This window comes from Miniopterus natalensis, chromosome 4 (genome assembly GCF_054644295.1).
Source record: "Miniopterus natalensis isolate mMinNat1 chromosome 4, mMinNat1.hap1, whole genome shotgun sequence".
Classification (NCBI taxonomy): Eukaryota; Metazoa; Chordata; class Mammalia; order Chiroptera; family Miniopteridae; genus Miniopterus; species Miniopterus natalensis.
The window spans coordinates 9,863,787-10,007,965 of record NC_142084.1 but is presented as its reverse complement, the minus strand read 5'-3'; the positions used below and the strand labels follow the sequence as shown (position 1 = coordinate 10,007,965).

The 144,179-nt window shown below is 40.3% G+C and overlaps 4 protein-coding genes and 1 long non-coding RNA gene across 10 annotated transcripts; 4 read left to right on the top strand and 1 right to left on the bottom strand.

The window, feature by feature from the left end:
- Positions 1–45,135: 45,135 nt before the first annotated feature.
- On the top strand, positions 45,136–50,967 carry SPINK13 (serine peptidase inhibitor Kazal type 13). The gene is made up of 4 exons (XM_016217378.2): positions 45,136–45,211; positions 46,452–46,486; positions 47,406–47,542; positions 50,768–50,967. Exons 1-4 carry the CDS (start codon positions 45,142–45,144, stop codon positions 50,811–50,813), a joined length of 288 nt encoding a protein of 95 aa, XP_016072864.2. The 5' UTR covers positions 45,136–45,141; the 3' UTR covers positions 50,814–50,967.
- A 771-nt stretch (positions 50,968–51,738) lies between these two features.
- LOC148093180 (uncharacterized) lies at positions 51,739–91,098 on the bottom strand. Its single transcript, XR_015714359.1, has 3 exons — positions 89,740–91,098; positions 80,144–80,232; positions 51,739–52,294 (listed from the first exon to the last, which is right to left on the bottom strand). It is a non-coding gene; the product is annotated as an uncharacterized LOC148093180 (long non-coding RNA).
- SPINK7 (serine peptidase inhibitor Kazal type 7) lies at positions 60,237–61,972 on the top strand. Its single transcript, XM_016217379.2, has 3 exons — positions 60,237–60,297; positions 61,153–61,178; positions 61,844–61,972. Exons 1-3 carry the CDS (start codon positions 60,237–60,239, stop codon positions 61,970–61,972), a joined length of 216 nt encoding a protein of 71 aa, XP_016072865.2.
- On the top strand, positions 68,399–72,226 carry SPINK9 (serine peptidase inhibitor Kazal type 9). The gene is made up of 4 exons (XM_087815916.1): positions 68,399–68,444; positions 69,182–69,210; positions 71,031–71,158; positions 72,181–72,226. The coding sequence occupies exons 1-4, from the start codon at positions 68,399–68,401 to the stop codon at positions 72,224–72,226; spliced, it is 249 nt and encodes an 82-aa protein (XP_087672042.1).
- A 5,212-nt stretch (positions 91,099–96,310) lies between the features above and the next one.
- FBXO38 (F-box protein 38) lies at positions 96,311–143,080 on the top strand. Of its 6 annotated transcripts, none has more exons than XM_087816281.1 (22): positions 96,311–96,398; positions 103,050–103,241; positions 106,884–107,017; positions 111,129–111,292; positions 111,499–111,664; positions 114,378–114,515; positions 115,696–115,833; positions 117,295–117,388; positions 118,393–118,523; positions 122,181–122,351; positions 123,962–124,104; positions 124,956–125,163; positions 126,565–126,684; positions 127,964–128,143; positions 129,604–130,110; positions 135,703–135,803; positions 136,011–136,113; positions 138,866–139,032; positions 140,300–140,445; positions 141,065–141,168; positions 141,687–141,800; positions 142,519–143,080. In XM_087816281.1, exons 2-22 carry the CDS (start codon positions 103,114–103,116, stop codon positions 142,695–142,697), a joined length of 3,336 nt encoding a protein of 1,111 aa, XP_087672407.1. In that variant the 5' UTR covers positions 96,311–96,398; positions 103,050–103,113; the 3' UTR covers positions 142,698–143,080. The 6 variants fall into 6 exon arrangements, with proteins under 6 accessions (XP_087672407.1, XP_087672404.1, XP_087672406.1 ...); XM_087816278.1 differs by having other exon boundaries at positions 129,604–130,335; XM_087816280.1 differs by having other exon boundaries at positions 129,601–130,110.
- The last annotated feature ends 1,099 nt before the right edge of the window (positions 143,081–144,179 follow it).

The window sequence follows — 144,179 nt, the reverse complement described above, 5'->3', positions numbered from 1 at the left end:
GCTAGCTCTCCCTCTCCAGGGGTCTCTTTGATAAGAGCACTAAATACAATCATGAGGGCTCTGCCCTAGTGCCATAATCACCTCCCTATACCATTGCCTTGGGGGTCTGGACTGCAACATATGATTTTGGGGGGAAATAAACATTCAGTCTACAGTAGATGGCAACAATGACTGTGCATCCGGACATCAGGCTGGTCTGAGAGAGTACCCAGGATTGTCCTCAATTCTTCCCTGGAGCTTAATTAAACCAATAGTTACTCTGCGTGTTCCCTTGGGGCCTGGAGGATAACTTTGGTACCTACTGCCTGTAAAAACATCTGGCCTTTAAAAAAATTTTGATCACAGGGTAAATACACAGATTTCATATGCTGATTTAAGTGAGCTTATGACTATGGAAGTGATAAATGCCCCAATAACGATGATCAGAAGAAAAAAGGGAAAAGATGTGTTCATGAAGACACAGAGACACCTCAACCTCACACATTGCAGGTGGACATAGAAGAAGCTACTTTGGATAACAGGTTCTTAGAAGCTTCAACATGCACCCACCATATGAACCACCCATTCCACTCCTACTGTTCCCTCAAGAGAAAAACAAACAAAACCTATGTTCATACAAATACTTGTGAACTAATGTGCACAATAGCACTGTTCATAATGGGCTAAAAGTGGAATCAACCCAAGTGCCCCTGGTCCCAATATAGTTGATCAATATCAAATGGAACACCATCCATCACTTAAAATTAATCACCTTCCCATAGACCACATAAAGTGTGTGAGCTCCCAAATCATTATGCCCAGTGCAAGAGGCAAGTGTAAAGGACCCCGTGTCACTCCCTTCTATGTACAGGAAATGGTGGGAAAAGGCAAAACAGTGGGGAGAGAGTATCAGGGCAGTTGCCTGGGGCTGGAAGTGGGAAGAGGGATTGATGGCAGTCGGGTGAGAAGAACCTTTGGGAGTCATGTCACTCATCTAAAACTGGATTATGATGATTTCTGTATATTTACAAAAATCATTGTATTATACCTAAAACCGATCACAGTTTGTTAAGTAAATATCTCAATAAAGCTGTTGTTAAGTAATAGAATAGCAAGTTATCTCAATAAGTTTGTTTTCAGAGTAACAAAATAGCAAGTGTTTCCTTTTCATTAGCAAAGAGGCAGGTGTTTAAAATACTTTTTGAAATCTTAGGTTAAATTTTATTTTAAAATATTTTTTTATTGCCTTTGTGATTTGTTCTTGATACATGGGTTATCGTGGGGTGTGTCCTATCATTTCCAAATATTTTAAGATCTGAGAGATCTTTATGTAGTTGATTTCTTAGTTGTTTCTATTGTGTTTAGACAACATACTACATATAACTTCATTTCTCCTACTTTCAAATTTGTTGAGACTCCCGTTCTAACCTGGTATGTATAGATGATCTTGACAAACATCCCATGTGCAATGGAAAAAATATGTATATATTTCTCCGTTTGGGGTTTAAAGTGTTCTAATTGTCAGTTATATCAGTTTGGTGAATATTGTTCTTTAAATCTCCTATATCCTCACTGACTTTAAAAAAAAAAAATTAACTTTATTTTCAGAATACTTTTAGATTTACAGAAAAAATTGCAACTATAGTACAAAGAGTTCGCATATGCCCCACACCCATCTTATTAACATCTTACATTTGTATGGTACTTTTATTACAATGAAGGAATCAATATTGATATATTATTATTTATTTAGATTCCCTTTGTTTTTACGTAGTGTGATTTTTCTGTAACAGGATCCCATCCAGGATCCCCCATGACATTTAGTGGTCACATTTCCTTAGCTTCTACTTGACAGTGACAGGTTTGAAAAATGTCTTGATGACCTTGCCAGTTGTTAGTTTTGTTTTTTTTAAAGTTCCTCTAAGGGAATTTGTGTGTTTTTGTCATGATTAGGTTTGGGTTATTGGGATATGGGGAGTAAGACTTGGGAATGGCTCAAAACTGTAGGTTTTGAATATTGTGGAAGCCCCTTCTCACTTTCATGTTACTCAGAAGGGAGTCACCATCTAGTGAGATTTTTATGAGAACTAAGTTAGATAATAGGTGGGAAACTGCCTGACACAGTTTTGAAGATAAACATCAGTCACTGAATAAGTGTTCCCATTGGCTAATAGACAACAACTTCAGGGGGCACAATGAAAGACCCTAGAGAATCCTGAAATCTGATTTTACTGACCAATTTATCCTTACTGCCTGATATAGTGCCTAACATATAGTAGGATTTCATGTAATGTGTTGAAGAAAAATAAAAGAGAACACAAGCATGCATATGCCATGTTTGGTGAAAAAATTATTTTCAAAGCTTCTATATAGAAAACAACCATGTAACTAGGTGAAGGTAGTTTTATATTCTCATGAATAATATTGTCCTAATTATATATAAAAAAGACCTTACTGAAGATAAAAATAACTTAACACTTTTGTGTGAAATATGTAGGATTTTAAGTTATATTACATTTTTCGTAGCTAACATATACCACTTAAACTGCCATTGAACAATTGATCACGGAGAATCAAAATCCTGAAATCACAAAATCTTAGAGGTGACAATGAATTTGAACATCCCACCTTCCATCCTGTGCTGCACAGGAGGATTTTCCTATCACCTATGAATTTAAGGCCCTGTTTGGGAAGGCTCTACTAATTCTAGCTGTAGAATCCACTGCAAAATGAGATTACATTAGAGCCACATGGATGGACAGCTTCTTCAAAATTCAGCTAACACCATAATGATCAGATTTCAAATTCCATAAAGAAGTCTGTAGCAACAGAAAGAGAGAAAGCAAAGCAAATTGTTGAAATAACATGTTAAAGTCGCTGGGAATTGCACTAAGAGCTGCCCCATAAGGATTCTGAGCCTGGAACAGGGTGGAGAGGCTGAGCTGAGCTTCTCTAAGCAGCTGGGCCCCAGGCCTTCCCCCACCCGCCCCAGTTCCCTGGCCCTGCGCCCCTTCTGTTGTGGGATAATTGATCCCTCCTACTTGTTCAGTCAGGACTCATACTTGGAACCTGCCTGTAACATCGAGAGAAGAGGATTGGGGATTGTGTTTGTGGTCCTTGAGAAACAGATGGCAAGTTGGGGGCTGAAAACGCAAAGATTTTTTTGAGAGGAAACTGCTGTGAGAGAAGATGGACAGGAGGCGGGAAGCTGGCAGAGCCTTCAGACCACAAACTCTTCAGAGTGAAGGAGAGAGGGAGGAAGTTTGGTGGAAGTGTCCTAAACTCCCAGGGGATCAGGAAACCATCAGAAGCATCCATTTCTAGAATAAGTGGCCCGTTGTGATTTCAGGGTAGAGCTGAAGGCGCCTGAGTCCTCTGCACTTCCTGAAGCTGGGGTTCTGCAAGGCTGATTCTCAAGGCATCAATCACCAAGGCTTACTGCAGCCTCAGGGCTTCTCAATTACAACTTACAGGAGGCTAGTCTGCTATTAGTAAGTTATAATAAAGTAATTCAATCAAGTTAACTGATTTTTCAGAACTCTCTGCTTGAGCTCTAGTGCAACACTCCCTTTCAGGAGTTAGAGCTTTAGGGGAGGCCCCGCTGTATCCCACACATCCTTCACTTAGTTATGACAGTTGTTTTGTGTATGTGCTGTGCTTAGGTCATCAGCCCAACGGATTTCTGTGTTCTTTTGAAATGATTTCTTTATTACTTTGGAAGGGAAAAGATTTACCATCATGTTCTTACATCTTATCTCTCTGGAAAGTACATCTATTGCGATAAGTTTGGCCATTGGTTGCAGATTGGCTTGAGTTCCCCAGGACAAGAGAGTCATGTAAATAAGTGGACATCACAGTGTGGCTGTAAGAGACTGAAAAACAAAATGAAATTGATCAGAAAGTGAGCAGTGGAGTAAAATGTTCTTCAATTCCAATATGAAATGTCACACATTAAAATGGAATAAATATATTCTATACATATTGGTTTAACCACAAACCTCAATGTACCACCACCCACTTCAATGAAAAATGTTATAGCTTTTCAACTCTTCTATTATTTAGCAAAAAAGGCCATCCAATTATATGAATTAGCCAAATACTACCCCCCTCTTTTCCTACCTCACCTCTCCTTACTTATCATAGCCAAATGAATCTTAAAGAAGTATCTCTATTTTTATTCCCTGCAAATTTCTCTATAATTTCACTACTTTCACATACAGACACAAGTGTGGTTTGTTTAGTTTTCATACCTTTGGTAATTTATATAAATGAAACAATACTTTGTATTCTTATAGGACCTACATTTTACACTCTTTGTGGCCTTTCTGTATTCAGATATTTAGAGCTGTAATCCACTGTTCATCCTCAGTGTAGTATTACACTGTGTAAATGCATGAAAAATGAATTTTTAAATGGAGAATTGGGTTGACCCTATTTATTCCTTTTATTAGAATAAAGGCTTCTACTCTTTGACATTTAACCTCTCTTAGATGTTTGCACTCACTAAGGTTGATGGCCCATAATAGAATTTTTAGAAACAGGAATGCTTTTTCACTTCCTCAGGATGATCATGACAAATGATATGCTATTGGTAGGAGAAGGTAATGTTTTAAACTTTGTTTATTGATAATTCAGATTTTTACTTTATGAAGACTCATTCAGTACATGTATTTTGTTTGGTGAATTATGTTGGTAAAATTTACAAATAAAAATGTTGATACTTTACCATTTTTATCTTCCTAACAAATCCACTTTACCTTACCTTCTTTAGCTTTAGTTAACCAAAAGAAAGCTTCTGAGAAACAAAAACCAAAAACCCCACAGATTAAATGTAACAGGCAAGTTCAAAAGTAGTAAGTGACCACAACTCTTAGCAAAAATATACAAAAAGAAATTTACCTATACAAAAATGCAAGTAATATGATAATCCTTTATGGCAGTAGCAAAACATTAATTTCACAAAATAAAACAGAATAAAAAATCCAGTTTTGAGTTTCCCACATTATTCCCAGAACTGTTTCTTCACCCATGGTTGAGATCCTAGTCAAAGAGAACAGCGCCCAGCCCAAATCACGGAAATATGAGAAAATTAATCAGTGTTTCATTCATCAGCGATTCCCTGTAATTGAGTGCCTCCGTCCACTCAGACCTTGTTCTGAAATTCAAGGGCCACCATAAGCTTTCAGGAGATCACCTGGTACCAAGGGAATCCGTGAGTTTCATCCTTGCACCCTGCCTGAAATACTGGGATCAGAGCTGGCGAACATCAAATCAGATGGTCAAGAAATACCAGATCTCAGAGACACCATTTCTCCCCAAGTTTTGCATCTAACAGCCCTGGAATGTGAGCCCCAGGAAAAAAGAATTTAAAGTTCTTCAGTTATAAATGAACAAAAAGGAAATGTCCACTGCCCATTCAAACCTACTGCCCAGCCTAACCTACTGCTTTGTCTCGACTTCTCTAATGTGGGAGATCAGGACCAGTGAGCCACTGATACAGTTTTCAAAAGACATTTGTAACTTGCTCGCTTTCACTTTGACAGTTTAGGTTTTACAAACTTAATAAAATCTGTTACACCAGTTGTTCCCTGCAGTTTGAGGATATATGAAGTGTCTCACCCGAGACTGGAAATTCGCTCAGCAGAACGAAGAGGAAATGATGAAAGTAGCTTTGATCCATGAGGAGAAGAGAGGCATTTTGTGACATCTCTGAATGAAAACCTTTGAAAGAGTTTATAACCCATGAAAGGGCCAGATCCTGATTTTCAATGGATAGAAAAGCAATCCAGAGTCTACATGGGACAAATCCTTACTAGTGGAGGAACATTTCCAATGCCCAGGACTCCTAATTTAGGGGAACTATTTTGTGTTTTTCATCTCCCAGCTCTCAGATTCAACAGGCATAGCAGTTGAACAAGACATGGCCTGTGGTCCACAGGCTGCACAGATAAGTAAGAGAACGCCTGGGACTAACCCCGTTTGCGCTGGAAGCAGGGGATGCCGCGTTCCCAGTCCACCAGGTCTGCTCACAGAAAAGCTCCCTCCACTTAGAGAAACGTGCTGATTTGGAGCCGTGCTCACAGCAGTGCTGCATGTGAGGGCTACCTCCCTAGATCTCTCACCTGACCCCCTTTACTCAGAGAGATAGTGGGGAGCAAGACCAACAGATCTTGAAACTGGACTCTCTGGTCTACCTCTCTCTTCAGTGTTTTTCATCCACTTAGGTCACCTTTATTGGTATATGGTGAGGGGCGTCATGAGGAAAAGCAGAAGGCCCAGGGCAGACAAAGCACAGCAGTGTTCTGTGCTCTCCCTGGGGCAGTCAAGCAGATCAGGAGAGATAGACACTCCATAAGTTCTTCTTGATAGAGCTTCCCTAGGGAGGCAGCTTGGGGACAACTTGATCTGATGAATCCAGGTAATGGGGAAGGGAGATTATAATATAACATATTATAGATCCTAAAATATGTGAAAATTTTCAAACCATTGAGTTCGAAAGGAAAAGGAGAATTTAAGCAAAAAAAAGATGTTAGATATATACCTAGATCTTCAATAGCTTTCCATACCAGAATCGCAGTGTACTCAACTGGAAACCTGTCTGTCTTAAACTTTGTTGTCGTTGTTTTATTTTGGTTTTACTTTGAGACTATTGTAGATTTAAAATTATAAGAAATAATAGATCCAGTTTGACCAGTTTCCCCTAATGGGTGCATCTTGTAAGACTCCTGTACAGGAATTTATCTGGAACTTGATATTACCTTGGGATTTTGAAAGAAATGTGTGTTGGGGGCTCGGTGTTTTTTGTTTACTTTTACTATATGGGTCATTTCAACAAAAATTGTGGACATATTTAGTATTTTGAGCTTTCCAAGCATGAACACCATATGCCCTTCTGTTTATTTTAAATCTTTTGTAGGTCTCCCAAGTGCAATTTCATGGTGTAGAACAAACAACTCTTGTTGTGACATTTAGATTTTTCTTGCCCTGGACAAGTTGAATTCAATTGCCCTTGCCTAGATACATTTGTATTGATGGTTACCTGAGACTTTTTTTTTTTTAATTTTTTAAATCTTCATTGTTGAGTATTGCAGATGTCCTCCCTTTCCCACCCTCATTGCTTCCCTCCACTCAGATCCTGTCCAGCCCCAGGCCTTCACCTTTTCAAAAATGGTGTATGGTCCTTGTCTAGGTGTCCTGAAAGTAACAAATGCAAGATGAAGCTGGGCAGTGAAAAAAGTAAAGGGCCAGAAAGAAGCCAGGTATGAGAAAGGTGGAAGGCTCTTTGCTTGGTTTTCACCAAAAGACATTTGTGTTAAGGCATTTTGAGCCTCCACGAACAGGGGCTCCACAACCAACTGATATCTAGAATTCAATAACTGCCATCTCTCAAGACAACTGTTATCACACAGATGTAAAAAAAGGTTCCTTTTCCAAACTCCTTTAGACCCTTCTATGAATGTCTCCACCAAGACACTTAGCTCCCTGTATTTTTGGTACATAGTTCATTGCAAGATTCTAAGCCATTTGGTGGTACACAGAATGGTGCCATATGCACAATTGATTTACTAGTCCTTGGATAAATGGAAAATATTAAGTTGGACAAGATTTCCACTTGTATGCACACCAAGTGTCATTTACAATTTTGAATGATGAGAAGGCTTTGGTGATCATCACCAAAACACATTAAATTGATCATTGGGTGGCACATCTTTTCCACTTCTTTCTTGAGGATGAATAATTCTTCTCTAACACCCTTTTCTCTTTGTTATAGTCTAGTGCACAACAGCATCTGGTTGCCAATTAATGCAGTTTTTGGGTAAACAGATATGCTTGTTATTACCTTGTATGAAAATGTACATTATGGCCAATGGTTTAGCCTTGCTGGCTAGATTCTATTCCTTGAACTGGGTATTAAAAAATACATACTTTTACTTTTGAAGACCAGTCTGTTGTACATTTTGTTTGGTAAATTTTGTGCTAAAGTATTCAAAAAATATAACATTAAAACTTTACCCTTTTCTACTTTCAGATCAATGATTAATGACTTAACAGATCCATGAAAATTGCTGATTTCATAAAGAAAGTTTCTGCAACAAAAACAGAGAAGAAAAAGTTAAAAAAAAAAAAAAAATCCCCACAATCTATGGAAAGAAGTACCCACATCTACATGCCGCAGAAATTGATGTCAAGGGCTTGCTCACTATAACTACTGTATGATAATTTTATGGTACTAGTACAAATAATAAACTCAAAATGGACCAAATCTTTAAAATTTCCAATTTACAAATTAACTTAGCTCTGTAGAAAAATAGTGTCATATACCATTTTGTAATAATCCCTCATACTTTTCTTGAAGATATCTTTTGTATGAAATCTGTACTGAGTATCAGGGAAGAAGGTGCCTTACATGCATTTACTTAAGTCAAAGTCAAGCAGTACTCTACCCTGCTTGGGGTTCCAACTAATACCTCACCACTTCCTTAACCTGAATCTCATGTCAAATGTCAGCAAAAGGATCAATAGTTCTCCCTTTACACATAGCATTGACTTTAGTGGGCTCAGAACTGGCAAACAACAAATCAATTGCCAAGAAATGTCAGACCCAGAAGACATTCCTCCCCTCATTTTGTATTTAACAATACATGGACTCTGAGCCCTAAATGGAAAAAAATTAAAGTTCTTGAGTTATAAATGAACAAAGTCCTAAAACCTACTGTCTAATCTGCCACTCTGTTTCAACTTCCCTAATGTGGGAAATGAGAAAAAGCAATCCACTGATATAATTTGAAAAAGGCATTTGGAACACGGCCCTGATTTATGTTATTAGCTTAAGGATTCCAAACTCCATAAAGCCATCTCCTCTTTTAAAACTTACCCAGTTGCTTCCTGCATTCTCTAGAACATGGGACGTGTATTGCCCAGGAATAGAAGTTTACTCACCTGATGGATAAAGTGGAATTGCCAAGAAAATGATGACAATTGCTTTGATCCTTGATGGAAAGAGGGCCCCTTACCAAGTCTCTGAAAGGAACCTTTAGGGATGTTTATAACAATGTCACCTGCCACACTGGAGAAACAAAAAGAATCCAGAGCCCAAGTTTGAAACTTTCTTCCTTCTAAGTGAATTGTTCCAGCCTCCAGGATGACTGTTCCCTTTTACCACCCCCGGGGAACCCTGTCATTCAATAAAACATAGAGTCCCATCATTGGAAGGTCCCCCAGAGATTAATAGAGAACCCAGGAAAATAAATCTGTTAACCAATGCAAGGAGCTGATAACTCCCCCACCTCTTCAGTCAGCACAGAAAAAGTCCAGTTGCCTTTTAAAAAAAATCCACATCTGAATTTCAAGTTATTCTCCTCAGAAATTTGGAGCCGTTATTTCTGGAAAGTCTGACCTGGAGGAGTCTTCAGGGCTTCTAGTACCTGCCAGGGCTACCTCCCGAGATTCCCTACTTTGACCTGTAGTGCTATGAACTTTCCTCTCAGGACTGCTTTTGCTGTGCCCTATAGATTTTGAGTTGTTGTCCGTTCATTTTCGTTGTTTTCCAGAAAGTTTCTTATTTCTTCATTGATCTCATCGATAACACATTTATTGCTTAATAACATGCTATTTAGCTTCTATGTGTTTGAACACTTATGAGTTTTTTCTGAGTGGTTGATTTCTATTTTCATATCATTGTGATCCAAGAAGATACTTGATATTATTTCAGTTTTTTTGAACTTATAGACATTGGTTCTGTGTCCTATGCCTACCATGTGACCTGTCTTTGAGATATTCCATGTGCACTTGAGAAGAATGTGTATTCTGCTTCTTTAAGATCAAAGAAACCAAGATCTGGTTGTTTTAAAATATGAACAACATTGATAAACCTTTAGCCAGACTCACCATGAAACAAAGAAAGAGGACCCAAATAAAATTAAGAATCGCAAATGAAGGAGGAGATATAACAACTGACCCGACAGAAATACAAAGAACTGTAAAGAAAATGCTATGAGCAACTATATAACAACAAAACTGGACAACCTAGAAACATACAACCTTCCAAAACGGAATCAGGAAGAAGCAGAGACATGAATAAGCCAATAACAATTAATGAAATTGAAGCAGCAATCAAAAAACTCCCAGCAAACAAAAGTCCAGGACCAGATGGATTTACATGAGGGTTTTACCAAATATTCAAAGAAGAATGAACACCTATTCTCCTCAAACTATTTCAGAAAATTCAAGAGGAGGAAAGACTCCCAAGCTCATTATATGAGGCCAGTATTATCCTAATCCCAAAACCAGATAAAGGCACCACAGAGAAAGAATATTACAGGCCAATATCCCTGATGAACATAAATGCTAAAATCCTCAAAAAAATATTAGCATATCAGATCCAGCAATACATTAAAAAGATCATCCACCATGACCAATGGGATTTATTCCAGGGATGCAATGCTGGTATAATATTTGCAAATCAATAACTGTGATATATTACATAAACAAAGTGAAGGACAAAAGTCATATTTTCATATCAATAGATGCAGAAAAAGCATTCAACAAAATCCAGCACCCATTTCTGATAAAAACTCTCAGCAAAGTGGGAATAGACGGAACCTACCTCAACAAAGGAAAGGACATATTTGACAAACTTACAGCCAACATCATACTCAATGGTCAAAAACTAAAACCATTTCCCTTAAGAACAGGAAGAAGACAGGGTTGTCTGCTTTCAGCACTATTCTTCAACATAGTCCTTGCCACAACAAAAATACAAGAAGAAAACAGAAAAGGCATTGAAATTGGGAAGGAGAAAGTAAAACTGTCATTATTTGCATATGACATGTTATTGTACATAGAAAACCAAGACTCCACCAAAGTACTACTAGATTTGATACATGAATTTGGCAATGTAGCTGGATACAAAGTTAACATCCAGAAATCTACAACATTTTTTCACCTATAATGAACTCTCAGAAAGAAAAACTGAAAAAGCAATACCACTTAACATTGTAACTGAAAAAAATAAGACACCTAGGAATAAACTTAATGAAAGATGTAAAAGACCTATACTCAGAAAACTACAGAACACAGGAGAAAGATATAAAGGAAGATATAAACAAGTGAAAGAATATACCATGTTCATGGATTGGAAGAATTAATATCATTAAAATGTCCATACTATCCAAAGCAATCTATAGATTCAATGCAATTCCTATTAAATTAACAACAGCATATTTCACAGAACTAGAACAAATATTCCAAAAATTTATATGGAACTAAGAAAAAACCAAAGTAGTTGCAAGAATCTTGAGAAAGAACAGAACTGGAGGGATCACAATACCAGATATCAAAATATACTACAAGGCCACTGTAATCAAAACACCCTGGTAATAAAACAAGAATAGGCACATAGATCAATGGAACAGAACAGGAACTTCAGAAATCAACCCACACCATTATGGTCAATTAACATTTGACAAAGAAGGCAGGAGCATACAATGGAGTAAAGACAGTCTCTTCAATAAATGGTGCTGGGAAAATAGGACAGGTACATGCAAAAAAAGGAACTAGACCACCAACTTACACCATTACACAAGAATAAATTCAAAATGAATAAAAGACTTAAATGTAAGATGTGAAACCATAAAAATCCTAGAAGAAAACATAGACAATAAAAATCACAGACATCTCATTTACCAGAATTTTCACCAATACATCTCCTAGGGCAAGAGAAACAAGAAAAAATAAACATACAGTACTACATCAAGCTAAAAAGCTTCTGCTCAGCAAAAGAAACAATCCTCAAAATGCAAAAGGAACCCATGATCTGGGAGAACATATTTGCCAATGACACATCTGTTAAAGGGTTAACTTCAAAAATATACAAAGAACTCATACAACTCAACAAGAGGAAGACAAACAATCCCATTAAAAATGGGCAAAGGATATAAACTGACACTTCTCCAAAGAGGACATACAGATGGCCAACAAATGTATAAATAAGTGCTCAAAGTCCCTAATCATCAAAGAGATGCAAGTTAAAACCACACTGAGGTATCTCCTCATACCTGTCAGAATGGCTGCCATCAACAAGCTTTATTCACAGCCTATGAACACAGACAATAGACAGGGGAAGAACTGGAGAAGGGAAGGAAATGGGGAGAGGAATAAAGGGGAGAAAATGAGGGACACTTCAACAATAAAATAAATTTTTAACAAAGATTACTACTATAAAAAACACCAGAAGCTAATTGTAAAGAAGAAAGTGGAGAAATTAAAACCCTTGTGGATTGTTGGTAGGAACACAAACTGGTATGACCAGGACAGAATGCCATACTCAAAAAATTAACAACAGAATTACCAGCATTTCCAGCAATTCCATTCCAAGGTATATTTCCAAAAGTTGAAAGAGGGATCTTGAAGACATATTACACACCTGTAAATGGAAGAGACCCTGTGTAGCCAAAGTAACCTTGAAAAAATAAAAGGAACAAATTTTGAAGATTCACTTATCCAGATTTGAACCTACTAGAAAGCTATAGTGATTAAAAAAAAAAAAAAAAAGCGTGCTATTTGCCCAAAGATAAGCATATACAACAAAGGAATAAAATACTCAAAATAAATTCACATTTATATGCTTAATCAATTTTAAGTCTTAATTTTTTAGAGCAATCTTAGGTTTACCACAAATTGGGAAAAATGTACAGAGGTTTTCCTGCCTCACCCATGTGCATTTTTCCCCATTTTCAACATCATTCACGAAAATGTACTATTTAAATTTGTTTAGGAATAAGAAACCTACATTGCCACATCATAATCAGCCAAAGTCTGTAGTTTGCCTTCTGGTTCCCTCTTGGTGGGTACATTCTATGGCTATGGATAAAGTTTAATGAACTGCACAATCGCTGTACTACCATATAGAGTATTTTCACTGCCCTGAAAGTCTCTGAGCTGTGCTCATTCACGTCTCTCCCCCTGCCTGCTGGAAACCACTGATACTTTTATTATCTCCAGTTTTACCTTTCATAGGATGTCATATAGTTGGAATCATATACTATATAACCTTTTTAGATCGGGATTGTTTGAATTTGTAAGATGCACTTAAGTTTTCTGCATTTCTTTTCATGGCTTCAAGCTCATTACTTTTTATCACTGAATAATATTCCACTGTCCACATGCACCAAAGTTTGCTTATATATTCATGTACTGAAGGATGTCTTTCTTTCTTCCAAGTTTTGGCAACTAGGAATAAAGCTGCCACATTAATAAAGGGTTTTTGTGTGTACATAAATTTTCAACTCTTTTGGGTAAATATCAAGGGGCAGGATTCCTCAATTGTATGTTTAGTTTTATAAGAAACTGCCAAATTGTCTTCCAAAGGGACTGTTTTATTTCACATTCCCACCAGCAATGTATGAGAGTTCTTGAGGCTCCACATCCTCAGCAGCACGTGTTGTCAGTGTTCCTGATTTTACCCAGTGTACTACCTAGCAGCACCTCATATTTTAAATTTAAATTTCTCTGGTGACATATAATGTAGAGAATCTTTGTGTATGTTTATTTTCCATCTATGTATTTTGATGAGTTGTGAAGGTCATTGGACCTTTTTTTGCTTTTTTTAAAAATCAAGTTAATTGTTTTCTTAATTTTGGGTTTAAGAGTTCTTTGTATATATTGGTTAACAGTCTTTTATCAGGTGTGATTTTGGGGAATAGTTCTCCCAGTATGTGGCTTGTTTTCTCATTCTCTTTAGAATGTCTTTCACAGAAATGAAGTTTTAAATTTTAATGAATTCCAGTTTATGAATTATTTCTTTAGTGCAGAAAGCCTTCTATATAAAATGTCATCACCACATTCAAGGTCACCTAGGTTTTCTCCTATATTCCCTTTGAGGAGTTTTATATTCTTGCATTTTATATTTTCCGCTATGATCTCTTTCGAGTTCATTTTTGTGAAGGGTGTAATGTCTGTGTCCAGGATTTTTGCATGTAGATGTACAGCTATTCCAGCACCATTTGTTCAGAAAACTGTCTTTGCCTCACTGTATCACCTTTCCTCTTTTGTCAAAGATCAGTTTGCTATATTTCCATGGGTCTATTTCTAGACTCCTCATTCTGTTCCACTCATGTATTCATCTATTCTTTGACCAGTGCCACACTGTCTTGAATAATCCATTGATTTATGACAAAATTCCAGGAAAATTAAATGGCAAAGAATAGTCTTTTCAACAAATGGTGCTATGACAACTGGATAGCCATATGCTAAAAGGATAACTTTGTAGCCATAATTTCATCATACACAAAAATTTACTCAAAATATATCAAAGATCTAAATGCAAGTCCTAATGTTATGAAACTCTTAGAAGAAAACTGAGGTACAGAACCTCTTGAGCTTGGATAACGCAGCAGTTTCTTCCACCAAACACCAAAGGTACAAGCAACAAAGGGAAAAATAGATAAGTTGGAATTCATTAAATTTGTAAAAACTGCAACAAAGGGCACTTCGATAAAGTAAAAAAGACTACCTAAAAATCAGCGAAAACATTTGCAAGTCATATATCTAATAAGGGCCTAGTATCTCAACTATATAAACTAAAAACCATCCTTTGTCTCGACTGATGTGTGAGTGACAAAGAAAATACTGTCATTTTCCCCCAAGCCTCAGAAATCATACAAAATTTTGAATACGCTTACAGTTCATTCAGTTATAAAAATGGCCTCTGTTTTATTATACAAATCCATATTGCCTAATATTGGAGATTATGAGGTTGACCCTGGGTGCTTATTAGAATTCAAGTCCTATATCCCTCTTCTAGAAGTTGTGATTATTTCGGGTAAAGAGGCGACCAAGTGGCTGGAAATTTAATGAACACCAAAGTAATGTATTATTTTTTCACATTTAAAAGTGTTTATTTATAGTTACCAAAAGTAGTCATGTGTTTTGACCCACTGATCAACGAAAAACAAAAAAGGGGTCTATTTAATAAACATAATATTACTTAACACTGTATTGACTGAAATATTTATGATTGCAAATTTTATTAGGTATATATTATCAAACACACGATTAACATAGCTTTTGAACTGATTTATAGTAATTGAACAGAGAATAAAAATCAATCAAAGGTTCTTAGAGTTGGAATAAATTTTCTATATTACATCTTGTCTACCGTAGAAGGCTTTGCCTGGCCACTTAGGAGTGTAAAGTCCTGATTGAAAGGACTCTAATTGGCTATAGAATCCATTGCAAAGTAGGATTGTCACAAAATGACAGGAGTAAGACATAGGAGTGTGTAACTCAGGCAGGACATCGCCCATAAGAATAAAATCCAAATGGTTCAGATTTTCGATCCCTGTAAAGAAAAAGAGAAAGAAAAAGAAATCATTACGAACAGCATTTAAAATTACCTGGGCGTTGCACTAAGTGCTTCCAAAGGAGGACAGTGGGGAGAGGCTGTGCTCTGCTTCCTCAAGCAGCTGGGACCACGTGCCCCCCAGCCCTGAGCACTTCCTCCCCTGACCTGGGGCTGCTGGGCTCTTCCTACAAGCTCAGTCCTGATCCAGCCTTGGAACCCACCCGGGCTTGAGAGAGGAGAGGAGTAGAGATTGTTTCAGTGGTTCTCCAGAAGTGGAGCCAATCTGGAGATTGAATAAGAGGAAGCACCCTGAGAAAAACTGAGGAGGGAGGTAGGAAGGCTGGCTGAGCCTTTAGCCTGCACACTGCTAGGAGGGCGGGGTATAGGAAGGGAGCCGGGTGGAAGTGCCCTGGAGTGCCCTGCTCTCTGAGGAAGGTTGCAGTCTCTCATGGAGTTCAGGAGGCAAGGTAGGCCCCCAGCAGCACCCTCTCCTAGCATGGATGGGCCACTGTGATGGATTCCCAATTTCTGTGGTCAGGAGGGTTTCTTGCTCAGTTATGCTCCCTGTGGCTGGCCGCCACATCACAGAGGTTGTCAGGTATCGTGTGGGTTTCAGAATTCAATATATTGCCCATAGACTGCTGTTAGTAAGTCATAATGATTCATTTGAGTTAAATTATTATACATTTACAGAATATCCACCAGAGTTACATTGAAAGGTGAAATACAAAACTGCTTTAAGAAATGAGAACTTCTGGGAAAGGTACACATGTGCTTCTGGGGCATTTACTGAGGTAGTACAATTATTTTCCATATGTACTGTGGGTAGACTATCAGAAACCTGGATTTCCTATCATTTTGTGATGGTTTCTTCATTATTTTGGAAGAGCCAGTATTTAGCTTTGTGTTCTTACAGCATTGCACTGCAGAAGATGCACGTATTGGGATAAGTTCGACCATTGGTTGCACAGATTGGATCCAGTTCCGTGGAGCAAAAATATAAAAAATCCTTATGTGGAGTACAGTTTGGCTGTTAAACATAAAGAACAACATAAAATTTGTGAGATAATAAATTTTTTGAATAAAATGTTCTTTATCCTTACTACGAAATACCATGCATCAAAATGGAATAAAAATATTTGGAGCCTGGCCGGGCATGGCTCAATGGTTGAGCATCAACCTAGGATCCAGTCGATTCAGGTTCGATTCCTGGTCAGGGCACATGCCGGGGTTGTGGCTCCATCCCCAGTAGGGAGCATGCAGGAGGCAGCCAATCAATGATTCTCATCATTGATGTTTCTCTCTCTCTCTCCCTCTCCCTTCCTCACTCTGAAGTCAAGAAAGATATATTTAAAATGTATATATATTTGGAAATAAACAATCCACTTAGACATAAAACATTATTGATATACCTTTACAAACCCAATATCATTTTTTAAAAACAAACAAGAAGCTCAATATATTTTTATAATGTAGCCACTCTGCTCTCACTTCTCCTCATTCCTGCATCACATCTCCCCCATTATTTCTTATTGCGAGGAACCATAAAACTGATTTTTTTTACAATTTCCTCATGTTAGTGGTTTCAATACTGGAGAATCTGATATTTTCAGATTATCACCACATATGTGGATATTCCTATATATTAGTATTTACATATGAGTATATATGTGTGTCTGTATATATGTATGTAAAATTTGGTTAGTAATGGCAGTATTGACAATTTCTATAAATAAACAATATTGTATGTATTCTTACATGATCAGCTTTAATATGTCTTTGTAATCTTTATCTATTTAGATATTTAGAACTATCGTTTATTTTCTTCAGCTTCATATAATATTCTTCTCTATCAATACATGAAAATTATTATTTTATCCACCTTTCAGTGAACAATTTACCTTTTAATGCTCATGTTTTGCTAGGATAAACAATTCTTCTTTAAATATACTATAACTTTTACCAGATGCTTGCAGATAACAACGGTACCCAGTAATGGAATCTTTGAAATAATGGGATGTCCCTGTCTTATCCAACATGCCAAATGGTTTTATATGGCTGGCTAAATTTTATTTATTGAACTTATTGTAATAATCGCATAATTTTTTTAAAAATTCGAAAAATCATCCTGTTGCACATTGTGTTTAGCAATTTGCTGTTAAAACTTACAATGTAAAAGTTTGTCTTTTTCAATTTCCAATATAATCAATTTTAACTTACCGATTCCCTAGATGTCCTAGGAGCAGTAAAACCAGTTTCTATTACCAGCAAACAAAAGAAAATATAAAAAGAGAACAGTAGAAAGCAGTCAGAGTCTCTGGTGGGAGGAACCTTTATCTTTTAGTAGCAAAATACTATATAAATGGCCTACCCAGTACCCCCAACTCCTGAGGTGAGCTTTCTGTGGTAGAATCAAAACAGTAAGTTCACAAAATAGTGCCATATTTGGAAACATAATTCCAAATTATTCTCACACAGTGAAAAGTATTTGTATGTGTTCTATAATAATCACCAAACTCTCCTGTGAAGTTTCCATAGTTCTTTGTATGTATTTATTTATTTCCTATAAATGAGACATCCTAGTCAGAGAAGACAGTGCCTTGCTTAATGTCACTCAATAGGCCTTGCATAGGTCACTTGACATGAAGAAATTAATTCCCCCTTAAGGACATAGTGCTCAGGTCTAATGCCAGGCGTCTATTGAACACCTCGAGCTACCCTACTGGGGAAGCCATCAGTCCCTTGTGCTTGAAGGAGGGTAACTTGCCAGGAGAGGGGCCAATGAGTTCTCACTTTACACAAAGCTCTGACTTTGGTGGACTCAGATCTGGCAAAGAACAAATCAGATTCTCAAAGATCATCAGATCTAAGGGACATGATTACCCCCCACAGTCTGCATTTGGCAACCATGGAACCTGACCTCATAAAAAAAACAAAAACGTAAAATCGTTACTCATAAGCGAACAAAGAGCCAAGCTCTACTGCCCTTTCTACCCCACCCTGAGTCTCCATCTCTCTAAGGTGGGAAACAGAGAAAGCAATCCAGGGATGCAGTTTCAAAAATCTAACTTGCAACATGTTTCTTTTATTTTCCAGCTTAAGTATTACAAACCCAATGCAAGAAACTGCTCCTCTTCTATAAATAGAAGTTGTCACCTGCAGTTTCTACGATGTGGGAACTGCTTCATCCGGAACAGAAATGTACTCACCAGCATAATGAGAGAATGCCAGGGCAATGAGCAAAACAGCCTTCATCCCCAGTGAGAACATCATTTTATCAGATCTGTAGGAGAAACCTGAACAAAACGTTTACAACAGGACAGGAGACAAATTGCCTGTTTCTCAGTGAAACTTCCTTAGGGGTGGACGACCGGCCCCACTGCCTTAGATTCCTAACTATATGGGACTTTTTCTCTTTCGCTTCCCCCAAGCTCACAGGGTCAAGGAGACATGCAGGCAAACAGAAGGCCTCGTGGGGACCAGAGAAGGCCCAGGACACCCTCAGCACCCTGAGGAAGGAGCTGATACCCCAACCCCGGGCTCCACCCACAGAGCCTGACTCTGAAGGAGACAGGAGCACAGGAGCCCCAGGGCTTCCCCAGAATATAGACTATTTGGGGCAGACTGACCTGGAGCCCTCCTCGCAGCGATGCCGCACACCAGGGCCACCCCACACCCTCCCCACCTGACCCACCTGCGACAGAGAGGGCAGAGGAGACCAAGGCCCACGGCTCTGGAGACTGGGCCTGTTTGGCTCCCCTTCTCTGTCCCCGCCTTTATAAGCCTGCTGGTGAGGAGCTGGTGGGGTTAAAACAGATGGCTCCCGATAGCACAGGGCACACAGGTATTCTGTGTCCTTCCTGGATGCTGGAAATAGCTGGTGAGAGATGCCACGCGGATCATTCCCAGTAGGTCTTTCCTCAGCAGGAGGTTTCGGACGATTTTGCCTGATAGACCCAGAAGAGTGGGGTGCAGATAAAGTACTAAAGAGAGCTTTGAAACCCTAAGGCAGGGAGGAGATGTGAAAGGCCTTCAAGCTACTGAGCTGCAAAGAAAGAATCAAAGCAAGAAAGAGGAGACGTTTGGGAAACTAATTAGATGCACACCTAGGCCCTTAGTATCTGACAACACCAGAAGCGATTAGACTCCACTGGAGGTTTGGCATTTATGAAACTTTTTCTGAGATAAATGGAGATTCCTATAAAGCTCTAAGTCCTGGAACAGAGAGTTCCCGTGTTCCTTTAACCAATTTCTCCCAACGGGAACATCTTGTAAAGCTATAGTATAGATCCACTACCAGGAATATTTAAAAAGCTCCCAGATGGATGAAGGGCAGCAGCTTTGGTACCTGGGCTAGAGGACAACACCAAATATTAAGATCAGCAGAGAAAGAAGGCTCGGGGCTGAAACTGAGACCACCAGGGACAACGCCCTCAATTATATCATGAATAATGTGATCTGAGGGATACCCGAAGAAAGCTAGATCAAGGCTGTATAGCTGAGCTGACTTCAAGTAGAGGCTGTGTAGTCAAGCTGACAAAACTACTTGGAACCCAATGGGCTGAGCTCGAGGAAGAGGTTTTATTGTAAATGGCCTGAGGACTTAAACTTTTGAACGTTTCAGTTGTGCATCAGTGCCTGGAGAGATATAAATTCCCAAAGATAACCTCTGAAGAATTTAGGAGAGAATGAAGAACTTAGGAAACAATGTTCATGTGTCCACCTGACATCCATGATCCAGACACCAGACTTCTGGAAAGTTACTATTTGAATCCATCTTGAGGCTCAAGAATGCAGGACTGATTCTTTTCAAGGGTGTACCTTTTACCATAAGAACTCTCAACGTTGCTCTTTCCTTTAAAACACTCTGGGTGTTACCTAGTAGTGTTTCTGAATTGCAGATCCTAAGACCCTTGAATAAAACTGTCGTGTTTAATTTCTGCAAAACTTCCTGATTCATTTATGCTCGGACAGCAGACCTTTACCTCAGAGTTAAGTGGGAGACTCTGCAGGGTTTGAAGTAGGAAGAGATTGAATCTGAACTAACTAGTCTGCTTCACAGTCTCAGTGGCAAAAGCAGATGAAAGTCCTGAGCTTGAATCCCTCCACTACGGAATAATCCTGACACTATATTCAGACTTTCTAAGTCACAATTTCCTCACTGTAAATGTGACACGATGATTTATGACAGAGGTTTGACAAACTCAGAGGTTTGTCATTTATGTTAAGGGTGATATTTAAACAGTCTGCATTTGGGTTGTGTGCTATAATTACTTGTTACCCTAATCTAACCTGTCTTATTTTATCAATAAAAATCATCTAAAAAAAGAAACTGAGTCTGGTACTGTTCCACACCGATTTAATGAGAGGATTAAAGATTTTCATAAGTGCAATGACTGTCAAAGTTGCTAAAAATATTTGTCACTAAAGAAACTAAGTATCTCGTTATTGGGAACAGGAAAAATAAGCTAAAGAGATATCGCCTCACACATGTTTGCATGGCTAATATCACAGAAACAAGAGATGGCAACTGCTGGCAAGGCTGTGAAGGAAAAGCAGTCCCTGTGCACTGCTGGTGGGAGGGTAGCCTGGTGCAGCCACTCTGGGGGGCCCTCAAAAGATCGAGAATCAAACTGTCCTATGATCCAGGATCCCACTTCCGGGTACATATTCATCCGACAAATTAAGTGCCTAACAACACGTCCTTCCCCATAGCACTAAGCTGAAGAGCAGGTCTCTGGGACTCTGCACCTCGTGTGACTATAACTCTACAGCCATTAGGCCATAGAAGAAGCTTCCCTCTTCTCCTGCTCAAATCCCCTGGCAACCACCAGTTTATTTCCTCCTTCTAGAAGTTTAACTACATTAGATAGCTCATATAAGTGGAACCATGAAGTCTGTATCCTTCTGTGAGGAACTTACCTATTTAGCGTAAAGTCTCCCAGTGGCAGGTTATGGAAGATGAAGTATTTCCTGCCTTTCTAAGGTTGGATGAGAGCCCATTGTGTGTGTACATCACATTTCCTTTATCGGCTTTCTGCTGATGGATATGTGGCTTGTTTTCATACTGTGAGTAGTGCTGTAATAAACAGGGGAGTGCATGGATCTCTTCAAGATCCTGATTCCAATCTTTTGGGTATCTACTTGGGAGCAGAATTGCTAGATCACTGGTAGTTCTATTTTTAATTTTTTGAGGAACCTTCATACCATTTTTCATAGTTTTATCATTTTCCCATTCCCACCAACTGTCTTAGCCCTTTCAGCTGCTGTTATAACATACCATGGACTGGGTGGTCTTTAACAACAGGAATTTAACACTCAGGAAGGCTGGGAAGTTCAAGATCAAGGTGCCAGTCAGGTTATATTCTGGTAAAGGTCCTGTTCTGGTCCATAGCCTGTGCCTTCTCAAAGTGCCCCCACATGGTAAAGGGTTGAGGAATCTTTCTGGAGCCTCCTTTATAAGGCACTAATTCCATTCATGAGGGCAAAGGTCCCACCTCTCAATATTATCACCTTTCAGGGTTAGGATTTCAACATCTAAATTTCAACGGGGGAAGGGGTGCATTTAGACTATAGCATTAATACTGTACAAGCGTTTCAATTTCTCCATACCTTTGTCAAACTTATCTCTTATCTTTTTAATAAACATACATCCTAAAATGTTCAAGGCAACATTTCATTGTGATTTTGGTTTGCATTTCCCTGATGATTTGTAATGTAGAGCATCTTTTCATGTACTTGTTGGCCATCTGTATGTCTTCTTTGGAAAAATGTCTATTTGGATCCTCTGATCATTTTTTAATTGGATTGCTTGGGTTCTTTTGCTGAATGGAATGAGTTCTTCATATATTTTTGTTGTCAGTTTCTTACTAGCAAGATGATATGTGATGTGTAAATATTTTCTCCCATTCAGTAGTTTTCCTTTTCATTTTGTTGAAGGATTTCTTTTTTTTCTCCTTTTTTTTTGTGTGTGTGTGTGTGTAATACATTTGAGTTCAATGTAGTCCCACTTATTTATTCTTGCTTTTGTTGCTTTTTTTTTTTTTTTGGTATTAGATTCAAAAAATCATCTCCAAGAGGTATCTCAAGGAGCCTATAACCTATGGTTTCTTCTAGGATTGTTATGGCTTCAAGTCTTAGGTTCAAGTCTTTAACCATATTTTGAGTTAATTTTTGTATAGGGTGTAAGGTAATGATCTAGTTTTACACTTTTGCATGTTCCTGTCCAATTTTCCCCACATCATTTATTAAAGAGACTGTTGTTTCCTTATTGTATATTCTTAGCTCCTTTCTCATAAATTAATTGACAATATATATATATGTATATGTGCGTGTGTGTGTGTGCGTATATTTATGGATTCATTATTCTGTTCTATTGATCTATGTGTCTGTTTTTAATGTCCATAGCATGCTGTTTCAATTACTATAGCTTTATAATACAGTTTAAAGTCAGGGAATGTGATGCTGTCAGCTTTGTTCTTTTTTCCCTCAAGATTGCTTTGCTTATTTGAGGTCTTTTGTAGTTCCATACAAATTTTAGGATTGTCTGTTTCTATTTCTGGGAAAAACGTCATTGAAGTTTTGATAGGGATTACATTGAATCTGTATATTGCTTTAGGTAATATGGACATTTGAACAATATTAATTTTCCAATCCATGAGTATGCAATATCTTTCCATTTACTTATGTCTTCTTCAACTTATTTTATTAATTTCTTGTAGTTTCAATATAGAGGTTTTCTGCATCCTGGGTTAAATTTATTCCTAGGTATTTTATTTTGATGCAATTATAAATGGGATTGTTTTATTGATTTCTCTTTCAAATAGTTGTTTATTAATGTGTAGAAACATAACCAATTTTTGTATATTGATTTTGTATCTTACTGATTTTTGTCATCACTGAATTTATTAGTTCTAAAAATTTTTTGACGGAGTCTTTAGGGTTTTGTATGTATAATATCATGTTATCTGGAAGTAGTGACAAATTTACTTCTTTCTTTCCAATTTGGATGCCTTTTATTTCTTTTTCTTGCCTAATTGCTCTGGTTAGAATTTCCAATCCTATGTTGAATAAAAATGGCAAGCTTATTGGTAGATTTTAAACAGCTGAAGAAAGAATCTCTGAAACAGCACCAAACTCTCAATTCATGAAAGTAATAATTGATTAATAATTTATAATTAGCTAATTATAATAGATTAAGAGTTAAAAATTCAGCTTTGCAAACAACCATATCCAGAGAATGACAACACAAGCCACAGGCTGAGAGAAAATATTTTCAAAAGGAAAATCTGATAAAGGACTGGTACCCAAAATAGACAGTTTTTAAAACTCTTCAATAAGAACACAAACAGCTAGAGTGACTAATGGGTCACAGACCTTAACAGACTCCTCACCAAAAAGATATACAGAGGACAAATCAGTATATAAAAGATTCTCTACATTATATGTCATTAGGGATATGAAAATTAAATGAACAAGGAGATCCCGCCACACACCTATTAGAATGGAAAAAAACCCAAGCACTGACCAGACCAAATGTTGACAAGGATGGGGCGCAGTAACATCTCTCATTCATTACAGCCACTTTGAAAGACAGTTTGGCAGGATCTTACAAAACTAAACATATTGTTACCAGGTGATCCAGCAATTGTGCTCCTTAGTATTGAGTAGCTTGGTACTCAAAGGTATTGAAAACTTATGCCTACAGAAAAACCCACACACCACTGTTCATAGCAGCTTTATTCAAAATTTCTGACACTGGGAAGCAACCAAGATGTCCTTCGGTAAGTGAATGGATAAATGAATTCTGGCATATCCAGACCATGGAATATTATTCAGACCTAAAACAAAATTCTCTATCAAGCCATGAAAAGACATGGAGGAACTTTAAATGTATCTTACTCAATGAAATTGGCAAATCTGCAAGGCTATATGCTGTATAATTCCAACTGAATGGCATTCTGGGAAAAGCAAAACTATGTAGACAGTAAGAAATCCATGGTAGCCAGGAGCTGAGGAAGAGAGGGATGAATAGGTGAAGAACTGAGGATTTTTAGGGTAGTGAGAATATTCTGTAGAATATCATAATGATGAATATATCATTATACATTTGTCCAAGCTTACAGAATGTACAACTTTCCAAAACAGATAACTGCAGATCCACATGGTTTCATGGATGAACTCTACCAAACATTAAGAAAAGAAATTGTGCCCAGCCAGGGGTGGCTCAGCGGTTGAGCGTTGACCTAGGATCCAGGCGATCAGGGTTCGATTCACCATCAGGGTTCGATTCCTGGTCAGGGCACATGCCCGGGTTGTGGGCTCGATCTCCAGTCAGGGGAGTGCAGGAGGGAGCCGATCAATGACTTTCTCATCATTGATGTTTCTCTCTCTCTCCCTTTCCTTTTCTCTCTCTGAAATTAATAAAAATATATTTAAAAAAACAAAAACAAATTGTACCAATTCTCTACAATCTATCAAAGGATAGTGGCAGAGAGAATATTTCCTAGCTTATTCTTTGAGATCAGCGTTACCCTAACAATAAAAGCAGAAAAAAAAATTTAAAGAAAACTACAGACTAATATCTCTTTATAAACATAGATGCAAAAATCCTCCACAAAATTTGTCTTTCTAATAGCTCATTATTAGCAAATTGACTCCAACAATGCATAAAGAGAATTATAATTTACAAACAAGTGGTATTTCTCTCAGATATGCAAGACTCATTCAACATTCAAAAATTAACATAATTTGTCACATGATCATATCAATAGATGCAAAAAAAATACTTGACAAAAGTGAACACCATTCACGATTAAAATTCTCAGGAAATTAGGAATAGAAGGGAACTTCTTCAATTTGATAAAGACTATATACAAAAAACTTACAGTTATCATCATACTAATGGTGAGAAAATCAAAGTTTTCTCACTAATCAGCTACAGGCAAGGACGTCCCTCCTCACCACTCCTTTACAACATCACACCGGAAATTCTAGCTTATGCAATAAAAAAAGATTGGAAAGAACAAAAACAACTCTCTTTGTTCACAAATGGCATGCTCTTCTATGTAGAAAATATAACAGAAATGACAAAAATAACTTCTGGAACTAATAAGTGATTTTAGAAAAACTGCAGAATAAAAAGTTAATTTACAAAAATCAATCACTTTTCTATAAACCACCAATGAGCAAGTGAATTTTGAAATTATAAATACAATACTGTCTACATTAGCACTCACAAAAATGAAATACTTAAGTATAAATTTAAAAAATATGTACAAAATCTATGTGAGGAAAATATAGAACTTTGATGAATGAAATCAAAAAAGCACTAATAATGGAGAAATATTTCATGCTCATGAATAGAAAGACTCAGTATTTTCAAGACGTCAGTTACTCCCAACTTAACCTATAGAGTCAACGCGGTCCCAATCAGAAGCTCAGCAAGTTATTGTGTGGATGTTATTAAACTAATTTTAAAGTTTATATGGAAAGGCACAAGACCCTAAATAGCCAATACAGTATTGAAGGAGAAGAGCAAAGTTGGAAGATTGATTCTACTCAACTTTAACACTTGCTATAACTAACTCAATAATCAAGGCAGTGGGGTATTGGCAAAAGAAGAGACAGGTATATTAATGGAGCAGAACAGAGATTTCAGAAACAGAGCCCCATAAATACAGTCAACTGATTTTTGACAAAGGAACACAGGTAATACAATGAAGCAAAGATAGTTTTCTCAAAAATAGTGCCTGAACCCGGCCGGGGGTGGCTCAGCAGTTGAGCGTTGACCTAGGATCCAGGCGATCGGGGTTCAATTCCCGGTCAGGGAACATGCCTGGGTTGCGGGCTTGATCAGTGACTCTCTCATCATTGATGTTTCTATCTCTCTCTTTCCCTCTCCTTTCTTCTCTCTGAAATCAATAAAGATATATTAAAAAATAAATAAATAAAATAAAATAAAATAAAAAATAAAATAAAATAAAATAAAATAAAATAAAATAAAATAAAATAAAATAAAATAAAAAAAGGTCGCAGTTGGATCCCTACCTCACATTATTAAAAAAAATATATATGTATATAGTGCCTAAACAACTGGATAGCCACATTCAATAAAATAAATGTAAACACAGACCTTATATCCATCATAAAAATTAACTCAAAATGAATCACAGATGTAAATGTAAAATGTAAACTATGAAACTCCTGGGAGATAAGATAGGAGAAACTTAGATGACTTTGGGAATGGCGAATACAGTTTAAATACAATGCCAAAGGCGTGATCCATGGAAGAAGTAATTGATAAGCCAGACTTCATTAAAATTAAAAACTCCTGTAGTGCAAAGGACAGTATTCAGAGAATGAGAAGACAAGTCACAGAATGGGAGAAAATATTTCCAGAAGACACATCTGTTAAAGGACTGTTACCCAAAATATACAAAGAACTCTTAAAATTCAGAAATAAGAAAACAAACTTGGTTAAAAATGAGCCAAGGTCTTTAACAGGCACCTCACACACACAAAAAGGCATACAGATGGCAAATAAGCATGTGGAAATATGCTCCACTCACACATCAACAAGGAAATGAAATTTTAAAATGAGATTCACCACACGCCTATTAGAATGGACAAAATCCAGAACACTGACAATACCAAATGCTTGCAAGGATATGGAGCAACAGAAACTCTTTCACTGCTGGTCAGAATGCATAATAGTACAGCCACTTTAGAAAACAGTTTGGTAAGTCATTACAAAACTAAACTGACCTTTACCGTGCAATCCAATAATCTTACCCCTTAGTATTTACCCAAAAGAGTTAAAAACTTATGCTCACAAAAAAAAAAAAAAAAAAAAAAAAAACACCAACAACAAACAAACAAGAAACAAAAAAAAACCTGCACAACTGATGTTTGTAGAAGATTTATTCATAATTGCCAAAACATGGAAGCAATCAAAATGGTCATCAGTAGGTGAATGGATAAATAAACTGTGATATATCCAGCCAATAGACTGTTACTCAGACCTAAAAAGAAACGAGCTATCAAGCCATGAAAAGACATGAAGGAAATTTAATGTATGTTACTAAATGAATGAAGCCAATCTGAAAAGGCTACATACTGTATAATTCCAAATATATGATATTCTGGAAAAGGGAAAACTATGGAGACAGTAAAAAGATCAGTGGTTGCCAGGGATAGGGGGGTAGAGTGATGAATAGGTGGAGCATTGGATTTTTAGGGCAGTAAAAATACTTTATATATACTGTAATGATGAACATAGATCATTATATATTTGTTCAGACTCATAGAATATCCAACACCAAGAGTAAACTGTAATGTAAACTATAGACTTTGTGTGAACATGATGAGTCGATGTGTTTTCATCACTCGTAACAAATGTACCACTCTGGTGCAGATGTTGATCATGGAAGAGCCTATGCGTATGTAGGGGTATATGGGAAATCTCTGTACTTTTCTCTCAATTTTTGTTGCAAACCAAAATTTGTTCTTAAAAATAAATTCTTAATTAAAATACATATGCACAAGGTTGTTTATTCTCTGATGCATTACCTATAATTGCAAAAGTTAGAAACATTTAAATGCTGAAACAGAAAAGATTAAATTATCTCTTGTACTTCCACATAGTAGAGTACTAGACAGCTGGTTAAGGAGGTGTAACATAGGCTTGAGTAAGCATGCTCCAGGATTGTTGGAATTCCTATATTTTCTCCAGAGAGGGTAATAACTTAGGATTTTACTTTGTAAAGTACCATTAGTATTGCAAGCATTTTTCAGTAACAGCTCATTTTATGATAATTTACAAAAATGAAATGTTTTCAGTTTCCTAATAAGTTACAGGTAATTTGCTGGCATCATAAAATCAAAGGTCTTAACCCATTTAGTTCCTGCACAAATAAAAGACATTGAATAACTTGGTGTCTCCAATGATATTTGCACATCTGTTGTGAGAAAATATGGATGCAGTTCTTTTGGTGAGGAAACGACGTGGCGTTAGTGAGCCACCTGTGGGTAGGAAGGTGAAATGGCCAAACTGTGAACAGCGCTGATTTCTACAGCAGATCTAACTTTGCCTCAAAATCACTGGATTATTTAGACCCAACAACACCCACATTTGAAGATATCATTTTGTTACTGAGATTTTATAGATGAACTTGTTAACATCATTCTGATATAAAGGGGATTCATCAAGACTGATTATTTCAGTGCTTTTTCCAACGTACACACAGTTGCCTCACAATTAAAGTAACAAATAGCTCTCAGTTTCTAGAAATATCAGTGAGGGTTTGCCTGACATAAGTCTTTTATGTTAGTTAGACCTGAACACTGAAAATATCAGACCCAAAAGAGATTATTCTAACGAATTCCATCGGAAAATATGACCTCCAAAACAGACAAGGATTGTTCAAGTACTTTGGTTCTAGAGGTGGGAAAAGGAATCGTTTCCCTGCTCCCAGTGTCCAGTGGACATTCAAATCCACTACACAGTTTCTCCCCTTTTACAATATAGGGATTTTTTTAAACCCATCAATGTAATTTTAAAGGGGCATTTGCACTATTCTCTATTTTGGTTTACCGATTCAAGGAGCAACCAATTTTGTTCCTTGATGGCACCAAATCTTGCCTGCATTTTCTAGGATATGAGAAATGTTCTACCCAGGATTGGAAAATGTACTCACCAGGAGAAAAATGAAGTGCCAACAGGTGATGAAAGAGCTGGCTTTGCTATTCAGTGAGCAGTTAGCCATTTGATCTCCTCAGTCACTCTTGCAGAAAGTTGTAAAGAAACCAGAACGTCTGTGACACAGCCCCATAAAACATTCAACGCCCAGAATCAGAAAGAGAGACCACTTCCTGGGTCTTCCAGACTGAGAAAGAACAGCCTCAACTCCTGAGTTGTTAAACTCCTTTACATCTTTTTCTTTTCTTTTTCTTTGTTTTTCTTTAATCTTCACCCAAGTATATTTTTTCGATTGATTCTCAGAGAGAGTGGAAGGGAGGGAGAGAGAGAAAGAGAGAGAGAGAAACCTCGATGTGAGAGAGAGACATGGACTGGGTGCCTCCTGCAGGTGTCCCAACTGGGGCTAGGCTGGAACTTGCAACCCAGGTACGTGCCCTTGACTGGGAATTGAACCTGTGACCCTTTGGTGCAGGGGGGTCGATGTTCCAACCACTGTGTCTTGGGCTAAACTCCTTTACTTTTATCAGGGAAGATTGTTCCCTTTTCTCCTCCCCCACCCAAAACAATGAAAAGGAAGCATGTGAAACAATGCACATGGGACAAAAAGCTCAGAACGATCTCCTGCAGCATTTATGAAAACATGCAGCTTTGAATGCCCAATTTATCCTTCAGAGCACCAGGGACAGTTATTCCTGGAAGGACCAGAGCTGGAGCAGTCCTGACAGCAATACTATGCAGAAAAGCCACAGTCGTTTACGCCCCAAATTACCCACCTCAAGAAGAAGCCACAGTAGGAAAGGAGAGGCCTTGTTTGCTCTTGTCCGTGTTTGAGTAGTGTATTTTAAATACTGTTGTGTATTTAAATTATAATGTAAAAGAGCGAGAGCTACTAGGTTATTTGTTCCAGGAAAAGGTGCCCTTTTTATCTCATTTGGAAGGTCATATTTACTTAAAAATAAAATGCCCCGTGAATTCAAGAGTTGAAGAGGCTTTCTAACTGTTTGAAGATGTCAGCGGTTTTGGTGCCTGGCACAGAAAGTGGTGCATTCTGCCTGGAATAATAGACTTACCCAGACCGTGAGAAATGGAACAATCCCAGAGGTAGGATAAATCTGGCCAATTGTACCAGTTGTCAGAGAGAACCAGTCAGCAGAGAATTTTGTGCAAGACCCCACACTTTTGAATTAATTACTGTTCAACCGCAAGGAGAGGATGGCCCAGAGACTTGGCCGCCAATGCAGGGACACGCTCTGTGTCGCCGAGCACTGGCTGTCTGCTGACACCAAGGAAGAGCAGGATCTCCGGATGCAGGCACTCAGTGAGCTTCTTACTGACATTCGCCTCTGGCAGCTACAAACTCCTGGAGAAGCCCTGAACTGGGGGCAGTTTCCATGCCATCTGGAGGCTGTTTTGAGCTATGTCATAAACGCATCTTAAGAGCGTCAGATATGCTGATTGACTTTTATGCTTTAAAGCGAGAGGGTGTGTGCCATTATTCACTATGTATTATGCAGTATTTATGTCTTTTGTATGTTCGACTGATTTCTCTCTCTTCTGTCATTCATAAGTGACTGGAAGAAAACTCATTATAGTTGATTTTGCTCAATCTTAATTTAATAGTCTCATTTTCCTAGAAATCAAGGTATTCAGTTATTCATAATAAAATGGGGTTTTTGTTTCTTTTGTTTTTAAGTGAGAAATTGTAAGTTGTCTTCTTGGAGCCTCAGGTCTCAAAGCAGAGAGGTCTTCCAGGGGTTAGAGGTCATTCTTTCTCTAGCCTCAGTACTCTTTTCTTTAGGTTGTGGTCCTTTTTTGGATATACCTTGTTACTATCACAATGAAAAATTTCTAAGGGAATTTACAGAAACATTTTTAGGAATGAAGGTAAGGACTTTTTCAAATAGCAAAAATGCACATTAGTTTAAAGCTTGAGGCTTTGAACAGGAGATGCAGACTTAGGGGGTATTGTGTGAGACTTGGGGGTTAAATGTTTTATTTATTTATTTAGACTTAATACTCACACGTTTTACACTGCATGGTGCACATTTTCATAGATTATAGGCTTTTTAAGGTAATTATTTTTGCTATTTGAGCTAACAGGCTCCTCAAATATACTTGGCATGTTAGTTTCTTTTTGTTCCTGTTGCAAGAACAAATGTACAGTGAAGAATTTTTATTAAAAAGGAAACTTTACAAGCTGCTGTGGACTAATACTTTTCTTGCCAAGGTTTTTAACTTTTTTACTTTTCATGTGATATATGACACTGTCTAAAAATCTGTTATGAAATCATTTGAAAAACTATTGAGTGATGTATTTCTTTAAAAGCCTAACACTTTATGTTTTGTTATAAACTATTATAAAGCATGGTCTCAAACTTTTATGTACACTTTGAATTTCTGCTCTGAATTGTTAGTTATTTTTTTACCTCACTTATAAACACTAAACTCTGTCACCTCTTGTCATTTTATCTTTCATTCATTTAAATGTGTGTTTTTTCTTATGTGTATTATAAAAATGTATTTTATGATCTCTTACCAAAATAATGGGGGAAAAATAAAAATAAAAGTAAATGAATACTGTTGTGTAGGGAAACAAATAAGTCAGGAGAGATAAGACACAGAGGGAGCATGTGTCCCAGCAGGGACTGGGAAGTTGCCGCACACAGAGGTCATCAAAGCTATTCCTGCAGCGGGAAGTTTAGAGGACAGTTTTATCTGATGGGCACAAATAAATGGGGAGGGGAGAAAATGATAAGTGTGTTTACAGATTCTAAAACAGATGAGACGCGAAACCTTTCTAAGCAAGGGAGCTGTGTCGGATCAAGAGATAAGGCAGGAAAAGAATTCCAGAAACTGCAGTTTACAAGTACGTCTGGAACCTCAGGAGTTTTAAAACATAGATAGCTGGGAGAAGCCCCTGGAGACCTTTGTAAAATTATCTGTGCCCGTGTTTCTTCCCCAAGGTTGTGGTTCCATTTTCTATAGGAGATCCCAGTAACTGGTATTTTTTAAGTTTCCAAGAAGGTAGTGACGTGCAGCTACAGCTGAGCGTGACTGAGCGAGAGCCACAGAGCAACCTCTGGGACAGTATCCCATCAATCTTCCTATTTCTCTAAAGCAGAGCTTTCATAGTTAATGGAAATATACACACACCTGTCTGTGTGTAGCTTTATTCACACAATATTTAAATTGGACTTCATTTGGAAATTTAGCTTGTTTCAAATTTCTGTGATCCAGTCTCAAAAAAAGGAACATAAACCCTAAAATGATAATGACAGCTTATTCTTAAGACTCTAGAGCCAGCCCTGGCCTGTGTGACTCAGTGATTAGGGCCACGCACCGAAGGGTCCTGGATTCGATTCTCGGTCAAGGGCATGTACCTGGGTTGCAAGTTCAATCCCCCGCCCCAGTTTGGGCACGTGCGGGAGGCAGCCAATCGATGTGTCTCTCTCACATAGATGTTTCTTTCTCTCTTTCTCTCTCCTTTCACTCTCTCCCTCCCTCCCTTCCACTCTTTCTGAAAATCAATCAAAAAAATATCCTGGGAAGAGTATTAATAACAGCAACAAGAAAAAGAATCTATAGCCAGACAACTGTGCTTCAGATCTTAGCTCTGTGGCACAGTAGGTGAGGGACCTTAGACAATTGCATGTATTATCTGCTTGTAATTTAACTCATTTGTAAAAAATGTATTAAAATAAAATAGCTGCTTGCAATTGTTAAATGATCTGTTACATACAAAACGCCTAAAAGCGCCTGTACTACATAAGCATAGAATAAAGGCCTAGAAAGCAACAAAAACGTTTTCAAGTAGTTAATGAAAACCTATTATATAAAAGGGCTATATCATTTATTGACAAAAATATCAGCAAATTGAATAAAGCAATATTTTTTAAAGTTTATTACTAAGTAGGATTTTCCCAAATTCAAGGTTGATTCAGCATTTGAAAACTAAAAAATATGATTTACTACATTAAAAGAGTAAAAGAGAAAAATCCTATGACCAGATCAATAGACAGCTATTCATGATTTAAAAAAATTTTGATGACTAAAAATGTAAGTAGACACTCAGTTTGATGACGGATATCATGAAACACAGCAAACAGCATAATTCCTGCTGTCACTGTGATTATTTTTCCCGTACGATGAGATCTCAGACAGTGCAATAAAGAAAAGGAAAGGAAAAAAGAAGCTTAGGGGAGTTTAAGGTTGAAAAAGAAAAGTAAAATGGTCTCTGTTAGCAAATGGCCTCTGCAGAGTAGCCTAAGAAACGTATATTTTAAAAGGCCATTACAAAAATTAAAAAGGCATGCATTAGAGTCACAGGATACAAGGTCAATATATACTAGCAAAAATAATGAAAACTAAAATTTTACAATTTTTCCCCAACAGCTGTGCTGAGGTATAATTGATGTACAATAAACTTCATACACTAAAGTGGACAGTCTGATAGTTGACATGTATACAACCATGAATCTATCGCCACGGTCAAGACAGTGAACATATCCATCACCCCCCAAAGCTCCCACCTGCCCCTCCCTTCCTCCGTCCCCAGGCAGCTGATGATCTGTTGTCGCTCCAGATTACTTTGCTTTTTCTAGAATTTTACATGGATGGAATATAGCCCATGTACTGTAGTTTGCCTTTCATTCAGCTCAATTATTTTGAGAACCATCCGTGTTGTGTGCGTCAGCACTTCCTTGCGTTTTTTGCTGGGTAAAACCCATCGTATGGACAGGCCATGACTTGCTTATTCATGTGCCTGTCCGTGAACATTTACATTGTTTCCAGTTTGTAGATATTGTAAAATAAATCTGCCACGAATATTCATATACACGTCTTTCTTGAGCATATGCACACATTTCACTTGGGTAAATGCCTAGCAGTGGAATGGCTGGAACACTGGGTAGTGCATAGGGTTTAAAGTTTCTTAATTTTTAAAGGGACTGCCAGATTCTTTTCCAATGTGCTATGTACTGCTCTACATTCCCACCGGCAGTGCCCGGGAGTTCCAGTTGCTCCACACCCTCACCAACACTTGGTATGATCAGTCTTTATAATTTTAGCCATTCTGTTAGGTATAGAGTAGTATCTCATTGGGGTTTTAATTTACATTTCCTAAACAACTTTGGCTTTTGGAAGGGGTTATTTTTATTGAGATATAATGGATGTAAATATTGTGTGATTTTAAGGTGTACAACATGTTAATTTGATACATTTACATAGAGATTAACACCATAGCATTAGATGACACCTCTACCATGTCACATAATCAGTTTTGAGTGTGTGTGGTGAGAACATTTAATAGCTAGTCTCTTAGCAACTTGAAAGTGTTACTAGCTGTAATCACAATGTTCTGCAGTAGATCTGGAGAACTTCATCTTCTGACTTCAAGTTTGCACCCTTTGACCAATATATCCTTATTTTCCCGGGTCTCCAGCCCCTCATAACCTCCATTCTACTCTCTGTTTCTATGAATTAAGCTTTTGAGATTTCATATATAAGTGATATTATATAGTATTTGTCTTTCTCTGTCTGACATCTCTCACTTGACATAATGTTCTCAAGGACCATATATGTTTTCACAAATGGAAGGATATTCTTCTTTCTCATGGTTCAATAATATACCATTGTGGCCTGGTCGGGTGTGGCTCAGCGGTTGAGCCTCGACCTAGGATCCAGGCGATCGGGGTTCGATTCCCGGTCAGGGCACATGCCCAGGTTGAGGGCTGCAGTCGATCAATTACTCTCTCATCATTGACGTTTCTATCTCTCTCTCTTCCTCTCCCTTCCTCTCTCTGAAATCAATAAAGATATATTTAAAATAATAATAATAATAATAATAATATACCATTGTGTATATAACATCCTCTTTATCCATTCATCTGAAGGACACAGTTATTTTCATGTCTTGGCTATTATGAATAATGATGCAGTGAACATAGGAGTATAGATATCTTTTCAACATTCTGTTTTCATTTCCTTTGAATATATACCAAGTGAGATTTTTCTGGATTAGATGGCAGTTCTATTTTTACTTACTTTTTAATATATTTTTATTGATTTCAGAGAGAGAAAGGGAGAGGGAGAGAGAGAGAGAGAAACATCAATGATGAGTCATTGATCAGCTGCCTCCTGCATGCCCTCTGCTGGGGAGGGAGCCCACAACCAGGGCATGTGCCCTGACCAGGACAAACTGTGATCTCCTGGATCATGGGCTAATGCTCAATCACTGAGCCACGCCGGCCAGGCTATTTTTAATTTTTTTAAGAACCTCCATTCTGTTTTCCATCGTGGCTGTACCAACTTACATTCCCACCCATAACATACAAAGATCTTTTCTTCACACCCTCGTGAACACTTGTCTTCTTGATGACAGCCATTCTAACAGGCACAGGCGTGTGGCTTTGATTGTCATTTCCCTGAAGATTTTCCAGTACACTTTCATGTACCTGTTGGTCATTTGCATATCTACTTCAGAAAAATGTCTGTTCAGATCCCCTACCCATATTTAAATTGGATTTATTGTTATTATTGAGTTGTATAAGTTCTTTATATATTTCAGATATTAACCTCTTATGAGATATATGGTTTACAAAATTTGCCCCCATTTTGTAGGTTGCCTTTTCATTTTGCCAGTTGTTTCTTTTGCTGTGCAGAAGCTTTTTAACTTGATGCAGCCTCACATCATCATAAGGACAATTCTGTACATTTAAACTAGTGATGATATCTTAAAGCTATTTATAGATAATTGTTGCTGGATTATAAAAATGAGTGCCTCTGAAAGCTTTGCAGGGATTTTATCCACCACATTAAACTATTTCAAGTAGTGTAGTACCAAATTTTAACAAATAATATGCTGTTTTCTAATAAAGAGTGATTCTTAAAGTAATTGAAAAAACCTTACTGTGAGTTGGACAGCAAGACAACCTGTGAGAATAGTAATGAGTTTATTAGAATACTCACTTTTTTTTTTTTTAATATATCTTTATTGATTTCAGAGAGAGGAAAGGAGAGGGAGAGAGAGAGATAGAAACATCAATGATGAGAGAGTCATTGATTGAGCCCACAACCTGGGCATGTGCCCTGACAGGGAATCGAACCCCGATTGCCTGGATCCTAGGTTGACGCTCAACCGCTGAGCCACGCCCGGCCGGGCTAGAATACTCACTTTTAGTATATAGAAATCCTGGGAATTCGTGAAAGAATTTGTGCAATGAGAGAACCAAGGTGTGATGAGACTAGTCTATTTGATTTAGACAGATGCCACCTACCTCAGATGTTAGCTTATTGGTACCATGAGAAAAATTAGTGATCAGATATGTCTGCTAAATACCCTCTGCACCAGAGAAAATAAGACAGAGGTGGGGGAAGTAGCAGCTATTTGATATAATTTTTTGGCCCTCTTCTCAGCCCTACTGAGTCAGAATCTAAACTGGAGAAGTCTAGGAGTCAGAACTGTTAGTGAGACCTCTTGTGATTCTTAAGTAAATTAGGAAGATGCTGACTTCCAAGGTCCTCTAAATGAAAGGTTAAGATTAAAGGATTGTGCCTTCACAGTGAGATGTTTCCCACCCATAGGTGAAGTAGGGCCATACAAAAGTGGTTACAGTTTTCAATAACACTGTCTTTTATGAAGCTTCCCAGATTATTTGCTTTAGGAGAGATTAATAATTCTAGGGACAAACCCGAATAAGCACTAAGTGATGTTGTTATATCTGGGCCCTGGGGTGTACTTGCCGCTGTCGGCCCAGTGATTTTTCTGTCTAGATTTACAGAATCAGTTCTATTAAGATACAACCAAATTACTCCTTATATCTGGGTAATTTTTCTATTTTGAGATGTCTCCTCAAATATTCAGCATGTCCAGCATTGACAGTATGGTCATCAGTGTTACCCGACATTTGGTCCTGGCAAAAATGTCCACTGAGACATTTGGTCCATGCCAAAAGGTCCTTGATATTTTGTTCTCTCCAAAACATCCATGGAGACAGTTGGTGCATAGTTAATATGAATCCCACTCTTTTACGTGATCCAAGCCCTGATCCATCTACCTGGCCCCACGCGTGATTACCAACCAGGCTACCAAGGCGGGAAGGCTTATTATTGACATTACAGCCATAATACAATCATTGGACCAATAAAACATGATAAGAGATTAATCAAATAACTCACATGCTTATACGCATAACCTATGGACACAGACATTGGTCTGGGGAAGGCTTGGGGGTGGGGTGGATGTGGGTGGAGGGGATCAATGGGGGGAAAAAGTAGACATTTGTAATACTTTCAACAATAAAGATAAATTTTTTTAAAGAAAAGCATTTTTATGTCTTAATCCTGTATCCCAAAAGTATAAATAAATATTATGGGCTATTTGAATGTAAGGATAATTTCTTAAGTGTGTGTGTGATTTTAAAATATGTTTTTGTTGATTTTTAGAGAGAGAGGAAGGGAGAGGGAGAGAGAAAAACATCAACCTGCAACCTGGGTACATGCCCTGACTGGGAATCGAACCAGAGACTTTTCTTTGCATGGAACGACGCTGAACCAACTGAGCCGCACCAGCCAGGGCAAGTGTGTATGTTTTTGACAGGACCAAATTTCAAAGACTTTTTGGACAGGACCAAATGTCTGCTAATCATAATTAGGGATGAGAATTATTAAGAGATATGTTTATAACTGTTTGAGGGCTTGGCTCAGACACAGAAAATAATCTTGTCATCACCAACAGGTCCCATGTCATTTACTCGAAAGAAATAAAAATTTTATAGCTTCAGTAAAAATTACAAGCTGTTTGCCAAAAGCTGGGCTCAGGCTATCACTCACGTGTAAGTAACAGAGAGCATCTCCGGGGAGGGACTGAGGGCCTTTTGTGATGCTCAAGGTCTGAATTTCCTTCATCTCAAATGACGTGTCCACCTTCTAAGGCAAAGTTCTGAGACGGAGAGCCATGCGCTTCTTTCCCCTTCCTCCCTCCTGCTGCCTGGGATCTGGGAGCATAAAAAATTTGGTCTTTACATGTTAATTTTGAGAGCTGTCAATATTATCTCAATATCTTGAGACACTTTAAATAGTTACCTTTGTCTGGGTTCCCCCAGGAGGAGGTTCTGTGGGAGAATAAATGCATTGATTTGGGAGGGAAATGTAGGACACATCAGTGGGATACTGGGGACATGAGGCAGGCAAATGAAGGACTAGGTGAACGTTGTTTTCTGGCAGGTTAGTTACCACTGTGGGTAAACGGAGTTCATGCAGAGGGTGAGATGCAGAGGGTGGCGTGAAACATACAGGTCAGATTCCTCCTGCTCTAAAGGCAGGGAGCTGGCACTGTCCATGCCAACCCTCGGCAGCATTGACTGAGGGGAGGCCTCAGGACGGGCTGGCTTTCCCGAGCTCTGACGCCATGTATATGGGCAGAGTATTCAGAGCAAGGCCTTTAGCAAAGATAGGCCGATCCCGGCAGTTGGAAGTGGAGCCCCATGAACTGATGTGTGTAAAGCCCAAATGGACATGAGCAGGGCGTGAAAGCACTACCTGGGAGTGGAGATGTCATGCCAAGAACCTGGCCTTCACAAACAATGGCTGGAGATGCAAATTTGGAGCCACTGATGTAAAATGGAACTAAAATTCATGAGACTGGATGAGATCACTTAGAGAAATAGAAAAGAGAAGAGTACCAGCACAGAAATAACAAATGAAACCAGTAAGAGGAACCAGTAAGGAGCAAGAAATGAGAAAGAAATGGTGCACTGGCTGGCAGGGAAAGTGGAGTTAAGAAAATGTTTATAATATGGATAAAAGCAGCTTATTGCATTCTGACTGAAAGATACAGGGCAGAAGAAAAAGTAATCATGCAGAAGAGATGTTCTTGGGGTGAGAGGAAATGAGAGTTAGTTTGCCCAAGGTAGCAGACAGAAGGCAGAAGATACAGGTACAGGTTCTGTTGAGTACATATGGTGCTAGTCTGTGAAAATTCTCATCACAAGGCCTCAGTTTTCCTCAGTAATGCAACTAGTAAAGCCACTCAATGAGACTGAAAATAAAGCAAGATGTCTGGGGAGGTTTGGAGACACGAAAGAGTGACATTGGTCCTCTAGAAGACAGCGTGAGGGCCATTGGCCTAAGGAATATAGTATGAATGATATTTATACTCTATGCTCTCTTGAGTTTTGTGGTAAAGAACTATTGTGACCAGACATTGTGGTTGTAGAATTATCCCCATAACCATGCTCTGCTACGTGAGCACAGGCACAGATCAGGCAGAATATCAGGGTTAACCGGGGATGTAATTTGGCCACGTGAGCAGGATGAAATCGGAGAAGGAAAGATGAGTTGTGCGCTCGTATGTACATGGCGGTAGTTAAAATGATTGGCCATGAAAGTGAAACTGATAAAGATGGAAGCGAAGACATGAATTAGAGAGGGGCAGTGAAAAAGTGGAAAGATCAATTTTTTAAAAATATATATATCTTTATTGATTTCACAGAGAGGAAGGGAGAGGGAGAGAGAAACATCAATGATGAGAGAGTCACTGATCGGCTGCCTCCTGCACGCCCCCCTCTGGGGATCGAGCCTGCAACCCGGGCATGTGCCCTGACCAGGAATCGGACCTCGACCTCCTGGATCCTAGGTCGATGCTCAACCACTCAGCCACACCGGCCGGGCTAAAAATCAATATTTTTGAGATACAGGTAGGATCAGAACATCATTGGGTTTGACATAGTAGGGAAGTGAGCTGGAAATATAGGAAGCGCTTGTCAGAGAGTTAGATGCGTGAAACTGAGATGTAGGGAGGTGGTAGTTTTTTGAAAATGACACCATCTAGGGTGTAACTATACGCTTTTCTCACATTTTACTCTGGGGAAAAATGACCTTTGTTAAAGCAAATGCTTGTCACACAGGACTGAACTCCAGCCTTATGGAAAAGAGGTTCCTGGTCATGTCAGCAAAACATGGGTTCTGTCCCAAGGAAACGTGTTAAGAAATTGGCTATTCAGTGGCATATAAGGTGGTGACTGTTTTCTCCCTTGGGAATCTCTGCCCACCATCCATACCCCACAAATTGGAGGAGGTCCGGAGCTGGTGTAGGCGGCCTGGAGGGGGGTGGGGGCAGCAAGTCTCTCGCAGCATCGCAGTCAGGGCCAGTTGCCTTTACACCGACTGGGCCGAGTGAGCACACTCCCCCCGCCCAGCCCCTCACACGCGCGTGCGTGCACATCTGCTCAGATCAAGTGTTCATTCTCAAAAACTCTGTCGTTTTTTCCATTTTTTTATTTCCTTCTAAAAGTCACCGAGAAAACTTATAATTAAACTTATTATTAAGAAAAAAAATAGAAACTGTGATGGGTTGCTTCCTACTTCAGTAACTTTTAATTTGTCTTTATTTCTGGGGATTTTTTGAAAGCTCAACTTTCCTCAATATTTTCACATAATTCTATCATTTCTTAAAGCAATTAAATGAGACTGGAATTGAAGCCTATGTAAAATTTTCATGTCTTTCAATAAGCAATTCTTAACACATAAAATTTTGCTATGGCAGAAAAAAAAAGCATACTGTGGACAGTCTATTATGTTTTTCATACAAAAGAAATGTTCTCAAATTTGCGTGGGAAATCTGTGGCAGAGAAGGATTACGATGACATAAGAAAATCAACATAAGGATTAAAATGACGATTTCTCAGCCATATCAATTTATTTTTAATTGATTGGCCTCATCAGAATCCCAAAGACAGGGTTTCACTAATCTTCCTTCTCAGGTACCTGATGGTTTCTTCTTAAGACTCTTTTATTTGAAAGGCCGTTTTACTTGTCACCCATTACATGTTTGCTCATGCTTCTCAAATTATAAAACTTTCCAAATGCCTTCCTTCATGATATTTGGTCTTGACAACATGAGTCCAACCATAAAATAATTTCAAACGTTTCTGGGCTTTCATATAAGTAAAATGTCAGATGAGGACTCTGCTTTTAACAGGAGAAAATAGCTGGGAAGTTTCCATAGAAATGCTTCCCTTTTGCAGAAAAGAACATTCTTATCCAAGTGATGTCCTTTTATACGTGGACTTAACTCTTTCCTCCTTCAGATTACTTTGGTGTTTGTTTACCTGTGGTAAGTAGTTTTTCTTAAGTTTATTACAGTTTGCATTAAAGATCATTTTGTATTAGTTTCAGGTGTGTAGCATAGCAGTTAGACAATCACGATATAGTGATGGGGATGCTGTATCCCAGAGATCAGCTGATACTTGGGAAACAGGTTTACTAAAAAAAGAAACCTTGGAAGGTCCCTCACTTTCCAGCCACACTCCCCCCTTTGCCTGTCGCCCTGCCTACCCTCTACCTATTTTCCCTCCTCGTATCTTTGTCTCCAGATGGGCAGCAGACATCTACTGCTTAGACTGCACCTCAGGAGCATTTTTCAATCTTCCCCCAGGAAAATCTGCCTCTTAAGACTCAGGCCTTTGGGGCCATTCTCTTTATTGTGAACACTTGCTTTCTATTTCCATGTGGGTTTTTGTTGATAATCCCACCTTAAGAAGAAACTTTAAGACAGAGAATCTCAAACCTCTCAGAGACAACAGAATACGTTATTTTATTTATTTTTCTTGTCTTTCCCCCCGCCCTTTATTGATTGGTATCACTTAAAATTTTTTTCTTTCTTTTAAATTGTTTTTTATCGTTCGATTACAGTTGACATACAATATTATATTAGTTTCAGGTCTACTCCTCAGGGATTAGACATTATATAATTTACTAAGTGGTCATCTAGATAAATCTGGTACCCATCTGTCACGATGCATAGTTACTAGAATATTATTGACTAGACTCCCTGTGCTGCACTTTACATGCAGATGACTATTCTGTAACTACCCATTTGTACTTCTTAATCCCTTCACGTTTTTCACACACACCCCCAACCCTCCTCCCACCTGGCAACCATCAAAACGTTCTCTGTATATGAGCCTGTTTCTGTTCTGCTTGTTCATTTATTTTGTTTTCAGATTCACTTGTTGATAGATAAGTATTTATTGCCACTTTATTGTTTAATTTTTTATCTTTTTTCTTCTTCTTCCTAAAGAAGACCCTTCAACATTTCGTACAAAACTGGTTTGGTGGTGATGAACTCCTTTAGCGTTTCCTTGTCTGAGAAGTTCTTTATCTGACCTTCAATTCTAAATGATAGCTTTGCTGGGTAGAGTCATCTTGGTTGTAGGTCCTTGTTTTCATCACTTTGAATACTTCTTGCCACTCCCTTCTGGCCTGCAAAGTATCTGTTGAGAAATCAGCTGACAGTCGTATGGGTGCTCCCTTGTAGGTAACTAACTGTCTTTCTCTTGCTGCTTTTAAGATTCTCTCTTTGTCTTTAACCTTTGGCATTTTCATTATGATGTGTCTTGCTGTGGGCCTCTTTGGGTTCCTCTTGTTTGGGACTCTCTGTGCTTCCTGGACTTTAAGCCTATTTTATTCACCAGGTGAGGGAAGTTTTCTGTCATTATTTTTTCAAATAGGTTTTCAATTTCTATCTCTCTTCTCCTTCCAGCACCCTGATGATGCGAAGATGAATGACCATTCCCCCAGGCAGCCTAGAGTCAAGGACTGCCACCTCCAGCCTAGCCCTCCAGCATGGCTCTCGGGGCTCCCTCACCACCCTCAGCAGCAGCACCAGCAGCAGTGGTGGAGCCACCCATGAAAACTGCCTCTAAGGTGGGAATCCTGATGGTGGGACCCCAGCCTCTTCCTCTGGCCACAGCCAGGGATGACAAGGGGTGACTAGGAGGGTCTTCAGGTTTTTCTTAAGATTCCTAAGCTGTAGGCCATTCACAAACAAGAAGCATCTCAAAAGGACAAAATTCAAGCCAATAAATTGGTAAAAACACATTTTCAAGAATATACAACAACAGTAAAAAAAAAAAAAAAAGATGAATGGATTCCTTTGTTTCTTCCTTTCGTACATATTTCTGAATACCTATCAAGTGATTAAAAAATTTGCAATGCACTGTATTTACAAGGTTAAAATTGGGTATAGATTGGGTCTCTTCCTTCATAGAGCATACAACCAAATTATCTAGGAGGCAGTATTGTAGAGAGATTAAAAGTACTGGCTTTGGAAAGAAGCAAAAATCAAAGATGCTAGCCAAGAAAAGCATAGGGCTTCACAGAAGACATTCGTGGTGTATTGGCCCAGGAAGACTGATGGCTAATAAGCTAAAGGAAGGGAAGTTTGTTCCCCAAAATGAGAGGAAACGTAGAGAAAATAAGCGGACATGGGCTTTGGAGTTAAACGTGTGTGTGAATCCCATCTCTGCCCTTTACTAGCTTCATTACTAGCCAGTTAGTGTCATCAATGAAGTATAAGCTTCATTTTCTTTCTCTTCTCTACAAGTTTCAGGGTGGTATAAACCTCATGGTAAGGAATAAATGTGATAAGAAATGTCAACCCCATAACCAGGTACTGGCTTGAAGAAATTTCTAGAGAAATTGATATGCAGAAGATAAAATAAAAAATAAGGTACATGAAAAAAATTTCCAGAATTATAAGGCAAAGGCAGAAAAAAATGGGGCTGTTCATCCTGAGGCTTCCCTCATCAGTAAAGAAGAGGTGAAGTTTTTCTACACTAAGTAAGGTAGAGGAGGCCCGGCTGGTGTGGCTCAGCAGTTGAGCATCGACCTATGAACCAGGAGGTCATGGTTCGATTCCCCTGCCCAGGTTTCAGGCTCGATGCCCTGTAGGGGGCGTGCAGGAGGCAGCCAATCAATGACTCTCTCTCATCATTGAGGTTTCTATCTCTCTCCCTCTCCCTTCCTCTCTCTGAAATCAATAAAAACATTTAAAAAAAAAAAGTAAGATAGGGGAGGGGAGGTCAGATAGTTGAAAAAATTGAGTGAAAAGAAATGATCTGGAGATGGATGACCTAGGAGGCAACATGACATTAAATAAGAGGCTCCTTTAGTAGCCTAGAGGGCTCAGGCGGTGATGGCAGGACCGCAGAGTCCCAGAATATTAGTTGTGGTGCCGGAGTGTCCCAGGCTAATGTCAGAAATCATATCCTAGAAAGATAAAGCAGGTAAACCTTCTGAAAAGCAGGATAGACCGAGTGATCTGCGGGGGAGCAAGGAGATGGCGCAGACTGGAACCAGTGTTGAATTCAGCAGGAAAATTCATCGCGTCATCTGGAAGGTGGTAGGTAATCTGATTTGCAAATGTCATCAGATATTTAGGATGCAAGTTCTTCGTGTTCTTATGATCCACAACTGATACTGGCCACACCGGGTAAGAGGCCGCCTGTCACTACCGGAGCCAAATTAAGCAGAGACAGGATTGAGTCATGTCTGAGCGTTTATTCCAATAACCCCGGCAATATGGGAAAACCAGCTGGTCACCCTGGAAATTCTGCTCTGGGGAAAGGGGGCGTAGGGCCTGCGGCCTGGCCTTCAGGAACCTGGAGTCTGATAACTGGGCGGCTAATCTACGATGTTACAAACAGCTCAGCCCGCTCCGGGCCCGGAGGACGGTCAGTGTCCCTGAGACAAACTCCCAGAGAGGGGTCAGGGTCCAGGCACAGCAACCAAGTCAAAGCATGTCCTGTCCTCGGTCCGCTTTTAAAATGTATTTCTTTTTACAGCCCTGTTCTTCGTGCAGCACATCCCCCAGATTCCCAGGGTCTGCAAGAAAGCCTCCTCTCTAGAGTTAGTAGCGTGAATAATCAGTAAGCAGGCGCGGCTCTGTCACTATGTGCCCTTCCCTCTATAAGAAGCCCTGGCCGGCCTGCTGGAGCGTGAAGCCTCGGAGCAGGCAGGAGGAACAGGCGCGGAAGGAGCCTCAGGCGTTCCTGGCCGCAGCAACCCTGCCCACGCCAGCCGTGACCCGGAGCGGCCGCCGCAGGCTAACATTTGCCAGCAGCCTTACTCAGGTAAGGTCTCTTCACCTCTATCCACTTGCCAAGGGCCTTCTGGGAGGAGACCAGGCCTGGGCGTGACGACCGTGGCCAAGGGTGTGGCAATGGCTCGCCCTCAGGGTGGGGGGTTTGCTCCGTTTGTAAAGCCAGCTGCTCCAGGCTCAGGAATGAACTCTCGAGCATTTTCACAGGCCTCGCCCACGCAGGACATTAGGTGAGATCGCATGGCTGCCCTTCCTCGCGTGATACTATTTTTCCTGCTGTTTTCCACTTGGGCACCTAATGTTTTTTCAGGTAAGCAAATGTGTGGTCTTGGGAGAGGGACATCTGATTTTCTTTGAGTTTTAGGGAAGAAAAAGAGTAATATGACTAGGTGGAACATGTTTGGCTGAAACACAGGCCTTTGGGCTTGATCATGCAAATTGGCATCAATTGGGCATCATTATTAGAAACACCACTATCTGAAAGCTAAGCAGCATGCCTCTGCATAACTCTCAGGCCAAGGGAAATCAGAGGGGCAATTCAAAGTTAGTTTGAACATAAGTGAAAAAAAAAAAAAAATGAACTAAAGTTTAGGTTCAAAGGCATCATTGCCTCCATACCCTTTTCCTTCTGCAGTCCCGCCGGAGGTGCACCAGTTGTACGCATAGGATCATCCTATTTGTACCCAGTCTCATTAGTTTCTACTTTATCTTCTCAGTGTTTCCTTTGGCTCAAGTGAATACATATGTGTACATTTTGTTACTCCTCCCACTTTCTTACATAATCAACAGCATGCTATAGATCGATGCCTGTTGAGTGTGTTTCCCTCTGTTCTTTCGTTGTTCGATAGCCCACATGTGAGTAAACTCAGGTTCTTGTCCTGTCCTGTTTGACTTATTTCGCTTAGCATAATACTCTCCTTGGAAACACTTATTCTTGGATGTTTTAAATACCCTCATCGGGTGCTGAAAGATAAAGAAGAGCAGGACTACAGCAGGTCTTTATTTCACTCTCCCACGGCCAGCGGGTCATCCTCTGTCCCCAGGCAACGCGGGCACCCCTCACCCGAACCAGTTCACCGTGTCCCTCATTCACCCTGTTGCCAAGGGACACCTGAGTTTTCTATTCCCTGTCACCTTTAGTTCAGCCTCTTGGGAGGAAGTAGGCCTAGTACTTTCTTTACGGTGTCACGTTGACCTTTTATTGCTGTCTTTGAAATGCGCATACCTATCCCATTGTAGTGAAAAGGAAACTGCAGTCAACAAAAGCCAAGTCGAGTAACGAAAATAACATGTTTTGCACAGTATGCAAAAACCCTGAAGGCTTTTTACTTTTTTCTCAGTGGCACAGCAAATTTACAAATGAAGCCAGGACTGTGAAAAATCAAAGAACAAATAAATAAATAGATAAAGTAGTTGCCACTCACGAATTCTGTTGTAGAATTTTGTGTAAATGAGTAAGTAAGTTATGTTTCTTCACTCAGTTAGTAGCTTCCATAGGTGAAACCATGGAAAACGATTTTTTCTTTAACCTATTGTGTCTTTATTTGCAGGACTGAAACCACAGGACCCCGCTAAATGGCCTCCGGTAAATTTAAATTTCTCAGTTCTCAATTCTGATTCTAATCTGACCACTCTCTTGACACGAGAGACCTAAAACTTCACAGTGGTAGAGTAGAATAGACAGCTTTCTGTGTGACCTCGGACATGCATCTTGACCTCTTCAGTCTTAGACTTACTCTCAGGTAGTTCATGATAATAGGAAAATATACCTCTGAGCTTTAAATGAAACCATACCTGTCACTTGTTCGAGGTCACAGGGTTAAGCAGTGGTATATACAAGATTTATTCTCCGTCTCAATATGAGCCCTAAATCTTTTTTTTTAATTACAGTTGACATTCAGTATTATTTTATATTAGTTTCGGGTGCACAGCAGAGTGGTTATACAACCATATAATTTACAACCTGATCACTCTGATGTTTCAAGTACCCACCGGCACCGTGCATAGTTATTAGACTATTATTGACTATGTTCCCTATGATGAACTTTACATCCTGTGACTGTTTTGTAACCACCGATTTGTCCTTCTTAATCCCTTTTACCCAGGTCCCCCCAAACCCTCCCCCCTCCCCTCTGGAAACCATCAGCCTGCTCTCTCTCTGTATCTGAGTCTTTCTGACAGGCCCTCACCCTGTCCTCTAGTTCACATACTCCTTATAGTGAGTTTCTGGCATTGGGACTCTGAGGTTAAATGAAAACTTTGCGTTTGGATTGAAGCTGAAATGTTATAATGCTCATACTTGAAGAGATGATGGGATGGGTGAAGACACTTGCAGTCAGAAAAAAAATCCTACCTCACCAAAGCCCAGAGCAGAAAAAATCCTTAAAAAAGATCAACCAACTAGTAATATTTGATGTCATTTCTATGTGAGGCAGTAGTGGCAGGACAGGAATAAATGGGGGGGATCTATCCGTTGTTATCTATATGATATTCTATATTTGCAGCCCCCATGTGAACTGTACTTCCCGGTGGATTCCAGTTATATACCACAGGAACCAGAATGCCCTCAGATATTTGCCACGGTTTGTACTACAAGTGGCAATTCTTTCCAGAATGAGTGTTTCTTTTGTCTTGCTCAGTGGTAAGTTCAAGTTAAAATGTCATTATTTTTTCTCTCTGTTTCTTTGAGGAAATGTTAAGTAATCTTAGCCAAGGAACTGGATTTACTAATGTATGGGATTTTTTTTCAACAGCCACCATATTCACAAAAGATTGCAGACAGACTACATATATAGTGATTTCTTTTTTAAAAAATGTAGTGAACATTCAAAGTTGACTCAATAAAAAAAGAAACTCTTACATGATTTTTCATTGAATTGCTTAGAGATTTTAGTACATAGTCTATATTCAAACTTGAATAGAAATGCAAATTTTTTTGAGAGAGAGAGAGTGGAAGGCAGGGGAAAGAGAGAGAGAAACATCAATGTGAGAGAGATGCATCTATTGGTTGCCTTCTGCACGAGCCCCAACCATGGCCAAGGATCAAACCTGCAACCGAGGCACATGGCCTTGACTAGGAATCAAACCCGTAACTCTTCGGTGCTCAGGCTGATGCTCTAACCACTGAGACACACCAGTTAGGGCAATAGAAATCCAATTTTTAAAAATTACTTGGTTATCTGTAACAACCCACATTGACATACCTATGACTAACACCTATAATTGGTGTTTGGTAGATATAAATGGATTCAGATGCAGACACAGATACAGGTGAAAATATACATATGAGTAACGAAGTAGTTATGTGGTAAAAATTGACAGTTGACTTTTAATAATAATTTGTTGACTTTCAAATAAATTCAATAGGAAATTTAGATTAAAAATTAATAATTTCCCTTGTGATTCAGTTCAACTCCATTAGAAATTGTTTTTACAAACCAGCTCTGTGTCTTGTCAGTATCTCTCCATGACTATGAGATCTTCTGTGTTGGGAGTCCCCAAGACCTCCTGCAGGTCTGATGATTTACTAGGGGGCCTCACAGAACTCAGAAAAGCTGTTATACACATGGAAGCGGTTCATTACAGTGAAAGGATACAGGTTAAAAGCAGCAAAAGCAGAAAGCTCACAGGGTGGACTCTGGGAGAGGTCAGGTACAAGCTTCCAGTGGTCCTCTCCCAGTGGGTTCCCACAGCAGAGCGAATTCTCCCAGCTACGATGTGTGACAATAGATAAATAGCACTCCCAACCTGGGAAGCTCACCAAAGTCTTGGTGTCCGGATTATATATTGGGGGCCAGTCGCCAAGGCATGCAGCACCTGCATGACTGACGACTACTTAGTCTCCAGCCTTCCTCCCCCCCAAAAAGAGGTCGAATGGCTGCAGAGTGGCCCAGGACCACAGGCATTCACCTGAGCATAAACTATCCAGCATGGCCTATGACCCTGGGTTACAAAGACACTCTTATGGGACATGATATAACAAGGGTTTTTAAGTTATTTCCCTGGGACTAATGTGCGCATCCCAAGTCTGGGAGTTAATTAACCCTTTCATGCACACCTTCCTTTGAAAAGAATCCACATTGGCTTCCAGCATCATGTCCCCATCCCATGAGGACTACTGCTGAGCGCCCAAGGGAACGGGCTTAGAAGCGAGTCCAGCAAGGAGAAGTGTGCTCATCTTCAGAGCAAACGCTAAACTCACAGGACAATTGAAATGTCCTTTAGAGGAAAAGGCTAGGAACTGAACAATGTGAATGAGCCAAGCTTCTATCATTGGTTTCAAAGAAAGATGGATGAATGATGGAAGGAGGGGAGTAATTCCCACAACTCTGCTTTTAGCAGTACTTTCAAGAAAAATCCTGGTAAATTGGACTCACAATCCTGAGAGAGACCCACCATGTGTGAATAGCATAAATCCTTTCAGAAAAGAAAACTGAGGAGTGCAAGTCTTCGCTAGAATTGATACAGAATTATTGTCACTATCCTTACAGGCCCCCAAACCTATTCAGTGTAGGGCCCCGATCATAGCTACCAAGAAAATGGAGAATTGTATAAAACAGATGCTAGACCCTTCAGAAGTTTGTGTTTTATTTAGCAAAAAGAATACATGCATAGGAAAACTCAGAACAACAGTGGCTTTATTCAACCAAAACAGTATTTTAGAAAGTTTTAGATTGGTTGACAGCGTTTCAGAAATCAAACTTTACCTGAAAATACAGATGAACGACTTAATTTTGAAAAGTCAAACATTATACTAATAGTGAGCCAGGGGTTTGCACGTTGGAATTAAGCAGCAGTTGCTTCAGAGAAGCCGCCCATCCGCATGGAGCTCGGGCATCGCAGGCAGCTAGAGAACCACTCTCTCCACGGAAGGGAAGGGGGCCCTCTTCACTTACTCATCTCACCAGCTTGGCTCCTTCAAGCAGCTCCGTTTATAACCCTGATCCACGCAAGCAGATAGATATTAAAGGTGAGCTTGATGCAGGGATTAGGGTGGGGAGTCTCTCAAAAGAAGAAAAAGTTAAAGGCTTTACAAGAACAAAAACATGCATCCCTGGCTGGTGTCCTGAGTGGTTAGAGCATCAGCTTGTAGACAGACAGGGTGCGGGTTAGATTCCCAGTCAAGTGCATATGCCTGGTTTGCGGGTTCGGTCGCCAGGCCCGGCCTGGGCACATGCAGGAGCCAACTAATCCATGTGTCTCTCTCCCACCGAGGTTTCTCTCTCCGTCTCTCTCCCCCTCCCTCCCTTGCACTCAGTCTAGAAATCAATGGGGGGAAAAAATTGTCCTGGGCTGAAGATTAACAAGAACAAGTGCAAAAGAAAATAGAATAGGCAGGTTACACAGGGCTCATTGCTGGAGAAAACATTCGGAGTTGATACAATTTGCAATGTCTTTAGGAAAATAAAGAGAAGTTGTGTTGAAAGGAATATTATGTATTCAGACAGCAAGAATACACAAGGATGGAAGTTAGGCAGAGGCTAACTTCTGGAAAACATCAATATTAGTAAGGGGGAGAGGCTGTATTCCAGGCGCATGGAAGCCTGGTGAGAATCTGAGCAGGGAGTGTGAGCTATGTGAGTTATGCATCACATTATTGCTAGTTATTTTTTACTTCTTGGCAGAGAAATGTGGCATTGCTATGTTGAATGGAAAGGTATCGAAATAGGGAGTGGGTGAGGGGACGAAAGATGCTCTGTTGAAAAATGTCACAGAACACTTTGAATCCTGGCGACAGGGAGGGGAAACTAGCAGGCGGTGGTGGTGCTGAGCGGGAACGGAGAAGACCTCGGCAGGAAGATAAGAGATTGTGGAACAATATGCCCACTTGCCCTGCGATAGTAATCTGTTTTTCTCTTCTCTTTAGGGAATTCGGTTCTCGTATTAAATTTCTTAAATATGGAAAATGTTAGTAACGGAGCGCTCCATTTATTTATTCTTTTTCCTGCTTAATTCTGAAAATCACTTCTTCAGGAATTTGAGGACGTATAATAAATAACATGCCTGTACCCACATTTGTAATGAAATCGGGAACAAATTAAACTAATGGAGCACAAATACTGGATTTATTACAAATAAACATTGTAATAAAAGAAGTGGTCAGTGTTCATGCCTGAGTGCTGGTTGTTTAAAGTCAGCTTTCGTTGTGCTTGGGTCTAAGGTCTGTTATCAGGTGGGCTTACCTAACAGTCTCCAGAATTAATTTTTTTGCAGATTGCAGGCTTATCTGCAAGGTCCGGCCCTGCCCCACTAATCTCACTTAAAGACAGGAGCAAAAGAGGAAATATCCCCCCACACACATACACACAGCTAGAAGTTAGAGACTTTCTACCCCATATTCATGAGTGAAGCCCACCTGCATTAGGGGAGAAAAAAATCCCACATGCTAATAGGAGGGAGGAGGGTAGCCAAGAGTTTTGGGGGCCAGGCATGCTTGAGACAGAGCTTTGATATCATTTGACCCCCTGATTTCAGCATACCCAATTCTTACTCCATTTCATCATTACTATTACATTGGTCAATAAGCTCCTTTTTCCCCTAATGCTATTTATAATGTGTCACTTAAACTGAAAAATCTTGACTAATACAGGGAGATGAATTCATTTTTACATTTCAGGCTGGGGAAATGAACAGTGGAAAAAGCCTTAGTTTTCTGTGTGCTGTGTTGCCACTAGATGTCAGTCTCTTCTACCTTAGTCTAACGAGCTCTTGATTTAACCAGCAGCTTCCAGAAGAGGGCATACAACTCTCCTTTCCCCATCACCTTTCCAGCTAAAGTGCCCTCTACTTCCGCTGGCAAGAGGGGCCCTCCTCCTCCTACAGCTTCCCCCTTCCTTGGGTTTGTGCGAGTCTTTGTGGACAGGCCCAGGCCTACCCTATTTTAGTGAGCACGGGCTTGTGTGTTCTGTGTTAATTCTCCAGGTGATTCTAACGCACGTCTACATTTCAGGACTATTTTCATTTTCAATTTTACTACATTTATTGGGGTGACACTGGTTAATAAAATTATGCAGCTTTCAAGTGTAAAATGTATAACATCACCTGTATATTGCACTGTGTGTTCACCACCCAAAGTCAAGTCTCCTTCCGTCACCATATGTTTGACCCCCTGTACCCATTTTTACCTCCACTCTTTCCCTGTGTCGACGAGTTTTTGTTTGTCCATTGGTTGTTCTCAGTTTTACATCCCACATATGAGTGAAATCCTATGGTTTTTGACTTTCTGTCTGACTTATTTTGCTCAGCATGATATTCTCAAGCTCCATCCATGTTGTTGGGGATGTCAGTATTTCATCTTGTTTTATGGCTGAGTAGTGTTCCATCTGCATATGTCCCACATCTTCTTTATCCAGTCATCTAAGGAAGGGCACGGGTTGTTTCCATGTCTTGGCCACTGCAAATAATACTGCAATGAACATAAGGGTGCATATATCTTTACAAATACATGTTCTCCACTTTTTTAGATTAGATACCCAGAACAAGGGTTGCTGGATAATATGGTAGTTCTGTTCTTAATTTTTAAAGGAACTTCTGTGCTGTTTCCATAGTGACTGTACCATTTTACATCCCCATCAGCATGGTGAGAGCTATTTTCCAAACTGAATCCCTCCATTCCTGCAACAATTAGCAGAATTGAAAATGCAGGTAATGAGGCTACTGAAGAAGCAACATTGGGAAGGTAACCTCTCTGGGCTAACTTGTTTTATCTCTACAATGAGAATTTTAACTTGGATAATAAAGGCTGTATAACACTTATATAATTAGCATTGCTATGTATACTATTTTGTCCTTGTTATTACATCAAACCTGGGTAAAGTGAAGTCAATAAAACCCAAAATGCATTGACTGAGAGCCTAATTCAGGTAGTCATTGGCTTTCTGAGTTGGATTAAGGACTCAGAGATCATATACACAACCTCTGACTTCTCCCACAATATTCCTGATGGGCTAGCATCTGCCTGGATTTCACACTGCTGGGAAATTCACTGCCCGATAAAGTATGAACAACGCTGTGAAGGAGTCTGGTTGTCAGGAAGCACTGCTTGCCTTGAATCAAAATCTACATTCATCGTGCTTTCAACCATCAGAGCCTTTCATGATAAAACAGAGGAAGTTTACTCACAATTAACAGTAGAAGATGAATATTTTGTCTTCTACTCAATACATACTCAAATCTCTTTTCTCCAATCATTTACTTCAGTCATTTCTCTTCAAGTCCTGTTTCTGTTATTTTGTTCTGTATGATCTGGAAATGCTACATTTAGGTAACAGGCATCTTAAGGTATTTAGGCACGACCTTAATGAGTAAAGCCTTTTGATCAGCTGATAAATCCTGTTTTAGGTTACGTTTGGACGCTACTAGGATTGATAGGTTCCTCCCATTGATGACATGATGGTGTCAGCAGCAGGGAAGTAGGTAGAGGTTCTCGTCAACTGTACTGGGTACATTTCCCTGGTGGCCTTTGCCACTGAAGGCAACTCTGTAAAGGGGCCCTTGCTCGGTCAGGCAACAGAGTGGTTTCAACTTAAAGATGATTCTGAGTCATTTGGGGAAAAAGTAGAGGAGAGTGTGTTAAACGCTTCACAATTTGTTCTTCTTATTAAAGTTTAAATTCAACCTAAAATGGTTGAATTATTTTAAGTTCTAGTGAAGTAAGCTTTATTTCTTTTTTAATTCCCTGATGTGGAACAGATTGTTTCTCCCAAATGCTGGATGAATTCTGTGTTCCTCTGCCTTTTGTCTAAGGACTCTTTGTTCCTTTAGCAAGTAGTTATTGAACAGTCCCTGCTCTGTGCAATACATTGTGCCAGGTGCTGGTATAAGCAACCAAACAAGACAGGCAAGATCCTGTTCTTGTGGAACCTGCATTCTAGTGATGAGAGATGAATAATATATGGAAAGAGGAACAGGCGATGGCAGGTAGTAATGAATGCTGTGACTACAATGACCAAAACAAGGTCAGATAATAACAAGTGAGGTACATCATAGACGTTCAATAAATAGACACTAAATGAATGTTTGAGACCATAAACTTCTAGACACAGACTCTAATTAAAATCACTGTAAGAAAAGCTTGTAATGGAAATAAGAAGAAACATGGAGAAAAGGCAATTTAAGAAAGAAAAATTTCAAATCCAATCTTGCAAAGAATTCAGTACATTTACCCTAATCACAGAAGACACTGGCTAGAGCTCGTCTGATTTATAAGTTGAATGTTTTAAGGAAAAAAAACATCCATTTTGGGTAATACAGGAATTGGATAAAATGGAATCTCTAGACTGGCTGCTTCTCATCGTTTGGGTGTCCAACTACATCATCTCTGATCACGCGATCTAATTTGTTTCCCATTTCCACGTCATTCTCTATAGATTTTGTTTTAAATACTTGTCAACACATGAAATCATTATATTATATCATTTGGTTATTTACTCTTTTTACTCTACAAGAAAGTAAGTTCCAAGGAGTAGAATCCTTGTCTGTCTTGTTTACCGTGAACCTGCTGGGAGGATAACACTGCCTGGAACAGAGGAGAGAAGTGGTGAAGTCCATGGTTGCTGCGGTTTCACCGCTGCTCAGTAATGCCATGTTAATATGTCAGGGCAGGGAGGACTTGCAGGATTACACACTGTGAAGGCGATATTAAAGAAGCTGACCTACATCATCTAGAGAAAAAGACCTTCCTAGGCACTCCAGAGCTGCCTTTACATATCTGAAGAGATCCACTTAGAAAGAGAGAGCAGACTTGTTCCACTGGGCTCCCTTGTAGAGAATTAAAATGTAAGGAAGCCATGTAGAGATGGGGTTCTTTTGAATATGGGGAGGAAAGAAAACAACCCACAAAACCAAAAACTTCTGAGTAGTCCAAGCAGACTAAAAAATGCAATAATCTTACTTGGTAATGAGTCTATATATTAGACATCATGGTGTTATGGAAAACTGGAGTGAATCCCTCTCTCTTAATGTCCAAGAAAACACTGGCATCCCTTTAGACGTTATTAACTGTTCTGTAAAATAATAAGTAAACTGTGGCTAAGTAAGTTTGGGGAAAATTGAGTTAAACAAAGTGAAAAAAAATTTCTGTGTTGCAAAAGATTTAATAGAGCCTTTAATAAATCCCCAAAATGAAATAGAGTATTCAGGGTTTCCCAAATCTGGCTGACCAGAGAATCCTTTAGTCAGGAAATACTAGTTAACTTTTCATGGAATCCTGGTGTCTTAAAGATTAAAGGTCTATGATTCTCTGTGTGTAAGAAGGACATGAATTTGGAAGTGGGGGTGCAGATGTCAGAATGTATAGATTGCATCGTGTCTCCCCCAATTCATGTGTTGAAGACCCAATCCCTAGTTTGACTGTGTTTAGAAATAGTGATTTTACAGAGGTAATTAAGGTTAAATGAAGTCATAAAGGTGGGGCCCTAATCTAAAAGGACTTTCATCCTTACTAGAAAAGGAAGAGACACCAGGGGTCTTGCACACAGAGCAAAGGCCATGTGAGGACACAGTGAGAAGATGGTTGCCTACAAGCCAACACCTTGATCTTGAACTTCCAACTTCTAGAACTGTGAGAAAATTAATTTCTGGTGTTTAAATCACCCATTCTTTGGTATTTTGTTTTGGTTGCCTTAGCAGACAAATATATTTGTTAATGTTGTCTGACTCTGGGATTATAGGTGTTCCCTTCAGCAGTGAGCTCAATAGACATGATTTTACTAATAGGGGCTGGGAGGTTTGTGTGTGTGTGTGTGTGGTCTAGACCCAGATAGTGTGAAGCCATCTAGGAATAACATGAACCAATAGGAAAAAAAAATAATCATTACCATTCATTCAATAGCTCTATGATTGGAACTATTTCAGCCATTCAAAGAACCAAAACATACTATTTCTGCATGTGCTAATTTCCTGTTCCCACGAGAGGCAAGGAACAAAGTCCTGCTAGACACAAGATCAAATGCAAATGTCACTGTGCCTCAGTGCACACAGAGGCATGATCACAGTGAGGGCTATATCAAAAAATAAAAACTGAAAAAGAGAAGAAAAGAAAGGAGCTGAAGTGTGAAGACATCACGGGGGGGGGGGGGGCGGGGAGGGGAGGGGAAAGAACAGACAAAAGGCTAGAACTAGTCCAGCCAAATTGAGGCCACCGATTTTAAACTGTCACCAGCAGGCCTCCAGAGTGCTGAATGGAGCCCGTGCTGGATGCCAGGAAGGAAGGAGCATGGGGGTTGGGGGTGGGTTGGTGCAGCAGTTTGGAGGGAAAAGCAGAAGCCCATAGGAGAGTTCCAACTTCTTGCCACTCACCCCCAATCCTCAGCCTCTTTCATCATTTTTACATATTAGTGTTCCAAGGAGGTATTCTTAACTGGAAAACTTGGAGCTAATCTCACTAGATGTTCTGGAAGCAGAAAGCACAACATGGAGAAGGGATTGTCACACATGGCACCTTCGATAGATCAGGGTGAGGGGACAGGGAAAGAATCATCCCCTCTCCCCACTGGGACCCTCTCTCTTTCCAGGCGATGCTCACAGGTGAAAACACCATGCACTCTGACCCAGTGCTCGGCTCCCTCTGCCTCCCTGGAAACATCAGCTGTCCTTCTTGACTGCTCTGTTTCTGCCAGTTTCACTCCTGTCACTCGTGTTCACTGTGTCTGCAAATGTACCTCGGAGATGTAAATGTAAGGCCAATACATCAGAGCAATTAAAAGCACTGGCTCCTACTTTAAACTGGCCACTTCTCTAAGTCTTTGCTGCCTTAGCTAAGTAACAGGGCGAACAACCACATGTATCTCGTAAGATTATTGTAAACCTTAAATGAGGTGATGCACACAGCAGTGTAGCACAGCTCTAGCACATGGTAAGTGCCTAACATATGGTCCATTTTCTTACTCTAAATTTCACTTCCTGCAACAGCCATTATTCTGTACTTGGATTACTGCCCAGCTGTGGCGCTGGTTTCCCTGTTTCCCTCCAGCTAATAGACCCGAGCTCCAATTTGATTATCTCACCCTTCTCTAACCTTGTAACGGGTCGCCTTTCTCTTCCCTGTGGCATCCCAAATCCACTGAGGAAGAAATTAGGGATCCATCGCTCTCAAACTTTTCTCTTCTTTCATGTTTGTGTTTTTATTATTATGCTTTTCTTTCTATCCCGCCTTCCCTGGAGAGAAACCACTGTCACAGTGATGCCCTCTGACAAGGCCTCCGTTTCTGCCCCTTGCGAGAATATAAGGAGGAAAAACTGCCCATGGCATAAAATGGAGAGGGGTTTTCTTTGGTTTCTTCATTTACGTACAGGCCTCACCTTCCACTCCCAAAGGACCCTCCATACTGTGTGGCTCACTGTGCAGCTTGAAATTTTTCTCTCCATGTGAACAGCTGCCAAGCCCCAAAGCAATTCACCCCTGATCATTTGACCTCACCCTTCCTCACCTTTTTAAATCCAGAGACCTTGGTCTCCACCCATTCTTCATCCACTTGATGTTCGAATACACCCTGAGGGTCAGTATCTCAGCCCCACCCCTGAGAAACTCATCTGAAAGTTTGCCCACTAGCCACTGCCTCCACACACAATTGTTCATATTTCCCACACCTACTAAGGTCACGCATGGCCCGAACCTTGACCTCTACACCCTTAACTGCTCTCATCTTGCATAATGCACCAGAATCTCCTTAAACACTTGACTCTCTCCCAAGCTGGCCACAGTCTTTATGGCTCCCCCTCAAGTCTCTGATGGACACACTCCCTGTCCGTGAAGTCCCTTTTTGCCATTTCTCACTCAGTGTCAACGTATCTGGGGAGAAGTATTCGGCATGGTACTGCCCGGGCCTGCTAACGTCTAGTGCTGGTTTGGTCTGGTGGCCGCTCCTCTTTACATCCCTGTGGACTCTCTGACCTGCCCTCACCCATGTCTGCGCCAGGCCGTCTCCACGCTTCCCCAGCTTCCAGACCCACCCGGCTCTTCCACTGCCAGAGTCAATGTCAGGGTGGAACAGCTGGAGGGTGCACCCAGCACCCTCCACTCTCTCGCTTGCAGAACGTCTCCTTACATCCACCTAGTCGTCTCTGTCCCTTGTATCAGAGTCCGGTGCTTCGATCCATGCTTTCAGCACTATTCTTGCTTTTCTGCACTCCCCTAACTGGCCACCCGCCCTCGCATGTCTTCAAGCTCTTCCCTTTGGCTCGAACACATGCGCAGTCTACCCTGGACCCCCTGAAGCTCCAGCTTCTTCCATCTCCCTCTGCCCCTTTACTACTGAACATCTAAAAAAAATATTGTAACCGTATCTTTCCACTTTACCCTGGTCATCCTTTGGTCCCATGCTCTTTGTTAAAATCGTGTTTTCAAACTGCAGCAAAGACACCTTGTCTTGCAACAGAATGGCCTTTCCTCAGTATTCACCTTCCTCAGAATGGCCTTTCCTCAGTATTCACCTTCCTCAGAATGGCCTTTCCTCAGTATTCATCTTCGTTGCAAGTTTATAGAAATAAAACTTATAATTAAAGCTTTTTATTAGAGCAATTGCTTCGCTTCTTTCCAGGACTGAACTCAATGCAGTCTTCTCCACTAATTCATATCTTGATCTTGGGTGAGATTACTTAAATCCTCTGAGCCTCAACTTACTCACTGGTAAAATTAGGGTCATAAAAATTCCTTCCTCAATGAGTTGTCATGAAACTCACATTCCATATAATTAAGTACTGTATATCAAGTTCTGATTATGATCTTGGCACTCTGATACAAGCACACACACACACACGAGATTACACACATAACCTCATTTAACCCTCAAAACCACTCTGTGAGGTAAATATTATTTCTCTGTCACAGATGAAAAACTAAAATATCCTGAGCTCAACCTATATACTCAAAGTCACAAAGTCAACATTTATTGAAAACAAGATTTCAAATAAAATCCACTGGACTCCATGGCCATATTCTTAACTACCAAATTATATTGATCCCCAAACAGATGTAAGAATCAACATTTAAGGGAGTCATGCAATGTCATTTATTATTAGCTTATAATATTTTGTAGACACTGTGTTTCAGAATGTACTAAAATAAACCTGCAGGCAGGGCACTGGTGGAGGAGAGTCAACTGCCTTCCCCAGGTTTTCACACATATGTCCTTAAACTCAGTAGACAAACAACAACCACTTGGCCCCTTGTGCCTGCACAATGCAATTTACAAGCTAATGTCAGGAACCCTTAGCAGAGACTCTTGGCTCATCAGTAATCATCATCATCATTATCACAATTACAGTTACATGCACTGCACTTTAGAACAGATTTTTCATGTAAACGACGCCAATTATGTGAAGCAATAGTCCCCACTGAACGTGGGATGGAGCTAAAGTTCTGGGACAGTTTCTGTGTCCTTTGCCAACTATTTCAGTTCTCTCCCACCTGGTTGACCAGGAGCAAGGTAAGATCACACTCCATATCCTCTATGGTTGGGCCAGGCCACATGGTGGCGAGGGAAAGCGACAGTGGTGCCACCTCTGGGCTGAAAAGGGAGATCCTCAAGAACACATCTTCACTTCACCTTGACAGCAAACAACATTCCAAATAGTGACAACTCTGCCCTCCTGACACTGACCCATTGAGGACAATGCAGCACCATCCGCTGACCACCTTAACTGTTGAGCTTGATTAAAAAATATATATTGTTCTAAGCTGCATACATCTTGCAGTTATATGTTACCACAGCATAACCAGTGTTCCTGGCAGCTGCAGGCTCACAGCACATAAATGACTTACCCAGGATGGCACAGCTAGAAAATGTCAACACTTCTTCAGACTTCATAGATGCTAGTCACTATTCCTTTCACTAGGTCCCACCTTGCCTCATAGGTTTATTGCCTCAAAAATAAAACCACAGTTTCCCAGAAGCCAAAATAGAAACATCAGTATAATCTATCTAATCTGGGTTTCATATCCTCTATTTTTTATCTAAAATAAACTATTTGTGAACTAAAGAAACTTTGATATTTTCGCTTATTTCATAACTAGGCCAAGCAGCCTCCGCTTACGTTCTTCTATTACATGAGGTTTAGAATTCTAACAGTCCCCGCCTCTAGGACAGAGAAGAGGAATTCTCACTTCAAATAACTAATGTGTTGGTCAGGTAGGAAGTAGCAATTAAGTGACAAGGACTGCAGCCCCACCCAGGGCGTGACATTGTGCGTTGACAGCTTCTCAAAGCCAGCATTGACTCTGCATGACGTCATAGGAAAGGTGGAGAAGCCAGGCATGGCCGTATAAACATGGCCCTTTCCTCTGCCTGGCCGATGCGGCTGTTGTGAGCGGCCTCTGCATCGCAGCCACCTCCACCATGAAGATCGCTGGAGGTCTCCTTCTGCTCTGCCTGGTGACCTTCTTCTGCAGCAGCTCAGGTGAGGCAGGGTGGATAGTGTTCAACCATTAAGCTTGTTTTTCCAAATAACCTCTCCTGGGAGGTGAGCATCTGAGAGAAGTGTCTGGTCCTGTAGATTTAATCTGTACTGGTTTAGAGTAAAAAGCAAAGCGTATTGGCGTAGAAAAGAAACAGCCCTGGCCTGGAAAGGGAGACTCTTAGGTCCCTAATGGAGTTGAAGGGTTTGGGTTTAGTGTCTTCCCATCCAAGGAACAAAGAAATGAACTGGTTTCTTTGTAAGGACACTGGAAGTTGTTAGATACTATTGGGTACCATTCCTGTTATTGGATTCTACTTATGCCTCTGTGCAAAGACGCAGAAAGACTCGGATGGCTCCCAAATCAGTCCAAGGGGACTGAAATAAAGCCCAATTCTCCAGAGGCCACGAGGCAACAATTAGACTTTTTATATGCTTGAAAAAATGAAATAAGCTGCAAACACCTTTGGCACCTTGTATTACATCCCTTCGTGTCAATTAGAAGGGGGAGAATGTCAAAGACGGTGCTTTGGGTTCTTGGCAGTGGTGACCGCAAGGCTGCCTGTTGCTATCTGACTGTAAACTATTATCAAAGCCCCACTGAGCTCCAGAAAATGTCTCACGGTCACCTAGGGAGGGAGCTCGGGAACTCTCTTGGCTAAAGCAAGGGCTTACCCAATCCATTGGCCATTTGACTTCCTCAGCAAACAGCCAGAATTTTGCATAAGGATCGGGCATGTGCTGAGACTAACTGCAGAGGAAAGAGAGTCTTAATCTATGGGACCAAATTTACGTTAATTAATGAGACTTCAAAACTTTGCTCTATTTTCAACATTTCCATCTGTATCTCTCTTTCAGAAGCTGCTAGTCTGTCTTTAACAACCGTGAGTATATTGAATTACATTTTCATTTCAGTTCCTACTGACTCGTTTAGTCAACAAATAATTACCAAATATATACGTAGGATTAAGTCAGTATGTTTGGGGGATAAAAGGTGGAGGCAGATGCAGATAAAGAAATCTCCTCTGCTGTTTGAAGAAATACAACATAAATAACCATAGCCTTAGAAATAATTCCAGAGTTAAAGAAGAGGTGCCTTCCAGTTGAGAGGCTGGTGAAGTCTTAATGGAGAGGACAATATGTAAGAGGTAGGACCTTGGTTAATTGTACAGGCTCTGGATTCCAATCCCAACCTCACCACTTTCTAGCTTTTAAGCCTTCATTCCTCACTCCCGTAAATAGGGGTAACAGCAGGACATACTCTATTCAGTTGTTCTGAAGATTAAACAAAATGCATGGAAGATTCAAGTTTAATACCTGGCCTAGAAATGCCCAGGAATCGTTAACTGCAGGTAGAGGTCATAAGAAAAGTGGTGCGAGTATGACTGGTATTTGTCACAGTGACACCAGTGCTAATCGAAGTAGCAGCAGCAGCAGATCTGAGCTGGAGCCTCCAGGATGGTGTTTCACTCCCTGTACAATAGAGGCCAGGGGAGGCCCAGATGGGGGCCAGGGGAAAGGCAGGACATTTCCCTTCTGTCTGTCACAGGTGGACTGCAGCATTTACAAGAGGTACCCGGTGGTGGCCATCCCTTGCCCCATCACATACATGCCTGTTTGTGGTTCTGACTACATCACCTACGGGAATGAATGCCACTTGTGTATTGAGAGCTTGTGAGTACCTCATGGGGGTGGGGGAGGCTGGGGCCAGTGTCCGCCACTGCAGACATCTCCTCTCCCCTCGAGCCTGCTCAGCTCCCTGATCTGTACACATTCCCACCCAGAGCAGCTGGTGGGGAGAGAAAGCCAACTGCCTCGGTCAGGCCAGGGCTGGCCACTGTGTTTGCCCACGTACGTATTCATCATAGAACTTCCAGCTCCTGTCTGTCAGCTGAGGTCCAACAGCACCACGAGTTTTCAAGTTGCTGCCCAGAGTCCAGGGTTCTGTAGAGGCAAGTCAGAGGTCACCAAAAGTGTAAGGGGATCGTTTGGGGTGGTCTCCAACTCCAAGTTCAGCTTTTGACTATTTTAAGGAGTGGAGTTCCATACAATACCTCGCTTGAAGAAAGGGTCCTAAACCCCACACTAAAAAATAATCGAGCCCGGCCGGTGTGGCTCAGTGGTTGAGCATCTACCTAGGATCCAGGAGATCGCTGTTCAATTCCCGGTCAGGGCACATGCCCGGGTTGCGGCTCGGTCCCCAGTGGGGGGCGTGCAGGAGGCAGCCAGTCGATGACTGTCTCATCATTGGTGTTTCTATCTCTCTCTCCCTCTCCCTCCCTCTCTAAAATCAGTAAAAACATATTAAAAAAATAATTGAAAACCACTATCCTACATGACTTCTAAGAGGCCATAGCAGCTTGTTCTTTAGCCAAACTGGCTAGAGGGCCTTTAACTTCCTGTTTTCTAGTGGCTCTAAATACCTGTGGCCCTAAGAGGGATAGAGGGAAAAGGCCACCAGAAAGGTTCTTTCCTTTCATCTAAATAGGGGGGATGCGAGCTGTCCGCACTTGGACCTGCATCCCATGGACCTGTTTTCGTTATATATTTTGTGTGCCTGCACAGCGTCCTTGAAGGCAGACAGCTAAGGAGGTGTCACTCCTTTGGTGTAGAACAGGCCACGTAGCATTTACTGTTTTCTAGCAAGTCCACCTTGCTCTTTGGTAACTCTCCCTCAGGCTACTGGATTTGGGCCACTTGCCTTCGATCTTGTCTTTTCCATCTTTGTGATTACCTCAACAAGTTACAAGATCAAGTTAGGCCCTGAGCCCAGAAGGATGTGTCTACATATTGGCTCCCATGCAGGGACATTTACTTCACAGAAGGGCCGCTTCTCTAACCTGCACACCTGGGCCCATGGCCTGGAGACTGGCTTGTATTCAGGGACACGGAGGAGACACGTGGTGGGAGCTGTCCTCACTAAAGCAGGACCAGGCTCCATCGCAGGCCCTGCTGACCAGGAAAGGCCGAAGGGCAGCCCCTTGAACTCCTCCTGGCAGAATCCCTCCTTCTTTGCTGTTTTAAGACAGTGGGTGACCAGCCTGGGCCCTGGGATCAGTGGAAGCAGCAGGTGGGGTGGAGATATCACCCAACAGGGAAACTCTGCTTCTGCCTCTGTCAGAAACTGCCTGTGGCGAGGACATTCCTTCTCAGAGACTCCATTACCTCACCTGCAAAACGAGGTTGTGCCTCCATGTCCCTGTGGGTCCTGTCAGCTCTACTCTTACACGAAATTTCCTCTTGTGCTAACGAATCCTGTTGACTGTGTCTTCCTGTAGGAAAAGTTATGGGAGGGTTCAGTTTCTTCACGAAGGAAGGTGTTAACTCCTCCCATACGTGGATGCGGAGCCATGATGTCCTCAGCGTTGTCTTCATCGTCCCTGGGCTCTGACGACCTTCCCCTCATCACCGCAGAGGCTTGGGGGGAGGGACAGATGTGGGGTCATCATTGTCGAGCGGAGAGAGTTGTTGTGCTTCCCTTCAAACTCATGCCTGACTGACCTGCTGGCTTTTTTTTGCACCTCATTAAAAGGATCTCCCAGAGAGTTTACCTTTACTTCTGTTTGTATTTGTTTCTTAGATCAGGGTGCAAAGTTGGTTGTTCAAGAGAAAGTTTTGTACAAGGAATCCCCCAAGTGGCTTCCAAGAAACAAATGCACACACACAAATTCACACATGATCACATATACATGGAATGGAGTTCGGGTCAGTTAAAGCTCAAACTCTAGAGGGGGAGATAAACATGGATTAGAAAACAATTATACACCCTAATAAATGCCAGGGTATAAGTCTATAGGAGGTACCATATTGGAGCAATCTTTCTGTAGCGTAAGTCTGATTCTATTACTTCCCTGTTCAAGATCCTTCCTCTGTTACCCACTGCCTGCAGGATAAAATCCAGACTCCTGAGCACGGTGTTACCCACCCAGCCTCCCCTTCTGCTGTCCTCCCTGAAGGATGCTCACTCTGACACTCTGCGTCTGTATGTGCACAGTCTCCTCTGCTGGGGATGGCCTTAACCTTTCTGGTTTCACCTTAAGTGCATCCCTCCGGTGAGCCTGCTCTCAGCTTGGTTTGGCAGAGACATGGCTGAGGAGTCAGGGGTTGATTTGAAAACTAGTTCTGTCACATGCAAGCTGTGGAATTTTGGGTGGGTACCTAAACCCCATGCTTGGCGTATGGGGCTATTGTTGTGATGATTAAATGAAATAACACAAAGCACCCTGCATGTCACAGATACACACAATAAATATTAGCGCCTTTGCCTGACTACCCACCATTTGCTCACCTGTTGTTTCATAGCTTTTGTATATAATACTACTTATTATTACATTGTACTTACATTGTACTGAATAGTTGGTGGGTGTGTTCCCCTTACCCCTATCAGATCGTAAGCTCTTTGAGGGCAGGACCATACATCTTTATGTACCTAGTGATTAATCTAAGGCTTGACTCGTGGTTAGAATTTCATAAACATTACCAAATTGCTACGGCGCCATAGAGGAAGGGGAATCTATGAGTTATAATTCATCTGAGTATGTGTGGGTTGGGTAGGGGACAGGTGATTCCAGGTAAACAGAAAAGCAAGTACAAAGGCACAGAACTCTACAAATGCATGGGAATTAATGACTGAACATAAGTTCTCAATTTGTAAAAATATATATTGAACACAAACCATGCTCTCATCTGAAATCAAACTCAATCTCAGCTGCCAACTTGCTCCCTAGCAGCATGCCCCACCTCAGGAGACAGCACCACCGTTCAGCAGTTGCTCCAACCAAAAGCACGAGATCTTCTCTTTCTCTAACTCCACGTCGAATCCATTAGCGGTCTGCTAGCTCCACTGTTAAGATATCTGCACAGTTTAATCACTTTCCACCACTTTCAAATCTCCCACCTTAGTTAAAGTCTCCACAGTCTTGCACCTGGACCACTGCAAACCCCTCCAGATTAGAGCTTTGGGAGACATCAATAATTCCCTGGCAAAAGGGATAGACATAAGACACTGAATTTGATATTTTTGGATATATAATGAGCAAAGACACAGTAACTAACTGGAAATGTTTAATGAGAGAGAGGAAGGTAGTTAATGGCATATAGTTATGCATACAGTGGTCAGATTTCTAGTTTCTGGCTTTGTAACCAGGTGGGTATTGAGGCAAATTCTTCATGTTGAGAGAGTCTTACATATTAAAAACTTAATTTGTTTGCAATGTTAGAGTCACTTTTAGTTGTGAGAGCTTCCTTATGAATATCTCTTAGGAAAAAATATAGATAGAGGCTATTCTCACATTCAATAGAAGAATCACCTCTTGCCCAGCCGGGCGTGGCTCAGTGGTTGAGTGTCAGCCTAGGATCCAGGCGATCGGGGTTCAATTCCCGGTCAGGGCACATGCCTGGGTTGTGGGCTCGATCAATGACTCTCTCATCATTGATGTTTCTATCTCTCTCTCTCCCTCTCCTTTCCTCTCTCTGAAATCAATAAAGATATATTAAAAAAGAAAAAAAAAGAATCACCTCTGAATGGTTCCTCCAACAGGGTGCTTAAATCAACAAGGTTCTCATTACCTTTAGTCACTATCAAACATCTCTGATCATGGCAAAGTTCCTTTTTCTATCATGCCAAGAGTTACTATTTCCAGTAAGGATACAAAGATACATCATTTGCTTATTTTAAGATGGTTCTGAAGTGCTTTCTGAATGTTTTCTTCTCCAGATTACTGTCGCCATCGTCATCTTCATTATCATGGTAATTGTCATTAAATACTAATATTTGTCGAGAGCTTACTATGTGCCAGACCTAAATAAGTGCTTTACATATACAATCTTATTTAAAGCTCACAACAAGCTTGCCCTGGCTGGTTTTGCTCAGTGGTTAGAGTGTCAGCCTGTGGGCTGAAGGGTCCCAGGTTCAATTCCTGCCAAGGGCGCTGTATCTCCATTGCAGGCTCGATCTTCATTCTGGGCGTGTGCGGGAGGCAACCAATCAGTGTGTCTCTCTCACATCAATGTTTCTCTCTCTCTCCCTTTCACTGTCTCTGAAAAAGCAATGGAAAAAATATCCTCTGGTAAGGATTAAAAACAAAACAAAACAAAACAAACACCTCACAACAAGCTTATGGTGATGGTGTAATTATTAACTTTATTCTGTAAGCTTGCTAAAGAAAAATTATTTTGCACTGTTAAAATGGTAAGGAAGACATTATTCAAAATATAGTCTTAAATACCCTTACTGCAATACCCCTATCACCACAGAGGAGAGAGATCGGGCGCACCTCCAAATACAAATGGGGATTCATTTCCAAGGAGCAGGATGAGGGGGTTGGTAGGTAGAAAATTACTAACGGGAGGTATTAAGGATGGAAGGATTCTTGCTAAACTAGACTAACAGAATTTTTGCTAAAGGCAGGCCATGGGTTTATACATTACAGATGAGGGATGAAGAACCTGATCAGACATCAAGGGCAATCAAATATCAGTGGTATGGGGATTACTTAGCGGGCTTCTGCACTAAGAGATGGCTGAGCAGGCCAAAGACATGAGATGCAAGGCGAGGCTGGGGGCAACGTCAAGACCTATTCGAGAGAGGACTCAGAGGAGCGTAACTGAAGTTTGGTCAAGGACAGTCTTTGTGGAGCTATGATGAGGACAGTGGCCAAGTTTCTCATTAATTATGGTATGTTCAAGTTGTAATACAGTCTCCAAGACAGAGTAAATGTTCATCAGTAGTTACTCAATGATCAAATGAAGGTAAACTAAGGCTTCTTAACAATAAAATAACTTGTACAAGGTCATGCAGGGAATGGTAGACCTGGCAATGGATTCATGTCTGAAGACTCTTAGGGTTTCAGCTCTCGGTAATATTCTGACGCCTGCCTCTGCCCCCAACCCCCGGCTGTCCCAACACTGGTTCCAGTCGTCTTCATCCGTTTCAAGGGAAGCAAATGTGAATGTTAGTCTCCCAGCCTTTGAACATATAGTGTCTTCCAATTCTATCTACCAAAACTGCAGGCGCTGCTTCCAAGAACTACTCATAGTCACTCTATTTGAAAACTAACACATTCTAGCATGTGTCCTTGTAGCCTTTATCAAAGCTTTTAGATGAAGCATAGTTTGAAGAATACACAATTAAACACATTTAAACCACGGACAAAGGATTGGTGGCTTGTCTATAAAAAGTTATTTTATTAGCAGAAGATGTCACTGGCCATGTATGTAACTATGGCCCAGGACAAGGTTAACATCTTACCCTTGAACCATCAGTCTGCGTTTGGGGACTAAAGAATCAAGGCCAAAGCCTCAGGGACAATCCAACTACTGCAGCCACTAGATCCATCCTTGGTTAAGATGGTCACAGAGCTTGTTGTTGTTGGGCCTTGAGGCGGCTTCCGCCAGGGATCTAGCAGGTAAATGTGATGCGAGCACTCACCGGCTCCAATCATTGTACCAGCTCCCCAGATTTGGGGCTCATGGGAAAATTATCTCCCTGCTGAAGAGTATGAATCATTGCTTGTTTCTGATTAGCCAAGACTTGGGTGTCGATATCTTTTCTCTGTGCCCAGTCTGGTGTCTCAATTGGCAACATTTTCCATTGATGCTAGAGAAGGAAGGAGAAAAGGGTAGAACCTGGGCATATTTCAACCCCCATAAAACTGCCACGCTGATGACTGTTTCTGGCAACAGTAGTACAACAACCTGCAGTAAAACCAATGAAATAACTTCCTCGTAACTTCCCTTCCTCGGCTGTAGAGCAAAGAAAATGGTAATAACCATCGACAAACTTGTTATGAAAATCTAATTGTGTAACATGTGAAAGCACCCAAACTTTTAAAGACATAAAGAGGTACGGAAATACATGCCAGCTTTATCGAGTCCTTTATCTATTAGAAATTCACGTACATTCATGTCTTTCACAATAAAGGAACTTCTATTCCCAGCAGAGGTTTCTAACCTCTTTCCGGGACTCTGATTCCTGCAAATAGCTGTTTCACAATTGAGGCAGGAACACTTGACATTATATAAGGCAGCACCCAAGTGAGCTGGGCAGACCCCAGAAAGTCACTTCTTTTACCTCCATCTGACTGCCCTTGGCCTCTTTAGCAGCATGAGAGTGACAGCCTTTGTCTTGCTCTTGGTCCTGGCACTTATCCGTGAGTATCTCCCTCATACACTGCCCTGCCCCTGCCTTGATACTGATAGCTTGTGTCATCTTCTGCCCATTTAATTCTGAGGTATACACATCACACAGATAATAGGGGAAGCTTCTAGAAAGGCTTTTTTTTTTTTTTTTTTCTCCACCAATGAATCCCTAAATCATATCATCTCAGGCACCAGGTGGACGATTTTAAATGGTCAACGGAGGCCAAGCTCTTATCCATACACTTTGTGTAACCTCTTTGGAAAGTGTTCATCCAGACTCTGCTCTTTGATATCATTATTTATAGGAACTAATTTCTTCATAAAGTAGGCCGATGCATTGTTGGGCAGCATGAACTGTTACTTTCCTTCCAGTATTAAGACCTGACTCCCTAGAATTTGCAACCCCTGCCATCTCTGCCTGCTACGGAAGACCAGATATTCCCAAATACACAAATCTCTTGTATCTTTTATTGTTTCCTAAGCTCTGGTTATGAGGTAGGAAAGAATAAGACAGAATCCTCGTCATTGTAGTAGCTTTTCCACCCTTTTGGCTACACTCTAATCCTGCTCCAAAACAAAAACCTGTTCTGTGCGTCAGCCTTTGATATGCTGATGCAAAAGTTCTGGAGAGAATCGTATGTTTTTAATGACAGGTTGAGAAAGCTGAAACATAAATCAAAGATTACTCTTCTAATAAGTTTAAGTTCTTCCAGAGATTAATTGTTTCTTGTACTTGTTTTTCTTGCAGAGGTAGACTGTGCCCGACACGGCCAGCAGGTCAGTATATCAATCTTGATTTGAAAGCCGGTATCAGTAAGGAAAGTTTTGACACTGTATATAATCCATTTTCTATCCATTTGAAGTTTTTTTTTTTAAGTTTCAAAATAATTTTTATTCAAAAACTGTGGACAGACCTTTCTGACATGCAGGTGATGGGACAAAATGGTTAGACACAGCATCAGAGCTGTCAAGTCCTGGGTTTCCGGTCCACATTTTCAATAGGGCAACACTTACAGCCATCGTGTTTGGAAAGAGTTGGCACAATAAGGACAAGTCCTGATTCTTGCCATTTTTAAATGGATCACACGTACCTTTGTTCTCTATCTTAAGGAATGAAGATTTGTACTTAAGCTTTCCTTCCTGGCTCGTATTAAGTAATGTCTGTTATTGAGAAAATGCGGGTGTGGTAGCAAAAACTTTAAACCAACAGTCAGGCACCTGGGGTTCTGGTCCAAGCTCTACAGCTTTTTAGCTGTGTGACCCTGTGGCCTAAGCAGCTCCTATCATCTCTTTGAGGCTTCTGTTTTAACCTATTAAAGAAGATAATGTTAAGAACATACATTTTGAAGTCAGGCAAGCCTGAATTCAAGCCATTTTTCACGAGTTAGTAGCTGTGTGAGAATGAAAGGGGTTGGTGAACATTAAGCCCTGGTCGTTTCCTGGTCACACTGTGAGTCTCCATCAATTCTGTAACTGAGGGTTGTGCAGGCGAGGAGGGGAAGCGACATCCTGCTGGCATATCCTCAGCACAGGCGCTCCAATCTCTATTCTGCTCCGTGACCTCTGCTTACTCATCTCTGTGTGTCCAGCACTCAGCTCAGCCCTAAGGCTAGGAGCTCAATAACTGACAGAATGACTAGGTTAACTTCTAGAACATATCTGAAGGGGAGGAAGGATTCAACTTTAACTTCGAGCATATTTCAGATTATCCAAGTAGAAATATTCAACAATTAGTAAAATATATCTGGACCTCTCGGACGGAAACAGAGGAGATGCAGTCTTCTGTATAGAACTGGAGTTGTGATAGAAATTATAGTTATTATTTATTCAGTCTTTTCCATGCTGTGTAGTGCTAAGCATTTTAGACACCTCTTCTCGGTTATGCATTTGTTACTTTAATCTGACAATGTAGGTCTCTCACCTTCATTTTGCAGATACAGAAACTAAGACTTAGAGAGGCGAAATAATGGTCCCAGGTTCATAGAGTCAGGATTTGAATTCCAGTGTGTTTGACTTTACTATCCATGCTCTTCAATTTGCTCATAGATGAAAATCCCAGAAAATTCTGTCTACTTGCTCCCACAAGTGGCTCATCACCTTGGCTTTGCTCCAGGAGTTTTGAACTGTGTTCTTAACTACAATGTTAACATACATCTGTCTATGTGCTGATAATGTATATAGCAAGTAATTTGTTACCAATATATAAAGTTGCCAATGATGTACTAGTTATTAAAACAACTATTTATTTTTATAATACATCTCACACTTGCATTCAGATAGAACATTTGAAGTGAAAGAGGGAAAGCAGGAAACCGAACGTGCCATGGGCGTTGAGAACTGACACATCAGCCAGTACTAATTACAGTGGAATGGATTCTATATTTAAATATATTGCAATTTGGTTACCAGCTACCACTCATGATTTTATATCTGATATAAAACATCTCTATACTTGATATATTTCAAAGAGGTTAGATGAAGACAACTAGAATAGAAATGGATGCATTGGGAACCTTGTAAACTTGCTTGGAAAATTCTAAGTCCCAGGAATAAAGATTCGGTTGAAGGAACTGAAGGTTTTTAATTTGCATTTTCAGGTTGATTGCAGTAAATTTAAAAAGCTACCACCAGGAAAAGATAGACCGTGTTATGAAATATATGGACCAATTTGTGGATCTGATGGTAAAACTTACGACAATGATTGCTTCTTTTGTTCTGAAGTTGAGTAAGTATTAAAACAGTTTTCTATATTTAAAGTATAATAATTCTGTGTTAAGACAAGTGTATCTCATTTCAGAGAAGTGGTTTAGGGCATAAGGAATATGTGGATCATCTCACATTGACTCTGATGAACAGAATTCTCACCATCGATAGGATTTGGAGGCCCTGGTGTCATAGCACCCCTGCATATTGTGGTAGTAACAGTCAAGCAGAGAAGCCCAGCATCTCTGAACTGGAAGGAAACTTAAGGGTCATCTAGTTCAACTTCCAACTACTAATTTATTGCTTAAACTCCCTCTATAAAAAAGTCACCAAGTCATCTCACAGTCTATGCTTGATTATTTCCAGGGACAAGGAACAGTCCTCCTCCGAGGCACGCCAGCCTACATTTGTTAGAATGAGCCCTGTTTACTGTCGAGCTTCAACAGTTTGAATACATTAGAGCCCCCTAATGTTTGGTACAAAAGGGGGACAATACCTGAAAAACCTAAAGAACTTGTTCTGTTTCAGAGTATGATTTTTCCACAAAATGTATATGTTGGGGCGCTAACAAAAATTAAATAGCCAACAGTAGTTTAAAGGTTACAAAGTAATCGTCTGCAAGATATATCAGCATCAGCTCAAAAAAGTTAAATGATGAATTATGTACTAGAATGTATAGAAACATCTAGTTCTTTTTAACTATTTTCAAAATGTACATGAATGAAAACACACATATGGTATATTATTCTGTTTTATTTTAATAAGAAAAGAGTTACAATCTTATGATAGGAGGCATCTAAATGTGCATCCTCTTTTAAAAAAATTCCATTAAAATATGTTTTCAGGGACATAAGCTGTACTGTATTTGGAGCACTGTCCCTATGTAATCAGCACCAGTTGCTAAAATATCTCTAACTTGCAGGGTCTCCTTTTAAACACATTGTTAGTGAAGTGACTGGGCACATTTTGGGGTTCACCGGGGAAGCTGGATGCTAATAAAATGCCAATGGCTTTAACATTTCTCATTTGTTACTCTTTCCACAGGAATACTGGCAACAAACTTAAATTTGTACATTTTGGAAAATGCTGAGTCTATCAACATTTTGTGAAATAAACATTTTTATTTAAGAGTTGAAACTTTAGATATGTTTCACTTTTGAGTGATGTCTAATAGGCCATCTTAGGACCACATTCTGGGGGAAGGAAGGCCAATTAAGAATGGTAGTGGGGGTCAGAAAATCAGAGGACCTGAAGCTGATGCCTTTTTTCTCAAGCTAGGAAAACACCCCCTGTGTATAACTTAGTTCTGAAAAGCGAACAGATAAAGAGGGTGTTCAATTAATGCTTTATAAATAAACTAAATTAAGATGAACTGGATTTGACTTTTATTAACAAGTAAGCAAGGAAATTATAGTGTCTTATCCCAGATAATGCTAACATCAGATGTCAACCCCTGATCCAACTGCAGACTCTGAAAGTACAGTAGCATTCTAATGCACAGCATTGTTTGCCTTCAAACTCAGAATTGCTGCTTCTAGTTCCCATGAAAAGAATCCAGACACACAGAGGGAAATGAATGCTTTTCTAGAGACTGTGGGGGAGTGAGCGAGATGGGAGTGACCTGAGAAGCCTAAAACTCCTCATTACATTCCTATCCGGTACACTCCGCTCTTGCAACGCCACTGTGCAAATCCTTGTCATTTGTAACATGGAAAGAATATTGCCATAAAACTTTAAAGATGCACGAATAAAAGAACATAAAAACAATTAAATACACTGCCAAAATGTGTTACTAGAAATGAGCCTACTCCAATTTTAAGAACGCTGTTTCCATTAGTTCTTTCTCATATTTAAGAGTAGCAGGCGTGAGCACAGCCAACAGGCAGGCCCTTCTGGAACAGGTTACTCCTGCCGGTCTCAGAACAAAGTTAAGCTGAAACACTGGCTTCGGGATTTTAATGAGCAATAAGAGGAAATGGAAGGCAGATCTATAAATACATGTCTTAACAGCCTGAAACGTTTCAGAATTTCTTAAGGAAAAAAAAAAAAGACAACACTGAGTCAATATAAAATGAAGGGGGTTTTTTAGAGGGCTTGCTTAAACAATGGGGGGAAATGCGAGAGCTCTGAAAGGGGGTCCTGGAGAGTGCAGGGACACGAGGCATCTACTGCTCAGAAAGGAGGCTGAGAGTTAGAAACTGAGGCCGGGCCCGCCGCCGCCTGTGACCCGGCCAGCAGGCAGCCCGAGCCCCCAGCTGCCTCCGCCAGCCCCGAAGCCCGGCCTCCGCTTCTCCGCGCCTGGGCAGCCCCCCTGCCTCCCGCCTCTCCACCCCAGCTCTCCCACAATGGGCCCAGTGGGAGACACCCCAAATACTGGCAGACTCTGTTGAGGCGCTCACCTCCCTGGGCTCGCTGCCCTGCCTGAATTCCAGGTTTCATATTTCTTTTTGGGGCCACAGATTGTCTGCGCTACCATCCGTTTGCTGCCACATCCTGTAGACATTAACGCTTCCACCCTGCCAGACTGAAATAATTTTTAGGTTATAATATAAATGATTAAGCTATATAACCATTGGTTAAGATGGTGACCGTTCTGCAATTTATACAACTATCCAAACATTATGCTGCACATGTGAATCTAATATAATGTTATATGTCAGTTATACGTGAATTTTTATAAAGCACACTAAAAAACACACACAAAAAAACCCAAGGAAATAAAAACAAAAACACAAACAAAAATGGTGGGGGCTTTGGAGATAGAGAACCCTGAGGTCAAACCTAGATTTGCCACTCTGAGTAACCTTGAGTAGGTGGTTTAACCTCTGAGTTCCAGTGCCTGCATTTCAAACTGGGGGGCAACAACAGTTCCTACGAACTGGCATAAGCCAGTGTGCATACAGTGCATAAGATTGGGCCTGGAACATAATTAGCAAACAATAAATGAATATTATTTTTAAAATAATAACAGCAAAATTATGTGGTTGTCCTATGTTTGTCCCTTAAGCACAATGGATGGTTCTAATTTAGGCTGTGGCCCCTCATGGTCTCGTCGCCCCCACCCCAATCACTCGTGCCTGACCGTGTCCCGAGACAGCACCATGGGCCTTCTGTTAGAGCTAATGGTCACTGTTACAGCCACAGAAGTCTGCCAGGTGAAATTCCCATGAAGAGCAAGGCAGAAAATCAAGGGCACCTAGAATATTCATGGCAGGGTACGTAATAAGCACTCAATAAATACTATTGTTATTGTTTAAAAATATAAAACACTGATGGCTACAATCCTCGCATTCAGTGAGGGATTGCCCTTACAGGATTCCTAACAGGGAATCATGCAGCCTCTCCTGGACTGAGTGAGAAGGCGCTCACTCCTTCCTGAGGTAGTCATCAAGGGGAACTCCTACTCTCAAAACTTTTTATCAAGCTTAGATTTCCCCCATAGAATTTATTCCTTCATTTGTCCTAAATATAGCCCTTGAGCCACAAAGAAAAAGTCTAATTGAGAACCTTTTTATTTTTTATTTGTTTACAAACACCTCTTGATTGCAGATATTTTAGGCACAGGTACATGGAAGAAGCTGTACTGCAGATTTTATATAGGGTGGTTTAAGAGGCAGCAAGCACCTACCTCTTTTCCCACCCCCCAAATACACAGCAGCCTAGATATCAGTATCAGTATCATTCCCACTGAAATCTCCTGAATATTCTGTCCTCTCAAATAGCACTTCATCCAGCCCTGTGCCCAGGATAGCCAGGCAACCTCTGGGGGTCTAAGGAAGTCCTTGGCCTCCATCCATAGTAGAAAAGGGGTACAGAAGGTCAGGCATAGCTGTGGTGCCCTCACCAATCCTAAAACTTTCAGTAATTTTAAGATAGTTCTTGTGTACCTCTGAATTTTCTAAGGTTAGTTGAAGAAAGCCTTGGACCAGGTCGTATACTAAGTCATGATCTCATTTAATCCACAAAACAACTCCAGTAATATATTTATCTAGCTACAAGGGAGAGTGGTTTTATTATCTACCATGGTAAACATAGCATCTATTTGAGTGTTGGACCATGATAGGAATCCCCAAAACAGTAATAAGCTAATGAATGAATCTGCTTTTTTCTTACTTAAGAGAAATAGGGTTTAATGATGACAGAATTGCCATCTAACATGAATAGGAAATGATAGAGTTACGATTGATAAAGCTCTGTTTTACTCTAGAGCTCGAGCTCTGAAACACTGTGGCACTACGTTCCCTAGGCAACATCACAATTCCTGTCCCCATAGCAGCTCACCTGGACAGAGTCTGGCTGTCTCTATTCATTTTCAGGGAGGCCAGTGTGAGTTCTCTGTTGCACAGCCACTATGTCCACTAGTGTCAAAGAGAATGCCTTCTAGTTCATGAACTCAAAAGGCAAGAGGAGCTGGCTAGTGATTTTGTCCCAGATCCATGGAACGGCCCTTTGCAATTGTCATTTTGCATAGTCAAGAGTCCTAGTAGCTTTTAGCAAACAACATGCATGAAGAATATTTTTGAAATACTGATTCAAAATAAGTTAAGTCCTAATATTTGGCATAGTGAGATGTGCAGTGTTCTTGCTTTGGACGATGGCAGGGCAGTTGATGATATCATTTGCTAAGTATGCCCCTAGACATTAAATGCAATGGGGGTCTCTAGCTCTTGATCTATCAAACTGTACTTGGCTTCTTAGGGTTAGCCCTGTTTGGAGACAAAGCAATCATGGCCCAGAGCATCAGAGACAGCCCAGCTTCTGCACCATTGGATTCTTGAGATATCCACATGGACTCTCATTCTTTCGCTTGAGGATTCCAGTGAACTTTCCCTTAGCAAACTTGAACAAGCTGCTTCCAACAGAGAATAGGTATATTTCCAGTAGATATCTGGCTAGCTCTCTCACTAGCTCCACTTGCACCACAAAATTTGGGGCTTTCCAGAAAGTCATGCTCTACTCTAGAGCACTGATCGCTGCTTAAGCTTTGTCAACCAAGATCAGCTAAATGGATTCCTGTTTTGTGTCTAGTCTAGAACCAGATGAGGACTCCAAGTAAAAGGACCAAGATAGTTGGTACTGATAGCCATACTGATCACTACATCAGACACATGAAAATGGCCTTGCTGCAGAAAATGAGCACTAAACCTAGGAACCTGTGTTTAAGACTTATTTCAGACATTCCCTAGTTCTGGTATCTTAGGCAACTTCAAGACCCAGTTTCCTCCTCTGTAAACTGGATATAATGGTAATACCCAACTCAAACTTATATGTGAATCAAATAACATAATATATGTGAAAGCACAAAGAACTGTTTATGCACCATCCAAATGTGAAATAGCATTAATTTGGGTCGTATTATGTAGTAACACAGGAAACCTTTTTCATGATTCATTGAGTCTTTTAAACCTGTTCTAAGGTCTTGTTTTGGGAAACATGCATTTCCTAATAGAGATGACACATCTGGCCCAGGGTATAATGCAAGCTTCAAATGGCCTAGGCTGACAACTGCAGATCACTTCTCCTGATTCCACCTCACTGTCCTTGGCCACTCAACATCAGGGGAGTAATAGCAAAGTCTAGGGGTTCTCAAACTTTCATTAACCTTTAGAATCTCAATTTAGAACCTATGTCCAGGAAATCCGGAGAGTCTTTCATTTCAGAGATGAGTAAGTCTGTTTTGTTTTGGGGTTTTTTGGTTGTTTTAATGCATTTTTCTCTCTACATCAAGAAATCACTGAATCACACAAACTCAAAGTTGGAATGGACCATAAAGCTCATCTAACCCAACTTCCTAACTCTACATAGAAAGCTTCCTGGGAGGTCTCTGAGAAGGGATCATCATTTAGTTTCTGCTCTGATATAAAGAATCTCTTTTCAGAAAGAGTAGCCCATTCTTGACCTGTTTGAATCAATAGAACATTCTTGCTTTGTTGAGTAGAAATCAACATTGACTTAACCTGTAATCATGACTGATCCAAGATTTTAAGAATTTAAAAATCTATTATTTATTTGTCCATTCTACACTTATTGAGCACTGAATATGGCCTGGCATTATTTACTAAACTAACCTCTCATTGTGATGGTCACCGTCCCAGTCCAAAGTCCCTTTTTCTGTACCCCATTCTTATTCCAACAGAGCAATCATAGAATTTCCACCTTTTCTGAGTGAGTCAAACCTGATTATTATTTTGACTCAAAGCCTTGAAGAGAACCCCATGTCAGCTGGTACAGACTAAGAACTGAAGCAAAATCATCTTTTTTTTCCAAAAAACAATTTGTTTTGATTAGAGAAAATGACCATTTTGCTTAAGATTCAGAATTACTACTTTTATGTAATCTCAAAGTTGGGATGAATTTTTCTTTCTCAAAATCAAAAGCTCTTCCATACATCTTTTAATATGTCAAAGATATGATTTAGAATAATTTATCTAGAATCACCAGAGATAAATCTGATATGCCACATAATCATGTTATATAGCCAAGTATTTATCCATGTAAGTGTCAAAGCTAGTTTTAATGAAAGAATTTCAGATTTAAACCATTATTTAATGGAGTCAGTAGAGTATAGTGTCCAAGTATACTGGCTTTAGAGTCAGACAGAATTCTGCTGGTTCCCAGCTTTGTCACTATGTGACTAGGACAAATCACTTAAATTTCTGGACCTCAAGTCCCTCATTTGTGTAATGAGAATAATTATAATACCCACCTCATTGAATTGCTATGAGCTTAAATGCTATAATTTTGCAAAGGGATAAACATAGCCCTTTATATATAGTAAGAATTCTAGGATGTTTAGCTAGATTATAAAATGTCATATTTTCTTCTTATTCTCCAGGGGATGAAGGACATGATTTACCTTTTTCATTTGGATTCACTGTGAAAATTATTAATATTCTCATATGTGGTAATAAAAATTTTCAATTAAGTGACACCCTTAATTCTACTTGAGACTGTGCCTTGTAAGTAAAGGGGAATAATACAGTAGCAGAGAAGTTAAGAACATCTACTCTGAAGTCACAGAAGTCACAGACGTCAGGTTCATCAATTACTACCTATATGATCTTAGAAAATTTACTTACCTTTTCTTGGCTTGGAATTCCTTTTCTCAAGGAAGTATTAACAGTATCTACCTCAAAGGAGTGCAAGGGTTAAAAGGTAAGCTACATTCAGGATTCTTAGAGGGCTCCTGGCACTTGGCCAGGAGTTCCATAAATGTCAGCTTTTACCATTTCACTTTCCCAGGAAGCATGCGGGTTGTGAAAACGGTGACAGAAGAGTGTTTGTGGGATGAATGGGTGAGCTGGTCTTGAGAAATAGGATTTTTTTCTTCTAAGCAAATAGTTAAAAGCAGTAAAGTTCATGACCTAGGTAATAAAGTATATGGCCTTGATTTGCATGCAATGAGAATCTCACTGAACCTAAATCAAACAATATTTGGCTGAGGGTAGAAGGTGGAGGTTAGGTCGTAGGACTGGTGAGTTTTCCTAGGTCTCTAAAGGTACCCCAGGGTAGTGAAGAACAGGGTGTGTGGTGTTAAGCCATTCAGTCTCCATCTTGTAGGCACTGGCACAGCATCATAAGCCTGCAATTTCTAAGCAAAACTGTGCTCCCCCAAAATCCCTCTCTAAGCAAGAATTCCAGAAGGAATAGAAATATTTATACCAAATACTACAGCCCTTTCGACATGCCAGCTACTACACTATGTGCTTTATGTGTATAAACTCATTTAATATTCATAACAATTATATGAAGAAGGTACTTCTATCACAGTTTGCAGATAGAAAGAGTAAGCCACAGAAGCATTAACTGATTTCCCAAGGTTACAGAGATAAGATTTGAACCCAGAACTTCTAGCAGCAGCGTCGCTACTGTTAACAGCTATGCTACGCTGCCTATTCTTACCTGTGAGGCCAACAGAGGCTGAGAAATAAAGGGATGGAGTAGAGACAGGGGAAGCTGCTCAGTCAACTGTGGAGGATGGAGGATGGAGCTTGGAGGACGAAGGACCGAGCACGGAGCATGGAGGATGGATGGAGGAGGATGGAGGACGGCGGGTGGGGAGTAGGGATGGAGGGTGGAGGGTGGAGAACAGGAAAGTTAGGAGGTGTTTTGGAAATTATAATATACATCTACACACAATTAGCCAACAGGAAGATAAAGCAAGGCATGGGCAATGGTAGGCAAATTTTAGTAATAGAACTGAGCAAGAGGCGGCCAACTACCTGTTAGGGATGCTGAGAGGCAAATATTTAGGGTGTTGATGATGTTCGTGGTTTGGGGATTGATCCGCATGGTGATGTTATTACTTCTCAGTGACAGTCTCCTCTAAACTAGGTGGGAGTCTGTTGCCCTCGATGTGTTCCAACCCCTTGCACTTGATGCCCTCCTACATTTTTCAAGAAGCACTGTACTGCCTCTGCTGATGTGACTCAGTTGGCTGGAGAATCTTCCTGTACACCAATAGGTGGTGGGTTCGATGCCAGGGCAGGGCACATGCTGGGTTACAGGATCCATCCCTAGTCGGGGCACGTGTGCGAGGCAACCAATCAATGTTTCTCTCATCTCCCTGTCCCTCTCTCTCCGCCGCTCCCTCTCTCACTCTAAAATAAATAAATAAATAAATAAATAAATAAATAAATAAATAAATAAATAAATAAACAAACATTTAAAATCCAGACCAGCAGCCTGGGTATCTCTGAGAGGCCTTGTATGCCTCTTTCTACTTTCTGGTTCTAACCTTCCTTTTCCTAAATGAAGCCTTTTCATAGCTCAGAAAATATTTCTAGCATGCTGTTACTGTATCAAATTACTAAGAGATAATTCAATAATCAAGATGAATTTCTAGCTTCAGTATAGTGCAAATACAAGAAGAGTGGCTGGTAGTGCTAGTTCACCTCTCCTGACTCCACCTGCTCGCCCTTGGTCACCTCCACCCCAGGGAACAGCACTTGCCTCTTGGCCCTTGTCCTTGCCTTTGCATTTACCTCCCTTTGACCACTGTTCTTACCCCTGTCCCAGGCACTGGCAGCTTCGTGACTTCCGTGCAGAGAATTCTGAGATACTGTCACCTCACAGATGGGTGGGTACACTTCTCACCTGGAACACAGTGTGAAACGTTACATTTATGACTATCAAGAAATCATAGGCTCACAGAATCTCAGAGCCTGAAAAAGGCTTAAGATCTTATCCTCCAACTTTCCATCAGAGAGGAATCTTATCCCCTGTCTCTAAGAGATCATCAACTTTTGCTTCTGTCTGGATAGCCCTGAAGATGGGGAATTCAGGCTTCCACAAGGTAGCCTCTTTCACTGTTAGGCACCTTGAGTGTTCAGACAGTTGTTTGCTCACAATCTTTTAACCAACATTTATCTATGCATCATGTGCCGGGCACCGGGCTAGGGACCCAAGTGCAATGATGAGTAGATCAGCCTTGTCCTCAATGAGCTCTTTATGTTGGGCCAAAATGTTAAATAATACAGTGGCCAGGTGGTGAGCTCTGGAGTCAGTTTCCCCAGGTTTCATATAGCAGATAATACAGTACTTAGAAAATTCCAGTGATCAGATGAGTAAGGTCTGAGGCTCCAGTGTAAAATGTGGTGACTATAAGTGATAACATTGTATTGGATAATTGAAATTAGCTTAGAGAGTAGAACTTAAATGTTCTGACCCCCCCCCCAAAATAAAACATGTACAGTGATGTATGTATTAGTTAATAAGATGGGAGAAATTTTTTCACAATGTATATGTATATCAAATCATCATGATGTATATTTTAAATATATTAAAATTGTATTGATCAATTGTACAAATAATTGAGAAAGTACATAATTGGTGTACAAATAATTGTACTTATACAATACTATTATTTGTATAATGTAATACAATTAATATAGTACAATTGTGCTTAAACTGACCTAGCAAGGTTCTTGCTAAAGCTAGATTTTATAAGGAATCACATATCTGGGCCCAGGAGAAAGTTCAGAAGCCTGGCCCCTGACCAGAATTTAGTTAAGTAAGGAAAACTGTCTGTTCTAAGATAGTTCATCTTTATTATTCAAACCCCAGAGCTGAGAGGAACCTGGTGTCCCTGGGAAATTTGAGAACTTCACCTGAGGATATGTTTTTATTGATTTGGGGGGGGAGAGAAAGAGAGAAAGAGAGAGAGAGAGAGACAGAGAGAGAGAGAGATGAGAGGGAAATATTAATCTGTTGCCTCTTGTACACATCCTGACTAGGCACTGAACCTGCCACGTAGGTGTGTGCCCTGGTGCCCTGACCAGGAGTCGGACCCTCAGCCTTCTGGTGTACAGGAGGGATGACGCTCCAAACAACTGATGCACCCAGCCAGAGCAAGAATGGGTGGTACTTTTTAAGTAAGACTTCCTTCCTCAAGAGTTAGGTCTGATTTTCTCATTTCATAACAATAGGAGCGAAGCCCACGCACCTGGTGATCACACAACCTATAGTATAGAATCGCTGATTGTTCCTGACCTCCAGCTCCCTCCCGTTACGCAAGCCAGGTGCTATAATAAGAAATCACATATAATGAACCTGAGCTTCCATGTATGCCTCCTGGTTATTTCATATGTTTTATGTAAAATATGAGAGAGTAGATGCTATGAATAGGGAAGTAGGAATGGTTATGGCAATAATAAAGGATATAAAGATCTCTGTAACATAACAGAACAATTGCCTATAGGATGTAAGGGGGGTAAGGACCCAGAAAGTTAGCCCATTGGCACAATATTATGGTCTCCTAACCCACTGATTCACAATTAAAGAGATGAACCAGGTTGTACTATGCAAGTGTGTGTGTGTGTGTGTGTGTGTGTGTGTGTGTGTGTGTGATATGTCTGAGTCACACTCTGGACCTGTTGAATCAGAATTTTGGGGTTAAGGGGAGCAGGTGTTGAAGGCAGACATGTAAATTTTGAAAAAGTTCCCAAGACTTCCTCATTCTAAATTTGTTTTGTTTTTCCCCCCACATTTCTTTGTTCTTGCTCATTGTAAAACCAGAATTACTTCTATGGAACTGAATAATAATTTAACAATCAAACAAAACAACGTCAAATCATGCTGTCATGCTGCACCTCTACTGCCTGTTAAGAAAGAAATATTTTCTCCTAGAAGAAGTCTTCTTGGTCTTAGGTGACCTGGTGACTTAACCTTGGCGTTACATGTAAACGGATCATTTGCAAATGACTTCATAATGGGATCTGAGGTTCTCAGAATGGGGCCACGGCCCTGGATCATCAAGAGAACTGAGCCTGTGAGGATTTGCTAGGAAACTTGACTGTGAGAACACTAGTGAATGTTGCATTGTGCTTTATGGAAAAGATGAAAACTTTCTTGGTTGCTGTCTTGGCTATTGGCTATTTCTCACGTAAGTATTTATCAAAGAACCTTGGGGAGGGAGTAAACCTCTGATCTTCCAAGCGAGTAACAAGCCAATGATAACTATTTTCTAGATGTAGGAATTCTTTGAAACTTTGAAGTTTCTCTGAGATTAAAAATTCACTGCCTCAACTACAACGAATATCAGTGATTGAGTCCATGTTTTAAATATTCCAAGAACTGCCATACACAGACTTTGGATATTTTATGGGATGACGTATGAGAGCTATAATCAGTATTTGACCAAAAAAATCTGGTCTTTTGAGTCAATAATTTCATTTCTCCTCCCTCTTCTTCCTAGTACTCTCCCATCACATTCCCCACACAGTGGTAGTTCATGTGTGTGTGCATACACACACACACACACACACACACACACACACACACACACACGTGCCTTCTACACAAAACAGTGTCCGTGTCTGGAATGGCTTACTGATAGAGCACAACCGATGTTATCAACTATCGAGAGAGGGCTCAGTGCTTTCTGATTAAGCCCAGCAAAATGACACCAACAAAGGAAGCCCACAATGTAAAACTAAATCTGCTGGCAGGTCAGCACAGGTACAGGGGGAGGCAAGGAGGCTCAGCTACAGCAGTTGAAAGAAGTCGAGGCTGCAAAATAGAACATAAAATATGAAGGTCGTGGGAAATGTTCATAGTTTGGGTAAAAAGTTGTTGACACAGAGGTCCTGAACAAAGGAAAAGCCTTCCTTGGAAGCAGATAGAGTTTGGAAAAAGAGTATATTCAAGACAGGCAATCATCAGAAACAAAGACAAGTAGCTAAGATTTGTGTCCACAGGTAGTCAGGATGACTATCAAGAGCTAGACATCTCTCTAAAATGGGTCCACACAGTGAGCAGCCCAGCAGTAGATGATATGCTGAATCCCAGAGGATAAAGCTTAGGTTTGAACCTCCCCTGCCAAAGGTCAGATGACACCTAGGGACGGGAGAGGGCGAATTCTCAGATGGGACAGTAAATGTCCCAGGCTTGATAAGAGGAAGCAAACAGTATTTGGGAACCAGGCATGACCAGATAACCCTTGTGTGGAAGAGCCACATATTTTTCTATGGCGTTCATGGTTATTTATGAGATTACTTAGTGGGCTAGTGAACTCTTCACATCTCAACACTACATTGTTTTACTTGACCCTTTTTTCTGAACATTTTTGTTTCAGGTATTTTTGGTGAAACTTCACATAAGGTAAGTTTGCTATTTCTTGCACAAGAATTTTTCCAGGCTTAGGTTTATAGTATTTCTATTAGTTGAACTATATTAAACCATATGAAACTGCTAATATTTGACAATTTTTGATCTTCATAATAACGATTCATTATGACTCAATCCAAACATTTATGCCAAACACATCCTGGGGAAAACCAGGATTCATCCCTCTTACTGCCCTTTTATCTGTTTATACACCACTGGCAATGAAAGCTCCTCGTTTTCATTTTTAATTTTTTTCTCTCTCTAAATCTGTTGCTTTTTCCCATATTCAAGTCCTCTCACTCCTGGCCCATGGTATCGCAGTAGCCTTCTGCAGGGGGCTTAGGGGGAGACTGATTAAATGGATTCCAGAGGCACCTGGGCAGTGGTTGTAGTCATTTCCAGACAGCAGTTACAGTCATTTTTTGATTTTTAGAGAGGAAGAGAGAGGAACGTGTCTGAGACTATAATACCGACCTGGCTGCCTCCTGCATGCCCCCTACTGGGGATCGAGTCCACAAGCCGGGCACTGCCCTGCCCTGGAATCCAACCAGGAACCTTTTGGTGCTGAGACGATGCCCGAGCAACTGAGTCGCACTGGCCAGGGCAGTTACAGCCTTTTTTTTTTTTTCCACTTTTCAAGAATGGTCTCCTTCCCTTCTAACAGGTTACAGATACATATTACGCAGCCAAGGGTCTGGGCTGCCACAGCTGCCTTGCTAAGTGGGAATTCCAAAGGTTCTGGTGCTGAATTTAAGATCAGAAAGTTTTAATGTTTGACGTTTAAAAGGAGACACATTTTATTATCTCCCCTCTGCGTAAAATAAAATTCCCAAGTATTTCTAATAGAAGCTATTAAGAGACCGTTGCAGGATGGAGTTTGACCTGTGAGTTTTGTTTTAGAACATTTCGTGCAGTTATTATCTACAGGAGCCTGTACAACAGAAACGACTATGCTCCATAAGAGCCAGCCCATTATGCGCCTCTAATAACGTTACATATCCGAATTCCTGTGTGTACTGCTTTGCTAAAATGTAAGTGAAAACACCAAACCCTAAACAGAACCCTCTTCTGAGAAAATAATGTGTAGGTGACTGATGGCACTTCCACATTTTTTGGAGATGTGATTCTGAAAACTGAAAGCAATGTCCTTGGCGCTTCAGTTCCACTGGCTGAAGCCCAGGTGGGGGAGGGTAGCTGGGACTAAAGGACTGAGCTTCTGAGTCCCCTCCTCCAACTCCAGCAGAGAAGCCTCCCTTTACCTGTTGTGAACATTAGGTTTCAATATGAGATTTTATTTGAAAAAAGGTTTTGTTCCCAAAATGTTTGAAACTGTAAGAAAAATCACTCTTTTCAAGATAAGACTAAACCACCAAGCCTCAGCACACAGTCAGCGGACCCTGGGGTGAACCCTGCCCGCCCCTGTGCTTAATCATATTGGAAAGGCTCAAATTTCCTCCAAACCAAACCTCAAGTTTTTATCTACAAACCTGAGATTATATTCACTGCTTCACTTGCTAAATATGCTCTGACCACACTGACTCTTCATTCCTAATATTTTCAAATATACAAAGTTCTCTCCTGCTTCAGGACCTTGGGCACACTGTCCTCTCCCAAAAGAATGTTTTCACTGTGCTGTTCACAGGGCTACTTCCTCAACATTAGGGTTTCAGCCTAAATACGTCTTCCTTATAGATGCCCTCACTGACTATCCTCCTTAAAATATACTTTCCTCTGATATTTTCCATGTTAATATGCTTTTGTTTCCTTCATGAGTCTTATCATAACTCCCAGATATTTTATTTTCGTTTCATTATTTTGGCCTATCACCAAACATAAGCTCCATGAGGCCAGGAGGCAGGTTTGTGACTTAGTCCTAGCACTTAACACAATGTCTGGCATTAAGAAGGCATCATAAGTACTTGTTGAAATAAATAAACAAATAGTTTTGGGGGCAATGAATTGATAATGTGAATAAAAAGCAATTTTAAACTTGAAGCACCCCTTATAGGTAATCAAATTTTTTTTTATCATATTGTATTGGCTCAATCTCTGAGAGTTGAATGTGTGGTTAAGAATGAAGATTCTTATCTTATAGACTTGGACTGGGATTTCAGCTCTTTAAACTGTATCACCTAGGACAGATCATTTAACCTCAGTAAGTACCTGAGAGTTTGGCTGTGGGAATTGAAAAAGACGATGCATAAAGGGCGCTTAGCATAATGCCTACCACATAATAGGCCCTTAGTCAATAATCGCCATCAGGTTCCCTATTATGTTGCTTACAACTAGGGGACCAACCATCCCGGTTTGCCTGAGACTGAGGACTTTCCTGGAGACTTTTGGGGCTAAAATAGGGCAATCTCAAACAAACCAAAATAGTTGTCACCCTTCTATCAACAGGTCTTTATACCTAGCCCGTAGTTCTTCCAGATTTGCCAAGCCTTTCTTCCACTCAGTCCATATAACCTGTACCATAGTCATTCCCAACCGGTACAACAGTAACTTCCAAACCACCTCAAAAACTCTTCTCGTAGGCCTTCAGAAGTGGTCATGATCATTCCATGGTGCACAATGAGATTCCTAAGAGGGAAGAGGAACTACAGATGATTGCTACCCCTTCTCCCAAACTTACCATTAGCTTTTCACTTTCATCCTTTCTTGAAATATACTGTCTGCCCCCTTCCCTAGGATACTAAGGTTTCAGGGAAATAAAAAATAACGTAGTGATAAGGATTTATTCTGGGTACTTTAATTGAAAAGAAGGGTAAATAATAAATTCACTTTTAACATAAATAATCCAATGGTGTTTAGCATGTTCACAGAGTTGCACAACTACTATCTAATTGCAGAATAATTTTCATTAAAATAAGTCTGTATCCACTCTACCATCACCCAGGACTTGTCAACCACTAATCTACTTTCTGTCTTTCTGGATTTGCCTATTCTGGGCAATGAATATAAATGGAATCGTACAATATGTGGCTTTTTGTTTCTGGCTTTTTCCATTCAGCATAAAGTTATCAAAGTTTGCCCAGGTTGTAGAATGTATCAGTGCTTCATGCTGTTTTATGGTTGAATAATGTATGGCAATACCACCATATGGCTATACCATCGTATATGTGGTTACACCAAATCATTTTTATCCATTTGTCCATTAATGGACATTGGGTTGTGGACACTTCTTGGCTAATATGAATAATGTTGCTATGAACATTCATGTACAAGGGTTTGTGTATACAAATCATTTTCATTTCTCTTGGGTATACACCTACGAGTGCAATTTCCCAAACAGTTCTTAGCATCTCCCACGAACATTCAATGAATGCCTAGTAAATTCCAGACACTGTGTCAGGTGCAGGGAAAGAAAAAAATAAAACACTTTTACTCCCAGGCTATTACCATAAATAATACATGATTATAAACCTGCTATAACTTAGAAAGTACTTTCCCAATCAGGGATGTATGAGACGCATACCAACACTGCATGGTAGGCAGGATGAGATTATTTGCTTTTTACACATAAAAGGAAAAGACTTCCAATTGTCTTGCCAATGTCAAATAGGAAGTATTTACAGAAGATGAACAATGTTTTTGTCATTTCACAGTAGCTCCTCTGTGGCTATTAATTTTTTTTTAATGGACCACTTTTTGTGTGTGAAAAAGGCAATAGCAAAAGTCCACTATCATTTAGTACAAAATGTAGTAGTAACTGGCTTTTTGTTATTACATGTCTGCTGAAAAAGACACGTTTTCGCTTGAGTTTCCCACGCTGCTATATTTATCTTGTTCTTGGTCATTATGTTCTTTGCCCCCAGCAATGAGGCCTCACAGAGCACTGTCACGGTGAGCCTCAAAGACCCTGTCTCCTTTTTCCTAAGAAGTACAAGCTGGTAGTTACAGAATCACCACAGAGATGCAAATTACAGCATAGGGAATAGACTCAATGATATTGTAATAACTATGTGTGGTGCCCAGCGGGTACTTGAAACATCAGGGAGACCACTTTGTAAAGTACATGATTTTCTAACCACTATGCTGTACATCTGAAACTAATACAGAACAATATCGAATGTAAACTGTAATTGAAAATTTACATGTATATAATAATATATAGGAAGAGACTCAGTAGATATCCATCATGGTTATTTTACAGCTAAGGTAATATCTGGTTCAGAAAAGTGGGACGATTTTTCTGGGGTTCCTCAGTGATTCATTGTTTTCCCCTCCCTCTATTCTTAACATACAAGTTTACACATTTGTTAAAAGCTCTAATAATGTTTCACCATGATTATAAAGCAGAGGGGTGCCTGGCGTGAAGAGTGTTGTAAGGGGAGAAGCAAGTCTCTAGCGATGGGCTATTTATAAGTCAGGAGGTTACAAATTAAGGCCTCTCTTCCCTTAAAATACTTACTGTAGTACACTAGGTTAGGAGGAAGAAAGGTTATGTTTCTACCGATGGTCTCTAAATATTTATGTCAATTTCTCTTAGAGCTTTGAACTTCTCTCTTCATATTCAATACATTGGAAAATGCCAAAAATACATGAAAATGACGTGATTTTTCTTCGTTCGTCATGAGTGAATCCATTTGAATTGAGCATGGTCTTTCCTTCAAAAAATGAATTTCTTTATATTATCTTATTTTAAAAAATCAATAAATCTTACCTTATGGAAAGCTCCTCTTTAACTCCAGATACATTTAATGAGCTGCGCCAGAACTGTGTTTGTTCCTAGAAATACAGAGCTGAATAGGAAGAGACTCCTGACTTGAAGCAACTCAGTCTGATAGGCTAATTGGACAATTCACTCATTTATTCAGTAACTAGTGTTTAAGTAGTTATGAGACTGGGAGATGTGGTAGACTCTGGATCCTCAGTGGTAATCAAAACCAGGTCTAGGCCCCTGTGCAGTTTACAATCCAGTGAGGGATCCAAAAAAAAAAAAAAAAAAAGAATGATTGTTAAACAAAATGATAAAATGTGAGAAAGGGAAAATCCATGACACCCAGGAGCCAACCTTGACTTTGCTACAGGTTGGCTGCCTGCTCACAGCTGGGCCTTGATGTTCTCCTGTTTAAAATAATTGTAAAGAACATTAACATCTGACAAAACTACTCTGTAACCAAAGATCATGCCACTCCAAAAGCACATCTGAACACAGGGAAAACATGAACATTATCCTACCTACAAAATACCAGCATCCCCTATCTAGACTAATATGAGTGACTGCTGCTTCTCTACCAATTTCAACTCTAGCCTTTGGCTTTTCTTCCCTCCTTTTAAATAAGACTTTTTAAGATACCAAATTACAGAATTATTCCCACTTCCTGAGGGATTCCAATCCAGAGCAAAGCTGGTCTTCCCCAACTTTTCCCCAGATTAACCTAATCCTACATCCTTTCTAATATCCTTTTACTGAGATGCCTTAGGCTTCCCATGTGCTTTCTCTCTCTCTCAGCAATGAGTAACAAACCCACTTGTTCAACTAAAGTATTTCTGGTGGTCTTCGGCTAGAGGGCATTGACCAATGTGAAACTTGAAAGTGGCTACCATATCATGCCTATTGCGCAAACCATTTTTTCTCCCTTCTCCAGGGCATTGACAGGGGCATCAAGTATATGAAAATAGGTGACACTTGAAATCTTAAATTAAGGGGTAGGAAATTTATTTATTTATTTATTTATTTATTTATTTATTTATTTATTTATTTATTCATTCATTCATTCATTCATTCATTCACTCACTCATATGCTACCATGTTTCAAAAATAATATAAGGATTCATTGGATTCAGAGGTACAGAGTGGAGGTGCAGCTCTCTGAGAACTGTCATATAAAGACACTCTGACCAAAGAAATAGCTACAGATCATGGGACCCTCAGGTGGGATGAGAGTATCCCCAACAAATTTTTATCAGGACACCCATTCCCCCACAGCTGAGGCTCCCTCTACCCTTTCCTCAACCAGGGGTGACATATTTATCACCTACTTAAGGTTCTACCTGACTCCCTGTCCCCATAGGCATCTTCTTCCCATTGCTGGAGAGTCTTCATTCCCATCTGTCTTCTCAGTCCCTATTCCTTTAGTCTGGTCTCAGGATCTAAAAAACAAAACAAAACAAAAAATCCTAATTTTTCTATTTAGTCTTAAAGAATTTTAGAAACTCTAGTTCAATATTCTGGTAAATCCAAGTTGTCACTCTTGGTCAAGCTTAATGATTTTCAAATAGAACGGTACTGTTCTCATAAGAGGCACTTAAAGTATGTGAGGACTTGATTTTTGCTCATCACAATGACTGGAGTGGTACTACTAGCATTCAGTGGACTAAGGCCCTGCAATCAACTGGACAGTTTCACACAGCGGGATAAGACTGAACCATTGAAATGCCAACAGTGCTCCTCCTGAGAAACATCTCACCCATAGATGGGCAGGATCTATCATACCCCACCCTCCTGCTTTCCCCCATGCCAATACCAGGTACCAGTAATCAATGATAGTGTGTACACTCCACTGAGCTGGATTTGGCCTCCAAATCTTTCTTAACATAGCAATCCAGGCATGCCTTGGCGGTCAGATTTCGTATGGAAGACCAAACCTATTTGCCATTCCTGCCTTTACCTTTTTTCTTTTTAAGACTAAGGAATCTTTATGGTTCTTGAGATCAAGTATTCACCTGGCACTTTAGTCCTATTCCATTTTCTGTCTCTGTAGCCATGCCTTGGTGATCTGGCTGCTCTCCCAGTCCTTCTAAGACAGGGGTCCTATCAGAAATGTGAGCTCTGTGGCTGGGACTCCTCACCATCCCAGCAGGTCTGACAGTAAATGCCAGCCTGCCAGCATTACCTCTTCGAACAAATGCAGTGAGTAAGCTACACCCTCTAGTGGGGAAACCACATGTAATGACATGCAAAAGAAAATCCAACTCAAAGTAGATGAAGTTAAGAAAAAGCAGGGCTGAGAGGGGACTAGTTCCATGGCTCCTGTTCCTGAAAAGTCCAGAGGAATCTCTAAATTCAGGTATGGCTAGATCCAGAGTCTTAAAAAACATTGCCAGAAGTTTTTCTCTCCATTTTTTGGATCCATCCACACCTCCCTTGATGGTGTCTTCCTTTTCAGGTAGGCTTTGACCACCCCACCCAATCCCCATCCTTGGGAAAGATTACTGAACCAGTCCTTATGGCTACATGCATGCTCAACTCTCATTAAAATGAACTGAAGGACCAGCTGGCGTGGCTCAGTGGTTGAGTGTCGACCTATGAACCAGGAGGTCACAGTTCGATTCCGGGTCAGGGCACATGCCGGGTTGTGGGCTCTATCCCCAGCAGAGGGCGTGCAGGAGGCAGCCGATCAATGACTCTCATCACTGATGTTTCTATCTCCCTTCCTCTCTCTGAAATCAATAAAAATGTATTTTAAAAAATGAACTGAAATGCCAGGCAATGCAGGAGCTAGGGGTGAGGGAGTTCCCAGTATATGGATCAGACGAAGGTAAAGAATTGTTCCCCAAAGAAATATGGAGGCACTATTGCCAGGAGAAATGAATGCAAGTCAAGCAAACGCAACAGATGCTTTGGCACTATCTTTTCTGGATGCCATGTTTCCCTCCTCTGAGTCTGAGCTTGTCCTCAGGCCTGCCCGAAGCTCCACTTCCTGCTATTTTTGTCTTTACTACAGTTAACTATTAAACCTATTTGTATCATAATAAATTATGACACTCCCAGAAGCTGAAACATTTTGCTATCTTGGTATAAAGCAAGGAAATGTCACCCAGAGATCTAAGCCTTCTGGGAAGCACACTTTCACAATACAAAATGATTTGACTTTCCAGTCCACAAATGATGTCCTCCCAATTTCAGAGGACCCCAGAGCATTTGTCTTCTCATGGCTACTACTTGCTTTGTATCCCTAATTTTGCAGTTCTCCATCAGCCCCTCATTTTGCCTTCTGAGACCGATGCCTTACTCCCACCACCTTGGTGATGTTAGCCTCTCCCCATCTCCCTTCATTCCTCAAGTACTTTCAAGGCTATTAAGAGTAGAAAATGGTTTCTGAAGCTCTGGGATAATATAGGAGGGTAATGGTTAATACAGAATAATAAATATATTGGGATTCTTTAGGTTAAGAGTGATGAAAATCCAACTGAAACTTAGCTTCAGTAAAATGAGAAATGTGTGGGTTCATGCAGTTAGGAGAGGCGAGGGTAAGTCTTAATTCAAACACAGTGGTATCCATAGACTTAAGCAATACCAGGGGTCTTTCCCTCCACCTCTGACCGCTGCTAGTCTATGAATTTCATTAAATGCTGGTTTCATCATCTCCCATACACAATCCATATATGTGATGAGGTTAAGGCTGCTACTACCCTGGGCATGTGTCCTTATAGCTCATGAGCCAAAAGGAAAGGGTTGGGGGTGAGAAGGAAATCCTGACACCCAGCCAAACACCCCTCTAATCAATATGCAATCACAACCCCCAGACATGGGAAATAGAGTGGTTTTTAAGTGATTGTCTTATAACCCCCATAAGATTAAATTTAAGCTTAGAAATGATCATTAAATCACATATATACTATTATTTTGGGTTAAGAAAGTCTATAATTTTCATTTAAACTGTGTCACATTTTAAGAAAATATGGCATATTAAAGAATACGATGAATGAAGCTTATGATTCCAATTTGAAATTTTTGAGTATTGATTTAAACTTAGAACTTTAAGTTGAAAGAGTAAGAATTTTATTAAGGCTATTATTGGAATTGAGAAGGTATCACCTGCCATATTTATACATTTAATGAATAGTTATTTATTCATTTGGCAAGGTTTTGTTTGTTAAACACAGGATTTGCTTATTAAATTTAAATGCCTAAAAGGAAAACTTAAGTATATTAGATTTATCCATTCATTAATTCCTTCACTCAACAAAACTTAACTGTGTGCCAACCTCCCATGTGTTTAAGAAATTGATTCACTTGTATAGTTATTTGATTGTCTGTCTCCCCTTACCAAACTGAAGGCAGAAACATATCAACTTCTCACAATGTGTCCTTGGTGTCTAGTCCAATGCTTAATCCCAGAGCAAGCCCTCAGGAAATATTTGCTAAATGAATGAATAAACCATGTCAGGCTAACAACGCAATGGGCTTTTGAAAACTACACCTCTTTTCTGTTACTTTTGGAATTTAAGGACTATCCATTCTTTCCCAATATTGGGCACACCAAATGGGCCCAGTTCACCAGCATCCTCCGTTTCTTTCCTTGTAACAGCTGAATGAAGTTCATTCACCTTTCGCCTACAGGGGGGCAATTTGTTCCCTCAGCCAAGGGCAAGAGAGTCATAGGGTGTGAGGGAAAACGTGAGTCCTGTGTGCAGCTGGAACATGTTCATAAAGGAAAATGAGATTGAAATAGTAGGCTGTGACCAAAGCATGGCCTTGGATGTCTGATAAACAAGTTACAAATGTATGCTTCGAGGTTTAAAGTCTAAGCAAACAGGAGCCATTGACGCAATTCACACAATGCTCTGGGGAGAGAAATAAGATTGTCATTTGGAGAAAAAAAAAAATTGCAACAGTGCACGATTTAGTAATTAGGAATATGGGTTTTGAAGTCAGATTGCTCAAATTTCACAATTCTCTGAAATTTACTAGCCATATGATGTTTAGCAAAATACTTACCTCTCTGAAGCTGAGTTGCATTACTTATAAAATGGGGCAAGTGATACTTACCTCACAGAGCTCATAGGGATTAAATGTGATGATGTATTTAAAATGATTGGTTGAGTCACATTGTGATTATAAGAATGCATAAACAAAAACAAAACATAAGAATTTGTGAGGGAGAAGCTAAGCCAGATGAGACAGAGAGATATAATGAAGAAGTAGTGACACATGAGCCCACGGGAGGAGGAAAGGTGAGTTGAAGAGGGTGTTTGCAATAATTTCAAGTGCAGCTGCATGAACATTGGACTGATTCAGCACCTTCTGTGCTGCTCTGACATTCTGACATCCCCACTGTGGGTGGATCTCCCAAATTTCACTGAAGTGTTCTTCGCAGACGAGGCCTCCCAGCCTGCCTAGGAGCAGAGACTGTTTCCTACTCATTTCTTCAGCTCTGGTGTGGAATATATTCCCAGGTCCCATACAGTCTTTCAGTAAATTTTGGCTAATGGTGAATAGCTCAGAGCATTTCAAATGATTTTCTTTTCAAAAGAGTGACTTCTTTACTCTCATCCCTCTAGAGATCAGACTAAAAGACCTGCACTAGATGTAGTGACAGGAAAAACACAGTAAGGTTAACTGTTAAAAAGAAAGCTTGTTAAGTTTCCTAAGTTTCATCCTTAATCTTTTCACTTCCTCGTAACATAACCTTGATCTTGTGTAGTATGGTCCAAATTAAAAATGAAAAGTGAAGGCTTTGTTCCTTAATGCTCGCTCAGAGCTCATGTTTATAAAAGCCTCCCACGTAAGGTTCCTTTTTTTTCTTCTTCTTTCTTTTTCTTTTGCCTAATCTACCACCTTGTGTTTGGCTTTGAAACTGCAATCCTCTATATGTATACCTATGTACAACATCCTTTACAGGATGCCCTAAAGCAACATGGGAAAAGTTAGGATGCTTTAAAAGTGGACATCAGAACTATCACATGCTGAGAATTCAGCCTTTGCTACTTGAACTATAGCTGACAAGAAAGGAAGGAAAAGGGGCCTCTGATCAGCCAAATAACAACAGCTAACCTTTGTGGAGCTTTTTACTCTACACCAGGCACTGTCCTCAGTGGGTTACAAACATTACCCACAAAAAATAAATGAGAGCAAGAACATGAACAATTTGGAAACTTGCACACTGTTGGTGAGACTGTAAAATGGTATAGCTGCTATGGAAAAATTAAAGGTAGAACTGATCCAGCCATCCCACTTTGGGGCATACATCCAAAAGAATGCACAGCTGCATCTGGAAGAGACATCTGCTCACGTTCACTGAAGCATTATTCATGGTAGTCGAGAGGCAGAAGAGCAACCCAAACGTCCACCCATGGATGAGGGGAGGAAATGTGGGACAAGACATAGGACGGAATGTTAGCCAGCCTTAAAAAGGGAGGCAATTCTGACACATGCTACAACAGGAGGGAAGGAACCTCGAAGGCATGGTGTTAAGACAAAGAATCCAAACAGCAAAGGATGAATATTGCATGATTCCACTCACACAAGATAGAGGCAGAAAGCAGAATGGGGCTGGGGCTGGAGGTGGGGGCTAGAATGGGAGGTGCCCTTCAGCGGGTACAGAATTTCAGCTCGGGAAGATGAAAAAGTTCTGGAGGGGGCTGGCGGTGTGGCTGCACAGCAGTGTAAGTACACGGTGGGGCAAAAGTAGGTTTAGAGTTGTTCGTGTGGAAAATAATGCAATAATTAATAAATTATAAGAATAAACACTGCGTTCATGTCCCACAACTGTAAACCTACTTTTGCCCCACCCTGTACACTTAACACCGCTGAGTTGTATTCTTGAGAATGATTGAAATGGCAAATTTTATGTTATTTATATTTTACCACAATTAAAAAAAAAAAAAAAAAGATGTAAAGCCTCATTCCTGTGTAGACTCAAGGCTTTTTACTGGTGGGGCTACTAGCCTGCCTTTTTTGATACCCTGTGCTAATAAAATCTGCAGCTGTCCAAAAAGAAATTAAAAGCAAACAAATGAGGTAGTTTGGGGAGTCGATGGCCACGCATTCTCCGCTACTCCTTCAACGAGAGGTGAAATCTTACTCCCCTCCCCTGGCCTCGGGCTGGCTCAGCGGCGCCCCGACCGCAGGCTGGGCCCGAGGGAAGGGCTGCGGCTTCCGAGGCTGGAGGGTGTGTGTCCCGGGCCTCCCCTGCCTGCCCCGAGCGCTCCCTACCCGAGGCCCGATCTCGGCGGGAGCGACCCGAGCCACGGCGCGAGGGGCCTGCAGGCAGCGGCGGCCCAGCGCCAGCTCAGCCCCGGGGCTTCCAGCCACGACCGCCGGCCTCGCAACATCCCGCGGGGCCTGCAGTCAGCGCGCGTCTCGGGGGCGCTCGGACCGCGGGCGGCTGAGACCTCGGGCGGAAGCTGCGCCGCCGAGCCGGGTCCACCCGCGGAATCACGAGACTCACAACGAACTGAACCGAGCCGCTCAATTCTGCAGCGGTTTGTCGCGTGGGCACCATAGAGATGTCCACGTTCGCTTAACACACCTGAGGATTACAGGGGACGCGCTGGACCCCGGTCGCTCCGCCAGAAGGGGAGGGAGTCCCGCCTGGCCCACCTGTTTCCGGCCCTAAGCCCCGCCTGGCTGACCACGATCTGGAAGTTTTCAGCCAGAACAGCTGCGCCCGCCGGCGTCCTGACCGTAATCCCGACGTCAGAGCCCCGGGCGCTTCCGGCTCGGTGACCCAGTCTCGGGAACCCAGTGTCCTCCCCGTTCCCGGAGACGCCACTCTCAACATGGCCGCGCTGCACCGCCGCTGCGTCCACACCGCCGCTGCGTCCACACCCAACATGGACTCCGGGCGCGGGCCCCGCCCCCAGGCCAGCATTCCGGAAACGCCCGAGCGGCGGCGGAAGCGGAAGTGCCGGCGGTGGGGGCCGCGGGAAGCGGCGGTCGCGATCTCCCTCCCTCCCACCGCAGCAACAGACGAAGGCCGGCGCAGGTGAGGCGGCGGGGCCCGCGGCCCGGAGGCGGCCGGCTGAGCGGGGCGCGCGGGGGTCGGCCGCGGCCGGAGGGGGGCTCTCGGGCTCCCGGGCTCCCGGCCGCCTGGTTGTCCGTCTCGGGCCCCTGTCGGGCCTGTAGCTCCCGGGAAAGCAGGGGTTGGGTTCGTGGTTCTTGGCCTTTTGAGGCCCAGGTTGTGCGTTTTGCCCCCCTTGTGTGAACCTGGCCCAAGATACCAACATACAGAACACGCTCGTCTTGGTCTCGCTTTCTTGAACAAAATGGGGGTGGTTGGCCTGGACAACGTGGGGGACCCCATTCCACTCCGGGCGTCACGAATTCCAGGATGTCAATGTTAAGTCAGTGGCTAAGCCAGTCAATTGAGGAAGGCCTGGAGCTCGCGTACGGAGGGGATGACCCTGAGCAGCACCCAGCAGGTACACCCCTGAGAGGCGGCCATCCCTGGGGTCCGGAGCCCCGAGTTCTAGTCCTGCCTCGTCCACCGACCGACTCGCTGTGTGACTGTGCCCAGGCCCATGACCCTTTCTGTGGCCCAGTTTGTTTATCTGTAAATGAGCGTGTTGGGTGCCTCTGATGTCCCTCCTAGCTCGGGAAGTCAGATTCTCAACCCTCTTTCGAAGTCTTTTCTTGAAGACGGACCTGAAAAGCGTGTCTTTCCTGCCTCCTCCTGCCCAGCCAGGAGGTCACTGATAAGAGATGTCCACCGTGTTTGCTGCCAGACACCCAGCCGGCCAAGGACAACTCGGCGCTTTGGAAGGTCCCTGTGCTTCCTGCGCAGCGGGACTCTGTGCCCTGAAGACTTTGTTTTATAAACCAGTACCAGCAGTTAAAACACACCAGTGTGAAAAATAGGAGACCTTGTGGGTTTTTGTTTTTTTTTTGGTCTTAAAATGCTCTCTTAACTTGCTGGTTCACTTTGGGCGAATTCCTTCCCCTCTCTGGACTTGAGATTTCTCCTCCGGCAAAGGAAGGTGCTGGGTTAGGTCGCTGGTTCTTAATTCCCTTTCCCATACTCCCAGCACAACTGAAGAATGAATAATGGTTCTCTAAGGCCATGACTTTTGTGGGGTTTGGAGGGTATTATATATGTAGTCATATAGATTGAAAAATCGGTGCTTGTAATTTTTAACTATGACTTTTGGCAACTACTGGTTTAGATGATTCCTAAGGCTCTCTCCCTCTCCTTAAAAATGTACAAAGCTGTGATTCTTCTGTCCTTGTTAGGTGTGTGTGTTTGCTTAAATGACTGTGTGCCTGGAGGTACACACTTTACTTTCCCAGTAAAAAAAAAGATGCTGGGGCATTGAATAGGAGCAAAAGGAAAACTATTTCAGTAAGATAAAGTGGCATAGTGAAATGAAACTGGACTTGACCTGCAGTTGAAGACCTGGATCCTGACTTCGTTTAGCAGTGATGTTTTCTGACTTCATGACCTCGAGCAACCCGGCTCACCCCTCTGGGCCTCCCTTTCCTCACCCAGAAAATGAGGGGCTGGACTGGGTGATTCTTGACTCTTTTCTTCACTGTAATTCTGGTTTTGTTTTTTATCTAAGCAGCTTGGCGGATATGGTGTGGCATTTCTTTCGGAAAGAGAGGCTGTCTCTTAGGTAGGAGACATTGAAGATCGTTGATCTGGGAAATGGGACCAAATTAAGTGACATGCAAGATCCCTTTGATGGGAGTAAGCTGAAGCCCATAGAAACTAAAGAAAGGCGTTAGGAAGCTGAAGGGCTGGGAAACCTTTGTCCAGATTGGATGATGAGGACACCGGGAAGCTTTAAGGGGGAGGAGGTATTTTCGATAAGAATAATGAAAAGTAATTTAAGATACAATAATTGAAATGACTGACTTGTAAGATACTGGTGGTAAAACCTGCCTCCACCCTGAGACTGAGCTTCGTGAGGAGAACGACTGTCACCACCTAGCACTTAGTAGACCATAGAAAGTAATCCAGTGAAGGGATGGATTACTTAAATGATGGCTGGATGAGTGGATGGATGGATAGATGGAGGCAATCATGAAAAGGTGTTTCTCCAGAGAACTGTTGTTAATTAGATACAGAATGAGAAATTGATAAAGAATTGTGAATGTTTTGTTAAAGGAGCCTCTAAGTTTTCTGGTTAGTTGTAAGGTGTTTATCTCTGCCCTATAAAGTGTGTAGTAAGACACAAACACATATCCTGGAGGGTCTGATGTGATCTGAGGAAGGGAGTAATTAGGATAATTTAGGGATGGAGGAGGTTGTTGACAAGATGGAACAGGTACAGGAAGATTTTTAGTTGTGACATGTAGAGAGTAAAGGAGTGAATTTATGTAGGTCTTTTATAGGTATCAGCAATTGTGAGAATTGTGAACAGTAAGTGTTAAAACCTGTATAATGGAAATCAAGGGTTAAAAGGAAAATAGCTTGATTTTGTAAGCAAGGAAATGTGATGCTCCCATACAAGAAGTGGAGAAAACCTTGCCCTAGCCGGTTTGGCCCAGTGGTTAGAGCGTCAGCCTGTGGATCCAAGGGTCCTGGGTTCGATTCTGGCAAAGGGCATGTACCTCAGTTGCAGGCTGGGCCCTGGTCAGAGAGCGAGCGGGTGGCAACCACTCAATGTGTGTCTCTTCTAGCCCCCCTTCTGAAAAAGCAATGGAAAAAATATCCTTGGGTGAGGATTGAAAAAAAAAAGAAGTGGAGAAAACCTTTAGGGCTAAGGATTGAGAGACTGGGGTAAATTTGGGAGCTACCAGAAGGAATTGAATTAGTAGAGAATAGCGTAGTTTTGCCTGGGAAGGCAGGAGCTTTGAACTGGCAGGCTGGAAGAAGAGCATGCGTGTCTAAGAGAAATTGTATTATGGAAGGACCCTAGTTTAAAGAATACTCACAGATAACACAGGCGTACTACTTAGAATGTACCTGAGCCTCCAGGACAAAATTTTGATGCTTCCTGTGGCTCCATTCTGCTGAACAGACAGCTACAGAATGACTGACTTTAGGATACCCAGGGCTGTTGTAGGCTACTGTGTAGGAGCCTAAATTAGATGGACCACAAACCCTAATGTGGGAGGAGGGTGCAGTCAGTAGCAGTTTTATCAGAGCATCCAGAAGCCCATCTCCAAGCACTGGGGCATATCTCTAGAATGCAGGGAGACGGCCAAGGTGCAGAGGACTGACTTGATGATAGGGTGTATAGTGTGGGTTGGGGAATCTGAATCCCAGCCTGAGCTCTGACACTTAATATATGCCCTTGGGCAAGTGACTTATGCTCTCTGATATTATTTGTCCATCTGAAAATTGAGGATTCCAATCTTGGGTAGGGATCTCTGGGTGAGCTTTGATGTGTCTGTGAAGCCCCTGAAATTGTATGTATATAATTCAGTGTATATGAGTCTGGTATGGTTTGTTTTGCTCCTAGGGAGAAAATGTGCAGCTTTCATCGTAGCCTCAGATGGGTTTGTGGCCCAGAAAAAATTAAGAACTATGTGACTAGGTATTCTCTAAAGGCCCCTTCAACTTTTAACATTCTAGAATTCTATAACATCCTATCAGAATGACATTTCTTTGAGTTTAGAGTCTAAGCTCCCAGGACTTGCTAACCCTAGAAATAAGACCTCGTGCTGCAAACTATAATCTTCACATATTTGTACTCACCTGTTATTTATACTCACTTCTCCCTTACCCTCCCTGACTCCTCTGCAGGCCACCTCCAATGTGTCATCTTTATCTATGGCTGATAACTGGAATTTCTCTCCTTTCCTCTTTCTCTTTTAACCCAGTGCTGCTTTGGACTTTTCCTACTTTGTTGAGTTTCTCAAGTGGCAAATGGTGATATTTTGGAGATAAGGGTGGGAAGAAACCAAGACATTGAAGGGTAATTTTCTATTCTCACTTGCTTTTATCCTTCATTCCACTGAAATAAAAGCACTGAAGAGAGTGCATGCACATACAAGAGAGGCACCATCATCACTCAGGACTTTGAGTGTCTTGGATGGTGTTTTCTTATACAGGGGTGGCAGGCCTGTGTTACTCAGTGCCCGGGATGAAATGCTTAGCGTGGCCTGGCTGGTATTTCACGTGAATGAAGATGAATCAGCTTTAGTTGAAACAGTTTTCATGTCCTTTATAGAGTCTAAGTGGTGGCAGGGGAAGATGAGTGAGTCCTTCGTGTAAGGGAAAATAAATTAGTCTTTAAGGAGGAAGCTTTTATCTCCTGAACATCTCCAGGGGCACCTACTTGGACTGGAGAGGACTGATGGATATCCCGTCTATAGGTCCTGACCTGCTAAGCCCCTAGGTGTAGGATGTCCTTTACCCCAGTGTTCATCTCTACAAGGCCTTTCCCACCAAAGGCTTACAGTAAGGGGGGTGGTCACTACTCTACCTACTGCCAGGTAGGTAGCTTACATGACCGAGTCTTTAATTCTAGACACGATATGGGAAATATACTTACAGTTTTGCCTAAAAATTTGTTAGTCCTGCTAATTAGGCCCTTCAGCGTAGTGTTGATGCATACTGTTAGATTTTTGTGGGCTTGCTGGAGACCTAACATCTATATGATGTTGTATAATGTCATATCTGTGAGTAAATATTTCTCTGAGTTCAAACAGGTGAACTTTTATAAACTCAATGATATTTAAAGTACAGTCTGTTTGGTTTAAAAATTCAAATGTAGGTTGTTCCGTGGGTCTACTAAATGTGACTCTCACAAAACCGCAGCACTGCCAAATACAAAGGGACAGTAAAGGTGGGACTGTGGGTGAGGGGAAAGTTAGTCAGTGGTGTGGATTTGGTGAGAAAAAGGAGGGAAAAGGGCTAAGAAAGAATTTTACTTACGGGGTGAAAGACAGCATGGTATCAGTAAACAGAGTTGTGGAGATTTTTTTTTTAACTTGGAGTTTTGAAAGAGAGAAACCACAGTGTGTTCTCCACTGATTTATGCATTCATCGGTTGCTGCTTTTATGTGCCCCAACCGAGAATCTCTGCATCCATGGCGCATAGGGACACAGCTCTGACCAACTGGGCTACCCGGCCAGGGCAGAGTTGTGAAGATTCTTAAAGGTCAGACATACTAAAATATGATAACTAGAGAATTAACTCATGGTTGGGCTGCTCTGTACTAGTTAATAGTCTTGTTGAGTCATTTACATGCTGCAGCGTAACTCTTGGTGATGTGTCCTTATTGGAGTAACATCTAATTGCATTTTTGCTAGGGTCATACGCTTGTTGCTGAGGTCGTTGAGTGTTGAGATAGCAAATAGAAACGTGAAATGGTTCTTAGCAGCCTTGAAGCTACTGGATGCATATGGAGTAATGGAAAGACTGATGGATATTCATACGTCAGGCATTTGAGGACTTATTAGGAGCAAGGACTTGTTATCACATAGAGGCAGGAGGTTGAGTTTCTTTTCCTTTTCCTGGCAGAGACATGATGAATAAAATACTATACAAATTGCTATGGTAGAAGCTCCCAGGGAGCTTGGAAAAGGGGGTGAATAGGAGAAGTTTTCACAGAGGACTCAACATTTAAACTAGATTTTGAAGGCAGATTTTTTAAAAACCAAATTAGTGGTTTTGTAGACCAAAAAAAAGGAAGGAAAGGGAAGGACATTCTAGTCAGTGGCAGTAGCTTATTAGGGATGAAAGATCAATGTTTGTGAGAACTGAGGATGTTCGTGTGGCTGGAGTGTCCTGAGGAGCAAGTGATAGGATTGAAAGGTGAGATTGAAAAGGTGGCTTGTGACCACATTGGGAAGATTTTATCCTAGAAAGTAGGATTCCCTGCAGGCTGATTTGGTCATTGTTTTTTAAGAAATATACATTACCAATCTAAAATTTTCAAAAAATGGAGAAGACTATGAAAAATAAAGTCTCTTTCCTACTTTCCTAAACCTCTGCTCTCACTCCCCAGAAGTAACCACTGTTAGTATTTTTATCATGGGTCCTTCCAACTGTCCCATTCGAGCAGACATGTTTGTCCTTTTTCTTTGTGCAAGTTCAACATCTTACTCTTTTCACTTAGGATACAGTCAGAGGAGTGTTGTAAAAAGGTAGCACTAACTTCACTGTGGAAGTCTGGGATGGTGTTTATTCAGCAAGTTACATATTGTAGGCCTACTGTGTGGCAGGCTTTATTCCAGGCCCTGGCGAGACAGTGTTGCACATCATTTAGTAAGCTGCTGCAGTAGTTCCATTTAGGGCTGATAGAGGCCTGAAAGCCAGTGGGATTGGATGCAACAGCAACATTGTGGTAAAATTGATGAGAACAGCCAATCAGGTGACTGGGAGGTGAGCGATCTTACCTTACATTTGAAGAAATTGATGCTTGGTGAGACTCAGTGAGTTAGCTAGGAAGCAACAGAGTACAAACTAGAATCCAGGACTCCTGGTTCCTTGGATTTTTGCTCATTCTAAATAATTCCGTTTTATATTCTGTACTGCTCTTCAGAAAACTATGTTCTGTGCTCTTGGTGTAATATTTTTATTAATTTGAATGTGGTCTGTACCATTGTAATTACCTTTGTATTTTAAAATAAATGTTTTAAAAAAATAAAAATAAATAAAAGCTGTTTTACCTAGGTTTTATAGAGATAATTTCTGCATCTGATTTGCTGCTTTAGTTTCCTCTGTTCTCTGCTTGCTCTCAGGTACTTTGAACTCAAGTAACCAAGAGGGGAGATTTGCTCTTTGATAACTGGAGATAACGCAGCAATGGGTCCACGAAAGAAAAGTGTTAAAACATGTCTTATGAATAATGAAATTCCTGAGGAAACAGTATCAGATGAAACAAAGGATTATATGAATCAACTTTCACATGAAGTACTTTGCCATATTTTTAGGTAAGATGATTTCTTTTGTTGCAGAAAGTTCTCTTGAACAGCCATTCTCTAGACTGTGTTAACATTCCAGGCTTCTTGGAATTCTTGTTGACTAAAAGATTTGTTTACTTTTGTTATTACAGTACTGTGTGTACGCAAGGCAGTGTTTCTGACTTTTTTTTTTACTACAACCCACATTGAGAAACACATTTTTGCTCAGTATGTAGATATATGTAAGTGATTGAAGCAAAGGTTTTGTGAAATAATATCCATCATTTCCATATGCAGTGCATATATGAAAGTTGTTTTGTGATGAACTTTTTTCAAAATCTTTTTTTAAATTATATTTTATCCAAATGACATTATACCATTAATTAAAGAAACGAAACAAACAAAAAAACCCACAACAGCAGAAAAAAAACTGTCTTTCTAATTTCCCCTGCTCTCTTCCTTCAGTCATTATCCATTCAGTAAACAAATCCTGATATGCTTTGTCTCTGGAGCTGGAGACCTGAGTTTGAATTCTGAGTCTCTCATTTACTAACTATGGACCAATGATAGATATTTAAGGATTCAATGAGATAATGCTTTTATATTCCTATGACAAGATAATTACCTTGCCCCTTGTGTTCTGACATTGGGATTGTTTCCAGTTTTTCTCTTACACAATTACAATGAACTTTTCTAAGCATCTAAATTTTCAAATATTTTAGATTATTTACTGGGGAAAATTTCCCAATGAAATTTCTAAGAAATGTTTTGAATTTTTAAAACTTATTAAATATTTGTAGATTTAGAAGTTTTTACAAAGTAGGGAATCATGAACACTTTAGTTTTCTTTTCTGATACAAACGTGTGTTAGTCATTGTCTTCTTCAGTTTGTTATTCTGTGAGAGAGGGTAGTTTTTATTAGTTCAGTTCTGGGAATACGAGGCCCAATTAAAATAACAGATTTTTTTTAACGTAACAAAATGATACTAAAGTTTGTTTTACGGAAAAGTGTCTACTAGAATAGCTAAAATTTTTTGGAAAAAGAGCCTAACCTTACCAGATATTCAAATACATTTTTTAAAATATACAGTAATTAAAGATTTGGAATTGGAGGAAATATCCAGACAGCTGGATAAAACAGACAAACTCCATCTGTAGATTCAAATGTATGTGGGGATGTAGTTTATGATAAGCTTGGTATTCACATCAATGTGGATGATTCAGTGATGATGTCACAACCTGAAAACCATTTGGAGAAAATCATAAGAGCATGTTCTTATCTCATATCTGACAACTAAATTCTAAATGCATCAGTGAAATAAACAGTACAGCTATTAAAATTCCAGAAGAAATCATAGATTAAGTTGTTTCCAGGCATGTGTGCCAGGCATTTGTAAATGATGGGAGGACATACTATGAACAAATTGGGCCATATTTTAAACTGAGAGCGGATCAAATAACATTTTGCAGTTCAAACAGAATATTCAAATGGAAGGGTTGGAGTTGAGCAGAAGGATGCTACTCTGGTTCTAATGCAAAAAAAACATGCAGCAAATTGGCAGAATGTAGAGAACTGTGAACTAAGCTGAACACTTGAATTTGGTATGAGCTGTTTGTTCTAAAAAAGATTTATTTTTAGGCTTCTGAAGTTTTTATCTGAGGACCCATGTTTTAATTTTTGGATAACTACTTGATATGTTTTCATGAAACAAGAAAAACTATGACTTTCTTAAAAGAACCCTAATTTTTGCTGTGTGTGCCATGTTAAACACATCTTTAAAAAATGTATTTGTTCTGCCTTTTGAACTCCAGCCCATTGACTATGTATCTGTGAAGAAAAATAGCATTTTTTTTTCTGAAGGCAAATGTGATGTAAGATAAACTTCATATGATTACTCATCTATTTGTATTTAAAGGGAGTATAATATTAACTAAGGCAAATACTCTGGATAACAGTGATTTGGGGGAAAATGTTTTAGTGGCAAAATTTGATTTAGGAAGCAAATTCAGTATTTTTTATTGTTTATAAAATGTGTAATTGTATAGTTTCTGAAAATTATCCTACTTATATCCAAGTTATAGAGACTGTAAGTTAAGTGAGCAGTAATACTTTTTTTTTGGTAGAGAAAATTATTTTATTTGATTCTCTTTATTTAAATAGTTTTAAAGGGGAAGGGAGAGGAGCCAGAGGCAGAAAAAAAAAAAATGGAGTAGAGAAATACTCAGCAGGCATACTTGGACTTTTCTTTGAGAATTAGCTTAATTTTTAGGAGTTAGACTCAGACCCAGCTGTGTTGACATTCTTCCCTCTTACCTGGCTGTTGACTTTGTAGGTTAACTTTCCTGAGCCAATTTCAGCACTTGCAGAATGGAATAATTATAGCACCTATTTTATCAATGAGGATTCTAGCAGGAAACAAGATACACTCAGCTGGAATTTGAAGAAGATTTAATGAAGGGACTATTTTGAGAAGTGTGGGTAGGGGTAGTGTTAAAGGAATCAATGAGGGGACTAGCAACACAGAAAGCCTTTGCCTGAATTTGATATTAGCCAAAGTCAACTGATAGCCAGAGGGGCAGGGAACACAGCAGAGCAGAGAAGAAAAAGGATGGGGGAGACCTGTGGGGCAAATGTTGAACAACTTACCTTATAAAGTTGTGAAACAATGATTTCCATCTGTGACATGATACCAGCTCCATAAAGGGTAGCTTTTACGGTTTTTAAAAAATTAATCTAGCCCTGGACAGTTTGCTCAGTGGTTAGAGCATCAGCCTGCAGACGGAAGCATCATGAGTTTGATTCCCAGTCAAGGGCAGGTACCTTCGTTGCAGGTTCGATCCCTGCCCCAAGTCAGGGCGCGTGCAGGAGGCAGTCAATGGATATGTCTCTCTCATGTTGATGTTTCTCACTATGGTGAGGATTTTTAAAAAAATAATTAAATCTAGGTGTGCTTGGAGGGGTGTTGAGAAAGAGAAAGAATGAGATTTTTGATCTTTCAAAATACATATTGATATTACTAGAAACAAAAGTAGAAGCTAATTGAAAAGTTTCAGGAAGGAAAATGTAACTGAAGTTTGAAAAAGAGGAAATTGCAGTTCAGATCAAGTGGTCTCACTTAATGCTTATGCAATACTTTTATCAGAGCGTGAGATCTAAAAGGCAAAGAAAAAAATTATATACTATAAACTTAATATATATATCTGTTGATGGAGAAAATAGGATAGTTTCTGGGGGATGTTGAGGGAGCAGAGAGGAATTTTTTAGCCGCTTCAGAAAATGGATTCTGTTAAAGCTATGAAATTGTATTGGGCATGTTCAGATTGATCAGTACTCTGGACTTATTTCCATTCCCTTATCGTCTTGTCTTGAAATGCACTGAGACCTTTTTTTTTTTGAGATTTTCTTTGTCCTTAAAAACTTAAAAGGAGAAAGGCAAGTTCTATGAAACGCCCTATGGAGGAAGCATAGTACATTATTTGGATACTTGAGTATTTGCTGACTTACCTGTTTTTAGTAAAAAGCCATATGTATGTTAATCTTAAAACCCTGTGAATATTCCTAAGGTCTTATTTCATTTGAGGGGTAGGAGAATGGAAGAAGAAAACAATAGCCTAACAGGGAGAGGAAGTCCTTACCCACTTGATAAATATGAGTTTCTTTCTCTCACAAAGGTACCTCCCTCTGCAGGATATCATGTGTATGGAATGTCTTTCCCGGAAGCTAAAGGAAGCAGTGACCCTGTATTTGAGAGTTGTGAGGGTTGTGGATCTCTGCGCTGGGCGCTGGTGGGAATACATGCCAAGTGGTAAGTGGATTTAACCTGAAAACTAACAATAATCATGTTTCCATCAAAGGTTGCTTGTTGTCATCAAATGGTACTTGTTGTCTTGAGATAGGCAATTGCAATCACCTTATAGATAGGGAGGCAGGGTTTTATCTAAATTATTTAGGTTGGGTTAGGTTGATAAAGTACATTTTGCCTGATGCTTTACTGTTTTCATTTCCTACTCCCTTAAGGAACTATATCAGCCTATTCCACAAATATATGATTAGAGAATACTTATTGAGCCTTTTATTAGCTAAACATAAGTCTATCATATTAGATAGTGTCCTTTGTTTTAGGATGCAGTTTTTCATAGTTTTCCTATACCCTTCATGGCTCCTTCTGTTTAAACAAATAATTTTTGTAAAGCTGCTCTAGTAGACCACAGAAATTGCACTTCTGGAACTTGAATTTCTTTAGCACTTTTTAAAGGCCTACACTAGGTCTTAGGTATTTTCAAATAAGGCATTTGCCTTGCAGGTAAAGAACTCGGGGTTAATAGCCTAACCACAACAGATGGACCTCAGATAAAGAGACTGTGAGAAGACAAAGTTGATGACTTTATTTAAGCAGAGCATATCTGAAAGGGAAGAATTAAAATTAAGGGCCAATCAGGCTTTTTTTTTTTTTTTTCAGTTAACACCAATCCATTAATTAATGCCCTTTGGTTACTGTTGTTTAGCAATTTTAAATGTCTTTTTTAACCACCTTTCATCAAAGTATCCAGATCCTAATATTTTGAAAATGTGATGTGACTGGGTATAAGGGAGCCTTAATGGATGTGAAGGGCTGAGGAAATAATTGGCTTGCTCTGTCGAATTGTGTGGAGCAGGACAGACTACCTCTGGAACACTGGAATATTGTATAGCTTGGGAGACCGTATTCTTTCAGGAGGGTCTTTAGTCAACTGGTAACTCTTATCAGTTGGCCAGAGTTAGTTAATAATAATATATACCTTTTTGCAAAGCAAAGACCTGAGGCTAGAACTTAGCTTGGTAGAAGGCAAACCACACTTATCTTTAAATACTTGAAAGAAACCATCCTAAGGGAAAAGTATTCATCTTACTCTGGGGAGTGGTCATTTATAACAGGAAAGAAAAAAATTAGGGCAGTCTGAAAATGACAGCCATTCCTTATATTAGATTTATAATGGAGGTTAGGCCAGCAGGAATTCTGGAGATGGGATCAATGCACTATGTAAAGAAGCAGCATAGGAGAGCTCCCATTTTACACAGTTTTAGAAGAATTTCTATGTACACTGCTGACTTCTTTCAGACTGTGATAAATACCTGTAAGCCTAAGGTTTCCCATCCCTGCAATGAATATAAAAAGAGAGTTAAAGCAGCAAACAGCCTCTAGCCTAGAATACGACCTCACTAACTGCTTACTAATGCCATCCTGGCCTGTTCAGGGAGTTTACACCCTGATTCTCTATATAAAAACTGCGGTTTTTATGTAGTACACTGTGGTTTACATATGCGATCCCTTTGGATTCTCACACCATTTCTGTAAAGGAGGTGGAACTTCACCCACATTTTAGTGAGAGGCAACATATACTGTGCAATGAAAGAGAATGGACATTGGCAGTGGTCAGAGTTAGTTTTGAATTTGGGCTCTGCCACATGATAGCTTTTAAACTCTTTCAAGCTAACTTTTTACATTTGTAAATGGGGTGATAACCTTTTTCATTGGATTGTGAGAATAGGTGAGAAAACATGTAAACTGGTTAACATGTTGAATGTCAATAAGGTTATTATAAAGGATAATATCATGAACTGTTATAATTACAGAGACCAAGACATTTCTAAGATCCCTTCTTACTCTTAGTTTTGTGATTCTAAAGTTACCATATCACCTGGACTAGCCCTGTACAAATAGAACAACTTTTGAAAACTTTAGGATGTTAGACTTAGTGATTTGGGCCTTCATTTTTATTCTTGAGAGTTAATACTTTTATTTGTCATTAGTGAGCATACAGTTGGCTTTCTGACAGCCTACATTAAAAACAAAGCCTCAGATAATAAAGTGTAATCTGTATGAGACTTGTCTCCCCACTTACCTACCAACACTTCTGCTGTGGAAGTGACCTGCCTCCCCCTCTGTTCCCATCTGCTTGATTCCCACTATGGAGCACAACTGGCCTCACAGATAAATAGCCCTCTGTCAGCTCAGCATCCTCGCAGTTTGGATCACTTATGTTCTCTTCATTAACTTGCATTCATCTTTTTCAAAAGAATGAATTGTCTAGAATGGCGATTTTCAAACAATGTGCCGCAAAAATTATTATTATTATTATTATTATTGTTTTTAATCTTCACCTGGGGATATTTTTTCCATTGTTTTTCAGAGAGAGTGGAAGGGAGAGAGAGAGAGAGAGAAACATTGATGTGAGAGAGACACATTGATTGGTTGCCTCCTGCATGTGAGGATCGAGCCTACAACTGAGGTACGTGCTCTTGGCTGGAATCAAACCTGGGACCCTTCAATCTGCAGGCTGATGCTCTAACCACTGAGTCGAACTGGCTAGGGCCGCAAGAATTTTTAAAACATGCAATAGCTAACTATTTAATTAGGGTCACTGACCTCTTTTCCCTTAGATTGTCAAATAAAAAAGTCACAACAGCCAACACAACAGTAGCTGTCAGGTATGAATGCCCTGTCTTGAACCATAGTAGAATTGCATCTTATTGGTCAGGTCACATAATAAGGTTGCATCTGGTTGGTTAATTCTTGGTAGCAGAAATTCTTATATACAGTATAGGCACCTGATCTTTTTTTAAAAATATTTATTCTCGAGAATATTACATATTACAGATGTGCACCCCTTTTTATCCATTGCCTCCCTCCGCCCGGTGTCCTGTTTCCCTGCTCTTGCCCCTGCCCCAGGCCTTCACCACTCTGTTGTCTATGTCCATGGGCAGTGTATGTATGCATATAAGTCCTTCCGTTAATCTCTTACTGCCCTGGCTCCCCCTTCCCTCTCAGATTCGTCAGTCTGTTCCATGTTTCCATGCCTCTGGTTTTATTTTATTCAGTTTCTTTTCATTATGGCGTACAAAAATACCATTGATTTCTGGATGTTAATTTTGTATCCTGCTACATCACTGAAATCATTTATTAAATCTAGTAGGTTTTTGGTGGCGTCTTTAGGGTTTTCTTTGTATAATAGCATGTCATCTGCAAAAAGGGTAGGTAATTAGGCCCTGGCTGGATGGCTGAGTTGGTTGGAGCATCATCCTGATATACCAAGGTTACAGATTCGATCCGTGGTCAGGGCACACATAAGAATCAACCAGTGAATGTGTAAATAAGTGGAACAAGAAATTGGTTTCTCTCTCTCCTTCCCACTCTCTCTCTAAAATTAAGGAAAGTTTTTTTTGTGTGTGTGTGTTGTTGTTTTTTAAAGGGTAGGTAACTACTATTATTATTTTTTTGTAAATCGATCAGATTATACCTTTTTTTGGTCTAATCTGCAAAAAAATATATATTTGGTGGTGTGCCACAGAATTTTAGTAATTAGTTTATGTGTGCCATGAGATGAGAAGGGTTGAAAATTGCTGCTCTAAAATGTCTAGGGAGTGCCCTGACCCATGTGGCTCAGTTGGTTGGGTGTCATCCCATGCACCAAAAGGTTGCCAGTTGGATTAGTTCCATTCCTGATCAGGGCGATTCCAGGTCCGAGCACATGCCCAGGTTTCGGGCTTGATCCCCAATAGGGGGTGTTGCTGGAGTCAGCCCATCGATGTTTTGTTCTCACATGCATGTTTCTCTCTCCCTCCCTCTTTCTAAAAATCATTAATAAAATCTTTATAAAAAAATAAATAAAATGTCTAGGAAGTGATAGTTAAACACAGGTCAGAGTAGTTATTAGGAAGTGGTTAAACTAAGAGAACCTAGGTTGTGATGGGATTTAGGTTAGTACTGAGCTTTCTAAAGATGAGGATCATTTCTTACTCATTTTTTTAGTGTGTGCTCTGTATACCCCTTGAGGTTTTACGGACTAGAGAGTACTCTTTGGAGAGGAGAAAAGTACTTAGTATATGCTGACAGACAGGAAAATGAACTTGGCTCTGAATATCTTTGAACCTTTCAGGCTTCACAGATTCCAGTTTTCTGACACTGTTGAAGAAGATGCCAGATGTCGAACAGCTATATGGCCTTCACCCTAGATACCTTGAGAGGCGAAGGGTCCGCGGCCATGAAGCTTTTAGCATTCCAGGTGTTCTGGAGGCTTTGCAGGCATGCCCAAACTTAGTGGTGAGTGCATCTAGCTGAACATTGGACATCAACTGATTGATGAAATAAATAAAAAGCATGATAACATGGATTTACTCACATGCAGATTCCATCCATAGCAAACCCTGAAGTTCCGTCGCATGCTTAACATCCCGTGATACAGAACTAGAAGATTTGGGTGCTAAACTAAAAGCCTTTCTTATGCTTGCTTTGGCATTATTTTCTAGGGTGTGGAGACTTCTCATTTGGAATTGGTAGAATCCATTTGGACATACATGCCACATGTTCATATTTTGGGGAAATTTCGGAATCGTAATGGAGCATTTCCAATTCCTCCTGAAAATAAACTGAAAATCCCTATAGGAGCAAAAATTCAAACTTTACACTTAGTTGGTGAGTACATGTTCCTCGGGTCACTTGTGACTCCTTGAAATGCCACATAACTGAATATTTACTAAAAGGAGATAGGGAGAATTTTGGAAATGGCTTCATTGATTGATGATGCCAAAAGACATGCTTGTGAGACTGGTATAAAAATTTCCCATTAAAGAGCCTGGGATGGGGGATGAGAGAAATACTGCTTCACAACCAATCTGTTCCATTTTTGAAGATAGTTTGAATAGTTTTGAAAGTTGTTGGGTTTGATTGATTGTTCGTTTGTTGTTTTCAGTTAGCCCTATCCTGCCCTAGTTCTCTAATATCTACCTTTTGGTCCTGGCTCTGCCCTCTAGAGCAGAGTCCTCTAGTATAACTTTCTGTGATGATGGAAATGACCTATACTTGTACTATCCCATATTGTATCCACTGTGGCTAGTGACACAGAGGTACTGAATATTTTATTTTATGTTAATTTATCAAATAACCACATGTAGCTAGTGGCTACTTTATAATACAGCTCAGCTCTAGAACATTGCAGAATAAAATAATCCTTATTATAAGGATATTTTAATACTAAAAAATTGTATATAATAAAAATCTTCATTGTAGCTCTTAGGTTACTTGTATCTTCTTCAAGCAGAAAGTCCCCTATGTTCTTCAACCCAGAACCAATGGAAAACTCTAACCACTTCTCTGTTTCCCTGTGAAATGGGGAGGAGATGGTCTTTTCCAGAGTCCCCTTATTAATGGTCATGGTGTACATTCACTGTCTAAATATCCTCTGGTATTATATCCCAGTAATTTCAACCTAAGTAAATGATAAGGGCAAATATTTTTCTCAAATTTCATTTGTTTAGATTGCAGAAAGATATTTGGGTTACTCCCGTCTGACATTTAATATTCATTTATTAAATATTTTACTTATACATGTTGAATATCTGCTGTGTTCCAAGCATTATTCCATGTATTTTGGGATGGTTCTGAACTGGAAATTTCTGAAACTGGGTCAGGTGGTGAAGGGAGAGCAGCAGAGATGATAGGAGTAGGTCTTAAATAAGACCTATGTGCACAGTGATGGAAGAAGAGCAGAGCTCTCCAGCAACCCTTCATTTACAAGATCAAGGAGTGGTTCTGATAAAGGACTTGGATATCTAGTTTGAAATTGGGTTTTTAGATAATAATGTAATATCTGAAGTTATAAGCTCTATACAGAGACTATTTTTATGTCTTTGTATTTTTCCATGATTCCTGTCACAGTTCATAGCAAAAAATATGTACTTGGTAAATTTTTTTGAAATGCATTTGTTCACTTGATTAATTCAACAGTTTAACACTGTGATGGTGATACAAATGTGGGTACTAAATTGATGAACAAGCTGGGGAAGTCAGGTAATTGTCCTTTGTTTATAGAATGGATTTGGGGCAAAATCTAGTTTGGGCATCTGATATGACTGTCTTGTCTGGATCTGTCTCACCCTTGCTACCCTGGGTTTCCTAATTGGAACTACTATCATCTTAGTAGATGCCATATGTATCTTTGTGAATTCTGCATCTTGAGTCTCAGTCCAGTTTTACTTCCCCATCTGTTGCCGTACAATGTGTATGCATTGTTCAAAGTTCAAGTTAACTATGCTTATTTGGGAGGACCAGGTTAAGGAGCCATCCATACAGTAGAATTTAGCTTTCTGTAGAATATTGCTTTCAAAGAACCAGTCATTCAAATACTCAAATATTGGTTTCTCTAGTTACTGTTGCTCTCAGGGCTTCTATTGAGTCAAGTTTAAAAGTTGCATTAAATGGTTTAGGCAGCTGCTGCTTGTGAAATACCCTGGACCTTTGGGTTTCTCTGAGACTTGTGTCACTTCCTTGGCTGTTCTCTAGCCTACAGTGTTCAAACTCTTGGGCAAGTTCCTCAAGCTGCTTCCTTCCATTTGGAATGTACAAGTTACCTGACTTCTTTCGTCTTCCATATTTCCTGACTTTTCCTCCCACTGTAGATCCCCTCCCCTTTCTTCCAGACATGGTCCTCTGTGGGTGTGATTCCTAGTCTTAAGCCTCTCATGGGTCAGAAGGGAAAAATACCTATATCAATTTGAAATATTAAAATAAATGACACGTTTCTCACTTTCTTAGCATCATGCTGACTGGCACCTACCACACATCTACAAATCCTTAAGATTCATACATTTGTAGAATGTGTCTGGATATCAGTCAGAAACCATGATATTTAAAGCCAGCTAGCCTGCCTTTGTGCTGAGAAATTTAGTTTTCCCACTAGCAGGATAGTGAGCATTGGTAGTGAAATAGTATTTTTGTGTATTTTTTCTGTATCTTCTTTTTTCTCTCTCTCTATCTTCTTAATTTTGCTTTCAATAACCTATTTTTATGTTATATCTACTGGGCAAATGTATCCTAGAAAGGTTGTAGAGTTATGAGAAAGACTTATGTGTATGACATTTAAAAATCCTTTTTAAATCCTATCTTCATGTGTGCTTTTTCTCAAGAAATAACAAAGTACTCATCTATTTATGGTCTGTTTAAATTGTTCTTTACAAGAGACTGTTTTAAGTGTGCCAAGCTTGATAGACTTTAATTGGGTAAACTGTTCTGATGAAAATATCCGTGAAGGATATATTGTCAACTTGAAAAATAGACTCGAACTTATACACAGAATACAGAGTCTCTTGGTGATTTTCTTATTTGTTCTTTTTTTGTACATATGTTTTAGGAGTGAATGTTCCTGAAATTCCTTGTATCCCAATGCTAAGGCACCTTTATATGAAGTGGGTAAGACTCACTAAACCACAGCCATTCAAAGATTTTCTTTGCATCAGCTTGCGAACTTTCGTCATGAGGAACTGTGCAGGTAATGGGACATAGTTATGGTGGGATTACACATACGCTATTCTAAAAATAACCTAAAGCAAGCTCCATAGCTGCATTCATAAACAAAATTCTATTTTGGTAGTATACTATATGTTTTGTAACTTACTCACTCCTGAAGATAAATATACTTTTTATTTTGAAGACAGTAGATACGTGATTTGTGTCTGACCCTTAGCAAAAAATAAAAGGCATCACCATGTCTCTGTGTATTTCTTACAGGCACTTTGACACTTTTACTTTTTATAGGATTGTTCTACTAGATTTCTATTTGCTTTATTTGTCTGGTCGCCTAATCATTCTGCCTGTAAATAGTTGTCTCATCTAGTCTATTTTAAAGCATAAAACACTGCTTTTATGATCATCTTTTCTGTTCAGAAACCTTCAGTGCCTGTCTTTCCCAAGAGTGTCAGATGCGAACTATTCTGCTTTAAAGTTCGTAGTAACCAGGGCCCTTCTTAATATCCTAGTTTCTGACTCCTTTCCAAGATACACCTTTTATAGTCAGGTCTGCCTGCGCACTGTCTACAACCAAACCACCCTTCCCCTCAGTGCCTTTCCTTACCCTGTGTGTATTGTTTCCTCGCCCTGAGTCACACACTTCCTCCTCTTGCCTTGTATACATCCTTCAAGTTCTGCCTCTTTCCACTTCCCTTCCTCTTCTCTCTGTTTCTTCTTTTTTTAAAATATAGATCTTATTTTTGTACTTGACATGTTCTGCTTTTTTATACATTTATAATTTTTCATGTTTTATCTCCATGTCAGTTGCAAGCTCTTTCATTGGACCATATTGTTTGTGATCTTTCATAACACTTAATACAACACTCATTACATAGATGTTTAAGTGATTGAACTATTTACTTGAGTGAAAGATCAAATTTTCAGCGTGGCTTTTTCCCCCTTAGTTATTTTGAGCTCAAAACTATTAAGACTTTAGGGAATTTATAAAAAAACAAAATATCTCTTCAGTGTTACTGTCAAATCCTATGCTAAGTAAGTATATGGTTAATAGGCCAGTACTTTCATTCTAACAAGTATAAATGACAGAGAGCCAACTAGTTGGCTCTCATTTTTCAACATAAAATTTATAAGTTATTGACTTGAAAATTTATCTTTAAGGCAGCTTATATCATTTCATTGCGTTTTGTTTTTCTTTTCCCCAGGTCCCACAAACTCCTTGAAATATGTCCCTTTAGTAACAGGCCTGGCCTCTGCCCGAAACTTGGAACATTTAGAAATGGTTCGAGTTCCTTTCCTTGGAGGTCTTATCCAACATGTAGTTGAAGACAGTTGGAGATCAGGTATTTGTTTTTCTTTAGTTACTAAATATTTTAAAAATCCATTTTTAAAAACATTAAGCTCTTCTCTTTTGAGTCTTTTCAAAAGAAAATGCTTATTGGTAATGGCACTTTCTGTCTGGTATATTTCATGGAGAGTAAGTAATCATGAGCACAGGCTAGTATTTTCATTTTACTCAGTGTTAAACCTTCTTAAAATAGAGTGGTAAGACATACTTTCTGTCTTTTAATACTTGTTACTTAGTTAATACTTTATCTGTTATATTTGGAATGTTTCTGAGAAATGTTAACAGGGATATCTAATGCTCTTTGGTTTTAAGAGATGTTTTTTGACTTGGATACCAAAAGAACTTGCTGTTAACAACATAACTATCTAACATTTAACACTTTATAGTGTATAAAGTGTTTTCATGTTTACCACTTGGATATAGACCCATCCATTAAATGATGGCTTTTAAAAGAAAAAACGTCATTCTCTAGGTCCCTTAATTATATTTTAAGTAATAATATGTAATAGAATGCTCTCCACTTTAATCATCATCTCACTGAAACAGAAATACCAAGAAATTTAGCTAGATAGGTAATTAATAGTTGAGAACTAGAAGTCTTACTTTGGTCTTTCAAAGTATAAATGGAAAATCATCAAGTAACACTAATAACAAAGATTATCATTAACAGTAATAATGATGATAATACTTTAAATCCAACAGAAATGCATACAATGTTCATCAGGAGAGTGTTCAAGATTGTTTACAGTAACAGCGTTCATAAAAGCCTTAACATGGAAACAACCCAAATGCCTATCAGCAGTAGCATGGAAAATGAAAGTATAACATATTCTTGCAGTGGAATACTGTGCAGCAGTGAGAATGAACAGACTAGCTATAGGCAACAGTGTGGATGAATCTCATAAACAAAATGTTTAGTAAAAGAAGCCAGACACAAAAGTATACGTGCTGTGTGATCTTATTTATAAGAAGTTCAAAACAAATCAGTCTTTCGTGATATTCATTGAGCTGTATACATTAATAATGTGCATACCTTTTTTGCTCTGTATTTACAAGTTTCGGAAATGTAGCCAAAATCAGTTGAAGCTAAAGTAGCACTGATCTTATTTCTTAGAAATATATTGGAGGTTCGATCTTTGGCCAGAAAATGCCAGGATTCCTTGTTTACAATTCCCTCATGAGCTTCAGGCTTTCTGAAAATTCTTACTTAAAAATCTAAATAATTTTGACTACTTTTCAGATGTCATCAGGATGTCTTTTCAGGATGACAGTATCTGTTTTTATCTTAGGAGATGACTTGCAGTCATAATTGCTCTTAAGATATTAATTTGAGTGGAAAAATAAACTTAGATTTACTTTTAAACAAATAATTATCATTTAAAGTGTGAATAAATGCTTTAATAAAAGTACCGTGGTTAAATGAAATGTCTTACGTTTTGTTCCTTTCCTTCTTTAGGTGGTTTTAGAAATTTGCACACCATTGTTTTGGGGGCTTGCAAAAACGCTCTTGAAGTAGACCTTGGTTACCTCATTATCACTGCTGCACGTAGGTATGTTTCCTCTTCACCTGTGTCTTTTGTCTTAGAATTATGTTTTTTCCTGTTCTATAAAAATTTGGGGGAATATGTGAAAAGTTTGATCATGCCTTGTTCAGATTTAAAATGCACTGGGGTTGTTTAAATGGCAGCAGGGTTATCATTGAGTGGTAGTCTTTATGTTATAACCGATGACCAGTGAGCTACTCTTTCAGACTCAGCTCTGAAAGGGTTGGTGTCATCAGAGAAGAGCAGTCAGTTCTCTAGAAGGGTCTGAGTCTAACAGACGTCAGCATTGATTCTCTAGTGCCTGCAGCCCCCTCAGGAAATATTGTTTCAACTTAAACAATTTTCTGAATCAGTTTAGTTAGTTGGAGATACTATTTGCTGTTGAGAAATCTTTTTAAAAGCAGCTTTTTTAAGTTCATGACCTTACAACACCTTTAGATTTTCAACACATTTTCATATCACTTTGTGCCACATTTACTATTTCCTATGTTATCAATAAGTCTACCTCTACTTTTACTTTAATATTTCATTTAAATTGAACTATTTTTTCAGTTTATTCAAAAACAAAAGTCTTTTCATCAGTAGGATATTAAGAATATAAATAAAACTGTTTCTAAGTTTAAGTAACTAGGTATTGTTACCTATTATAGAACTGTACTCTTTGTTAAAATGGGGCTTAATGGTTAGCATAGAAAAGATGCTAGAAAAATACCAGCACCAGATTCTTACTTGACTTAATCAGATTTAAGAAAGCACTGGAAAGGATATAAGATTTTCACTGTGTAATTCATTGTTATTTAATAGAACTTCAGTGTACCACCTAAGATGTTCCCATACTTTGCAAAATGCCCCTTTAAAGGAAACATCTCTTGATATTTTTTCATGGAAGGGATAAAAGTTGTTTGCATTCGACACTTCAGCAAGATAAACTCCTTTCAGAGACTTACATTAGGAAGAACCTTTGATTCTGGTTGCTTGTATTTTACTATGATATGTATCTTCGTTCATAGGTTGCATGAAGTTCGGATCCAGCCTTCCCTAACCAAAGATGGCGTCTTTTCTGCCCTAAAAATGGCAGAGTTGGAGTTCCCCCAGTTTGAAACCCTTCATCTGGGATATGTAGATGAGTTTTTGCTGCAGAGTAAGATTTATCCCATTTTTTTAATTCTCTAGAATTGCTCTAGGGAACTTACTTGACAAACTGAAACCTGAATTGGGATGTTTCATATTTTCCTGAATATAAGACAACTTAAAATCTTAGGTGCTCTCACTTCTTGAAAAAGAAATTTTTAATTTAAACTTAAAGTGTCAGTGATTATTTTTTTCAATATTGCCTCAATATTGCCTAGCATATTATAGAAAATATAGTGATTATCAGTATACTTAAAAAAAAAATCCTTATCTACATTTGATATTGTCTCCACTCTGCTGCCCAAGTTTCTTTCCCATTCTGCTTCATTTTTTTCACAGAATGTCATCCTTGGTTCCATTTGTTGAATTTGATCTGCCACACTTCTTGAAGCTTTTGATGGTCCTCTCAGATGAGGTCCCATTCCCTGCCCATGCTCTTCATTTCCATAATAAGCCCGCTGGGGCTACTGGATTTCCCAGATAGTGTGAGCACATCATGGTCAGTATTCATTTAATGATGATTGCTGTTGGAAGGCTTGTTCACAGCATTTTCTGGAATGTATTTACAATGGGGAACTCAGCCTTTGGGTTTGAATGCATGTCAATTCGTTATTCAAACTTTTCTCCCACATGATGTTAGTCATACATGCAAGAACACCAGCATGTTTTTATTTTTGCAAGTATTAGTTTCTTCCCCATGTAATTGGCAACAAGTCTTTCTTAAATTGTCACTGTCATTCCAGATGGCATTTTTTTCCTTTGGCTCTAATTTGTGTTGTAGAAGACCATAGAAGGCTTAATTCCTCTCTTCAGGACAGTCTAAGTCAAACAGCATGACTGTTGTCCTTTGTTATTTCTAATATATGTCATAGCAGTAGTTTTGGTTTTTTTTACTTTTTCTTTGTTGCAGTTCTCATTAATACGGGTGAAGGATTAAAACAATCAAATCAGCCAATTTAACACAGGAGTCACTTAATCTTTATAGCTTTGAAAAAAACCAGCTTTTCACCAACATAGCTTTAAAATGCTAAGTTAGTATAGTAAGTTCATATAAAATCAGTATACAGTAAGTCCCTCCACAACATTCTTGATAAGTTCATGGAACTGTGGCAAAACAGTGTATAATGAAACCAATTTTACTGTAGGCTAATTGATATAAACAAGAGTGAAAGTCCTGTGGGACCTCATCAGAGTTGTAACAAAAGACATTCTAGGACCTGAAGTATTTGATATCAAGCTTTTCTGGTTTTAAATGAGGTTGCTAACATCTTTCTACAATATCTATGCAGTAACTTAACAAAATTATTAGCTTCGTAATTGGTGTTCTTTCTGTAATCTTGTTTTTTGTTCTTCCTCAAAGCTCAAAACATCGATTTGTTGTTTCACTTATTTCTGCATTCACTGGTTGCCTTTTGTACGTGCCCTACTGGAGATTGAACCTGCAACCTTGGTGTATCGGGACGACGCTCTAACCAACTGAGCTACCCAGACAGGGCATATTTACCTATTGTGTTTCTTTCCCCTCACCACACATTTTCAAAGAAAAACACTTTACCTTTGACTACTATTATACTTTTCAGAATAACTTGTTTCACAGAATATTTAATAGTCACTTAGCTCTGACCTTTTTTATAAATTGTTCTTCATATTTGCTGCAGTTCATCTATTTCTTTCGTGTAAGTGCTCTCTGCTTCTCCAAAGGCAGACTAGGACTCTGCATCAGAATAGGAGCCAGGTGCCTCTAACAGACTATCTAGGGAGGCATGAGAGGTCACTGGTCATACTCTTTAACTTAATCTTGTCCTTCTCAGTAATTTAGATTTTAAAGCATCTCTCCAGTAGGTGGGTTGGCCCCTGGTAAAACTTGAGTCACTTTTTTGTTACAAAGGGTTTGGCAAAATATAAATGAAAACATCATCGTTGTCTCTTATACACTTGTGGTAGAAGTGTCAGTGCCAGATTGAGGAAATGGACATGCCGAAAAGGAGATGCTGTGTATTGGGAATATAAGAAAAGTGACCCAAGGATGACTACTTAGAGAGGGGTTCTTTGTTTACATAGATTTATGATCTCAGAGCTTCCTGTAAATGTGGTAGGGATGTAACACTCATTAAAAACCAGAAGCAGTACAGAGTCTTTAGAGCTGGAGCTTTGGAAAGAGGGAGAGAGGTGGACTTGAGGCCTGCCTATTATTAATCACAAGACCCTAAGTTACTTCTTTAGTCCATGTTTTCTCGTTTGTTATGGCTTTCATTTAACAAGTGATAAAACATGGGCTTTTATTATAATAATCTCTGACATTTAGAAAGCATTCAGTAATGGTAGCTTTTAGCAGACCTATGAGCTGAATTAAAAAAGAAACAAAAATGAGTCCTTGGTGATGTCCTCAGGATTTTGAGGAAGTGTTACAATCAGGAGACCCCAAGAGCAGGAGCATGGTAGTAGTGTCAAAGGAGTGAATGTGGGACATGGATTTCTCTTGTTAGGCTGTTTATGCAGACAGTGCCCAAGGAGCAGAGTCAGTTCAAGATTTACCTGATCATAGGGAAGAGGCGAATTTCAAGTCCAAGGGGCATGAAAAAGTTTTTACCTGGAGGCTAGAGAAAATTGCTCAGCTAAATTGTAAAGTCTGCGTTAAGGTGTAATCTGCAAGAAATTCCAGTAAATACCCAAAAGGGGGTCTATAGGAGAGACACTGTGAACTATATGGAAAGTGAAGTTGGAAGAGTTTGGGACAGATTGCTTGTTTTAAACATGTTCTGAGCTGAAGGTATACCCTGTAGTGTGCAGGGTGGTTTCACCAGAGCAGCTGTGTTTCCTTTGTGCTTTATGTCACTTGATGACAAGGACTGTTAGAAATGTTGTTTGAATTCCTATATCCCCACCCGTGCTGGTCATTGAAAATGGAAATGTGAACTAGATACAGATCCTTTTTTCCTTCAAATTGTTCATAGTCAAGTGGACCATCCTGGCAAGTAGAGGGCAGATAGATGGGAGAAACAATGATAGGGCAAAAGGGATGATATGTGATTTCCAATGGCATAAACTAGAATGGAGGGACCTCTTCTACTTATACACACCACCCTAGTCTGTAACAAGATAGTGGAAACTAAAGCTCAGTGGCAGAGAGAGTGGGTGTGTTTGAATTAGAAGTCCATCTCCTGGGGATAGATACAGACTTATCAACCAATAACACGGTTTCTAAAAATGAATCTGAATTTCCCAAGTTTACTCTTCTCTACATGTGGTCACACCCAACTCCATAAACATGATCGTAATTTACACTCTTTGAAAGAGTTACATTTTTAAGGTATCATTTTTCTTTTAAAAGATAAAACTAAAACTTCACCATAAACATGAACTAATACAATATATCCGTCAGTTTTGCTTTAAGAATTTTTGCTTTCTTTTTGCCTTTTCTAAACAATTGGAAATAGTTTTTTCTTTTTAGCTGTCCCCCTTAACTTTTAATATAAACTCTTACTTTAATGCTACCACTCATGCAATTTACCTAACCAAAAATTATACCTAAACCTGAATCTGATGATGGACAGATGATACAGAATGATCTTAGAGAGTGATCATACTGGATGTTAAGATAAAAAATTTGCAATGCTCCATGACACTGAACTTTAAAAAAAGAAAAATCATCTATTTCTCTCTCTAGGCAGAATGGCTAATGCCGATCTGGTGAAGTACGGTTTGGCAGATGTGGTAGAAAATCCTGGTATTATCACCGATATAGGGATGAAGGCAGTCAATGAAGTTTTTTCCTGTATCAAATATCTGGCGATTTATAATTGTCCTCATCTACATAATCCATACAATTGGATCTCAGGTACTGTGTGCTTAAATATGGCTGTATGTTATGTTGAGATAATATGTATCTTTGTTTTCTGTGTGTGCTGTGGATTGCATTCCTAATATAAAATGTAGATGTTTTATATGGATTGTTCATACAAGTTCTTTGAACCTTTGATAACCAAGTTGGAAGTATATTCAGTGCCTCTTTGAACTCCTGACATTTTCTGCCTAGAAATTTGTACTGTCCAGGTTATGGATTCAAGTGCCCTCCCTGATCTCTATATATACTTCTTTGGGCCAGGCACATACAGTGAAGGTTAGAAATTGTTTCTTGGGGTATTATAGTTGTTTTCTCTGAATTACCTTCAAATGGCACATTATCTGAAAGGACAAAGTATGTGTGTGTGTGTATAACTTTAATTAGGTGACATATTAAACATTAACTTGTAGTGAAATTTTTTATCACCTTTAAATTCTAAGCTATTTCAAATCTCCCCTCCCCAGTGACTTTTGCACTTGGTATTTATCCTTATGGGGGAGTTCATTTTTATCCCTAAGAGAGTAATACTATTTGTTTTTTTAAAGGCCCTTCTTAAATACCTAAATTCTCAAACCGTTAAATAAATTCAGAGCTAGAGAATTTTCATTGTGATACCCTCTAACCAAACCACGCCCCTTCACTGACACCCGCAGAACCGCCTCCTCTGCTGTCGGAGTCCCCACCCAGGGAGATTATAGCTCCTCACAGAACCCATTTCGAAGCTTTTTTGGGGGGCTCTGGGCTTCTGCTGAGATGGATCACTCATTAGAATGACCATGTCTCACCCACCAGAAGTGAAATTTATCCCTGGCCCAGCTGCACCAAGAAGTTACTGGAAATACAAACTTTAGGTTGTAGGAGGCGTAGATCACTTTAAAAAAAATAACAATTATTGGATTTTTGATTTGTTTGTTTTCTTAAATACAGAAGAGTTATAAAGAAGAAAACAAAAAATGGCCTATAATCCCATCACTCAGAACTCCTGTTAACACTTAAAAACTAAAAGTAATACATGCACTTGATAAACAATATCAAACAGTACAGAAAGGTACAAAATGAAAAGTCTCCTCTTCTCAAAGGTAACCACCATCAACGGTTTCTTGTATATTCTCTGGGCAGACTATTTTGTGCATATTGCAGCCTATACATGTATAGCATTGAAAATGATTTATATATACGAAAGGATCCTGCTGTGTATACAGTGTCCTGTAGTTTGTCTCTTGTACTAAGAATATTTTGAGAGCTTTCCAAGTCAGCACGCATGTTTAGTTCTCCTTCATTCTTTCAATTGCTGCATAATGTTCTATTAAATGAATGCAGCCTGTTTCTTTAATGTCGTACTGTTGAATAGGTATGTAGGTTGTTGAGTGGATCACATTTAAATCAAGGCTAACTTGGTTACAAGTTAATGATTCCCAAGCTATCTAGTTCTCACAATGAAACTAGGTAACGAACACCATAGTTCACAGTCATCAAGTTTTAGAGATCATAAGATAAGAGAAAAATTACTTAAACAGGATTTGAAAGTCTTTGTGACCAATAGCAAAATTCATCAGTAATAGAGAAAGTGTTGCTTAAATTCTCTCTGGCCATTTCGTCAACAGACCACTCAAGATGGACGCGATTGGTTGATATCAACTTAGTGCGGTGCCATGCTCTGAAGCTGGATTCCTTTGGCCAGTTTATTGAATTGTTGCCCAGCCTGGAGTTTATTTCACTGGACCAGATGTTTCGTGAACCACCCAAAGTAAATCACATTTGAGAGAATTTTTGTTTGTTTATTTTGGTATCCAAGGAAGAAAACAAAACAAGTGATTTGTTTCTTCCTAAGAATATTCTACCTTTACAGAGTTATAATTGGACTTTTTACTGCCAGCCCTAGTGAAGGCATAAAGGTCATAATAATGCATGGCCTCTTTTTCTTGTAAATGAGTACTGAGGGGTCTCTAGAAATGGGAAAGGAAAAAGTAAGTGGAAAAACTGTCTTCATCAGTTCTAGAAACTGAAGGCAAGGTAAGAGCAAAGGTGGAAATTTGAACTAAGGCAAATTATTACTCAGATTAATTAATTGGGAGATTAAGTCTCAGGAACCCAAAATATAAATGAGAATTAGGAATTGATTTGAAAATGTTTTACTTCACTGCTCTTTTTTATTTAGTTGTATATCCTGGGAAATTTGAGATTGTCCAGTTGAACAAAATGTTATTTTAAAACTGCTTAACAAATAAAATTTATACTCTCACCGTAAAAAAAAACACAAACTACTGCTTCAACTAAGCAGTCTTATCAGTCTGTCTTATCAGTTCTTAATGGTTACATTCCCACTGTCGAAGCAGCGGATTTGAAGTCAGAATACTGGATTTCAAGTCTCACCTGTACCACTTACTGGTCATGTGCTGTTGAGCAATTCTCTTCCCATTGTGCATCTCATCTGTAAATCAAGCATAATAAAAATTTATCTTGCTTGAAGTGTTGTGAGCCTTAAATGAATTCCTGTATGTGTATGTAAAAGCATTTCGTAAATAAAGTGCTATATAAATATCCTTATGTAGAGATGAAATGCAGGGATGTAAATATGTGGTTTTTTCTTAACCTTAGGGCTGTGCTCGAGTTGGTCTGAGTGCAGGCACTGGAATTGGGGTATCCTCAGCCCTTGTCAGCAACCAGAACTCCAACAACGACAATGATAACAATGCGCAGAATAATGCCAACATCCATGACAACAATCACCATCCAGATGACTCAGATGAGGAGAATGACTTCCGGCAGGATCTGCAACCAGGAGAGCAGCAGTTTGCAGCCGACGGTAACCCAGATCTTTTGTGAGCTCCAGATAGAAATGATTTTTACTTTGGATCATACTCCTCTGACTCTGTTCTGCGCCCCTCCCCCCCCCATTTCACTTTGTCACTCTACACATTGGGTTCACGTTGACAAGGTAAATGAAGGGATGGATGAAATTTGCCTGTCTGCTTGCTTGTTTCAAGTTGTCCGTGTAATGCCTCTTGCCCACAGAATCTGTAAGGGTACTTACAGAATGGGAAGGATTTATAGGTGCTGTGGGAATTAGGGTACAATGTACCTCACAGGCCTGGCTTAACTGAGATTTAACTTTCAGGACTTGTGCAAAAGACCATCTCCTAATATCTCCCTGACCAATAGATAGGAGCATTGAGCTTGAATGTGGAGACCATTTTTGCATGTCCCCCGAGCTGGAAAAAGGAATACCAGTGATGTAGTTGACACTGTGTTGGGCATCTTTCACATACCTTTCATCATTAAGTCTTCACAACCACCCAGCAAATTAAGTGCATGAGCTAATAAAGACCTTTTAGATTTTGCTTATGTAATTATCTACTCAATTCTTTAATATAGGCTCTAGTAACTGCAGTGAAGTCTTTGATGCAAATAAAACATTTGAATAATGTTAAAATGTTAATAATGTACTTAGTGTATTTGTTAATAACCCTTGTCACACATTAGCCAAAAATGATACCAGAGCCTCTAGAGCAGGAGTGGGGAACTTTTTTTTTGCCAAGGGCCATTTGGATATTTCTGATATTCTTGGGCCATACAAAATTATCAACTTAAAAATTAGCTTGCTATATTTGGTCAAACGTTTAATTAACTCACCCCTAATGTGATGGCTGGAACTGCTTCTCTTTGGTGAGGCCATGGCAGGGCCAGATCAGATGATTTCCCAAGCCATGCTTTACCACCCCTGCTCTAGAGTAGGAAAGGGAACACAATTTGAGCTTGCATGCCCAGCATGTCCTGGATTAACTGGCAGATACTACGAAACTAATTGCTTATAAGGTGATCCTCAGGGCTTCCAGTAGGTGGCTCTTACTACCTTAAAGCAAATAGCTTAGAGGGAGACAAACAGTTGCCTGGTGCCGCCTTCTCTGGTAACATCTTCAGGAATGAACATGACTCTTTCTCCCAGCTCTGTGCCTTTGGCTCTGCTTTCATCTTATAGTGAGGGACTTTCTCCGCCAAATGATCCTTTCCCATCTGTGATTTCCTCTCCTCCAGAACAGTTGGGTACTTCTTATTAGCATTAACATAGTGAAGCACAAGTTGATGCTGTTTTTCCAGAGTGGGCCTAATAATCATAGGGCTGTTAGTGTCTCGAGGGTGCCCGGTTTGGGCTGCCTTTGTGGTTTTTAGACCTCTCCTGGTTTGACTTTGTTTATTTTTATTTAAGCATTGAATGAGATGGAAGACATGGTGCAGGAAGATGGGGAGTTGGTGCCCGAGAGTGGACGTGAGACCCCAGCGCACAGCCAGGGAGTCCTGCCTGTGGACATTGATGAGGAGCAAGCAGGTAATCGCGGGGCTTCCCACGCTCATGGCTCTGAGGACGGGGGCCAGACTCCAACGAAGTAGAATGCTGAGAATGGTTAATTTTTACATCACGGCTAGTGATATGTTATATGCTGTTTATTATTGAAGGCTATATTATATTTATGTTCTCTTTGTTGCGTGTATATGTATATATTTTACTAACGTTTGCTTTTGGTTTTTTGTAACTGTGACAACAACTCTTTATTGTGTGTGTGTGCGCGTGTCCTCTCCCTTCATTTTGGGGACGAGGGAAAGCAGTGGAGAGGTTGACCTGGTTTAGTAAGTTGACCAGGATCTAATCTCCTTTTGCCATTGGTTGACTTGTGGCAGGCTGTAGTCAAAGGCCCTTAAAGGTTACCTAATACAGCACTCTGTTTTACAGGTAGGGAGACTAACATTCTTTCAGAAGTTTGAATGTTTTTGCTCAAAGTCACTCAGCTGGTGAGCAAGGCACAGATAATTCACGTTATCTCACTCCTGGTCTATTGGAGGCTACCTTATCTTCAACTACCCTGTTTTAAGTGTCTTACGAATACTTCACTTATTCAACAAATACTGAATACCTACTCTTTGCCAGGCAAAGAGTTAACAGAGAAAGGATAGGCCGGGTTCCTTAGAGCTTACATTTTATCGATGGTGCAAATGTCAGTCACTCTCCAGAGAGAATTGGCTCATAGAAGCTAAAGGTTTACCATGTGTACTGCCAAGCAGATAAAACATTTTTTCAAAAATATAAATACTCAACCAAACAATAACATGCATCTAGCCTTTCAGGAACGTATCTGCTACATCCAATGAGTTGGACCTATATTCCGTTAAAGAATGTGGACTGTTCTCACCAGTCCCAGACATGTCTGAGGTTCATCTTCATTTCCTTTGCCTTCTTTTATACAACTGCAAAATTGGAAAAATAGCCTATTTTTAAAATGATGATCATGACTGTTTTGATTATATTAGCATGACTTACGTGATATTTTCAAATAGTGAAGGCCCTTTAGGGAGATGCCATGTAATCTATTTTAATTTGCCTTTAGAAATGTATAAAGTTAGTTGGCATATTAATCATACTTAATGTTTATACAATGCTTTAAAGTGCTTTCACAGCATCTCATCCAAGCGTATATTCCATTAAATGAGTGCTAAGGGAGGCTCCATAGAGCCAGAGCATGTGTGTGAGCCCAGATTCCTGGAAACAGTACTTCAAGTGAGAGCCTTTGTTGTGCAAAAAGTAACTGTTATGCCTGTGCTTTTTGTTTTAGGACCCAGTGGTCTTCAGCGTGTAGTGAAACCAACTCCAATTACTGTTCATGATTCAGAGAGTGATGATGAGGAAGACAGTCTAGAGCTCCAAGAAGTCTGGATTCCTAAGAACGGTGCTCGGCGTTACTCTGAGCGTGAAGGAAAAACCGGAGAGTCCGTGCAGTCCAGGGAATTGTCAGGTGAGAGATTTTGTCGAACTCTGACCTGTTAGTGAGAGTTGTGAGAACTGACACGTGGCCTTTATTTATATAAAGTGTCCCCACCACGGCTGGTGGTGCAGTTAGCATCTCCTTACGAAATGTGACAGAAGGCAGGAAGGGCAGTAGCCCAAGTGAGAGTGGAATCTGGGTGGTGCTCTCGAGGGCCAGTGTAGCACAATAAAAATATTGTGGAATCAGGGCTCCGGGAGGAGAAAACATGAGGATTGTGACTCCTTAGTGGAAGCTTTTAGGAAGTGGAGATGTCGGGGGTTAAGGATTAGCAAGAGGGCTTAGTCACTGAGCCACCCATAGCAGTGAACACACAGACATGCCCCAGCTCATAATCTGTCCAGTTGTGCTTAGTGAGTATTGGTGACTGGTTTGGTGTTTGGGGAGTCCTAAAGTATGTTCTTATAATCCCCCACCTCTCTTCAAATCTGGTCAATAGCCCTCTGCCATTTGCGTCACCAAAAAACTATAATTCTCTTAACTTTTAGGTTCATACTTCTTCCTTGTTTCTCCTTCCCTTTTGTTTCTCAGAACCATATGCTTACCGCTTTCAGCAAACAATGAGGTTTTAAAAATTCTCCACTCATTTTTCCATGGGTGACCTACTCCTTAATATGTTTGAATGTTAAGCATACATTTAACACCAAACCTAAAATATATATACACTTCTGGGTATGGAAAGCTCAGTTCTTTAAACTTGGGAAATTTTCTAACCATGGACTAATCATGCAGTTATTTTATGCCTTTTAAGAGATTCAGATATCTTTACACTGTGGTTGAAAGGAGCTTTAATGGAAACTGAAATTAGGAGGAGTAGTATGACCAGCTGATTAACCATATGTTTCCTAGAAAATTCAGTTTCTGAATATAGAAACTAGATCTTCTGTCAGCCTGACAAACCCTGATTTGTTTAAGTATCCTTTATATATTCATTGAGCCTTACTGTGCCCCAGGCACTGTGTTAGATGCCGTGAGGGATACAGAGATGAGTAAGTCATGGTCTCTCTAGGGAGCCCCTAGTCTGGTTGAAGCGTCAGGTCAAACCGTGTATGATAACATCACACTACAGTGGTTTGGGGTGGAGGTGCAGAAGAGATTGAACAGAGGTCCAAGACTGAGGTAGTAAGGCAGGGATATAGTCAGAAAATAGTTTGGGCTGGGATGTGGAATGCATACAGAGGGGAGAGGAATGGAGCATAAGTATGGAATCAGATCCTGCTGAGCCTTGAGGCTGAGCTGAGAAGCATAAACCAGGTAGGCACTAGGAAGCCACGGAGAAATTTTGAGCAGCTGAGTGATATGGTCACCATTGTACTTTAGGAAAATTAGTGTACATTGTTTCCTGTTCCAAATTTACTCTTGCCTTTTGTCTAGAATTTGTACTGAAATCTTTTCTTTTCCTTGGGCCATTCTTCTTTTTCTATAAGCAGTAAGTGGAAAAGGCAAGACTCCACTTCGAAAGAGGTACACCTCCCATCAGATGGGCCAGTCGAAGCAGTTTCCCCTCGAGGAAAGCAGCTGTGAGAAAGGCTGTCAGGTCACCAGTGAGCAGATCAAAGCTGATATGAAAGCAGCTAGGGATACTCCTGAAAAGAAAAAAAACAAGGATGTTTATCCCAGCTGCAGCACCGCCGCCAGCACAGCGGGAAACTCCAGCTCGCTCAGCACTGCTTCTCAAAGCCCTGACTGTGTAAGGACGGTGAGCAGCGGCGGCTCTTCCGAGCCTAGCCCTCCCGAAGTGGATGTGCCCAGGCAGTGCGTCTGCTCCCCTGCTGGGTCAGAGGACTCTGAGGCCATGGAGGAGGGAGATGCAGAGAGCTCTGTCTGTCCCAGATGCTGCTGTCGCAGGCCCCAGGAACCCCAAAGGAGAACTGGCAGGTGCTCTGATGAGGAACGTCCTTCAGCCAGCCGAGCCTGTGTTGTGAGTGGCCCGGATGGTACGAGACCCACCTTGTCCTTTAGGACTCTACCCCACGGGGGGTCTCCAGGCCCAGCACATCCTGAGAGGACCGATGGGAGTGGCTCTGGGGCTACAGGTGAGGACAGGAGGGGGAGCTCCCAGCCTGAGAGCTGTGACGTGCAGTCTCATGAAGACTACCCTCGGAGGCCCCTAACAAGGGCCAGGAGCAGACTCTCCCATGTCCCGCTGGTATCTGAGTCAGGTATGACAATGCTGCCAGGACTAGCAACTGCAGGGTAGGACCGCAGAAGGGCATTCGCTCATGCTATAGGTTTTCCTGCATAAGTCCAGTTGGGCAAACTGAATTCTACATTGGGGTTCTGTGATCCTACAGATTTTGAGCTACTTTTCAGCAGTGATGGGGGGAGGGGAAGGTATGTAAAACAGATTGTAAAGCATCCAACCCAGAAAAACTCAAGAAGTTGTTTCTAAGAAAAAAATATCACCGTGTATATTGACCCTAACTACAACACTGATTCTGCTGCGTAAGTCCCAATACTCCCATCCCACACGCGGGGAAGTCTTACTATGGGTGAAGTTTTGAACCTTAGCCAGAAGGTAAGGCCTGGAGTTGATGGGGCTGTGGAAACATATATGGGTATACCCCTACATCTCCCTCTGTAGTTACTTAGTAATTTTTTCTGAAGTTTAGTTTTGTATCTAGTTGCCTTTGTCAGGATATAAGCAGGTAAGTCAGCAGTTTAGCTGAGGATTATTTTGGTGAAGATATACTCAAACATATATATGTATATAATTTCATTAATATTTATAACGTGAACACCAAGGTATGGTTGGGGTGAGCACATTTCTTAGTCATAATTCTGTTTCTATATCTGACCTTATTTTTAAGTTATCTATGCCTTTACTAAAGCATGTATACCTACCTATCAATGAATAATAATATATTTTAATTTTATCTAAGTCTCCCTCAATTTCAAAATCTTAAAATCAGCCCCAGAACATAGTCACTTTTTTAAAATATACTAAATAGAGCTGATTGCATCATGGGGTGTTAAACTAACAAAAATAAGCTTTTATAAGATAAATATGAGAACGTAAGTATGTGCTAATCATAGTAGCATAAACTCATATTAAAATACCTGAGCTTTCTTTGAAGATTTCATTATGCTTTGCAAAAACTAGTTCTGCCAGATGATGAAAATACTTTTTCCCAGCTTGAATTTTAAATGCTTTATGGAATTTTTATACTGAACGGAATTTACCATGTTAACTGTTTTGAAGTCTGCAGTTCATTGACATGAAGCACGTTCACATCACTGCGCAACCCTCACAGCATCCATCTGAACTTTTCATCTCCCCAGACAGAGATGCTGTGCCCTACACAGAATCCCCATTAAACAGAAGTACCCCCCCTAGGACACCTTCTGTTGCACTTGTACCTTCGATACTCTTAAGTTGATCTCTGCGCATTCGGTTCTATTCCAGTGCTCTGTCCACTTTCATTATTCTTTGTCAGAAGTTCCTTGACTGGTCATATGTTTATCATTTATTTTTAGAATGGTATTGTATAATAATTTTTTCAAGCTCTAAAAACAAATCTTGGTTTTTGTTTGGAATTCTGTTACTTTGATTGAAAAGATTATCATTTTTGCAACACTGTGCCTTCCTGTTTAGAGACTATTATTTTGTCTCCTATTTTGTCTTATGTCTTTTGGTAGTTTTATAGTTGTTACCGTTTAGGGGTTTTGGTTTGTTTTATTTTTGTTTTGTTTTTTTAATCCTCACCAGAGGATATTTTTTGCACTGCTTTTCATAGATAGTGGAAAGGAGGGAGAGAGAAGGAGAGAGACGGAGAGAGAGAAACACCAATGTGAAAGAGACACATCGATTGGGGTTGCCTCCCTCACGTGCCCTGAATGGGGCCAGGGATCGAGTCTGCAACCGAGGCACATGCCCTTGGCTGGAATCAAACCCCAGACCTTTCAGGCTGTAGGCTGATGCTCTGACCACTGAGCCGAACCAGCTAGGGCTTATTTTTGTTTTTAACATACATGCTTTGTGTTAACCATAGAGGGTAGGGGACTGTGACTTATGTTTTGCCTTGTGTTCTGCAATTTCTTTTACTGTTTCCTTCTGATTTGTTTTATAACTAGAACTTAGGTTAACTAATTTCCTAGAATCAAAAATATATATTTCATTTATATAGTGCTTTTTATTTTTTAAGTAAATTACATCTTTTACCTTGTGATTTTTTTTTTTTTTCCAGTTTGAGATTTCTCATGTATGTAGCTAATCTGTATATAGTAGGTAAATTATTTTCTAATATTTTTTAAAAACGACACAAATGTCCATTTACTTTCAATAACATCTTTTCTGTTGAAGTGCTGGTTTTGATATCATCCAGCTTTCTTTTGGAAAGAACAAGTTATTTGGATGGCTTTCAACTTATTTTTCATCTGGCATGTTTTTTATATTGGCCATCCTGCTTTAAAAGTTTTAAGGAGAAGAAGCCAACTAATAAAGGAACAAACTTGATTGTTACGGATTTTTTAAAATTACTTTAAAAAAACATGAGTTTTTTATTTAGTTTTCAATTTATGGCTTTATGTAGTGTTGAAACCATATTAGAAGTTAATATAGTTACTTGTCTTGTGACTTCCTATTTTGATAATAAATGCCTGTAAGTTGTTTTTAATTTTCATTGTATAATATTTTATAGAATAAATATCACAAAAATAACTCATTAGATTGTCAAAGAATAACACTTAGGATTGATATGGTCTGGTTCTCATAAATACTTCTTTCCCTGACATCTGAGACTGGATTGGTTTGCTTTTCTGTGTTCTGTAGCATCTCCTGCACTAATGTTAACTACACTATGTTGTAATTTCGTGTTTTACTGTCTTTCCAATAGACTATGAGCTCCATGAAGGCAGGGACAGTGTCTGCTTGTCCGCTATTATATGCCCAGCTTCTAGAATAATGGGGCTCAGTGAATAATTTTGAACTTAATCAGTGGTAGGAACCATCAAATGAGGTATGTTGATGCTGGTGGATCAGTGAGTTTTCAGCTGGTGTGCTGCAAGAATTTTTAAAACATGCAACACATGACTGTTTTGTCAGGGACACTGACCTCTTTCCCTAAGATTGTCAAATAAAAAAATGACAACAACCAACACAATGGCCATCCAATGTGAGTGAATCAAAGTTACACATATTTTTTTTGTGTCCATTTGGCAAAATATACATTTTTTGATGTGCTGCAGAATTTTAGATATTAGTTTATGTGCCATGAGATGAAAAGGGTTGAAAACTGCTGTGGTGGATGTATGAAATTACTAACAGTTGTCTCCAAACAAGATTAATTGTCCCTAAACAAAGAAGGAGACATAAGAAAGTAACAGGATGAACTCTGTTTTCCTTTTACATGGGGAAGCCTTTGTTTTTCAAGGCTATTGTCATGTAAAGTGTGACTTAGTTTTATAACTTTTCTTAGAAAATATAACCAATTGGGGCACTCTAGAAAGCAGGAAATTTAACTTTGAACCCCATATTCTGATGAATTAGAGCAGAGGGGAGAGAGCAGTCCAGGAAGGGGAGTTTGAATGTTGGATTGTAAAGGAGACTGCTAATAGAAAATTCTTACTTGAACACTGTCACAGAGGAATGAAACAGACCTGCTTTCTGTATGTTTGTTCGCTTTCATTTCTGTGGTATGAGGAGAGGGAGCCAGGACTTCTAATTGGTTGTAACAGGTGTGTGAATTTTGTCTGGTATGTGAAATAGGCTGCCTTTAGAAGATGCCTTGTCAGTGAAGATGATTAGATTTTACACGAAGTTCCTGCAGGAATACTGTGGAAAGCAGCCTTCACTGGGTTGCCTAGATCAGTAGTTTTTATTTTTTTCTAGAACCCCAGGGATTTGCTTAGGCTTGGGGTCCTTGTAGGAAGTTTGATGGGTAGAACCCTTGGTTCCCTTTCAGGCTTCAATCAAAGCTTTCACTTGTTTTGTATGGTAAGATTTCTTTTTTTTTTTAAGTATATCTTTATTGATTTCAGAGAGAGGAAAGGAGGGGGAGAGAGAGAGCTAGAAACATCAATGATGAGAGAGTCATTGATCGGCTGCAGCCCGCAACCCGGGCATGTGCCCTGACCGGGAATCGAACCCTGATCGCCTGGATCCTAGGTCGACACTTAACCACTGAGCCACGCCCGGCCGGGCTCACAAAGATTTCAGATGGTGGAGGAAAGGTTCTGATATTTAAAAAAACACACATGGACTGACTCTTGAGAGCTCCCATCTATAAGCCCAAGCCTTTGGCAGCTTGCAGTGTTTGCACCTGCTTCCCTATCTTTTTTTACAGTCTTTCATGCCTGAAGTTAGAGTCTTACCAGTGGAGTTTGTAGTCTAGTAGTGGTGTGTGAAAGGGCAGTGCGATGGGATTTCATTCCCAAAGCTTGGTCTTCAACCAGGGTCTGCTCCGCTACAAAATGACTGTCAAAATGAGGACTGACTTCTCGTGTCTTGTTTAGAATGTATATGTGCTTGTTAAGTTTTAGAGATGAATTTAGAACTTGTATTTAAAATCGTATTTGCTTTACTTATTAAACAAAATGTTTTAGGACAATACTAGCATGTTTTAGGACCTAACTAGCAAATGAGTTAGGGCCTTACCAACTAGCATTTGGCAGATAAAAGATTAGACATTTTCTAGCATAGTGACTGGCAGGAGGTTGCCTGGGCTTGGCTCGGGTTCCACCTTCACAAGCTTCCCTTGTCTCAGGCTCCTAATTTAAAATAAGGAGAAGAATAAATCTATCTCAGAGAGCTGTTAGAAGGATTAAATTACTTTAATGCAAATGAAGCCCTTAGAAAGTGCCTGACACACAGTAAGTGCTCAGGAAATACTTGCCATTATTATTATTATTCCACTTACATATCTCTGATGCATTCATTCATTCAGTGAATGCTGGGTGCCATTCATTCAATAAATGTTCATTTTAGCTCATTGCTAGTGGCTGACATTGATACAAAAATGAAATAAGACAGTGTTGTTGCCTTCAAGGAGCTTTTAGTTCAAATGGAGAAACAAAAGTATACAGGGAATTACAGAGACAGAGCACTATATAATGTTTGGGAATCCAGGTGATTTGTAGAGCAGGTGACTTTTCAGATTGTCTTTTCAGGGATGGATAGTATTTCCAAAAGTGAAGTCTGAAAAGTTGTTCTGGGCAGAAGGAGCTAGAATGGTTAATGGCATCAGAGGCATTGGCAGTGGGAGATGACGAGGATAATAGTATGGAGTAAAACTGAGCAGGTGGGTCCAAAGCATAGCTCCAAATGTCAGGCATTGAAATGCAGCTATTAAGCAGCCGTTGAGAATTTAAAGTTGTTTAGCATGCAACTGGTGAGTTTAATCCACCAATGATAATTCAGATGGCTGAGGTGACTAGAGATGGAATGTTCCTTAGACTGTTGGAATGGCCCAGGTGTGGAAAGGGATACCGTGTTTGAGATAGTGGAGGGTAATCTTGTTTAGGAACCATCATTTGTAAATAGTGGGCTGACTATATTCCATTGGGGACCATGTACCTTTTGCTTTTTCTAGAGGTTGCCAAAACAAAGCCGCGGCATGCTATGAAGCGGAAGCGGACAGCAGATAAGTCCACCAGTACCAGTGACCCTGTGATTGAGGATGACCACGTGCAGGTGAAGAAAAAGCCCTCCCTCACCTTTCAGGCCATCCATGGTCCTGAATAATGTAAAGGACCTAAAGTTTCCATCTTTATATACTTTCTTTGCTCTAAACAGAAGAAATTGGTAGCAACAGCTTCTCACTTTTGCCAGTGAAAACATTTAAGTTCTCCAAAGACAGTACAGAAAGAGACATCTAACTTAAAAATTTTCTCCTCATAGGTCCTTGTGTTAAAATCCAAAAATCTTGTTGGAGTCACTATGACCAACTGTGGAATCACAGATCTGGTGCTAAAAGACTGTCCCAAGATGATGTTCATCCATGGTATGTATTTGGGCTCCTGTTACACAAGAGCATCGTGAATGAGTTTAAAGAATTAAGGACTCATAAAGGAATTGTTACTTTGAATTATTTCTAATTCTGTCCTTGTTCTATAGTTCTCAGATAATTACTCAGTAGTATTTGTGAGGGGCCATGTATAGAAACTTGCTTGGTTCATCTTGTAAAACAGCCTCTTATCAATGTTTCTCTTTCATCAATGTTTCTATATCCATCGCCCTTCCTCTCTCTCTAAAACTCAACAAACAGATTTTTTTTAAAAATTGGCCTCTCCCTCCGTTTCCTCTAAATGATCACCTGATCTGATTGAGCAGAATAACAATACGTATGCACTTTGGAGTTCAGTAAACCTCAACTTGGGTCCTGTCTCTGCCATTTGCTAACTGCAGTGTTGGACATGTTTTGTGTATAAATGTTTTTTGCAGGGAGCAGTGACTGGGCCTTAAGTGCTTAACTGCTCTGGATTTCGTTGACTTGATTAATCATAACCTCAATTCATGGCACATTATCAGTAGTCCAAGCCCAACTTTCCTGTTTAAGTCCCATGGGTCCCTCATTGCCAATCCCATCAGCTCCCTCCATCTATACTTCAGTATTTAGTATATGTTCTTCCAATCCATCTTTCATGTATTTGCTTATATACATGTTTATCTCTGAACAAATAGTAGGGTATTATTTTGTGTGAGCTTTTAAAATTGTAGGTACATAGTATGTCCTTTACATAATCTATTTTTCCATTTCACTCAAAATTATATTTTTGATACCTATCCATGTAAAATTATGAAGATCTGACTTGCATCCTGCCGTGGGGCAGTTAAATATTCTCTCTGTTTTTCCCAGTCTGTAAAGTGTGCATGGTCTATGTTAACCTTATAAAGCACTCATGCAGGGTAAATGCCGTGATTGGTGTGTTTTTGTGTATGTACAGATATACACATTCAGTAGAGGGTCTGACTTCTAGTAAAAGCCTGATAAATGTTCATTTCTATTTTATATTAGTATTGCAAAAAATAATCAGGGGCTTTCTTTTCTTTGCATGTCTGTACTACTGGTGGTAAACAAAACAAGAAAGTCCTTACCAAACATTTTGTCATCAACTAGGGGAACCCCAGAAAGGAGAAATCATACAGATGTAAACACTTAGCCTCTCTTCCAAATTCTAGAAAACACCAGACCTGGGAACCCTAGACCATTTTCACCCTTAAGAGGTGGCACTTTACTGTATTCCAACAACTGAGGTCTTAAAACATCTAATAAACGACAACGTCCTATTTTAGTTTCCTCCTAAAACAGAACAGGGGTCCTTTAAAAGCTCAAAAGATCCTAACAGCAGGGGAATCCAGCCCAGCTTAAGGCAGCAGTGCAAGGGCTTTCAGTTCTGCCCTCAGGGCTGAGAATCTTCCTCACAACCCTTCTTCTCTGCTGGTTGGCCCCTCATTCCTTTCCCTGCTGTGAGTGCTCTGAGAATCTGACCGGCTTTCACCTCTGCCCTTGACTCTCCCATATGTTCTGTGACCTAGTGATGAGTCACATGACCTCAGGCTCAACCTTTTGCCTTAAACTGAATTATTCAGCTCCTGAGACAGAGTACGTTAGATAAGTAGCTCACCCCAACACCAGCTGAGTTATGGTGGATGAGATGATTGAGATTAGAATTGGCCTTGGCCATGTCTGGTCTCACAGCAGAGAGCCATTGAGCCCTTAGCACCATCTAGTCCTCTCTCTGCTTCCTCCTTTCCAGTCTCCTTTCTCCTGCCACGTCACAGAAGGAGAAAATACGTCTGCAAGGCCTGACACTGCTCATTGTTCAAACACCGGGGTAGCTCCAGGGCCAGATTGCTCAGGGCGATGATGACGTCTGGGTGAAAGGTGATCCAGAAGAGGCCCTTAATGAGTGAACAGGATCAGGCATATCGGCCTTGTGGTTTTATAGTATCTTCTCTTGAGTTGGACCAGGTTTAAATCTATGATAAAAATTGAATCAGATTGAAATTTGAGATTAAAAAAAGGAAGGAGGTATTTTTTTTCAACTTGGCATGCTATTTTATCCCTGCGGTGTTGGATATGGTAGCCACTGGCCACATGTGACTGCCGAACGCTCAAACTGTGGCTAGTGCCTGAAGAGTGAATTGTTCATTTTAGCTTATTTAAATTTAAACAGCTACAGGTGGCTAGTGGCTACCTCAGTGGCCTGTCCAGCTTTAGACCAACATATACAAATATTTCTGGGTCTTTTAAGGTTCTGCTTATATGCCTGTGATCGGAATTAAAATCAACTCTGCTCATTTTCTGTGTGACTGTAAGCTAACATGTCAATTGTTCCAGGTTTATTTGACCATTACCCATAAAACCATAGAATTTAATCATTATCATCATTCGTTCTTTTCTGTAAATGTTTCCTGAATAATTCCTATTTAAACAAGTCATTCTATGGGACTTAGATCTCTTGCCAGTAAACTCTTAGATTAGAAAAGGTACCTTAAGAATCCTCTAGTGTATATATGAGTGACCACCTTCTTTTGAACAGGACAGAATTGCATTTTCAAATTATTTTGATAACTGTCAGTTGTACTTTATGATAGTACGTGACCTTTGTTAGAGATGTTTATTACATCTGTGGTATTATATGCTAAAGAAGTTGGGCCAATCCTCCAAGGATGATTCCAGATAGGCTATCCATTGCTCTGTTACTTTGCATAAATTATTTGTAGAGCTTACCATTGTTTTTGTCTTGTAGCTACCAGGTGCAGGGTACTGAAGCATTTAAAAGTAGAAAATGCACCAATTGTGAACCGATTTGATTATGCACAATGCAAGAAACTGAACATGGATCAGGTACTAGACCAGATACTACGGATGCCTCCGGAGAGAAACCGCATCATATACCTACGCCCGATGCAGCAGGTACCGCGCCCGGCCCCTTTCTGATGTCACGTGTGGCAGTGATATCTTTTCTTATTCTTCAGCCATTGTGGATTTGGCATTTACTCGTTTGCTCAACCCACAGCGATGACTGTAGATTCTGAGTTCTTTTAACCAAGCGGGGCAGCCTTGCCGGTCTTCACTTAGGCTTCTCTGCTAGGTTTCTGGCAAGTTAAACATGAGCGTAGTTGTTACTCAGCAAGACTGGTTTCAGACTGCCCGATTCAAATTCTGGTTTACCGGCCTGTATCTAACTACTTGACTTCTGTCTTAGCTGTAAAATCAGAAGAATGAACCCTAGTTATTATGATGATTAAATTCTAACATTCAGACGTGTGAAGTGCCAAGCAGTTCCTGGCATGTAGTAAGCAGTCGTCATCATCATCATCTTCATTATTATGAAGAGTAGACACTGTTGTGCCTACACGAAATCATGGATGTTAGCTGAGCCTATCGGAGTAATCATTTCACAGTATTTGTAAACCAAACCCATGCCATATGCCTTAAATTTATACATCAATGTATGTCAGTTATTTCTCAATAAAACACAACAGAAAATAGAGTGAACATTGTATTATATATAAGACTCTGCTTAATGCCTAAGGAAAGCTGAAAGGAGCTAGTAAACAATCTGCAGTCAGTGTTGGAGCCTGGCCCCAGAGGAGGCATTTGAACACATTTTTTTTACTGAGTGTCTCTAATGTGCTGGGACTGAAAAAGACACAGGGCATCGTCCTTCCCTCAAGAAGTTGTCTTTCCGAGAAGGAGGGAGACATGAATGCCACTAAGATGGCAGAGAGGGGTTTCCTAAGTCGGGGTAAGGAGGAGGGCATCCATGGAAGGAAGCAATGCGAACAGGCTGCTCTTGAGCAAAGAGCTGGAAGAGGCAGTAGCCAGTGTGAATAGGGCGTGTGGTGCTGCACACTCACAGTTCTGTGATGCAGTCAGTACTCACCTAGGAAGGACATACTCAGGAGTGGATTCCTGGGATCAGCTCCTGATTCCGATTCCCTGTTGAATGGGCATTTGTATAACCGTGCAGTGTAAATCACTGAGCTTGCTAGGCAGAGAATTTGCTAAGCCTCACTCCCAGCATGGCAAGCTGTGTCCAGGGCTGAATATGACATTGCATTTTCCAATCAGCCAACGATTATAAAACATAGTTCCCAGGAAAGAGTGTCTAAGCTCTGGGAGAGAGATTTCTACAGCGTCTGTTCCTCGGTCCCAAGCTCCCTGCTCTCCACCACAGGTGGACACGCTGACGCTGGAGCAGAAGCTGTTTAGCGGCCCCTACCCCTATCACATCTGCATTATCCATGAATTCAGCAACCCTCCTAACGTCCGGAACAAGGTTCGCATTCGCAGCTGGATGGACACCATAGCAAACATCAACCAGTAAGTAACCTTTGGCCCCAGGCCTTTTAGTCATTGTTGTTGCGAGGGCCACAGAAACAGACCCGAGTTATTCTTCACTCTAAGTGATCTCACCTGGGCTGCTTAGGCAGTGAAACGTGAAGTATAACGTGAGCGACTGAGGGAATGAAGACCTAAAACTAAAAAGCGTGTGTGTGTGTATCTGCAGCTGTTTGTTTTCAAATGTAAAGCAAAAGTCCAAGAACAGACTGTATACGTACATTTGACTTCATTTCTTTAGGCTCAGGGCATGGAAAAGAAATCAAGTTAAAACTGATGTTTTACATCATCAGGAAATTAGACTTTTTAGGCATTTGTTATATAAACATGTTAAGCACCTTATACACAAGACATTTGATTAGAGAGTGGCTTTCTTTACCTGATGTGATTTTGAGGACAGTGACGAAAGTAATTTTGATGTGACTGGATATGTATTCTCTAGTTTGAGTGTATCCTGCTTCTGTTAGATATTTAATATTTAATTTGTTGGAATGTTCGTTAGAATCTAGGCCTGGCGCAGTTTTGACAGTTCCTTTCTACCCCACACCTCAGCATATTTCCAGTTTTGTAATTTTTGTTTGATTATTCTTGTTGCCTCCAGAGAGCTCATTAAGTATGAATTCTTCCCTGAAGCCACACGAACTGAAGACGACTTGAAGAAGCACCCCAAGTACCCCTGGGGCCGAGAAATCTATACTCTAGAAGGTAAGCACCTACAGGTACTTGGGAAGCTCGAGAGCTGCTAAAACTAGACGGAGAGACATGTCTTAGGGAAGACAGGAGTGGGACCCGTACAGTTCGTCAGGATGGCGGAGCCTGGAATACCTGCAGGGAGCGGGAGCCGGGCAGAAGCTACTCTCCCTGGGCGTGTCTTTACCATCGCTAACGTAGTCAGGAGCAGTGTCAAACACGGAGAGTAGACGAAAGTTGAAACTTGCTGCAGTTTGAGAGTTGGAAGTGACTTGAGGGCACCTGTCTCAGCCTCTTTATTTTATATAAAGAGAGAGAGAGAAAGAAAAAAATTGAGGCTTAGCGAAAGCACAGGATGAGCAAGACCCTGTGACCAAGCAGTAGCAGAACCAGAACTAGAATTTACCCCTCCTGGTCCAGTGCTTTTTCAGCCATGAGAGACAGAAGCACGTTTTACCTCCTGCCTACGAAGCGCTGTGCGTTGGCCCTGCCGTTGCCTCCCCAGCAGTAGGCTGTTCATTGTCTCCTTCCAGGGGTTGTGGACGGTGCACCGTACTCCATGATTTCTGACTTCCCCTGGTTGCGATCGCTGCGGGCAGCAGAACCCAACAGCTTCGCCAGATACGACTTTGAAGACGACGAAGAAAGTAACTATGACCTGGCTTGTTTGTGCCTCTGGTTTGGGCTCATCCGCTGTTAGATGCTTACGTCTTGTGTGAGAGTTAGGAGCAGCGTGGCTGCTGAACCGCTTACCATGGAAATGTTTTTCTTTGCTTTGGGTTATCGCTGGTTGTCTCCCGACAACAATCAATCGACTTACCAGGGATCTCTGAAGGTTGGTGGGAAGGATTCCTTCAGACGGATTTTCCTACCTACCTAGATATTTTTATTACCTGTTCATAATTTTGTTACTCCTTATTGCCAAGTATATTGTTTCAGTTTGTTCCAGTCACGCTGTTCATTGTGTAGCATGGAGGAAATTATGATTTAGATGGAGATATTTGGCATAGGAGGACTTGAAGGAAAGTTTGAATGGAGTTCTTCTAGGTGTTAGCACACTTGCATATCTACTTGCAGGATGTTTCAAAAACTATTTTATGAGTCTATGGATTTTATAAGCTACGTGTGCATCTGTGGCTGACTTGGTCTCTCTGGTGCATCTCTACCTCGGCCTTTAGCCATGGGCTGTCTTGGGCATCAAACGGGGGATGCAACTAAACTGACTGGGACCTAGGCCATGAACATACCTTTGTCAGTGGCATTGCATGACCATGTAGAGGCATATCTCAGGGACTAGCTTACTTGATCGACTTCCCAAGTGAGTCTGATAATCATTCGTTTCCCCTTTTCTTTCTAATTTCCAAGGCACCATCTATGCTCCTCGAAGGAAAGGGCAGCTGTCCGCAGACATCTGTATGGAAACAATAGGAGAAGAAATCTCAGAGATGCGCCAGATGAGGAGAGGGGTGTTTCAGCGAGTGGTGGCGATTTTTATCCACTACTGTGATGTCAATGGAGAGCCGGTCGAAGATGACTACATTTGACTGGCCCCTCCTGCTTTCCAGCTCTTCCGGCAGAGCCGCTGGGGCTGCGCAGCCACCAGAGAAAGCTCCAGGGGACTCCGGGCCGCCCAGCTCTGGCATACAGGAAATGCGTAAGGACACTGAAGTTGTATACAAAGATTTGTACATAAAGGAGCTATACAGATACTTCCTGAGTACCAACTTTATATCATATGTTTATACAGTTTAATTTAAAAGTTCATTTTAATGAAGGCAGATCATTGGAAAGAGTTCATTCTCCTGACTTAGTTTATAAAGTCACTTCTTGGCTGAGCCTCATTTACTATATTCATAATCACTGTCACCCCTAAATCTGTGCCTTTTCTTCTCGAGCGAAGCAGTTTGAGTAAATCTGTTAAAGAGTCCTTGTGTCTTGTGTGCTTTTTTTGTGTTACTATTAAAACAAACCGAACCCTGTAGTCAGAGGTGGCTACATGTTTCTGTACGAAATTGTGGTTCTTTTTTCTCTTGGTATTATAGTTGCCCTATTTCTTAAACTCAAATAAAAAGACTCATGAGTTTAAAAACAACAACTGAGTTATGAGAGAAATGGAAAATTTTCCAAAGCATCTCTAGTTATTTATTTCCACATGCAATTGTGTACTTGCTTTATCTTGAATATAAAAATAAAAGTTCACTAAAAACTTTTATCTTGCCTTGGACCTGACTCCCTCTTTTTCAAGAAGAAGAGCAAATGCCACGCAAAAAAGGAACATGCTTAAACTGAAGGTCTGGAGGAATCTTACAAACTCTTCAAATACAGGCACATACTGCGTAACGACCTTTCCATCAACAGCGGGCCACGTGTACAGTGGTGGTCCCGTAGGATTATAATGGAGCTAAAACAGTCCTGTCCCCGAGTGATGTCAGCCACCTGTAAAGCCTTAGCCCAACGCACCCCTGCAGTGAGAGCCCTGGCGGGTCTTTCCGCGATGCCAGGGTGAGACTCTGACTGCAGAGCCTCCATCTCAGAGGTGGCTGCACGTTGCCAGCCACAGGCGAGGCCAAGGAGCCAGGCCTCATCTCCCCTCCGAGGCGACTTTGTTTGAGAGATCTTGGTTGACTTCATTCACTGACCCCTTGGGCGGCTTGTTTGTTGTCTTCCCACGCTGTATATTCCTGCTCTACGGTTTAAATTCAATAAAGAATGAGCCCTTGAAACTCTGGGCCCCCATCCTCAAGCCCAGTGAAAGCAGAAGCCCGGGCCCGTGCTCTCCACCCTTGGACTTGCCGTGTGGCTCCGAGTGTCCTGTGTAATATCCAGGTCTTGTAATAAACCTCGCCTTCAGGTTCACTTGACGGTCACTGCTGAGGGCTGCCTTGCAGTCAAGAACCACAAGGGCCGGTCCAGCCACAACATGGGTTACTGATGGGCTGAAACTGGCACAGAGCAGTTACATGTTTGTGGTGATGGTGTAAACGAACCTGGGCCACCAGCCGTATAAAAACAGTTACAGTAGTAGG

What these genes read in the sequence shown, in the direction of transcription:
- SPINK9 (XM_087815916.1), top strand. Translation starts at nt 68,399, where the DNA reads ATGAGAGTGACAGCCTTTGTCTTGCTCTTGGTCCTGGCACTTATCC. An exon ending in CTTGGTCCTGGCACTTATCC is followed by an intron (nt 68,445 to 69,181) that starts GTGAGTATCTCC and finishes TTTTTCTTGCAG; the next exon opens with AGGTAGACTGTGCCCGACAC. An exon ending in GTGCCCGACACGGCCAGCAG is followed by an intron (nt 69,211 to 71,030) that starts GTCAGTATATCA and finishes TTGCATTTTCAG; the next exon opens with GTTGATTGCAGTAAATTTAA.
- FBXO38 (XM_087816277.1), top strand. Translation starts at nt 103,114, where the DNA reads ATGGGTCCACGAAAGAAAAGTGTTAAAACATGTCTTATGAATAATGAA. An exon ending in ATTATCACTGCTGCACGTAG is followed by an intron (nt 117,389 to 118,392) that starts GTATGTTTCCTC and finishes CTTCGTTCATAG; the next exon opens with GTTGCATGAAGTTCGGATCC. An exon ending in CTTTGAAGACGACGAAGAAA is followed by an intron (nt 141,801 to 142,518) that starts GTAACTATGACC and finishes CTAATTTCCAAG; the next exon opens with GCACCATCTATGCTCCTCGA.
- SPINK7 (XM_016217379.2), top strand. Translation starts at nt 60,237, where the DNA reads ATGAAGATCGCTGGAGGTCTCCTTCTGCTCTGCCTGGTGACCTTCTTC. An exon ending in CTTCTTCTGCAGCAGCTCAG is followed by an intron (nt 60,298 to 61,152) that starts GTGAGGCAGGGT and finishes TCTCTCTTTCAG; the next exon opens with AAGCTGCTAGTCTGTCTTTA. An exon ending in CTAGTCTGTCTTTAACAACC is followed by an intron (nt 61,179 to 61,843) that starts GTGAGTATATTG and finishes TGTCTGTCACAG; the next exon opens with GTGGACTGCAGCATTTACAA.
- SPINK13 (XM_016217378.2), top strand. Translation starts at nt 45,142, where the DNA reads ATGGCTGCCCTTCCTCGCGTGATACTATTTTTCCTGCTGTTTTCCACT. An exon ending in GGCACCTAATGTTTTTTCAG is followed by an intron (nt 45,212 to 46,451) that starts GTAAGCAAATGT and finishes CTTTATTTGCAG; the next exon opens with GACTGAAACCACAGGACCCC. An exon ending in TTCTTTTGTCTTGCTCAGTG is followed by an intron (nt 47,543 to 50,767) that starts GTAAGTTCAAGT and finishes TCTTCTCTTTAG; the next exon opens with GGAATTCGGTTCTCGTATTA.